This window comes from Leptinotarsa decemlineata, unplaced genomic scaffold, assembly GCF_025532065.1.
Source record: "Leptinotarsa decemlineata unplaced genomic scaffold, Ldec_3_MD MMD2_tig00002082_RagTag_RagTag, whole genome shotgun sequence".
In the NCBI taxonomy this organism is placed as follows: Eukaryota; Metazoa; Arthropoda; class Insecta; order Coleoptera; family Chrysomelidae; genus Leptinotarsa; species Leptinotarsa decemlineata.
Genome location: NW_027412573.1, coordinates 5,795,604 through 5,939,782, shown reverse-complemented (window position 1 = coordinate 5,939,782; position 144,179 = coordinate 5,795,604). Strand labels below are relative to the sequence as shown.

General features: G+C 35.8%; 2 protein-coding genes, 1 long non-coding RNA gene and 1 other non-coding gene across 6 annotated transcripts in view; 1 reads left to right on the top strand and 3 right to left on the bottom strand.

Moving 5' to 3' along the window:
- Positions 1-4,314, bottom strand: part of LOC111505085 (uncharacterized) — a 10,949-nt gene extending 6,635 nt beyond the window's left edge. Inside the window, exons 1-2 of one of the 2 annotated variants that reach the window (XM_074176909.1) lie at positions 4,169-4,314; positions 1,608-2,834 (exon numbers count right to left, since the gene is read on the bottom strand). In XM_074176909.1, the coding sequence (XP_074033010.1) occupies positions 1,798-2,694 (897 nt within the window). In that variant the 5' untranslated portion in view covers positions 2,695-2,834; positions 4,169-4,314 and the 3' untranslated portion in view covers positions 1,608-1,797. Of the gene's footprint in view, positions 1-1,607; positions 2,835-4,168 lie in introns of those variants that run through there. The other variant, XM_074176908.1, reaches the window with a different exon arrangement.
- A 1,191-nt stretch (positions 4,315-5,505) lies between these two features.
- Positions 5,506-6,593, bottom strand: LOC141482860 (uncharacterized). Its single transcript, XR_012465761.1, has 3 exons — positions 6,398-6,593; positions 6,240-6,332; positions 5,506-5,938 (listed from the first exon to the last, which is right to left on the bottom strand). It is a non-coding gene; the product is annotated as an uncharacterized lncRNA (long non-coding RNA).
- Positions 6,594-47,552: 40,959 nt separating this feature from the next.
- Positions 47,553-129,686, bottom strand: LOC111505086 (uncharacterized). Of its 2 annotated transcripts, none has more exons than XM_074176907.1 (4): positions 129,457-129,686; positions 71,550-71,605; positions 52,139-52,686; positions 47,553-49,517 (listed from the first exon to the last, which is right to left on the bottom strand). In XM_074176907.1, the coding sequence occupies exons 1-4, from the start codon at positions 129,481-129,483 to the stop codon at positions 48,709-48,711; spliced, it is 1,440 nt and encodes a 479-aa protein (XP_074033008.1). In that variant the 5' UTR covers positions 129,484-129,686; the 3' UTR covers positions 47,553-48,708. The 2 variants fall into 2 exon arrangements, with proteins under 2 accessions (XP_074033008.1, XP_023015603.2); XM_023159835.2 differs by lacking the exon at positions 129,457-129,686 and adding an exon at positions 111,269-111,524.
- A 7,032-nt stretch (positions 129,687-136,718) lies between these two features.
- LOC111515386 (U6 spliceosomal RNA) lies at positions 136,719-136,826 on the top strand. Its single transcript, XR_002723530.2, has one exon. It is a non-coding gene; the product is annotated as a U6 spliceosomal RNA (small nuclear RNA).
- Positions 136,827-144,179: the final 7,353 nt, after the last annotated feature.

The window sequence follows — 144,179 nt, the reverse complement described above, 5'->3', positions numbered from 1 at the left end:
AAAGAATAAAAGTTATAGAACCTTAACCTACTTAGGCCAACCCACTACAAATATTTCAGATTTTCTGTACAGCAAAGGTGAAAATACTGCTTTCAAAATCAACAACAACTCAGGCATGCACATTAAGAATAACAAAGATGAAAATTCAGTTTCAGAAAAATCAGGAGTGTATACATTATCGTGTGGGTCATGTCCGATATTTTATATAGGTTAAACTGGAAGAGCGTTCAAAGCCCACATAAAGGAACACAAATATAGTTTTCAGAATGGAAAAATAAATTCCACATATGCCGCTCATTTAATCTCAGAGGGCATGAGTTCAACCATGAATACGAGCCCCTCCATTTCCAGAAGAAAGGTATGAAACTTAATCTGTTAGAGAGTATGGAAATAAACAAATTCAAAAACTCGTTTGATCTGAACGATCAAACGGAATTGAATTATTCGCCATTATTAAATCTGTTCATTGCCAGGTAAAAATAGTTAGGTATACTTACAGGTATGCTTTCGAAAAATTTATTGATATACTTGATGAATTCATAGCTGACCTCTTCAGGTAGATACATTATTAAGGCAGACGAGTAGGAAATAGGTATAAACTGTATTAATTAGTTTTTTTGTGCATATTTTTGTTCGAAAGATTATAAAATAATAATATAACCTTCATATTATGTGTATTTCACAATTACCAGGAATATCAATGATTAGCTAGTAAAGTTTGTGAGAAAGTCGAATAAAGCTGTAAATGAAACTTCGATATTCACGTTTAAGTGGTGGTAAAATAATAACATCATATCTGAACTGTGCTTTAGGGCATCATCGATTCAACTAGTGATAAGCTACTCCCTGAACTTGAATTCAACTTACTATGCATATACAGAATGATATAACATGTCAAGTTCCAGCTTAAAATAAAAATGTCAAGAATACAATAAAATGCAAGTATTTATCCATGGTACAAACTGGTAAAATGATAAAGTATTTACTTCCATGTATATTTATTTGCACAGTATACTTCTCCCTGTTCCAACTAAATGATGATACTCGCTGACGGATGACTGCACACCATTCTTCATTGAATTGTTTTATATTAAAAAAAAAATTATTTTGATAGCATAATGGGAAATCATATGATTTCGGACGACATAAGCTCATCACAAATGCATACAAAAAACTATTCCAATCACAAATATTATTTCAACACTAACGTTGTCTTACTAACATTGAAACATAACACATGTCTCATTATTGAAAAACTCTTTACATTGTATGAAAATTCCCAATTACATGACTTTCCTACCATGAATTATACCAAACCTACGCCTAAACCCAAAACTCAATACATATTTTCGATTCAGCTGAAGATGCCTGAAAAAAAATTCATCGAGTACCTATTCCCAAGCAGTGCAATAAACTGATCTGGAAAGAGCAACATTTCATCCATTTTTGTTCCACAGCATTATTTCATTTGAGAAATCATGAAATTGGGCTACGTTTGGACTACGATAACTGCAATCCAATAATAGTTTTATTTATTCCATTTCAGGGTTGAGAGTATAGGATTTAGTGTCAATAGTACAGTATTGAACAAGCATACTCAAAACGAATTGGAAATTTGAAACATATAACATGTCTGTTTATTAAAAAACTCATTACAAAAAACAGTAAAAACCTCTTACATTCACAAATATCATTAAAACACTAACATTGTCTTACATTCAAAATATACTATATTCTACGTCAATAACGAACACTGAAGAAACGCTTCTAGAATCAAACTAGAGGCCACGCTCACACTCATCCCAAAGGTTTCTGAACTTTTTTCGCATGCACCCTGTAATGATTCTCCATGTGGTCTCTTCTACTAAAATCCTTACCACAAATACCGCAAATGTGAGGTTTACTTCCAGTATGGCTCATGATATGTCGCTTCAAATCCACCTTGTGACTGTACTGTTTGGGACAATCGGAACATTTAAAAGGCTTGTCTCCCAAGTGTTTCTGCATATGTCTATGCAGAGTATCATCATTTAAAAACCTTTTCCCGCAGGTAATACACCTTAATGACTGCCCTCCAGTATGAGCAACTCTGATATGCTGCTTCAGATGACTAGAATATTTGAAGCACTTATCACAGCAGTCGCATCTGTGCTTCTTAGGTGTTGGCTCGACTAACTGATTCCAACAGGCTGGAGCCTCTTCCTGGTCTATACAGAATGGTTGTGGTTCTGCCGACCCCAAACCTTCGCCCACTGAATCTACGCCAGAAGGCGTAATTACTTCGTACCTGTTTGACAATAGCGGACCCCCTTCAATTTTTTGCGATGAAATATTGATATCCTGGCAAGGAGGCGGAATTGATACGCACGCGTTCGCTAAAAGCGGCGTACTCCCAACTCCTTGCCATGAAATATTGATATCCTGGCAAGGAGGCGGAATTGATACGCACGCGTTCGCTAAAAGCGGCGTACTCCCAACTCCTTGCCATGAAATATTGAAAACCTGGCAAGGAAGCGAAATTGTATCGTACGTGTCCGCTAAATTTGAATTTCTGGCCTCCTCTAGATTCACCTCCTCTTCTGGAACGTTCAGGTACTCAAGTACTTCTTTGATCATTTCATTGGCTTTGATAGGAACAACATTCAGCGCCATTGTTTGTGCCGTTATATTCACCTCAGGTTGATTCGATTCCATATTTTGCTTTCACTTCTCTTCAATCACTTATCTTAATGTCAACAGTACCACAATATGATCACATATGTTTCATACGGATGGAGACGTGTCGATTTTATTAGCAATTTTCGAAATAGTCGGCCGTCCACTTGACAAATGGCCTGTAAAATGAAATGGTGGGGGTATTTATCGATAGAAATTTCACACCGAATTGTTTTAGTATGAAATTTGTAAGTGTGAGACATTACTATTTAGATTAGGTTATATTAGAAATGGCTAGAGAATGGATCATATATTAATTCCAACTGTGGCTTGATATAAAAGTGATACTTGAATGAATACTTTCAAATTTTTTTCTCACGCGTCTCAATCCTATTCTGGAATAGTGACTACTATATTACTTAGAAAGAAATGAGGAACTCATTCCTGAAAACCTCCGTACATTTATGAAAACAGTTGTATTAAATAGAAAATCTATATTCATTGGTGACATACCAAAACCTTCAAGTCAATTACGGAGTAACACACTGTACATTAATAGAAACAGTTGTACTGAACAGAAAACGTGGGGACAAGAATATTATGGGATCATATGAAAAACCCTAAATCTGTTTACATCCTACCTCAAAAGCCTCCAGCAATTTGTTAAATTCAACGGTGACATACCAAAACCTTCAAAAATCAATTACGGAGTACGACATGGTTCAGTCCTGGGTCCTGTATTATTTATTATTTACATTAATGATATGTCTTTTTGTTGAGTGACACTACGCCTTACAATCTACTTTCTAATGCTAATCCATCTAAAAAGTTTTCAGCAAACTAGTCTAGACGAAATTATCCTACTATAAATAATCATAAAACCAAAACATTAGATTTCTCAACCGAGAAAATAATGAACCAATGAAGCTTTTCGTATTTTAACTCATCTTTGAATTTCTTTCCATGCATTCACAAATTATAAAAGCGCCTATCCACGTGTATATGCATGATAAGAGAATTTAGTAACATAATAACAACGGATTGTTTAGGAGTAGCTTATGTATTTCATCAGTTTCAACTCAGCTGAGGATGCTTGAAAAAAAATCATTGAGTTCCTACTTACAAGCAGTGCAAAAATCTGATCAGGAAGTATTAACATATCACTCATTTTTGATCCACAGATTTGTAGCATTATTTCATTTGAAAAATCATATGATTTTTCTGATTTGGCAACGTTTGAACGAAATTAATTTGAGTCCAATATTACCTGTTGAGTTCTATTTATTTCAGAGTTGAGAATACGATTCAGTGAACAAGCATAGGTACTCAAAACTAATCGTAAATTTGAAACATAATACATCTCTGGTTATTGAAAAACTCATTACAAATTCTATTCTGGCCTCCACTGAATACTTATCCTCATCTGGAACGTAATTCAGAAACTCAAATACTTGTTTGATCATTTCACTGGCTTTGATTAGAACTATGTTCTGATAGTGATACTGTATCGTACCTGTCCGATAAGAGCGGACTTCTTTCAATCCTACTACACGTCGAGTGACTTATTCAATTGCCTTTACGACAAATAAAACTGATCACGATTAATTCTTCAGTGATCCTTCGTTTCTTTGCTGAAAGAGGTGCAAGTATAGAAACCTTCGCAAAACAAAAGTATAAAAACAACAATAAAAAAGATTCATCGTGAACACTTCAATGCGGAACTTATACCCGGTGGTACGAGTCGAAATCTCCCAGAGCAGATTTGGTAAAAATGTACTCGAATTTGAGACGTGAAAAGACCCTGGTAAAAAGAATTTAAAGTTTGGCGTTTCAGAAAAGGATGATCGGTGATGATTAGTTGTTGGTCCTGGTCCTTGCCTGAGTCAGGCACTTGTGGGTATGCAGCAATTATTTACCTATGCATAAGTATGTCGCTTGTAGTGTTTTGTATAGTGCCTGTTTTATTCGATAGGTATATGTTTATTTATTAATGTAGTTATTTATTGTTAATTTTATTATTGATATGTCTAATATCATAATGATCAGAAAGACGAACAAATACAACAACAACAAAAATCAGCAAAGAAAGTGAGTAATGCAAGTGAAGCTGTAAACAAAGTGTCGGCATTATTGAATGGAACTGACCGATACTTGATGAAAATCCATATTAAAAAACTGATTAATACAGTTTATTGTATGATTTTCACTATAAAGGGTTTTACAAAAACCCTTTATAGTATTTTCCATAAACTGATAAATGTGCCCTTGTGAGAGACAAATTTTAATAAAGAACTGAATATACCCACATAGCAATAGATATTCCAGGTATATTTCATGAATATACATTTAAGGATATTGTATTATGCTATGAATATGCCATGGATATATATATATATATATATATATATATATATATATATATATATATATATATATATATATATATATATATATATATATCTTCTGGAGAATATTCCCTGGAAGTGCTCCTGACGAACCTTTGATATATTTTAAGAATATTCCTTGGGAATATTCTTGAAATATCTTATAATATTCTTAGAATATCTAAGGTATATTCTATTAAGAATATTCCAGGAATAGAACCCGAGGAATATTCATAAAATATTCAGGATATTCTTAGTTTATTGTAGGAATATACAATAGAGAAAAACCAAAGAATATTCTTCAAATATATTTTATGAATATTCTAGGAATATTTGGAATATTCCAAGAATGTGACGAGTAACCGCTATTAGGCATGTATATATTGCATTTTGATACAAGATTCACACAAGTAATAAAACACATAATATTCAAAAACAAATATATTTTAAAAACAATATACACTGAAATATTTGACGTTTCAACCAATATTAAAAATAAAAAATCTAATTCAAAATATTTATTCACTGAATAAAATATTCCTGAATACTGTCATATTACAAATATTAGAAATGTATTCAAATTAGGATGTTCCTACTCTCAAACAAATGTATACTAAAAAATATACTAAAATAACAACTCTGTGAATTCATCAGCACTAATTAAAAAATAATAAATATATCATTTCATTGAAAAAGAAAAAGTGTATTACATCAAGAAATAGGTAAGGTTAGGTTTCTCACTTAGAAAAATAAACCCACAAATGAAGTATTTAAAATGAGTGGTATGATGGGTTCTTCAATGAATTTCACTTACTTAAAGTTATTCAAACTTTGCTCACCAGAATAGTTTTCCTTATATTTGCCCAACAATGCATCAGCCAGTGTTTCAATAGTAATACCTGGAACAAAATGTATGTTAACGTTCATTATCACTATTTGAAAGTGGCACAATAAAACTGGTATAAAAATCAAATAGATATTTTTCGCATAGGTTACTCATGAACATTTACAACATTTTATGACTTGGAGAGCAACTTGCATTGTCTTGTTGAAAAGTAATCATTACGTTTTCAGTTCCTTGGCGCACCTGCCTGTACCAGGTACCACTCTGTTTCCTTTTGGGCAAATTGATACTATCTTGAAAACGAGTGATAAAAATTATGAAAACAAATGATACAAAAGAATGTGTCATTCACTCACTTTTCTCTATTGAAGATACACAACTGAAATCACTCTAGTTCAAACATGTACTTAGTCAAACCAACAAATCCCACACACCAACTCTCCTCGAACCTAAAATGAGGTGTAGTAGGTTAATCACCATGACTTTACTATCGATACTATTGCATTTTACTTACATTTCTTGAAGACTGAATAGATGCAACTCTCCTGTTTGAAGATCCAAAATCAAACTATTCGCTGTACTGCAAATTGGACAACCCCAAATTATAAATGGTACACTGAACGTGACAGAATTATACTTTGATAACACCAACACACCATGCATTACACACGTGAATCTGCCACGTCAACCGCCATGTTGAATCAAATGTCTAATTTAACGCAAACGCAAATGTACCATGCATTAAGGGACAGCCGCTTTCACAAAGCTTATTCGACTGTCGCGCGCTACACTTCAATTAACCAATGAGAAACGTTTACTCCAATTATTCACTTCCCCATTTCTCTGTTTCCAGGATTTTTCGCTTTGTAATTAAATAATTTCAAATACAACAAGACAAATAGGATGAGAATTAACCAATTTATTGATGCAATTGGTTCATTTATTGGCCCATTCAAATTTTTTTGTCGTTTCCAACAGTTGCTGTTGGAGCAATTCATCCAGAATCTTTGCTTTGAGTTCAAAAACTGGTTAACACTATCAGGGTTATATACATTAGGTTATGCATTCGATTAAGATCTTCAAATATTTTTATTTTTAATAATATTGAATTATTTGAATACGTTATTATAAGATAATTGAAAATTCCATTGTATAGAATATTCCAAAATATACCGTGGGGATATATTCTAAGAATAACCATATGGTTTATTCGATCGACAATATTCTTAGAATATTCAAGGGAGAATAATCCATTTATAGACATTCTATGCACATTCTTTCGGGAATAATCCTGCCATATTCATTCAAGCATATTCTATGAATATTCTAAAGGCATGTATATATTCCAAGAATATTCTATGAATATTTGGAATATATACGTTCATTTTATGATATACAGGGAATATTCCATGAATATCTAGTGATGTGTGGGTAATAAAGCAAATAGCAGTCAACAATGTTAACGATAACGGTCTTATACATTCTCTCTTATTAAAAATTTATTCAGTCAAGCTTTGAAGGAAGTTTACCCAATTCGAAGAGAAAAGGATAAAAGTTATAGAACCTTAACCTACTCATGTCAACCCACTACAAATATTTCAGAGTTTCTGCACAGCAAAGGTATAAATACTGCTTTCAAAACCACTAACAACTTAGGCATGCACATTAAGAATAACAAAGATAAAAGTTCAGTTTCAGAAAAGTCAGCAGTTTATAAATTATCGTGTGGGTCATGTCCGAACTGAGAAAGCATTCAAAGTATATATACAGGTATACTTTCGAAAAATTTATTGATATAGTTAATGAATTCATACCTGACCTCTTCAGGTAGATTCATTATGTAGGCACACGAGTAGGTATTAGGTATAAACTGCATTAATTAGTTGTTTCTTGTCCATACTATTGTTTGAAGGGCCTTAAAATAATAATACAATATTCATATTATATTATTTCACAATTACCAGTAATATCAATAATTAGCTAGGAACACTACTATCGTTAATTATTCATTTAATGTAATAACGGCTTCATTCTTCCAAAAAATCCATCAAAAAAAGGTAATGAGAAGTCAAAAATTTGTTAATAGATATAACTTGTTTCATTTAAAAATTTTTATATATCTTATCTAAAAAAAGTATTGATGAACACTTTTGCATAGTTTGTGAGAAATCCGAGCCGAACTGTGAATGAAAGTCCTACATTAACGTTTAAGTGATAGCAAAACTGCCAATGAAGTGTCAAATTACAACGAAACGTAAAAGTATCATTTCTCAATAATTTTTTTGATGGGCAAAATTGTTGAATACGACAAGTTACTGATAAATAGAAGATTTTTATTTGTCAAAAATACTTTGAATTTTACGCAGTAACTTGTCGGGGTAAACTAAAGTTTGCCCTTCTACACTTGTATAAAGGTCTCCATTATAATTTATATATTTTTTTCAGATTGTGGAAGGTAACAATTACCCAAAAAAGGTCGATAAAAAACATTTCCCTCCACAAAAAATGACTTTCGTTGAACATAAAATAAAAATGTCAAGAACACATCAAAATGCAAGTTTTTATTCACATTACAAAAAGATAAAATAATCAAGCATTCACTTCCATATATATTCGTACTTACTCTACACTTCTCCCTGATGATGACACTCGCAGAGAATTTACTTAAAATCATCCCAATGGTTTCCGTACTTCTTTCTTATGCACTCGGGAATGATTTACCATGTGGTCTTGTCTTCCGAAACCCTTACCACAAACCCCGCAAATATGAGGTTTTTTACCAGTATGGCTCATGATATGTCGCTTCAAATCCACCTTGTGAGCGTACTGTTTGGGACAATCGAGACATTTGAAATCTTTATCTCCCAAGTGTTTTTGTAAATGTCTTTGCAGAGTATCATCATCCAAAAACCTTTTCCCGCAGGTAATACACCTGAATGACTGCCCACCAGAATGAATAACTCTGATATGCTGCTTCAGATGACAGGAATATTTGAAGCACTTGCCACAGAAGTCGCATCTATGCTTCTTAGATGTTGGCTCGACTAACTGGTTCGAAGATGCTGGAGCCACTTCCTGCTCTAGACAGAATGGTTGTGGTTCGTCCGACCCCAAACCTTCGCCCACTGAATCTACGCAAGGAGGCGTAATAACTTCGTACCTGTTTGACAATAGCGGACCCCCTTCAATTTCTTGCGACGAAATATCGACATCCTGGCAAGGAGGCGGAATTGTATCGCATCTGTCCGCCAAAAGCGGACTACTCCCAACTCCTTGCCATGAAATATTTAAATCATGGCAAGGAGGCGATATTGCATCGTACAATTTCACCAAAAGCGGACTACTCCCAACTCCTTGCCATGAAATATTGAAATCCTGGCAAGGAGGCGGAGTTGTATCGTACGTGTCCGCTAAAAGCGGACTACTCCCAATTCCTTGCCGTGAAATATTTGAAAATATGACTTCCACTGAATACACATCGTCTTCTCGAACGTCGTTCAGGATTTCCAATGCTTCTTTGAGCATTTCACTTGCTATAATTGGAACTGTGTTCTGAATCACACCACCAAACGATGATTCGTTCGGCGCCATTGTTTGTGCCGTTATATTCACCTCAGGTTGATTCGATTCCATATTTTGCTTTCACTTCTTTTCAATCACTTCTCTTAACGTCAACAGTACCACAGTATGATCACATATGTTTCATACGGATGGAGACGTGTCGATTTTATTAGCAATTTTCGAAACAGTCGGCCGTCCGCTTGACAAATGGCCTGTACCTGAGAAATTTGTAATTGTGAGACATTACTATTAAGATTAGGTTATATTAGAAATGGGTAGAGAATGGATAATATATTAATTCCAACTGTGGCTTAAACTCATTCCTGAAAACCTCCGTACATTAATAGAAACAGTTGTACTGAACAGAAAATGTGGGGACAAGAATAAAAACCCTAAATATGTTTACATCCTACCTCAAAAGCCTCCAGCAATTTGTTAAATTAAACGGTGACATACCAAAACCTTCAAAAATCAATTACGGAATACGACATGGTTCAGTCCTGGGTCCTGTATTATTTATTATTTACATTAATGATATGTCTTTTTGTTGAGAGACACTACGCCTCACATTCAGATAACACATTACAACTCTTGACCAATATTATTAAGGCATCATTTCAATCAGAAAAATGTCCTGATTTTCTGAAGGTATCATTGGTAATACCACTATATGAAGGAGGAAATCAGAACGACCCCTCGCATTATCGGCCTATTTCCCTAAATCACAAATTAGGAAAACTTATAGAAAAACTAGTCAAGCTGAGGATAACTGTATTTCTGTCAAAACATAAAATCATCAATGAAGAACAGTTTGGCTTTCAAAGTGGTAAAGGCATTAATGATGCAATTTTCTCACTCATGGAAAAAGTTTATACTGGAATCAGTATAATAGCTTATCACTAGTTGAATCGATGATACCCTAAAGCACAGTTCAGATATGATGTTATTATTTTACTACCACTTAAACGTGAATATCGAAGTTTCATTTACAGCTTTAGTCGACTTTCTCACAAACTTTACTAGCTAATCATTGATATTCCTGGTAATTGTGAAATACACATAAAATGAAGGTTATATTATTATTTTATAACCTTTCGAACAAAAATATGCACAAAAAAAATAATTAATACAGTTTATACCTATTACCTACTCGTCTGCCTTAATAATGTATCTACCTGAAGAGGTCACCTATAAATTCATCAAGTATATCAATAAATTTTTCGAAAGCATACCTGTAAATATACCTAACTATTTTTACCTGGCAATGAACAGATAGATAGTGAAAATAAATGCACTTTGTTGTTACATATAATTGCATTATAGATTAAGTGAAACTTTGTCCACAAGATCAATCTTATGACAATAAAGTATATTCTCTCTCTCTCTCACTCTTCGAAGCTTGATACCAAAGAGTTGTTAGAATACTGTAGGGATGAACTACGATGTCTAATAGGCCTTCTTACTGGTCACTGTCATTAGAATCATCATATGCAGAGACTCGAACTGTCGGAAGACTGTGTGTGTGGAAAATGATGGAACAGCAGATCACATACTTTGTGCCTGCCCCGCTGGGAACTGAATCAGGTTTTGAGAGTTCGGCAGAGCCGAAACGCGCATCGAGGAGAGTATTGTATTTCTGGTGATTGGGAAAAGTACTTTTTTTCGGATGGATACAGTTGACCTGTAGGAGAATTTGATGCAACTGGATCAACAAGGTAATAAATATCTGGATTAATATAGCAAAAGAAAGACAACTGATGAAGACTTTGGACATAACCTAACATAACCATCTGTGGCTAATCTTCAGTGGCTCTCTTCATAGCTCTCCAAGTAATAAATCATGTGATTCAAGTGGTTCGGACTTTATTAAACTCGAACTATATATTTTTTTGTTAAATTACCTATATTTTCACTTATATGATCTAATTGAGGTATATGCTGGAAACTAGGAGGAATTCACTAAATGACAGCCATTGATGACAAATTAAAGTTTTGGACTAGAAAAAGTTGTTTTTTGCAGGGTCAGATAAAATTGGCCAATTTTGAAATATAGTGATTTGTGGGACATTTTATGTTCCTACTTTCATTTTGTATAGGAAAGTAATTCAGAAAAAATTGATAGTTTACAAGTTATGAGCAGAAAACAGCCGGAAAATGAGGTTTTTCAACTTTTTTGTATTTCCTTCAATGTTTCATCACAAAATTTTGCTAGAAAACCTACATACGAAGTAGAAGAAATTAAAACTATCCCAAAACTTTCCTACCAAAAATACAAATTTTTTGGAGTAATATGTGTGAAATTTTTCATTTTCATTTTTTTTCATTTTCATTCATCTGGTACATTTTTATTCATCTTTTGTTCTACATAATTATGCCCCTTCACTTTCTCAAACAACAAAATTCTATCAAGAAAGTAATAATAATGAACAGCTCTAAAAATAAAATAACTACTACCAAAATTTTGTCGAAACTTTCATTTTACAAGCACGTTATTGTCGTGGCAGTCCAACTGAAATATGCTTTCGAAATACCTGATCCTATCTCGATTTTTTTCTTTCTCCATCTCGCTTCGGAAAAACATTAAAAATATTCCATACGTTCTTATTTTAATATAACTGTTTCACAATGCAAATGACGACGTTCCCAATCGGAAAACCACTTTAAATTCAAATTCGTCGGAATAATTCCAAGCATCCGAATGAAAACGCGAAGGGAAAGAGAAAAGAGTCGTATGAAGTTATTTTGCAAACGGTACGCCTAATTTCTGAGGAAGAATGGAACTACGAACTGCTAATTTGAACAGCTGCCTCCCGTTCGAACGTCCAATGCATTTAAATGTCACATTTCGCTCCCAAAATTCGCGGACGGTTGTTGGCAGCGGGCTAAATTGCTAAAATATAGGTCCGATCACAATGACGTTGCATTGTATGAATGCGGATGTCCTTTGCATGTCGTTGGGGTTATTAATTCCTGCTAGGGAGAGTGGCTCAGTTTACAACGTTACCGTTAAGTGTGAGAGACTTCAAAATTCATTAACTAGGAGCATTACCGAATTGGATGGCACAAGAGACACAAATGCTTTAGAAAATACTCTTTTATACAAATTCATAAACGTACCTACACTCTACCATATTCCTTTATTCGTACGTTTTTCGAAAAATAAAATATATTCAGTTGTAAAAACCTTTAACTTTTCGTCTGTTTGAGAAATTAAAGGAAGTGAATTTTCTGCCGTAATATTTTTCATCTGCATCTAGTCTCGAATCCCACTCCTGACACCACTTTCTGACTCGCTTATATCCGACTGCATTCAACCTCTTCTAAAAACCTCGACATGTAGATTGTAACTCAGTTTGCAAAGTCCGTCATTTGCATATCATCACTGCGAATCTGAGTAGATTGGGGGGGGGGGTATCGCATTAGAAGCGAGTCTGGGTGGCGGTAAGCGAAGGGTTTACCAGATTAAGTTGTGCCGCCATCAAAATATTACGTAATTATCCTGAATTGTTATCATTGTTATTTTACATTAGATGTACGAGCTTTGGGGTGCTTTCTCCGTCACGATATATGGGAGACTTCCGACATTTCAGGCGACTTTGGTGGTAGGTAATACGCGTTTCATGAAAATGATGATAATAATTCAAATGAATGGAAAATTTTGTTGATATCTCACATGCATTTTGTTTTATTCGAATTTAAAGACAGGAAGCGCTTGATAAAAGATCCTGTATAAAGGTATTATTATTTATTTATTCATCGGTCAAGTACACTACAGAATTATTATAAAATCCCAAATGGTACGTCAAGAAAGTTTCAATTGTTGAAACCAGTCAAGCATTAGTGTTCAGTTATGAACCCAACAAGTAAAATCCTTAATATTACTATAATAATTGCTTGAAAATAAATAAATCTATTTATTTTTCAGTCCAGTACACCACAAACTATTAATAAAATACCAAATGGAACATAAAAAAAATATTAAAATGACAAAAATGAGCTTAAAGACATTCAACACTAATGAAAAATTAAATTATAAAACTAAAACGTATCTATGTCAAGTACATTACAGAATTGTAACAAAGTCCCAAATGTTACATCAATGTGCAAACAAACCCTAGAGTCAAGTTATTAATTCATATTAAATAAAGGTATGCATTTTCATTTGTCAGATAGTGCATTAAGTTCAAATTCAAGAAAAAAGACATGTACGAATACTAGAATAAGTTATGATTATTAAAAGAAATAATAAACGACTATTCAGAAGTTTAATGAACAATCTCTTCATGAAGTCGTCTAATTGGCATTTTTTTTAATTTTAAATATGACAAATGAAAAAGATCAAGTTCTGAAAAGTACGTATTGAAATTTATTTGAAGCCTACAACTTATTGCCATCGAGCCATAGTTAGTCTTGTGGAATCGCAACCCAAATGAAAAAATGCGATTGCTTCTTAAGGATCTTGAGTTAACAGAAAGGCAAAGGTCATCTAAAATAGCTGAACAATTGTAGTGGAAGTTTATTATTTTATGAAGGAATAGAACCACTGCAAGTTTACGTCTGTTCTCAAGTGATAATAAATCTAATACAGACAGCCTCATTTGCGAGGTAAATCCATAGTAGGGTAGGCCAAGTTTCCAAATTATATATTTAGAAAAGCGATTTTGCACTTTTTCAAGCCTCTCTTTATGACAAGAATAAAGAGGGCACCAAATTACACTATTATATTCCAAAATACTCCGAACCAGTTTCCGTTAATGAAGCAAAAATAGTGTACATAGCTTGTACAGTCGACACTGAACATCATTGCTTTCAAAAACAAAACCAGGCAAAGCAGTACGGTATTAGTTTGATGTTTCATGATGAATTTCATCAGTTCAACCTTCTTTTGTCTGATATTATATAAAATTATTTGAAATCCCTGAAGAACTAATATTATGAAAAAAATAATTGAAAATAAATAGCTCAAAATAACAATTATATTACCTGAAATGAAATAATAGTCAAATAAAATACAAGTAAGAATAAAACAATTGAAGAAAAAATAAAAAGTTAGGAGAGTCCAAGCCACGTTAGTTCACAACGTTTCGATTGTTAGTATCCACAATCGTCTTCGGGTGATGACTGGACTCATTCCTCCGAGAGATGACTATTTATGGGCTTTGAACGGCCTACGTAGAGACAGCACTATCAAGATCCTACCTGCAGATAAAGGAAACGCTACTATGGTGATGATGTTCTCTACGAACAGAAGATCGAAGAGGTTCTTCAGAAAGTACAATACATGAAGAACGTACGGGACCCTACTACATAAATTGAAAGGAAGTTGTACCAAATTTTGAAAAATCACCAAGTATATTTTTCGAGGAAGTAGAGAGTATCGCTAACACCGCACCACAGTAAGCCCCCACACTTGTATGGACTATCCAAAATCCACAATATTGCAATTCTAGATCATTCATCTGGTCTATTTTGGTACACTTTTTGTTTCAGGTAACTTCACAAGAAAAAGACTAAAGGCGTCAAGTCGGGTGATCTAGGTGGCCAATAATTATTGGGAACATTATTGGGAACATTATAATGTTCCCAGTTACGTCCAATAACTTTGCCTCTGAACATTTGTTGGAGAGACTGTTTTACAGCAACCGTGTGATGTATTGGTGCGCCATCAAGCTGATACCATAGGTCGTATTTGATATTTAAAGGCATATTATCTAAAACTTCACTAACCTCATTATTTCAAAGGTTGAGATAACCGACGGATGATAAATTTTCCCGAAAGAAAAATGGCCCAGTTATTTGGTCATTAAGTATCCCACACCATACATTAGTTTTAAATGAATACTGATCACCACATTCAACTGTGAAATCGGGATTTTCTTGGGCCCACCATCGGCTATTATGAGAACTTACCGTTCCATTTGAAGAGAACGTTGCCTCATCTGTCTATAAAATTTTATACGGAAACTTTACATTTTCTTCTCTCTCTCCTTGAAACCAGAATGAAAACCCCAAACGGACATCACAATCTCGTTCTTTCAATGTGTTAATAAATTTTGGCTTGTGAGGCCAAAATTTATTCTTTAATAAAATGTTTCTAACACTTTCTCTCTTGTAATCTGTATTTTTTATAATATCGGTTATGCTCGTTCGCCCGTGTTCAATAACTTTTAAACAAATGTTAAGTTGGGCCTCCTCATCATATTTATTGAAGTGTGCTTTTTCTTAAATTGATTTGCTACGGATTCTGTTCCTCTGAATTTCGACATTATCCTTGACACAGTAGTATGTTGAACATTTTTTCCTGGATGCCGTTTATTAAAAATGTTAGCCACTTGCCGGTATGGTGTATTCTCACCACATATTAAACCTATTTCTATTATTTTCTGAAGAGACAACATTATTGCAACAATAACTGTTGAAAATTTGACAAGTAAATCAAGAAATTGATACTACCATAGCATGCATTTTGTTTGTCAAGACCTACTTAAAATTTTTATCCAACGTGATTAAGCATCCTTACCGCCCTAGTTAGTGTTTATAAATAATCTGTAAATACTGAATATTGAAATTTTAATCTAGTAATGTTATTAATACTTATTGCAGTTTTTGAGTTGTGTCTGCTTTTTCAAAATTGAAGGGACTGATGTTTTTTTTAAGAAAACAGCCAAGTGGTTGAAACTTTGCACCAGTCATGTTAAAATTTGTATAGCACATTTTTAATTTCTCTCTAAAAATGTCTGTATAAGTAAAAATTCATCAGAAGAGTTGAACTCCATGATGAGTTTGTTATATATACATGAACTGATGACAATTAACCGAGCTTGTTTTTAAAAATAAGGGTAATCTGTCAAAAATAAGCAAAACGTTAACTTCATCCAAGTTGCATAAAATTGGGCATATGGATATAAAATTGCCGTAGACACAACTTTTTCAAGTAACTTTCTGTTAAATTCGATCTAGAAATGCACTTTTTCAATTTTTTTGAAAAATAAAGTTGAATTTGACAAACACTGAACGTCAGTGGGTCGCAGTTGGCCGCATCATTTTAAGTTAAATTTGAAGCACAAACAAGTGCCGAAGGTAAACTTCATTGAAACTTTTCGAAAAGAAAGTTTCCCATATGGTGCGCAATTTAATGGTGACACTGTATATGGAGTGGTTTGAAACTCTGGCGATTGAAGAAGCCCACAAGAAAACTCATGTCTGGTTGAGGTACGTTGATGACACCTTCATAATATGGAATCATGGGAATACTGAACTAGACGCCTTCCTGAAATACATCAACAGCGTAAGACCTTCCATCACTTTCACAATGTAGAAGGAAGTCCACAGCGAATGGCCATTTTCAGACGTATTGGTGAACAGGACCGACCTAAATGGAAAATATCTGTATATCGAAAACCCACTCACACGGGACAGTATCTGAACCACGAATCCAACCACCATCAATCGAATAAAAGAGGAATCATCAAAAGTCTATTAGATCGTGCTTTCGGGGTCTGTAATACCAAAGAAGATCTCGAGAAGGAACTAGACATCATCAAAAATGATCCTCAACGGAATGGCCACTCCAGAGTGATGGAGGAAGAGAAGCCGCCACAACCAATGCTTGCACTTCCCTACATCAGAGGATAATCGGAAAGGATAAGAAGAATTGGATCCAAGTACAACATCAGAACCTGCGTTTGTTTGAAGATAGTTAACAATGTTTCGTGATGCATTTCATTAGTTCGAACTTACATTGTCTGATATGATATCAACTGATATGAAATCCCTGAAAGAATCTGTGAAAATTAAAAAAAGATTAACAGAAAAATAACAATTATATCACAATGAAATATACAATGAAATAAATTACAAGCAACAACCAATAAATCAAAAATTGAACTATTTACACGAGAAGAAAGTTAGAAAATTATTAACAAGGAATGAAAATTGAAAATCTAAAGATTCCAAACCAAGTTACTTCACGATGTTTCGATTGTTGGTACCCACAATCATCGTTTCGGGTGATGACTGGGTGATAAGTCATCACCAGTTGTGGATAATAACAATCAAAACACCGTGAAGTAACTTGTCTTGGAATCTCTTTTAACTTTTTATTTTTTCTTCAATTGTTCTATATTTACTTGTATTTTATTTCACTGTTATTTCATTTAAAATTTTTTTGCTTAATATAATTGTTATATTCAGCTATTCTTCTGTAATTCTATTTTTTTATTAGTTCTTTCAGGGATTTCAAATCATTTCATATAATATCAGACAATCGAAGTCCGAACTATTGAAATTCATTACGGTATTAGGTACCGTAATGTACGATATAACGACCGCAATGATTATAGGGTAAGTTGATTTATTGAATAGAATGAAATCAAAAATATAACCTTTCTGTAAGAATATATTTCGAAAGAGGTACTTCTCAGAGCTTTGAAACATAACGAATACGGCTTGTATCGAATCAAACCATTAGGAAATCTATCGATTTGAGAGACATGCACGCAATGCAGATAATCCGGCCACGGCTGTCGGTTTTACTCATTTCGGGCCATCAATCATGCAAATCTTGGGAGGCGAGTGCTGAACCGTCTTCTTTCTTCGGATAGTCTTTAGCGATCGGCTGCCGCCTCCGCTGCCGTCCATATTCGATAGCAGCGGTGGATGTTGAAGGCGGTGTTGCCAGTCTAGTTATAAGTTCAATCTATAACTTTATTCATAGTGCAGCACTATTCCACTAGTCTAGCGACACTGGCGAGACTCACAGTGGCTGCTTACTAGTGATCGAAATTAAATTTAAATTGAAAAAATAAGTCATTATCAAGTTGTTACGAAATTCCTTTGTTCGCTATCAATACGACACAACTATCTTTGGTAGAACTATTCATTTGTCTGGTCAACGCATCATTCTCAACCGGAACTTGTCCGGAAATGTTAGGAGTGCGCAAACTGACTTCCATTTTCAAAAAACATGATACTCATCTCGTAGAGAACGACAGACCCATCACAATACCCCCCGGATTCCTAATTTTTTTCAATATTTCTTCTTGGAGAGACTTTTGAATTCTGCTAGCAACCAAAATTCGTCATCATCAGATCAACATGGCTTCACAAATGAAAATCCACAATGAATCTGCAATATAGAAAGCCGCAATGATATCACAAACTCAATATTTCTACATCCAGTAACAAGAAACAAGTTGATCGATATTATTTCCGCGCATGTACTTTATATATAAAATCCATATGCCACATGGTGAATTTAATATTTGCTGTTGTAAAAGTACCCAAATCTTTTAAAGACTCAACCACAATACCGATTTTTGAGTCTGGTGATGAAAAATGTAACAAACTTGCGAGTTATAACTATGATTAATAACTTCTCAAAAATAGAGTTATATCATTTTGCAATAATAACAATATATGTAAGTGTCCATACTGGACAGTATCTGAATCACGACTCCAACCACCATTGATATACCAAACGAGGAATCATCAAGAATCTAGTGGATCGTGCTTTTGGGCTCTGTAATACTGTGGAAGGTTTCGGAAGGAAGTAGACGTCATTAAAAAATACTTTCGACCAAATTGTTAGTCCAAAATGATGATGGAACAAATTTCAGCTAGAAGACAGCAAGAACCGTATAAAAAAGAGAAGCCATCACAACCAGTGCTTCCCTTTCCTACGTCAGAGGATTGTGGGAAAGGATAACAAGAATTGGATCCAAGTATAACATCTGAACCTGCTTCTGATCCAGAAACATCATCCTTAGCAGCCTCACTAAAACCAGGCCACCAAACGTGGACTGCAAGAATTGCATTTAGCTGATACTCTGTGAGTGCGGAAAATCCTATATTGGTGAAACTATATGAGAGGTCATTGAAAGTCCACATTGCCAAGCACAAGAGAAACACACCGCGAGGAGAAACTACCTATCAGAATAACATCAAGAGGTCCCAAACTGAGACCATCCACAAGGAAGAACACTGGTTCAAGAGGAAGTTCAAAGGAACTGCATATCTATTGTCAAACGATGCATTCAGCCAAGCTAGCGTATAGATACGCAACATATGGAAACCTGTAATCAAGCGAAAAATGGTCAACTCCCGATAAACAGGTGAAGCAGGGAGCAGGAAAAGGGGATAGGTGAAAGCGAATGAATAGGCATATGTCCGAAGACGATTGTGGATATTAACAATCGAAACGTTAAAAAGTAAGTTGGTTTGAATTTTTTTAGTTTTTTTATAGTCACTTTCCAATTGTTTAATTTTAAAGTTTCTCTTTCTTACTTTTTTTTAACTATAATTTCCTTTCACGTTTTATTGCTTAACATAATTGATATTTTCTTCTATTCATTTCAATTTTATCCGTTCTTTCAGAGATTTCAAATTATTTTATAATCATATTGAACAAGGGAAGACCAAACTAGTAAAATTCACCAATCCATATTATTATATTTATTTATTAGGTTTGGATATTCACTTCATATATTTGTTGACAAAGGAACCGTTATTTTACCCCGCCATGTCTCAGATCTCTCTGGAGTATACAGCTAACTAGCCACCGAAAAAAAATCCAATCATCGCCCAGATTTCCACCTTCTCTCCCAGTAGCGCGTTAAATCCAGATTACAGCCAATTTTCCCGCATGAAAATTTCCTTCGTAATCAGAACTAACGCGAATGCCTTTTAACTGAAATATAATTGCGGAATTATCGCACTTGTCTTGCGAACATATGCACTCCGTGTTTTGCTTTTCGACCTCTCTCCGCCAGGGGGACGATACCGTAGTATCGGAAGATAGCGATATTCAAAGTAGAAAATTAGCATGTAGCCAGCCGGCCGAGGGTAGTTTGCATTCATTCGCGGTGGTGATTAGCAGAGAGAACCCGACGGGGGATAATCCCGTATCAAACCCCGTCCGACAACATGCAACTGATACTAGTTTTAGCGAGTAAGTTTTAAGACCGGAGACCGAACAGATAATCCCCGTTCCGCACTATTACCGCCCCGTTTTCGAATGTTGTTTGCGATAGTCCGAGAGCATGTCGCATGTTTTCGTGAGAACCCTGTCCAACAAGTAATGGGGAAAAGATTACTTGGGATCGAAACCAGTCTTTCTGCCACATCTCTTCTGGGTATACACAGCAGACGTGCCCAAGCCAGAGAACAATTTCAATAAGTTGGCGCTCTACGCGGACGACACAACTCTGCTGAAGTCACTAGATACTTGCAGCAACAGGCATATAGATTTGAGGAATGGGCCAACCTGTGGAAAATCAGTATAAACCCTGACAAAAGTCAGGCAATACTGTTCGCCCGGCGGATGGTACACCCGGAAGGAAACGTCATCTTCAACGAACAAGAGATTCCGTGGACCAACGAAGCTACATACTTGGGGGGTCAACCTAGACAGAAGATTAACGTTCATGTCTCACGTACGGCAGAGAATAGAAATGTCGAGATCTGCCCGACAAAACCTATTACCAATAATAGGTTGAAGATGCAACATGGGACTGAAAGTAAAGTTGCTAATGATAAAGACCGTAATACTACCGATAATCCTGTATGCCAGCACTGCCTGGGGCCAGTGCGCAGCGACATACATATGAACGCGTGGGTACGAGCCGCCGTAAACTCCCCAAGATATGTACCGAATAGATACATTTTCGAGATCTAGACCTAAACATACTGTAATGAATCTGAAGCCGGCCCTGACCGATGTCCCAGTCAGCAAACGCATGACGCATCGCGAAATACCGCGAAAACTCCGGATGGGTCCCGAAATTCGCAGAGGGATCCGGAACGTTCGTTGACGATATAAAAACGTCGCTCTTCGTCCCGAAGAGAAGTCTGTATCAAGAAAGCGAATCGAGCGGTTAACAAACGGTGAAGATAAATTAAGCGTTAGTTACTGAGTGATGTAAATAAATTAGTTGTGATAGTGAAGTATTGTTAAAATGAATTTGTTTAAGACAGTTAATTCTTCAATTCGTTACAATTGGTGAGCGCTTGGTGGACAATTTTTGTATTACGGTGATATTGACTATAAAACTTTCGCACTTTCGCGCAGATAGACTGGTGATTCATTGTGTTTCGCGAAGCGGACAGTACCGGACGACGGAAATATAAACTGATAGACCTTTCTCGCGAAAAATAGACTTGTGAAAATGAATAAGTGTTTCGGACTCCATTAAATAAGTGGACATATTCAGTTTTGAGTAAAATAGACAGTAAGAGATAAAATGTGTTGAAGGAAAGTGCGCCTAGTGGACTTGAAAGTTGCCGAATTGAAGCAAGAATTGGAGGAGAGAGAACTGGATTCTTCCGGAAAAAAATCAGTACTCCAGAAGAGACTATGGGACAACTTGATTGAATCAGGAGAAGATCCCAAAACATATTTATTCGAAGTTTCTGGGGGTGATTGGAGTTAAATAATGAGCAAACTCGATGGACTTCAACAAAATTCGGTAAGTCTGGAGGAGAAGCTTCTGGAAAATTCGAAGAGTTTGAAAGATGAACTTCAACAAAATTCGGTAAGTCTGGAGGAGAAGCTTCTGGAAAATTCGAAGTGCTTGAAGAAAGAACTTCTAGAAAATGCAGAAGGCTTGAAGAAAGAGCTTTGTAGTGTGGCAAGCCTACTCGAAGAAAGGATAGGAACCATCGAGACAGAGATAGACAAAATCAGAGAGGAAATCAAAGGGTAGATCAAAGATGAAATCGGAGCAGAAATGAAGAAAATGGGAAAACAGTTAGGCAATAAAATCAAAGGCGAATTCGAGGCAGAAATCAGCAATATAAAAAAACAATTAGCAAGTTGCAAAACCAAATTGTTAATTCTGCCCACCCCACACCTGACACCAAATTGTAACGAATTAAAGAATTAACTGTCTTAAACAAATTTATTTTAACAATACTTCACTATCACAACTAATTTATTTACATCACTCAGTAACTAACGCTTAATTTATCTTCACCGTTTGTTAACCGCTCGATTCGCTTTCTTGGTACAGACTCCTCTTCGGGACGAAAAGCGACGTTTTTATATCGTCAACGAACGTTCCGGATCCCTCTGCGAATTTCGGGACTCATCCGCATCCTTCCCGCTCCTTCGCGATGCGACATGCGTTTGTTGACTGGGACAAAAACGTCGCTCTTCGTCCCGAAGAGGAGTCTGTACCAAGAAAGCGAATTGAGCGGTTAACAAACGGTGAAGATAAATTAAGCGTTAGTTACTGAGTGATGTAAATAAATTAGTTGTGATAGTGAAGTATTGTTAAAATATATTTGTTTAAGACAGTTAATTCTTTAATTCGTTACAATACACTACGTAGACGCATACATGAGGAAACACGCAAAGGACACGTTAGACAGAACTTGAGCGCATGACAACCCAGCGCTAAACGACTTACACAACACATTAAACAGGGATGACCCCCAGATTCCGAGAGAGTAACAAACACAGGAGGCCAACGAAGCAGAACCAAAGACCACCCCCGAGAGTCGCTGTCAGGCGGCTCCGGTTAGTTTAAAAATTTCTCAATCAGTTTCAAATTACTAAAAAGACACTCGTCTTCGGTTAGTTTTTGAGGACCGCGTGCAATAATTCAGTCAGAAAAGTCATGATGAAACAATTCAACAGATCAGAAAGTGAAAACACAGGGTGGATGGACGAGATTGGATGTTCTGCACACATTAACCGTTTGGGGAAGATTTCAACTCATGGCACTCAATCCGGGAGGTGGCATAGGGGGGGATCGAAACGGTGGTAACGACTATATGACAGTGGAAAATGTAAATGTCAATATATTGAGTAACTGGACAGAACAAGCCGATATTTGTCGTAGAGTTTTCAGCTCCAGGCGAGACGAATAAAATATCGAGATTCCCTCTTAGGACTCCGCAGACTCTATGCAGATTACTTTGTCAAGGTCGTTATTCAGATTATTGAAGTCTTTGGTGGAATGATGCCCTCTCCATCCTCAAATCAAGGCTTCGGGGGATAGAGCCGAATCCGCGAAGACTTCGGCTAAAAAAATAAATAAATGGTATAACAAAAATAGTAATACAAATAATTCCTTACATTTTTGATCCGAAAAGAGAGGGAGAAACATAAATTATCGGAATTTTCTCTTTGAACAACGCAGTGTAAAATTATTAGTCATTGTTGACTAATAATTATATAATGACATTATCATTATATAAAGGATAAATTGCGATTATTTCATTACGTGACTATTTGATAGGCTGGTAAAATCAAAATTTCACTTGGATTTTACCTCAACTCAGGTAAAATGAAAGCATCACTCATTATTCTGAAATGATTTCTCTGAAATTTACAAACAATCAAGTACCAAAGTTGTGAGCTATGCAGATGATTCTAATCTTATTGTACCAGTAAACAGGAACCTTAACTTGGAAATATCCATTTCAAATAGCATCTCTATAGAATTCACAATTTTCAATACCAACAAGTTATTGTTAAACACATCTAAAACAGAATGCATTTTGTTCAAAACTGTTCACATGAATAGTTATATTCCGGAGTATTCTCAGGTCAGTAGTGAAAGACTAGATATTTCAAGGAGTACACACTGTTAGGAATTTATATAGATGATTGTTATGTATTTTCGGATACAGACCAAATACTTTTAGATCAAACTTCATTACAAAGAATTATCTGACATTACAACTTCATTCCTATTTGACAGTAAACCGTCAGTTCTCCAAACCCGTATTCTAATGTTTTCTAAATACTGAAGATTTGGTACTTTTCAGCTTACCTTACATGATTATAATATATAACAATGATAAACTGAATTATGAGGTACATATTGACTATCTTGCGAAAAAACTAGCAAATAAGTGTTATGCAATTCGAGTGTTGAAACGTCACTTGAAAATCGATGCACTGAAAACGGTATATGATGGAACTGTTTATCCTTTGCTGAAATATGGAATATTAGTATGGAGACGGAGTACACAACTCGAACGAGTTTTCATAATGCAGAAATGTATTTTGAAAACAATGTTCAATATGAATTACACAGACACTTGTCGTGGTACCTACAAGGGTAACAAAATGCTTACTGTGTATGCTATATATATTTATGTTTGTGTACTTTTTGTAAACGAGAACAAATCGAATTTTAAAGATGACATGAGAATTCGACCCGACAGAAATCCAATTATATTGTTCCTAAACATAGATTGAAAAACACAGAGCATGGGCCGCATTACGCATCAATTAAATTCTAGAACCATTTACCCTTGAGTATCAAAGAAGATCAGACAAGACAAATTTTTAAAAACCGTGTTTTTGATATGTTGTGTGACATTGAGCCATATTCATTACAAGAATTCATGGACAAATAACCATTTTCAGGCTGTATCAAATTTAAGCTTCCTAGTAACTTCAATATTCTTAACTTCAACATTCTACTCATCAATCTCCATCTGTGATATTTACTTATTTGTTCCTGTCATTTTCATATACTTATTGTATTAACCCAAAACACGTGCTTTTATTTATATTAATATAAAGTGACATTTGTAATGTTGATGTGATCATTTTTATCACTTGAGTTTTAGCAATTGTTCAAATTGAAAGCTTTAATAAATCTATCTATCTATCTATTCAGGTGAAAATTAATATGAATCAAATTGTTATTATCTAAAGTACAAATTGAGTGGAATTTGGTCGGTGTTAAAATCTTGGGAAAGCTATTGTATGGCGAAACACATGTTGCGGATTTATACGGTTTTGTAAACTATCCAGTGAAAATCCCGCATATATTTCCATTTTGTTCATTTTACTACTTGAAATTATTGTATGTCTGGAAGTGAAAGTGCATCAGATATGAATTGAGGTTATAGAGTTAGGAATTAATGAATTTTATCTCCTGAAGACGCCAACTTGGTTGGTGAAATACTCGTCTAGAACTGTGTTGCAGTTCTCATGTTTGGGAACAGTGTTTGTTTTCAAAATTTATAAATTTCAAATACACAACTATACTTTCATATATAAATTATTCCACCTCAATATTACCACGCACCAAAATTACCCCTTACCACGAAATTGACAAATTACTCCTTCCTCCGATATTGAAAATCTGAATTCGAACTTGTTTGATGTTTGTTTCTTCTAATATTCAAATTTTTTTTCCGCCCGATTCCTCCCACTTGTTCAACATATTCGGGAAACCCTCTTTTTATTGTATATCAAGGACTTATTGAAAAAGACAAACAAGAATACAATATATGGCTTTGCTGACGACAACACAATTGTCTCGTCATTCCATTTGGATTCCAGGACATTGGCTACGGAGGCACATCTTCACTGGCAGTAAGAGGTTGCATATCTTAATGAGGATCTAGAAGTTATTTCGAATTAGGGTGAAAGTAACCAGGTTCAATTAAATACCACAAAAACCCAGGCATCAGTCTCCGAACCGGATATAACAATGAGAAAACAGATAATTCCGCTTTCTGATTCGATAAGTTTGTTGGGGGTTAAAATGGATACCAATATGTCTTGGCATAATCATGTCGCTGGCATTGCAAAGGCTGTTCCCAAAAGCTTGAAACACTGTTCCAAACCAGAGTACTGTACACACCTAAGCAACTTTTGATGCTTTATGAAGCTCAGATCATACCTTCTTTAGAGTATTGTTCTCATGTATGAAGCTCTGCCCCCAATCATATCCTGAAGTTGCTGGATTCCATCCAGAGAAGAACTCTCCGCCTGATTGGAGACGCGAACATCACTTGAAACATTGATAGCCTGGAACATCGAAGAAAGGTTGGAGATTTGTCTCTCTTCTATAGATACTATAACGGCAGGTGTTCGAGTGACTTGGCACATTTGATTCCACCAAGAGCGGTACATATCAGAAATACGTGACGGACTGTGGCTGCTCATCGTTTTGAGGTTCAACTCAGTACACTTCGAACTCTATTCTTTAAGAACTCTTTCATCTGGAGAACTGTGTTTATGAGAAACAAACTTTCTGAGAATGGATTTAATCTCCAACGACTCAAATCCAATGTGAATCGCTACTTTCGTCACAGGCACCGCTCTCAGAGCGCCTTGAGGATTTTCGTGTATTGCTTATGTTTTGTCCTTGTGAAGAAAACTCATCCATTGACCAGTTCATATCTTCATAACTCCTCTGTCCATCTAAGCAACAGATTGCTTCAAAGCATTTTCGTGCATAGTGCAAGGATCGTCCAGTCAAGGCTGCTTGTAGAGAGTCGCACTGAGGAACGACCGACATTTTATTTTTTTTGCGGCTTGGTATAGGACAAATTTTTAGTTGGATTGTAAAGACACAAAGTAGCAGTTTCTTCAGCTGTATTAGTATTTGACATTCTAAAAATTTCAAACTCCAAGAAACTGTATATGTACACACCACAGGCGTTAAAACGTAACTGATCATTTCGAAACTGTAACAAAGAATTTCGCCAGCCGATTGCAGTTGAATTTTATTGCCCAGCGTAAGAATTCTTGTTTATTTTACCCAACAGATGTTGGGTTGCTCTGTTTGTTGGATGGATATAGTTCAGTTAACAATATCGTTCTTGTGAAAGATCGCCCACAGCTCTCTGACTAACCTCAAATTGAGGAAAGTAGTCGTCCTAGCGCATCCGCCAAAATTAGCCAACTCAAAAGTCCCCGTTATAAGTAGTAGTGCACTTGCTTTTATCTGTTTCGCTTTAACTTTCGCCGTTCGAGAACATTGTTTGTGAGGAAAATGTGTTTAGTCACGACTTTGGCCCGAAGCGCTTGCAGTGGAATTAGGGAAAGATTTTCTAAATTGCGTTTTAACATGGATGCAGTTTGTCGGAATCCTTATTCTCCTAACTTCTTTTTCTGTTTTGCCATTTTCGTGAAGCTGGACGATGTAGCTTTGAGCTATTACAAGTTCAACTGGGATGTCGTACGGAAAGGTATTTGCGCTAATCCCCAGAGTTTCGATTAATGTGTCTGGATGTGGAATAAAGAAGGGCATGCTTGAGAGTTTTATGAACAAAGATTCAGTTCGTGCAGAAGTGGCATAGCATTTATTGCAGTGTGGGGTTCCATAACTCCCAAATTTTTGAGTTATCTGCAGTTGATCAGATGACAAAAGAGTTCTGGAATGTGTAACAGATGAACGAACTTTTAACTGCTTGTCAGAATCTCCAGAAATCACAACAATTTCTCTTCTACGATACCCATTAAAAAATTGTTTCGTGAACTGGTTTTAACATGTTCTTTGTTCGATGTTTGTCATATTTTTCTGGGCACAATTTCGGTTGTCAATGAATTGCTCTTCATTTGTGATTTACATTTACCCAAAACATCATAAGCTTTTCCTCTGGTTTCTTGCATAGCATACAGCTGAAATATCTAGTTTAGAATCCTATATTGTTATCGTGTGGTAGCTCTAATCAGCTTTCATGGTTCTGGTATGTATCCCAGACCTCGTGGGTTGGGCTATTTATCGGGCGCGTCCCCAGGTGGTGGATAGGGAAACGGCCAGGGAACTGGAGGCCATGTCCGGGAAGCCAATGTGGCAGAAATATGGTCAGTGGCAGAAATATGTAGGGTGAGGAAAACTAAAAGCTCCCAAAAACAGCTGAATGGCCGCAGGCTGATATGCGGTCACGAACGATTCCCTTGGAGAACCTGGCGAAACCTCATTGTAATCAGGCTACCTCTGGTAATGCGGGGCTCTGTCAGAGGTGAGTGACTCTTTTCTGGCTACGCGTGGGAACACACATGAATGAAACAAAATCAGAAACAACAAAAACAAATACCAATCCCGAGGCTGGACAGAAGTGCTCACCTCAATCTAAGGCGGTGGTCCATAAATGTCCACCCCAATCTACCGCTTGGAATGAGGCTGAATATAGCAGACCACCTCCAACAGTAAGGGCACTTCCTGCGGCGGGCGCCAAGAGCTTTGCCTTGTATGAAGGCAAGGAACCGGCTGCCCCTGCAAGAAAGCTCCCTCACTTGTGCACCTCCACGGGGGAAACCCCAAGAAAGTTGAAGAAGCCGCGCAACGATAGTAATATCGCTGCACCTTCCAAAACCTTCGCGGAGGCCACCGTGAGACACCTCAAGGTTGCCAAAGAGAGTGTGTGTTCGGCGAGTCTTGGCCTACACCTGCCAATAGCCAGGCGGTTCGACGTGGGTGATTTGTTCACTCACTCGAATTGACTGCCGTGTTGGTCGATGGTTGAAGCCCTATAGTCTGAACGATCGATTTTCACTTTCTATCGTCCAACTCGTTTTAGGAATCACACGTTAAAAGGTAAGACCTCGTTAATCCTCAACTCGCACACGTTTCTACTTCTGAGGGTTGTCGTTCGTAGGGGTGCGACAGCTGGTCAACGGAAAAACAGATTTTAAACAGATGTCTCCTAGTGACCTATTTACGTTTCTGGAAAGGACAGGATGGACGATGACCTAGGAGGCGACTCTTTGGGAGGATGTACAATGGGTCCCGTGTGGCCTACGTGCTACATTCACTACATTCACCCTCCCTACTCTACAGATACAGATATATCCCAGACTCACAATCTTTGAATTTGATTAGTTTGAAGCATTACTGCATAAGTAACGTCATTTTAAAATGAGTTCACATCCCATTCAATCTCCTTTTAATCCACTACTTTCTTTGAATATTACTGAAGTTTCGTTCCACCGCCAAACCGATATTTTTACCATCTCGACACATGTTTCGATCACCAAATGATCATCTTCAAGAGGGAAATCCAAATTTGAGATCTGTCCCCTTTTTGTCTGATTGCAAATAGAAAAGTTGAATCAACTTGAAAATTCTAAATTAAAGGTGACCATTATGTGAAACAAAAATGATGAATTACTAGAACATCCAGCCCTGAGAACTACAATATAGCAGGTGTTTAAGTTACACTAAATTGTCGAATATTCTATAAAACTAAATTCATTTTTGTATCTCATAAGAAGTTATTTGCGAAAACATATCCATTTCCACAATTTTAATGATTATTGGTACTGTTATACATTTCAATTGGTTCAATAATTTTCATGCACCAGAAAATTTCAGTTCTCAGGACTGGCAGGACATTTGAATGATGTGTAACGGATATGTAAATAGGGATTGTGAGATCTGTCCCCTTTTTGTCTGATAGCAAAACGGGTGGCACTGACTCCAACAATTCCGAAAAAATTTATGTAAATTATTTATTGATAGAGTAATCAATTGAAAAAATAAATAATATAAAGTAATCATATTTCTTTTATTCGCTTGTTTCAACCCATGCTAGTTCAAAATAACTATCCTGACGCTATTTTATTGATTTGAGAAGAATTCACAGTCTACTTCCTGGGCTGAAAAGTCTCGGACTTAACACATGGCGCTAATCTTATCGCATTCACCGCTTCTTCAGTTTCTTCAAAAGAAAACTGTTGAAATTTTACTGGCACTACTTTTGTTATTTTCAAAACAGTGGATCAAAAACAATTCCGTGTTTTATTTTACACTCCTTCTTGATGGGAAAACTACCCTTCAAGCGAAGCAAGTGTTATAAGGACTTCGCTCTATCAGAAACAACAATAAAACGTTGCGTTTGCTTACTCCAAACGTGGTCGTAGAGACAGTGATGATGCAGAACGCAGTGGAAGTTCAAATGCAGCAGTAACACCAGAAAACATTGAAAAAAAATCACAAAATCGTTTGGAACGATCGAAAAGTGAAGTTGCGTGAGTTAGCTGACATTATATAGATATCAAAAGAACGTGTTGGCTTTATATTGTATGAGCATTTGACTATGATAAAGCTTTATTCAAAGTGGTTCCACGGGAGCTCACTGTTGACCAAAAAGAGAACGTCTTGATGATTCTGAGCAGTGTTTGGCCATGTTTAAACATAACAAACTGGAATTTTTGCATTGATATGAGACAATGGATGAAACGTAGATCCATCACTTTACTCTGGAATCAAAAATATTGTCATCTGAGTGGACAGCAACTGGTAAACCTCGTCCAAAGCGCACGAAAGCACAACAATCGGCTGGAAAGGAGTAATTAACTGACGTTAATATTACGTTTTCTAACGTAATATTGACTGTATTTCGTGTACCAAATTCCAATCATATTCATCATCTCCTTGGGTAAGGAAAATTTGAAATATATTTCAGAGTTCATTTGGAACGATTAATAGATATTTCAATACTTTTTATTTCATGATCGAGATATTTCAACTGTCATTGTGAAAATGTAATATTTCAATTATTATTATTATTTATGTGTTTATATATTGTTATTATCTGTCATATTTATGGTATAACGCACAAGTCACTTCTGTGACTTTTGTGATATTGTCTGTTTGTTCAACTAAATTCTATATCAAATGTATATAATGATATATCTGTGAATAAACATTATTATTATTATTATATTATTATTTTCAATGAGACCACGATCAATTTTTTACTTCATAGTGATAGTTTGACAGTAGTTTCGACTATTGCTCAAAAACTTCAATTGATTCAGTGACTATTCACGCTTCACAAATATTAGGTACAGTTTATCTTTAATTACTCAAATATGAATCTTACATAATTCCAGTGTTCTTATCAATGTGAATAATAACTTACTTCTGAGGGTCTTCAGTCGTAGAACAAAAATGAAATATAACAACAAACAAGAACATTGAATTCTTTAATGATCACTCCTTCATTATCGTTTCCATTGCCATTTTTTCTCAAAGTACAAAGGAAAAGTCTTATTAGCGTAACGTACAATCATAGCAGGATCTCGCACAGGTACGAATTTAATTTGATACCTCCTGAGTAATTCTCCCTGCAAGCGCGTTGTTTCTGCTAAACGAGGGAAATTTCCCTGACGAGTTTTCCTCTGAATAACCGCGGGAGTCAGTTTTTTCTTGAAAGCCGTTTCGCGCCAACTCTAATAACGCTGATAGTGTGCAGTTGCATCCCTATGCATAAATTGCTGAAGATAGCTTTCCTGCGGGCTTCCTCTTGATCACTGCGGCAGAAAAACCTTGAGAGCAGGACTTACTCTTCCTCGAGAGCGTTATCATAATCTGACATTTATGGCCGTATGAGCTTCGCCTGTATATTGTATTTAAGTTGACACTGCTCTTCGAGAGGAAATGTCTGTCTGAAAGCAGCACCGGAGATATGAAAATTATTGTGGAAAAAGTGTTAATAAATAGTAACTTTTTTTCACATATACTCAGACGGCATACTTGAAAATTGGCTGTAAATCAAATCATCCAAAGGAACAATTCGTTCAGGTTAGCCTCAGATTACCTATACTGCAGGTGTAGGTTAATGCACTGACATCAATCAGAAAACAACTACTCCCCTGGCTAATAACACGAAGGGCGTTGGATTATATCCGACAGGTGCCAATATAGGATTATTCACTGAAGTTATTTCTGCATATGCTATTGAAACACTCTTGAAGACCGGTTTTGAGCTGTTTGGCCACTCCTCAGTGCAAAGTAGTGTCTATTATCAACATAATATCGATGATTTCCGATAATTCAAAATAGAATACTTTCAGAGTGTAATTTCTCGAACTAGGCTGAAGCGGACAACAAACAACAGCTTTGTCATCGCTCTATCTGTCTGTGAATGAGATAACCAGACAGGGGAGTAGTTGTTTTCTATTGAAAATAATGTCACCGATTTATTTAATTTAAGGAAAATTTATGAATACAATGACGCCTCACTTGATAAAAATCAAATAACACTATCCATGATGATATTTATGATGCACTGTTTGGAACCTTGGTGTAGTAATGAATGAGTTTTTCCCAACACCAAATCGTTATTTTGAACACCTCGACACGTGTTTCGATCACCAAGTGATCATCTTCAAAGAGGAAGATTAAAACTAGAAACTAACGCGAAGCTAACCCTATTTATGCTATATAGAAATCCCATACAGGTAAAACATCCAGGTGTACCACCCATACTGGTATACCAACCTGAATTAATTCCACAATTTTTCCTTATCTATTATTTTACAATATATGTTTAACTGTTATAGCTGTAAATAAAACAATTTTCAGCTATATAAAAATCAATTTCACAATGTTGCCTATCTAAATTTATTTTTGCAATGTGTCCTCATGTAGTAATCAGTAAACCCAACAACATCATTTCAACAAGCTATATAGTATGGCTCTTTGGTATTGGTCCGTCATCCTTATTCATAATATTATTCCGTTTATTTATTTCTACACTCTCATAGGCATCTAGTTGCCTGTTGTTGTTAACTTACAATACAATACTATACTTTATTTTTCCTGAGACTTTTTTACAAGCATGGAAATCGTCATATACACAGTAAAGATTGGAGTTGAAAAATATCAAGTGATAAAATATGGAAGATACATAAAAAAAATTAAATCAATAGTAGATGTAGAAGATAATTATATAAAACAATTAAAAAAATACATAGTATAAACAGTAGAATATTGACAAGCAAACAATCGTGATGTCAAGCAGCCAGATCAGTTTGAAAATATTCATCAAGGGAATAAAAGTGAATGTTGGAAGTTTATTGAATATTTTTATAGACATAACATGAGGTCCGTTTGATACAGATGTTAATTTGTGTACAGGAACTATCAGATTATAATTTTGCCTGAGAGTATAACCAGCAGCTATGCGGATAGTATCCCTTTGCTGAAACTCATGGTAATGATTCTTAATGTAAGTGACACAATTCAAAATATACATGGATATCACAGTTAAAATTTGTAACTCAGTAAATAACTACTTACAAGAATCACCATGAACTGAAGTCTATGGAATGGTTTTGTTGCAAAATATGATGGGCGACTGCTGATTTTTCTGGTCTTCCATATTTTGAGTGTGCTATGTGTTCCTTATATCTCACTTTATAGATCTTTTTGTCTGTCCATAATATTTTGCATCGCAGTCCTTACATTCAATTTCGTAAATTCCAGACTTTTCCGAATTCTCGACTTTGTCTTTTGGACCTTCCCAAAAGGCTCTGTAGTGTATGATTGCGATGCAAAATATTATGGACAGACAAAAAGATCTATTGAAGTGAGATATAAGGAACACATAGCTCACTTAAAATATGGAAGACCTGAAAAATCAGTAGTCGCTCATCATGTTTTGCAACAAAACCATTCCATAGACTTCAGTGCATTAAGATTAGTCAGACAAGTTAACAACAACAGGCAACTAGATGTCTATGATAGTGTAGAATTAAATAAACACAATAATATTATGAATAAAGATGACGTACCTTTACCTAAAAGCATACTATATAGCTTGTTAAAATAATGTTGTTGGGTTTACTGATAACTACATAAGGACACATTGCAAAAATAAATTTAGGTAGGCAATATTGTGAAATTAATTTTTATATAGCTGAAAATTGTTTTACATACAGCTATAACAGTTGAACATATATTGTAAAATAATAGATAAGGAAAAATTGTAAAATTAATTTAGGTTGGTATACCTGTATGGGTGGTACACCTGGTTGGTTTACCTGTATGGGATATCTATATAGCATAAATAGGGTAAGCTTCTAGTTTTAATCTTTCTCTTTGAAGATGATCACTTGGTGATCGAAACACGTGTCGAGGTGTTAAAAAAAACGATTTGGTGTTGGGAAAAATTCATCCATGATGATAAATAAGCATCGGTAGTTATGAATCATACTACCGATGAAGCTTCATTACTACAGGTAGCTTCATCGGTAGTATTGAAGCTCCATCGGTAGTGATGAATTATACTACCGATGAAGCTTCATTACTGCAGCTAGCATTATCTGCAGTAATGAATCATACTTCAGATGAAGCTTCATCACTACAGGTAGCCTCATCGGTAGTATTGAAGCTTCATCGGTGATAATGAATAATACTACCGATGAAGCCTCATTACCACCGGTAGTTTCATCAGTAGTGTTGGAGCTTCATAGGTGACAATGAATCGTGCTACTAATACAGCTTCATTACTAGAGGTATCCTCATCGGTAGTATTGAAGCTTCATCGGCGATATTGAATTATACTTCCGATGAAGCCTCAGTGCTACCGGTAGCTTCATCGGTAGTATTGGAGCTTCGTAGGTGGCAATGAATCATGATACCAATGAAACTTCGTTACTACAGGTAGTATTGAAGCTTCGTAGGTAAAAATTATTATACTATCCATGAGACTCCGTTACTACCGATGAAACTACAGTGTTAGTGAAACACCGATTTTGTAAAATTGTTAAGTGATAATCTCACAATAAAGTGTTTCTTGACTAATGAATATCAACATAAAAAACAAAAAAAAAATAATAAAAATAATAAGATTTCATTATGAATTATACATGATATCGATTATAGAATTATCGCAAAAAAATTTCTTCAAAATGCGTTTCGCTACATGGTAGCTTCTTCAGTTACTGGTGTAATCAGTACTTACTGATGACGCTTCCGTGTGGCAAAACGCGTTTCGAACAAAATTCATGAATTCATTGTGAACAATACATTATCTCATAACATTATCTTATAACTGCTTTCACTCCCAGACGATTTTTTTCTCACTGTACATATAGAAATATTGTAGTTTTAACTGTTTAAGTATACTAAAACAAGGAACAAAAATCGTTGTTAGTACGTCGATGATTCCACTGCAATGAAAAAATGAGGTTATGAATTTGACAATATGGGGATTTTTTGGTTTTGGACTATTTTTTTAAATTTGGACACTGAGAAATTCATTTTTATTTATTCTAATGATCATTTCCGTCATTAACACCACCCCATTGGCATTCAGGCATTATCAAAGCCTCCTACGTGAACTGATACTTCTTCCACAACCATTTAACTGGTCTCTCTCGTCGAATAATCTCGCATTCGGATTAATTCTAATGACGATTTAATTAATTCTGTGTTGTTCGAAGCCACACTGTTGTGTAAACTTGCATATACCCTAATAACTTATACAGCCGTTTAATAGTTCCTAGTTTGTTATTGTTATTATAAGTGAAATTCGCCGCTGCTGCTGGCTGCATCGGCCTCTCTAAGACGCAGATTTGCATGTCGAATCCAAACGTTTACCCTTCGCATATCCCGCAACATTAAGCGACAAACAAATTACTCATCTAGGTTTGTTGTTCTAGCTTCGCGGAGATGAATTTCCACCCAGGGTGTGTATCCCAATCAAATACCACTTTCCAAACGGGTCGAAAAAGACATTTTTTTCTACATACGTTAGAAAAGCGTCATATTTCCGTTTTAAAAATGATGGACAGCATTATTATGACGTTTCCATAATACGATTTTTTGGCACGATAAGTCACATGTCATGGCGTTATACAGTGTCACCGATAAAGTACGCATCAAATGGGAAACTTTTTTATTTATCGTTTTATGTGAAATTTGATTTTGGCAGTAGATTTTGCTTAAGAAATGATGTCAAATGGCGTCTACAAAATAGGTCACGTGATTTCCTTAACCTGTCAAAATTGACATTTAAAAAAAGAAACATCGAAAAATGACATTATTCTTCGAAATATCCAAAAATATCAAGGAATAAAAACATTTTCTTTTGTAATTTTTTACCCACACACCAAGTTTCAAACCCATAATAAGTATTTTATATTTTCACTATTTTTCCGCACTCCTGCTTTTTCTACTTATCAAAATTTAAGCACACCTGTACTAAATCATTTATTTTAACTAAACTCGTCACCGAATTTCTTTTTTTGTAATATAATAATATTTTAAGAGCCTCTTTGATGTTAAAAACAAATTTTGAAAAATAAAAGTTGTCAAACTTGATGCAAAGTTCATCTAGTTTCAACGGGGCTTTCAAAACTATACAGTACTTGAGTTTTTTAATGAGCAAATGGCCTCACAATATGAATTAGAACAAAACGGAACATTAGGAAACATTATTTCGTGATTCTTGAAGCCCATTCAATAAAAGAAAAAAACTCATAGTATTTACATTTACCTACTCCGCTAACAACACTAATTTAAAAAAACTGGGTAGGCTGTGAAAAAATATGAAACTACATAATGTGTTTTAGAAAACGTCACTGTCATTGAATAAATTAATGCCCGTTAGTTCAATGTAATGTATGAAAATTAAAATAATATGTCATCTTTACAAGAAAAAATTGAAATTGTGCTAATTTGTGGCGAAAACACATTGCATCGACAAGTGGCTGATATTTTTAACGCAAGACATCCTGGTAGACATGTACAGCAATCCACTGTAAGTAGGATTTCAAAAAAATTTAAACTGACTGGTTCAGTTGAAAATACTTTTAAAAAACGTCATAATCCATCACGCAATAATGATGAGGTTCAGTTGGCTGTCTGCCTGGATGTTATCGAACAGGGAAAATCAAGTATTACCAATATTGTAGATAGAACTGGCGTTAAAAGAGAAAGCGTAAGAGCAATTTTACATAAAAATAAATTCAAACCCAACAAACCCAAATTTATAAATACCTTAAAGGAAAGAGATTTCGATGTTCGACTAGATTTCTCTTTCTGGTACCAAGGAGAAGTAGAATTAAACAGAAAATTTCCTTACAAAATCCTATGGACCGACGAAGCTACCTTCACATCGAACGGCGTAGTCAGTTCCCAGAATTGTAGGTGGTGGGCTCAGGAAAATCCTCATTTTGTGATAGAATGTCGGGACCAATATTCATTTAAAACAAATGTGTGGTACGGGGTTTTAAATAATCAGGTAATGGGACCACACAATTTAACTTCTCAGGATTATTTGCAATTTCTAAATACTGAGATCAGTGATATAGTGGACAATATGCCGATTGAAATAAGACACAGTCTGTGGTATCAATGTGACGGGGCTCCTATTCATAGTTCAAGACAAGTCAAAGAGAAACTATTAGAAATGTTTAGGGGCAAAGTTATTGGGCGAAATATGGAGCAAATATGGCCGCCTAGGTCGCCAGATTTAACCCCACTAAATTTTTTCTTGTGGGGTTACTTAAAACAAATCGTTTATAAACAAAGACCTTTTCGTGACGTGAATCACCTAGAAACTGTTATTAGAAACTCTATTTTAAACATAAACCCTGTAAGTATCAGCAACTCAATAAAAGATGTATCAAGAAGGACAATTATCTGCATAGAACGCGATGGAAGACATACAGAAATGTAGTGTATTTAATGTCGTGAGTCTTTTTTTCGTGTTTTTTTGCTATTAGGTATAGGTACATGTTTATTTTCAGTTCCTTTTAATTAAGATTAAATTCCACTGTATTTTTTGTTAAAAAAACAATGAACACTCTAAGATATTGTTTCCTAATGTTCCGTTTTGTTCTATTTCATATTGTGAGGCCATTTGCTCATTAAAAAACTCAAGTACTGTATAGTTTGGAAAGCCCCGTTGAAACTAGATGAACTTTGCATCAAGTTTGACAACTTTTATTTTTCAAAATTTGTTTTTAACATCAAAGAGGCTCTTAAAATATTATTATATTACAAAAAAAGAAATTCGGTGACGAGTTTAGTTAAAATAAATGATTTAGTACAGGTGTGCTTAAATTTTGATAAGTAGAAAAAGCAGGAATGCGGAAAAATAGTGAAAATATAAAATACTTATTATGGGTTTGAAACTTGGTGTGTGGGTAAAAAATTACAAAAGAAAATGTTTTTATTCCTTGATATTTTTGGATATTTCGAAGAATAATGTCATTTTTCGATGTTTCTTTTTTTAAATGTCAATTTTGACAGGTTAAGGAAATCACGTGACCTATTTTGTAGACGCCATTTGACATCATTTCTTAAGCAAAATCTACTGCCAAAATCAAATTTCACATAAAACGATAAATAAAAAAGTTTCCCATTTGATGCGGACTTTATCGGTGACACTGTATAAACGTAAAAAACCTAAATCGTATTTACGTCTCGGAGAGAATATTTAAGATATGATGGAAATTTTGAGTATGGTGAACAGCGTCATATCAACATCATGAAAAATATGCATGAAAAATGTATTGAAATGTATGACTGAAGACACAATACTTGTGATGCACTGTTTGGGACATTTGATGTAGTAATGAATATTACAGGAGTTTTATCACAACACCAAACCGTTATTTACAACAGATTAAACTATTTATTCTTCCCCTTGAAGATGATCACTTGATGATCGAAACACGGTTCGAGTTGTTAAAATAACGGTTTGGTGTTGGGAAAAAACTGTACTACATTGATACAGGGCAAGGGCGTCGCCTACGGGGGTCAGGGGAGGCAGCCGCCCCCCCTCCCCTAGAGTTCAAATGTAGCCTAGCCGCAAAGCGACCAAAGTGCGAGCAATTGACTTCCTCACCTATCAATAAATTCCGCATCGCATGAGAAAACGTGAATAAATTCACAAGGTGTAATGTATGTTGTAGAGAGTATTGAAATATTCAGAATAACATTAGGATTTTGACATCAGTTTTCAAATTCGCCGCCATTATCATCACGACTATATCAGATTTGCCATTAAACAGTGTAAAAATATGTAGGTAGGAGGTAGGTATGGTGTGTGAGTGTGTTATGTGCATTGCACTTCTTTCTACGACATCCGTTTACCCGCATTCACGTAAGTTTTGTATAATTTGTATGCGGCATACCTAAAGTAGAAGTTATTGTTACGAACATACAATTTCAATTGGTTTTGTAGACAATACCATCTGAAAGTGCAAGTGTTCATGAGAAACACCTACAGCCTACAGTTGAATAAATCGACTACAATCCTTGTAAAACCCAGTATTTCTACTCGACGCTAGATGGCGCTTGTTCAATGAACTCTCTGGAATTTGGTGGCATGGGAACCACCAAATATACTATACACTTTTTTCGGGAATCAGTTTTGAGGAGGAAATTGATACCTAATATTTCCAGACTTACAAACATTATCTCAGGAAGGAAATAGTGCAACTCGGAAAAGTGCCTTCCAACTGCATGCGGCTACTTCCAGAATTTCTTCCATTCTCGGAAAGCCAAATACTCGGCTTTGATGGAACCTGTTGTCAACCTACTCCAATCTGTAGCTTTGTACGTGGTCAAAGCCTCGAAACACGTTGAAAGGATTTTACTTTTGATTAGAAACCACCGTGAAAATCTGGAAAAAGTGACAGACGAAATTATAAAGGAAGCTACTGCTGTTGCGGAGAAAGCCGGACTGGAGGAGGACATTACATCAATGCCGCGTATCACGGGGAAACAACCTCATAGAAGCAATCATCCAGCAGAAAGCCTTCAGAATACTGGAAGAGGTCTTTAGTGATACCATACTTCGGTTCAATTATCACCTCCCTTGAAGTACGTTTTGCTGAAGAAAACACGCCATCATTCGCATTATCTCAGTTACACCCGGCACAGATGCGGAAGATAACAACTGAAAATCTGAAACAAACTTGTGAATCTATTGTCCAGTTTTATGATTTACCGAACATAAAGAATGAAATCGAACTTTGGCAGCAATTGTGGCACGATAGGCTTAATCTAACAAATCTTACAGTTGTTGATGTCCCAAAAGAAACAAATTCCTTCTTTCCCGAAACGGAAGAAGGATTGAACATTTTGATCGCTTTATCATGCACGACCTGTACAGTAGAGCGATCCTGTAGCAGCCTCAGAAGGCTGATTTAGTTATTGTGCTGTCGAGGGCTTGTGAAGTTTTATACATTGATGTCAGAACCGATCTTATTACGACTTCCAAAATGTAACGCTTCATGCTTTCGACTGTACCAGGCGTTCATATTTTTTATCCTTCGTAATATTGTCCCATTGCCGCCCTCTTAGTCATAAGCTGGCGACGCCCTTGATACAGTGTGTGCTATTAGCAACAGCAAACAAGCAAATAAATCTAACTCCTCTTTTGCTTTCAATTCAAATCTACTCAGGAATAAATAAGCTTCACCGTTCTTTCGTACTGTCTGTAGATATACTGAGATCGTTTACCCTCAGGAGATCACTGAAATATTCAATATTTTTTATTATAAGGACACTTGAATACAATGAGGATACATTAAGTGATAATAACCAGTCAACTTGGTTGATAGTACAATATTCCTCAAGATACAATATTCTTGTTCTACCAAGTAAGCTCCTAGGACGTCTGGCAGAATCTTCCAGGATTGGCTTACTCCAAGGCGTTTATTCACCCTTTCGAAGATTGATACCAAACAGTTGTTAAACTATACTGGGAATAACTACGATGTCTAACAGGCCTTTTTACAGGTCACTGTCATTTGAATCATCATGCGCAGCGAATTGTTACGTTCGAAGGCAGTGTATGTCACCTCTCTGGAGCTTAGACCTATCATCAGCTCCAGAGATTCGGCTACTCAAAACTTGTCTAGATTTTTACTTCCCTTAATACAACCATTACAAGGAAAAACATCGTCTTTTGTGAAGAATTCAAGGCATTTTGTCGAACTACTAGGGTCAATTGAGGTTACACAGGAAGATCAACTAATTAGTTTCGACATGGAAAGCCTTTACACCAACGTTCCGGTCGAAAAAGCACTCCAAATCATACAGAGAAAGCTATTCGAAGACGGGAACCTGAAAGAGAGAACGAATCTACCTATAGAAGTAATTATGGAATTACTAGAATGCTGTGTACGAAACTGTCATTTCCAACTGAAGGACGAATTCTTTACACGAAATGAGGGACTGCCAATGGGATCGCCACTTTCACCAGTCATAGCCAACATATATATGGAGTGGTTTGAAACTCTGGCCATTGAAGAAGCCCACAAGAAACCTCGAGTCTGGTTGAGATATGTTGACGACACCTTCATAATATGGAACCATGGGAATACTGAACTGAACGCCTTCCTGAAACACATCAACAGCGTGAGACCTTCCATCACTTTCACAATGGAGAAAGAAATCCACAACGAATTGCCATTCTTAGACGTTTTGGTGAAGAGGACCGACACTAAGTGGGAAACATCTGTATACCGAAAACCCACTCATACGGGACAGTATCTGAACCACGAATCCAACCACCATCAATCGACAAAAAGAGGAATCATCAAGACTCTATTAGACCGTGCTTTTGGGCTCTGTAATACAAAGGAAGGTCTCGAGAAGGAACTAGACATCATCAAAAATGATCTTCAGCGGAATGGATACTCCAAAGCGATGGTAGAGAAGACTTTAGCTAAAAGACAGCAGGAGCCTCGCAAGGAAGAGAAGCCGTCACAACCAGTGCTTGCACTTCCCTACATCAGAGGATTATCGGAGAGGATAAGAAGAATTGGTTCCAAGTACAACATCAGAACCTGTTTCAGATCCGGTAACACTATCCGTAGCAGCCTCACGACAACCAGGCCCCCAAACGCGGACTGCGATTCCAAGAATTGCATTTACCGGATACCCTGTGAGTGCGGAAAATCCTATATTGGTGAAACTAAGAGACCATTGAATGTTCGCATTGCCGAGCACAAGAAGCACACACAGCGAGGAGAAACCAGCAAATCAGGAATAGCAGACCATGTTTGGACCCATCAACACAATATCGAGTGGTTCCAAGCTGAGATCTTGCACAGAGAGGAACATTGGTTCAGGAAAAAATTTAAGGAAGCCGCATACATGTTGTCCAACAACGTATTCAGCCAGGCCAGCGTAGAAATACGAAACATATGGAAACCCATGATCAAACGAAAAATGGCCAACTCCCGCCAAAACGGTCATCTCTCACGGAATCAGTGAAGCGGTTAATGGAAAGCAGAGAAAGTGAAAGTATTTCAACGACCTATAAATAGTCAACTCTCGGAGGAATCAGTCCAGTCATCACCCGAAGACGATTGTAGATACCAACAATCGAAACGTCGTGAACTAACGTGACTTGGAATCTCTACACTGTTTTATTATTTTCTTTTTTCATTCCTTTAATTTTTATTTATTCAATTATTATATTTTTACTTGTAGTTTATTTCACTATCATTTCATTTCAGGTTTATTGTTTGCTTAATATAATTGTTATCTTCAGCTATTCTTTTTTTAATTATTCCTTTTTACTTGTTTCAGGGATTTCAAATCATTTTATATAGTAGACAATGGAAGTCCGAACTAGTGAAATACGTACTCTTACCATTTGACCTGAAACACCACTCACCATACAAACTAATCGGCTTCGTTAAGTAGCTGGGTTTATTTGGTCGAGTTTGAATAGGTGTGAGCCACAATAAACCCTTGCGAGTTACGGTAGAGGATCGAATAGACCTACTCATTTTGGACCCAACCCAACCTGAGCTCCTAGTACAGTTTTCTTTCACAAGAGGAAAAGGATACTGCACAGCTATTCCAATTCCAGTGCCACGAAAATAACAAATTACATGTTTATCATTTGTTGAGTATAAAAACTAACATATATTCTCTAATTATCATCCTACTGAGAGAGGGATGACAGCAAATCATTATAAACCAGAAAAGGAGACAAAGGGAAAATGTGCCCCCCTTCCCCCAAGTAATTGATAGAAATCAGAATATTTGTATCAGTTCATCTCTTATCGGATACAGCCCTGAAACTTTTTTCCCAAATTCAATTGTTGTAGTTATTTTTCTCGAATGAGGTAAATACTCTCCACACTTTGGCTAGGAGATTCTGACACTCCGATTATCCCTGACTAATACGGTAATCACTCTCAGGGCTCAAATTAAATTGCTTAATAAATTCCCCGCAACCGACATCCAGAAAATGCAGACAGGAGCCAAACGATCATCCTTCCCAGTTTGTTTTAAAAGAGTTTAGAGTTGCGACGCTAAGCTATGCGACGTCTATTCCGCCTCATATGCCATCTATTTGTATTCTGCCGATAGCGTTTATGATATTTTTGTATAAGCTCTGCAAGTTACGATACGCTTCCAGGTTGGATAGCATCGTTTTAGCATTTTTATAATATGGAACGTTTTAAATATGGTCCTGGATTGCCGTTATAGGTGTACATGTTTTGGAGCAAATATCAGGTTTATCTGAGCCATTATATGCCAAGAAGATGTGATGTATTCAATGGCAGTGGGAAAATCTGGTGTTGAATAATGTATTGAATATAGTTGCAATGTACATTGGCGATTTAAACCCATCAAATTGATAACATATTGCTGAGAAAGTAAAATTTTACTCCTTTCATATACTATTCTAGTTGAATCCCGCGGCTTCGCCCGCGTAGAATTTCGTTTGTCACTTCATGTTCCATAACAGACCATTTTAAACAAATAGTTGCAATATTTTTTCAACAATCCAAAATTTTAAGTTTTCAACTTCAAAACTGAAGAAATTTAATACAAACTCAAACACCTATTCTTCCGCCTTGGGGGTGGAAATTCCTAATTCTTTTTCTTGATGCTTATTCACGCTATACAAAGAACCTACCTGCATTTTTCAAAATTCTAGGTTCAGTAGCTCTCGCTGTACGTTAATATATGAGTGTCAGTCAATCAATAGATACTCACTTACAATATTGAATAGTATCAGCAAAAACAAAACTGAAAGAATTGAAATGAAATACTCTTATTGATTCCACCGTTACTCGATGAAGATCCATAGTAATTTCATAAACTTCACCTCACTATTTGATCTCCAAAAACTTTATTTGAAATATATATATATATATATATATATATATATATATATATATATATATATATATATATATATCGAATCGTGACGTACAGTTTATGAAAAGAATGAAAAACATTGTTTTATAAAGGCGTAATGTTTGTGAGGATGGAAGAATGTAATGTATGATTTTACGTTTTTTTACTTTTTCACGCCTAAACAGGTCAACGGATCCAAATGTAAGTTGGTATCTGGTATCTTTAGAGTACGGACGGTGAGTACTTAGGCCACATGTGACCCATTGTACATCCTTCCAAGGAGTTGTCGTCCTCCTAGGTCATTGTGTATCCTGTCCTTTCCAGGAAGGTGAACAGGTCTCTAGGAGACATCTCTTTTATATTGGCAGGTGTAGGCTAAGACTCGTCGAACACACACTCTGTTTGGCAACCTTGAGGTGTATCACAGTGGCTTCCGCGAAGGTTTAGGAAAGTGTAGCAACATTACTGTCGTTGCGCGGCTTCTTCAACCTTCTTGGGGTTCCCTCCGTGGAGGTGCACAAGTGAGGGAGCATTTCTGCAGAGGCAGCCAGTTCCTTGCCTTTATTCAAGGTGGAACTCTTGGCGCCCGCCGCCAGTACCTTGCTGTTGGAGGAGGAGGGTGCACTTATAGTTGCTGCCACTCCTATCTCTTTCACTCTCCTTCTCTTTTCAGCCTCGACGCCGCAAAACTCTTACGCTTTGATCTTTGTATTACATCACGTGGTGATCTGCTATGTCCAGCCTCATTCCAAGCAGTATATTGGGGTGGACATTCCTGTTCATCCCCAGCTACCGCCTTAGATTGAGGTAAGCACTTCTGTCCAGCCTCGGGATTGGTTTTTGTCTTTGTTGTTTCTGTTCTTGTGTTGTTTCATTCATGTGTGTTTCCACGAGTAGCAACGGGAGAGTTGGGCACCTCTGGCAGAGCCCCTTATTACCAGAGGTAGGCTGATTACAATGAGGTTTCGCCCAGTTCCCCAAGAGGATCTTTCGTGACCACATATCACCTTGCGGCCATTCAGCTGTCATCACGATTCCTTACACCTTAGCTTGGGTAGGCTGGTCCACGGTGGCATGTTTTGCAAAGGCTGTTTGGAGGTTTTAGTTCCCTTTCACCCTACTTATTTCTGCCACTGACCAGGAGTCCGGCGACTCCGTCCGTAAGGCCACATTGGCATTTCCGGACAGGGCCTCCAGTCCCCTGGCCGTTCCCCTCTCCGCCACCTGGGGGCTTGCCCGATAGGTAGCCGTACCCACGTGATGTAAGTTGGTATATAGATAGATCATGACCTAGAAACACATAGGGTATGTTCCCACGGTAACAGGGATAAAACAGGAGGGAACAGTTAGTATTGTAAAAGTAGGAATATTTTGATTGGCTGACACTCTTATATCAACGTACAGCCGAAGCTTTCGAACCTAGAATCTTGAAATATGCAGGTAGGTTCTTTGTATAGCGTAAACAAGCATCAAGGGAATCAGAAATTTCCACCTTCAAGGGGAAAAATAGGGGTACAAAGATTGAATTGAATTTCGTCACTTTTAAAGTTGGAAACCTGAAGTTTCGGGTTAATAAAGAAATATTGTAACGCTTTGTTTGAAATGGTTTGAAGTATAATTTTTTATACTGAAGTTTCTTCTGAATCTGTCCAGTCGTTTAGGTGTGAAACAGCCACAAACTTACATAAATACATCTATCCATCCTTATAGATATCCATCCGTATAGATTGTGTAGCGACAATGTGAATGATATTTCACTCAATTCAATAACGAATGTATGGAGTACAAACTGAAAAGGAAAAAGTGTTTTTTGTATATTTCAATGTTTATAACAAAATAGTTTCGAGTAGCTTTTTTCTTCTAGTTTGTGTCTGAAAGTTACTTCTTCGCATGAAGTAGCTCTTGGAGTGAGTTGCTTCCTCCCTTTCATTGAAAGATTCAAATTTTTTGTATAAGGATGGAAAAAATCATCTCTCCCCAAAATATTTCCCTTTCAATTCACTACTTTTACTTGAAAACTCACTTCAATGACATGAACAAAAGCAGTAGGTGCAAGAAAATGGAAGTGAGGGCTATAACAATTACTTGATGAATGAGAAATAAACATGGGGGAAGGAACAAAGAATGTGAAATCGCAGTAATCTAAGATGGAATCCAGAAGAAGCATGCTAGTGTCAGCTCTGTACGAAAGCAACTGATCAGCTTTGATAACCACACATTCAACGAGTCTAGTGGTATATAATGCATTTCATTCTCGGATTTTATTAGGAAAATACCTTCGATTATATAGACATATATGGAGCGGTTGAGAAGTTACGAGTAAGTCAAAAATAACGTCAAATCCTTGATTTATTCATTCAGCCGTATTCACTTTCAATGAAAACTGATTCGAACTGTTCGTTGTATTTAAAGATGTAACACTTCGGTAGGGCTCCTGTGCCAGTCCGTGAATTGACAGATTTTCTAGGTTCTCCCGATGTAGGACGTAATCATGTATCTCGCAGGGAAGTCTTTGGATGGAAGAGCGGCTAGGCGTTCCTTATTCAACCCTGGTAGGCCCTATATACTATTTGAGCTCGACGAATTAGTCCTCCTGAGGTCTAACCCCACCTCATCGGTGTATTAGGGATTCCTAATACTCTTTGAAGACCCTTAAAGGGTAAAAAGAAGGATTAGCAATGCAACTTACATCTCATTCTGCCCGGACTCAGTAGGTGGAACTTGGTAATTTCCATGCTAGCCATATAAAGCGGTATATCCAACCCTAATATGGAGTTTCCATCCAAATCCTCTCAGATTGGATTCTTGTCGGCAGATGAAGCGGTACGATGAAATGATGGTTGCCTACTTCCAGGCCTAATTATTTCGGCTGTTCAATCGGTTCCAGCGCGAGCGTCTGTTTGATTCCTTCCGTGATGATAGGTGTGACCTCGTGATTTTTAGAAACATGCAAAATTCTGTACCAATTTCGACTAGGTTTTTCGTCTGGCACAGGTTAGGGAGCGTCACCCCTTCTGAATTGTACACAAATTTGAATTAATTTATTTAATTCACGCTGACCAATTAAACTGAATCTACTGAAATTCAGCTCAGTTTAGTTTATATTATTTTCAAAAAGATGTGCTTGTAATGGCGGATACCAAGCTTCACAATCAAAATCATAATCCCAGACAAACAGTACCTACCTACTGTTATATATTTTTATACAACTTCTTCTTCTTCTTCTTCTTCTCTTTTTTATGGTCTTTGCGCGAAAGACAGTGTGATAGAAGTGTGATAGAAGAATCATTACAACTGCAAAAAATGTTTGGTAATATACATTATGTATGATTAACGGAAAAACAGATTTCAAAAACAGATTTTAGATGTATTATCAGGGAAAGGGATAATACTTGCCAAAACTGTCAAAGTATTATATAAAAATTATAAATCCGTTGCACACATTCTCAGGTTGACAAATCGATAACTCATAAGATAATAAAATCTCCTTAGTCGTTAGTACAGTTTCTTTAATTGAATAATTTAAACAAACTTAATTCAATAGCATACAAAAAAATCTAGATGCTTTATATACAAATCCAACTATATTACAGGTTCCAGGAGGGAAACAATAATCCTATCAAAATCATCAAGAATCCGTTGATCGTATTTGTTTCAGCGTTTGCAACCAGATATATTTATAGGTTACTCCCAATTTCATTAATGAGAGTTCGATTCAGTAGCAACGAAAATGATGTGCTCTTAAAATTATTTACATATTTTGAGAAAGATTGAAAATATTCAATGCATACATTTTTATTTTACCAAACTACATGCCAACATCATCATCGATGGTAGAAAAAGTAACTGGGAGGAAAAGAATTGACAGATATTCACTTCAAAACAAAATTAAAATTACTATTTCATTCTTGTTAGGAAAATGTATGTGCAATACTTCATTTCGCAAATTAAGTTTTTTGAGTAGGCAGTAACTGGAAAAAGTTAATTTTAAGAAAATGCACTCTTTTACTTTGTCCGAAGTGAATATTTCCCAAAATAAATTCCCCACTTAATGTTTTGTATGACTATATGAATCACCATAGTTTAGCTCATGTGTAATTTTTTTACATCAATGAAAATGAGAAAAGTGAAAAGTAAACAACCCTAACTTCATCATACACACCTCATCTTTCGGAATATATGGTTGTAAGTTATTCTGAGAATAGTAAAAATTTCGATACCAGTGAGGATCGCTTTGAAATAAATTTTTGTTGGGTCGTACTATAGATATTTACATTTTTTTTGTAGTTTCCAGTACACGCCAACTAGGCTATTTCGCACGTTGAAAAATAAGACCTCGTTCTTGAGCTCGCACAAGTTTCTCCTTCTGAGAGTTGTCGCTTGTTGAAAGGTGACAGCTGATTGACGAAAAAATAAATTTCAACAGATTTTTAATAACTACTCTTTGATGTGTAAATGCAATAACCTAGACATAAAAGTTATAGAACATCCAAAAATATGTAAAAATTAGTTGGTGGTATAAACTTCTGAACCATTCTCATTCAGATATTGTTTTCTACAATCTTCTCAGAATCGGGCTTCGAGTTGCAGTTGAAGAAACCAAAACTAACCCAGACGAAATTAAAACCAGCACAACCCTCACATGAACTTACGTAACTATCACCTTAAAATTATTGTTCACAAGGTCCCTATCCGTGTTTAGTTTCTCCGCATTGATAAAATCTTCCACAGAATTAACCGTAATATTTTTCTCAAATTCTAGAAGAGAGGGTGTTAAAGAGGACTGATTGCTACTTATGGTCGATTTGAGAGCAACTTCTTCAGCTTTCGGAGCTTCATCATTATTCTGCTTGTCCTTCATACTAAACTGCTCAAGAATCCTCATCAAACTTGAATGCTCAACTTGACCATCTGCCTCTGTGGGTAAGTTAGCAGCTACGATTTTCGGTCCTGGATTTGGAGAAGGGGGTGGAGTTGGACTGTGACATGGTTCACTCTTGTTGCAAAGCAGCTCGGTAGATCTTTTGAGGGCAGTTTGGGCATTCTCTCTGTTGATCTTCTTCACCAGAGACTCAGACCTCCTCACCGGAGGCTTGGGCTTCTCGATATCCTCTTCAGCCACAATGAGACTCTCTATATCGGATATTATTTCCTTGCTGTTCCTCTGCGTTTTCCTGGGACGAGGCAGGCTTGCGTCCTTGGGGTTGTAGTGCTCCAACAGACCCAGATCCCAGTCTTCTAACCCTCCGAAGGAATCGTCGCTCTCTATTTCTGCGGGGGCTTTTCGTGTGCGGAGTTTCTTGAGCTGCTGAGGGAAGATGGAACCGAAGCTGCGGCATCTTGTGATGTATGCGTCGAGTTTTCCTGTGGATCCACTTGTTGGTTTTTTCGAGTCGGTTGGAAGGCAGGTTTCAGAAGTGTTTCGTTTATTCGAGTTGATTTTCAGGGAAGAAGGTCCTGAAACAGATAAGTAGGTGAGAGAGCAGAATAATAAATAGTATTAGTGATCCCTTCAATTTGTTCTATTGAACTGGACATTCTGCAATTGTTTATTGGGAACCAGAGATCAACAACAAATCAGTCGTAATTCATTGATTCGGTGTACAATAGGTATCATAAGTGGTACTAAACTAAAACGCGAATACATGTTTGAACTCATTTTAGAAAGTTCAGAAACGGTAAGTTCAATCTTCGACTTGATTCCATGCTGTCCCAGTTTGAGAGTTGGAATAATTTTCATTTTTGATAAAAAGTTTGAGACTTGCTTCCATTTCAAATATAAATATCAATTTGCTTTATATTCTTCTTTGTTATTCGTCTATGAGATTTCGTTCCCAAAAGAGTTTTTTCTATTATTTTCCATAGAAAAATTTTCAAGTGATCAACAACTTGACAGATGAAGTGTGAACGAAGAAATATAATGTTTTTAAGTGATCTGTTCAACTGATACCAAAAGAAAAAGTATCTTCAAGAGTAATAACACAATAAACGTATATTTTTTTCGGAGTCAACCATTAGTATTAGTGAAATGTTGAAAAACATTTCATGATCTTGAAAAATCCCAAAAACCAGAATATTTTGATACCTAAATAAACTATTTGATATTGGAACAGTTGAAAATTTAAGAAACAAGGCAACTTCTCTTTTCAGAGGGACATACTTTTACTTAAAAACCAATTCTTTGTTAGCCACCCCCCCATAACAACCCTCAAATAGAAAGAATAATAGAGTAATGCTCTATTCGAAAGATATTCCAATTCTGTGTCCAACCTTGTACAATTTTTAACATGGAAATCATAAATGATGCTGAAAAATAAATATTCCTTTTTGTTTGTATTTAATTTCGAACTAGAAGTGAAACCAGTCGAAAAACTCCATTGTATCAAATGTTGGAATTGTATACCATCAACTTGCATACAATGATATAAACGAGCTACTATTTTCTTTTTACATTCTGAAAATTTCAGGTAATTTTTTCCCGTCAAGTAGCAGTCCGGTGGAGTCAAATCTCCCAATGTAATGAACACACTTTTCAGAAAGTTCATTCCAGAGGTTTTGACTCTACCTGTCAAGTATTTTTTTTTCATCTATGTCGAAACATACCAGCCAGGGGAGTAGTTGTTTTCTCATATCCGAGACTGGCTTGAATTTTCAAAGTTCATTTCTTTAGATTTGTTTACTGCCTATCTTCAAGCATAGCCCACTGACTAATAAGAAAGTTTGTCTTCCTTATTCAGAGGAATCGAGCAAATTTCGGATATGCAGTTGGTTAGTACCTCGTCCACTAGATGGAGTGACATTTTTGTTGTTCTCTCCAACGTAGGACGAGGAATGAAATACTCTGAAAGAATTTTGATTTTCAATTATGTAATATCATTGGCTTTAGGTCGATGATGGCCACTATCTTGCACTGACGAGTGGCTAAGGAGCCCGAAACAGGTCTGCTAGTGTGCCCGTTCCAAAATTGAAGGTCGATTCTTTCAGTTGTATAGCCAATTGCATATGCAGAAAATTTTCTGTGAAGATTCCTGCACTGACGCCTGTCGGATATAATCCAACGCCGTTCGTGGTATTAGCCAGGGGAGTAGTTGTTTTCTGATAGGCGTGTCAGTCCATTCAACCTACTGTTTAGGTATATCCGAGAGTAGCTTGAACATTAAAAGTTCATTTCTTTAGATTTGTTTACTGCTTGTCTTCGAGCAATAGCCCACTGACTAATAAAAAACATGATGAAGTTATTGTGGTACATTTTTCAATATTGAAAAATGACCTGAAAGACCTGTCTTTCGAAAAAATTATCCGCCAACTCAAAACTATTGAATTCATTGAGGGGAACATCATGATCCACTTCATCAAATGCCTTTTGAATGTTTGTCAATACAACATCTAACTGTGACTTTAATTCCAATAATATGTCATATTCACGATTAGTAATAAGAAATTAATCAGTAACTATAGACTTGCCAAGTACACAACCATTTTGTTGGGAAATAACATATTTCTCAACATGTTGAATCAATTCAGCGTGAATTAACTGTTGAACCTCTGAAACCTCTAAACCTCTGAAACCAAACTTTTACGTAGATTCGAAATAGATGAACACTTTAATCTAGTAGACCACTGTTATAATATTCATGCAGTCATTGTTCACTGTGGTTCTGGCGTTGAATTTGGTCATTATTACGCCTTGGTCAAAGAAGAAACGGACTGGTTTAAGTTTCACGATAGTCGTGTCACTAAGTGTTCTGGCGATGTCTTGAATTCATTTTGTTTTATGAAAGAGAGGATATTGGCAGATCAAGATCTACAGATGATGTGGTGCTGCAGGTTTTTCAGAATTTTCCTGCAGCTGAGAAAGCAAATGTGCCACTGGATTCTATCAAGTCGCCCCGGAGCGTCAATTGATTTTTCTCGTTGTTTAATTATTTCATAATTCGTTATACTTTCTTTTTTATATATCAAAAATTTCAAAAACTGTTCAAATAAGTACAAATTTTTTGGGGCTCTCCAATTCAGATTTGGACAAAATGGATAAAGAATATCTTAGAGAAAAAGATTTTATGAAAACAGGATTTTACCTTTATCGATATCTTCAAAGTGCGTCACTGTCAACTTCAATTCATCATAGTTCGGTAGAGACATCACGGATAAGTTCTTATTCATCCTCTTCAGGCTTTCTTTCTCAGTTTTCGAGTTCCTTCTCTCCTTCTGATTACCATTCTTGTTCGTTTTTGCATTGTCGTGATTATTGTGATTATGGTTATGGTGGTGGTCTCTATTATGTCCACTTTCGTCTTGGTCGCACAGAGGGCACTTATAATTTATCGTTTTCTTCACACAAATCGTCTCTTCCACCGGTTTTTTCTGCTGAAAAGCCTGCAATCCCGATTTAGCCACTGCTTCGATCTTCTCGCGGAAATTTTTCTTGTGTTTCCTTGGTGGAGGCGTGGGAGTGCCATTCTCGTTGTTGAAAATTATGGAAAGTTTGGGATTGCGCAGGTGGATGTGTTCTTCTTTATCGGGCACCTCTAGATCTGCATCTGTCCAGTCCGAAGATCGTGAAAGGGGTTTGGTTTTGATAACGTTTTCTTGCTTGGAGGTCGGTTCTACGGAGCTAATGTCATATCTGAAAAAAATCAGTCATTCTTAGTTTCATATTTGATATCTGATTAAGGAGATATTTTTCAACGTTTTCTTTCAAGATCTACTATCTACTTTTTGTTCTGCGACAACTAGATTTAACAAAAAGTACCAGTGCAGAAAAAACTAACAGTGTCGTCCATTTCAAAACGTTTACTACAAATTGCCGATTTCTGACTCCGGACATCTTCAATAATGTAAGGAACGCTTTCTAAAGTAGACTTCGGACACTTTATCTGTTGATTATGTTGCCATTGATATTACTTTTGTTGATTTCCTCATTGAAATGAACGACAGCGAATTATCTGTTTTTTCTTAAATAAAACGTTCAACATTTAATTTATCAGTACAGAATGAACCAATTTCGGAAAAAATCACAATAGTAATAGAGAGACAAAAGACTTTTCAAATGATGTATCACTTGACCCCCATGCCATTAAAAAAAATAGGGGGGAGGTTGCTGACCGCAGAGGGGTGATGTTTCACGGTTGATTTTCATAGATAGATTGATAGATAGATTCGTTTATTTAACTACGTTATATAATGTTTGCAGCAGGTCATATATATACATAACAGTCTAATTCTCACAAATTCTGAACAAATTTTCAGATATTAAAAAAACAAAAATATAAAATATAAATCAATAATAAATATAGCATAAACATACAATTTTAAAAAAGACTAACAATATCGTAAATCTGCAACAAGAATTCTATACCAAGATTAACAACAAACTTCCCACTCTTACATATTGTTATTATATACAACTATATATTTTGTAAATATTCTAGCTCACTGTAAAAACATTTAGATTTCAAATATTGTTTCATTCTGATTTTGAACTGATCAAAATTAAAACTTTTCAATTTTGACGGAATTTTATTATATAAATTCAAGTTTAAAGAATTCATTCTGGATGTTGTCAAACAAAATTTGGGTATTTTCAATAAGTCGCCAGATCTGGTGTTATATTCATGGTAATGAGAGAGTGTTTCATAATTTTGGTTATTTTTATGTATCTCCAATATACAATGAAATATATATATATAAAGATGGCAAAGGCATGATAATATATTTCATGAACAACGGTTGGCAGTGGTCGAATGCTGGAGCATTTGCAATAATTCTCAATGATTTTTTTTTTGTAAACGAAAAACATATATTGCTGGACTGGAATTACCCCATAAAATAATGCCATAAGAAATTCTACTATGAATCAGAGAATAGTAGATGTTAAGTAGAACATCTTCGTCACAAATCCGTTTCATCTGCCTCAGAAGGAATAGATGGGACAATATCTTTTTACATATATTCTCGTTATGGGTGGACCAATTTAACGAGTCTTCTAGTTGGATTCCCAAAAGATTTACAGAACTTCCAGTTCGTATATTATTTTGACTAGAGACGATAATGGTTTGAGTTTTCAGTCTATTTAGTTTGAGCTTATTATAATTGTACCATATCTCAGCTTTGTCTTCAATTTGGTTTATAGTGGTATGGAGACTATCAATATTTTTTTGGGATGAGAAATAGGTAGCATCATCCGCATATGACACCATATCATGAGGGTACATGTAAAAGAAAAGGTCATTAATATATATGATGAATAAGAGTGGTCCCAAAACAGATCCTTGAGGGACACCATGAGGATTTTCTTGTATGTCTGATTTGCCGCTCTTTGAAGATACATATTGTTTTCTACCGGTCAAATATGAAGGAATAAAAGAAAGTGCAGGACCTCTTATCCCATAAAATTTCAGTTTTTCGAGGAGGAGGTCATGAGAGACACAATCGAAAGCTTTCATGAGGTCACACAAAATTAAAACATTATGTTTACCTTCTTCAAATCCTTTTATAATTGCGGCGACAATTTGACAGACAGCGTTCACTGTTGATCTACCTACACGAAAACTAAATTGGTGTTTGTGGAGAAGATTCAATTTTTCGAAATAGGCACTTAAACGGTTTTTCTTAAATTATTTCGATAACTTTGTCAAAAGTACAGATTATAGAGATGGGTCTGTAATTTTGAGGGTCTGTATTATCACCTTTTTCAAAAATAGGCACCACTTCAGATAATTTGAAAGCAATGGAAAATACACTTTGACGGAAGCATTCGTTTATGAGAATTGTAAAATGCTTCAAAATAATTCCAAGAGAATCTTTTAATATTTTACTGTTGATATCATAAGCATCATAGCTATTTGAACGACCCAAAGAAAGTATTGCACTCTCAACTTCAGCATCCGCTACAGGTTCCAGAAAAAATGAGTTGCCTTGAACTGGCACGAATTTAAGGTAACTAGATGCATCAATGCCGTTGGATGACAAGGAGTGTATAAGATCGTTAGCAACAGTTACGAAATAATTATTTATGTAATCTGGGAGAATAATGTCTTCGTTATCCGTAGCATATGAACGGTTCCTCTCGTAGTTGATTATTTTCCAACTATCTCGAGCTATATTTGACGAATTTCTGATGACATCATTATAGGCTTGTTTTTTTGCCTCTATTATCATAGCTCTGTATTGATTCCGGTAATTATTGTATGCTTCTTCATCTGCAGGGTTTCTAGAAGTGGCAGCAACCGTAGAAATAACGTTCAGTCGCGCTCGCATGTGTCTGAGATTATCATTAAACCATTTAAATGGCGTTTTATTTGAAATATTGACTTTAACTAATGGGCAATAGCGATTGACAAGATTCTCTAATGAAGTAATTAGAAGATTAGCTAAATAAAAATAATATTTTTTTATTATTTCCTTGTTAAAAAGTACATTGTTATACGTACAGTGACAAGGAAAACGTCTGAGGGTAGGACACGTTACAGAGTATAATGTTTGTAGTAATCAATAATCTAAAAATATGATACATATAGGAATATACGTATAATTATTTGTTTGGCTTAGATTATGTAAAAAAAATAACTATAAATAAATGAAAGTCAATTTTATCACATAGTTGTGATATTTTGTCATTAAAATATAAAAAAAACAGTTCAAAATTCGTCAAGTGTGTAGCAATTTTTTTGAAAATGTTAAGATTTGGTGATATTTTAATTGATTCTTTTAATTTATTAAACATTTTTGGTCCAAGATAAAGAAAACTTTTCTGATAAAGAGTTGTTCTATGAATATTGGGCATCAGTTTGCCTCTAGAACGAGTTGGTTAATTATGTCGCTGGAAAGGTGTATTATGCTTGTTTCTATGAACGTATATATATAATTCATAAATATAGAGACCAGCAACAGTTAGTATCTTGAAATTTTTAAAAGCATTTCTACATGATTCTCTCCAACCAATACCGGCAATGATTCTTACTGCATATTTTTGCAAAATAAATATTCTTTCAGCAGCAGATCCGGTACCCCAATTCAAAATTCCATATCTCAAGTGACAGTTTATGGTCGCATAGTATAAGCTCAGTAAAATCTCTTTACTACAAAAATTAGCCATGAATCTCAGAGCATAGCAGTTTTTTCTCAATTTAATACAGAGGGTCTCAATATGAGGAGTCCATGTGAGTTTGTAGTCCAAGGTGACGCCTAACATTTTTGTAGAAGTACAAGATTCAATTGGCAGATCCCCATTTTCATGGATAACAAAATGTTCGGGCCACTTACTAATTGTGAACTTCATCATCACAGTTTTAGATGTATTGTGTGTTAAGTGATTTTTTTCTGCCCATATGTTTACTTGTTTATGTACATCCTGGGTTCTTTCCTGTAGGGTCGTTACATCAATTTCCTTCACTATGAAATTTGTGTCATCTGCATACGCTACTGTGTGAATAGTTGACAATCCTTGAAAATATTTCATCAGGTCATTTGCATATATCAAAAATAGTATAGGTCCAAGGATTGATCCCTGTGGGACACCCTGCCTAATGGTTGCCAACTGACTGAGAGTGTTTCCAACACTGACACGTTGCCCTCTATTTTCCAGGTAGGATTTCATTAATTCTAGGGCAACTCCTCTTACACCATATCTTTCCAATTTCCCTAATATCAGGTCATGCTCCTCCAGAGCAATCGAAAGCTCTGGAGAAGTCTATGAACAATCCGCAAATATGGAATTTACCATCAAGTGCATTAACCACATGCTCATTGAACTCATAAAGTGCTGTTTCTGTACTTTTGTTCTTTGTGAAACCGTGTTGGTTTTCTGAAAAAAGATTATTTGTTGTGAAGAAAGACATTAATTGACTTCTTGAATTTAGTTCAAAAATCTTGAAAATACTTGAGAGTAAGCTAATTCCCCTGTAGTTTTTATAGAGGTTTTTATCCCCTTTTTTATAAATTGGTGTTACTTTTGCTAGTTTTAGACTATCCGGAAAAATTCCATTTTCAGTAGACAAGTTTATGATATACGTCATTGGGCTGCAAAGTTCAAAAGAACATTTTTTCAACAAATTGTTTGATATCTCATCGTAACCACTTGCGTTTGAATGCTTTAAGCTCTTTATCAATTCTATAATTTCGGGTTCCGTTAGTGGAGGCAAAAACATTGATTTTTCGCATATTGAGATATTGCTATTCATGTAATCGAAGTCTACATTTCGCGGCTGTATGAAATTTGAGAACTCATTATTGAAGTTGTTGGCCATGTCTATGTTTGATACATCAACATTAGGCTCGTGTGTATGAAAAGAGTTCCAATTTGTCTGACTGAGAGAAGTAATGAACGCCTCGGTATTTCTTTTGTTGATTTTTCTTTTGTATATTATATTATTGTTCAGTTCTAGATTTATTCTGTTCAGAGAAATATACTGACCGTAATGATCTGACAATGCGCATTCAACTACTCTACTTTTATATACATGTTTTTGGGAAGGTCTGTTAAAATATTACAGACCTTATTACACAACTCGACGTTGTGCTGCCAACTCTTGTTATATCTGTTATAGTCAAATCGAAAGAAATTATGACATTCGATAGTTCTCTCATAATGGCGGATGGGTTTAGAAAGTTAACGTTGAAATCACCCAAGATAATGACTTTTTTATAAAGCGGATGTAAATTATTCAGTAATTGTTCAAACATAGTTATGAATGTATTAAAATTACCTGTGCATGGTCTGTATAGTACTACAATAAGTATTTTTTCGGAAGTAATTTCAATGCTACAAAACTCGCAATCCATTTCCTTACAGTACATACCATATAAATAAAAATCGACGTGTTCTTTGAAATTTTCGATTACATGTCCGTTTCTGACTTACAGGGGCGGTCAAGTTTTTTTGTGGAACGCCCTCTATAGATTTTAGGTAGTGAAGACACGCCTGAAGAAGCTACTGCAACACGTGTTGCGTTTTGTGAAACTATTTAATGACAATCTCACAATAAATTATTTCTTCAATACAATGTTTGGTTGCTGGGACATGCTGTATGTATTCCAAGAGTACAGTTTTCTCCTTCCGCTAGCTATAAAACACTTTAATGTCCAAAGAAACAGTTTTCAGTCAGGTCTGTTGTACTGTGTCGGAATATTATCTCGAGTAGTTACACGAGAAATAATTATAATCATTCCGTTGTACTACAATTGCACCATAATTCAGAAACGAGTTTGCCGCTCTAGGTCTTCAGCATAATGGTGCAATAACCTGGAGATGGCGGTCTTCAGCAATCATTCTTATATTGTGTACTTCCGCGCGCTGCAAACATTTCATTGTGTTTTTGGTCGTCAACGAGAAACTTGATTTGAAGAGAGTTCATTTGTGAGAAGGGATTTGGGAAGGTGTGTGAGGCTTGAGTGATAATGAAAAAAAAAGAGCCGTATCTCAGTGAAAACACACCAGATGCAGATCATCCACAAAATTATTAAATCAGATCAGCAGAACTCTTCTGATATCGCTAATTCACAGAAATATACATCAGAGGAACGTAAAGTTCAGTAACAGTTGGGCTGAGAAGCCCGCGATTTATTTCCATCAGGAGTACCCAGTTACAGGAAATGCTATTATTACGTTCATAGGAGATTAATATTAAAAATAATGGAATACAGGGTAGGGTGTAACTGAATAAGTGTAAAACATTCAAGGATGTGATTCCTCATCTAAAAAAAGATAGGATCTTTCATATAAAGAAACATCATTGGAGCATCCCTTGTTAAGATACAGCCCCTTAAAAGGGGTAGGTACATAAAATTTGTATAACAATTTTTTTCACAAGCACTGAAAAAGTTACAATATTGAAATCAACCTGAAGTTTTGTACTACCAAAAAGACACTTAAACAGTATTTTATTTATTTGTAAGGGGTGGAAAACGCAACCCCTAAAATTTATTTCCAATGTAAGATTTTGTCTTATTTGTTCACCATTCAAAATTTAATTTCCAATAGCCTGTTTCATTCTGAACAAAAAATGTCTCTTGGGTTTTTTGCCTAAAATAAACCAGTTCGCAGCAAAAAATTATTTTACGAACAACTACAGAGATACATCGTCATAAAGGCGAACTGAATTTATTGTTATTTTGTAGTTATTACCTGCATTAAACGAATAAAGAGTAATAAACAAAACTAATTTATTAATAACAAAACACACAACATGTAGAAATCATAGTAAATGTTCAATATGTCTACCTTCAGACATTATGCATGCGTCTAGACGTCGGCGCATTGAGCCACGTATTCGCCCAAATATTCCTGGAGTCTCTCTGATTATCCTGCATGCATCGATGATGCGGTTTCTCAAGTCCTCTACATCGCGAACAGGAGTACGATAAACCAAATGCTGTAATAAGAAATCGAGAGGATTGAGATCCGGGGATCGAGCGGGCCAGTTTTGTGGTCCTCCACGACCTATCCACTGATTTGCATATGTTTCAGTTAAATGCTGACGTGCTACTTGACTAAAATGGGCGGGAGCCCCATCATGCATAAAAAACATATCCCTTCTGACGCTCAAAGAACTTCCTCCAGCAGTACTGGATGCACTTCTCTTAAAAATTGAACGTATGCCTCACCATTCAATCGAGGAGATAGAAAATGAGGCCTAATTAAATCATCCCCAATAACTCCGAGCCACACGTTAAGAGAAAACTGTTCTAGATGGTCAGTTTCGACAATAGCGTGAGGGGTTTTCATCAGCCCATATGTGGTAATTATGAAAATAATCAATTAATAATCTTGTCCCGAGAAAAACCACATTCGTCTGTGAATTCTATCATCTTCAGAAAGTCACAATTTCTTCTAATAATTTCCAGCATCCAATTGCAAAATTCAAGACGGTTCGGAAAGCCTCGCGGTAACAGTGCCTGTACTGATTGCAGATGATAAGGGTATGAGAGTTGTTCCTTTAAAATTCGAAATACCATCATATGATCAACATTTAGCTGGAAAGCAATCTTTCTAGTATTGGTAGTAGGTTGTTCTTCAATCGAATTAAGTACTGCTTCCTCAAGCTGTGATGTTCGTATTTCTCGATGGCGACCACAATCCTGCGTTTTTTTGTCGAATGAACCATATTCTCGTAATCGTTGATGAAGTCGAGCAAATATTCTATGTGAAGGATACTGCCGTTGAGGATACATTTCAGCATATCTTCTAGAAGCTTCTAACCCATTCCCCTGCGACAGACCGTGAACGTAATGCATATCTGCTATTTCCTCATTTGTGTATGCCATTTTAATAACAAGTGAATTATTAAAGTAACAAAATGACGATGTATCTATGTAGTTGTTCCTAAAATAATTTTTTGCTGCAAACTGGTTCATTTTGGGAAAAAAACCCAAGAGACATTTTTTGTTTAGAATAAAACAGGCTATCGAAAATAAATTTTTGAATGGTGAACAAATAATAAGACAAAAAGTTACATTGGAAATAAATTTTAGGGGTTGCGTTTTCCACCCCTTACAACCATGGGGTAAACGAAATAAATTACTGGCTAAGTGTCTTTTTGATAGTACAAAACGTCAGGTTGATTTCAATATTGTAACTGTTTCAGTGCTTGTTAAAAAAAATTGTTATACAAATTTTATGTACCCTCTTTAAGGGGCTGTATCTTAACAAGGGATGCTCCAATGAAGTTTCTTTATATGAAAGATCCAATTTTTTTTTCGATGAGGAATCACCCCCTTGAATGTTTTACACTTATTTAGTTACACCCTGTATATTAATGTATAAAAGTAAATGCTAAAAAAGGTATATATAAAATATTGGTATACGTATAATTTCAAAAGAGAAATGAGAAATTGAGTATATAATACAACTGCGTTAGTTAGTTTAACGTATAAGTTTGAAAATGACCTCATAGGACGAAACTGCCGTAACGTTAGTTACAAATAAAAGTGGTAAAAAACATAGAAAGTTTAAATTCTCTTTCTTCATTATGATTTCTCACCACGTAGTAAGTATATTAGGAACTTCCTTTGCACGCTCTCAATAGATGTTTCTTGATAGTCGTAAACTGTTCTCCTTAAACAGAGCCATACTCTAACTTAGATCTGTCATACGCAAAATATAGCAATTTTAAGGTGGCAATACTTTTGAAGTTTTTGCCATTTCTGTAAATGAATTCAAGCATTATATTTGCATCAGCAGTATATTCCTTATATGTGTTGTTTACAGTGCCTTCATTTCAAAACTTCCTAACCCTAGTACTTCGTTCAGCAGGGAGAATTTGCCGTAGGCAAAAAACACGTCAATTTATATATCGAGGGGGAAGTTTAAAACCAGTGCCAGTGGGTTTGACCCCCTTACCCCTAGCTACCCCCACTTAATAATATTAAATGGCACCCCCTATCTTGTAACATATCATTTTGAAGATCTTGAAAATCCTCAGTCAACCTCGTTTAGAAAACTGAAATTTGTTGATTCGTTCACGTAAAATAGGGCAAAAAGAAAATTAATTATAACAAAATGTAAAAATTTATGGAACCGCTACCACTGACTCAATAACGGTATGTTTATATCTCCTTTTTACACGAAGTTTTATGCTTTAGCTGAAAGTGAGATAAGGGCACACAGTTGCTTCTTGGCGTCAGTTACAATTAAATGGTGAAAACTTTTATCAGAATTAGTTATTCCTGATTTTAAACTGTTTGTCAAGTAGTGTCAGTTGCAATGACAGCAATACAATTCATAATGGTGTACACTTTACAAGAAAGAACTGAAATTAGTTTTATTTATGGTGCTAAAGATAGGTGTGCTCGTAGGACAGCCCGGGTTTTTAATGAAAGGCATGCAGGCCAAAATGTGAGTCACCGATATGTTCTAGACTTTGTTCAAAAATTTGAAGAGTCCGGTTCTGTGTGCAACAAAGCAGTAAAGCAGCCGAGAGTTCTTACGGAAGCCGCACAGATTGAGATTTTAGGACAATTCGCCGTTGAGTCTACTACTTCAATTTCGAAAGTCGCTAAGTTAGTAAATATTTCAGTTGGTTCTATACACAGAGTTTTTAAACTAAACAAGTTATTTCCTTACAAAATGAGTATTCATCAGCAACTCAGTGAGGATGACTATGATAGGAGAATTGAATTTTGTGAAATAATGACTGCAAGAATTCAAAATGACCCGAGTTCAATAAAAAATATTTGCTTCAGTGATGAATCAACTTATTTTTCTTAATGGCTTTATAAATAAGCATAACTGTAGATACTGGGATAATAAAAATCTACACTTGTTTCGAGAGGATCATACGCAATATCCACAAAAAATAAACGTCTAGGCTGGAATTCTGGTAAACGAAATAATTGCCCCTATTTTCATTGAAGAAAATTTTACTGGACAATGTAATCCATCCACTCATATCACAGTCCTTAGAACGCCAAGTTGATGAAGAAGACAACCCGCTCTTGAAAGAACAAAATTTACATTTTCAACAGGACGGCGCACCGCCACACTACGCATTGCATGTCTGACAGTGGTTCAATCAACGGTATCCTGACAAATGGATTGACAGAAGACGTGCTTTGGAATGGCCGGCGAGATCTCCGGATTTAACGCCATTGGATTTCTTTCTCTGGGGTTATCTGAAGACAATGGTATACAAAACTCCCCTGCAAGATATTCAGGATCTAAGACACAGGATTACTGACACATGCAGACAAATTAATAACGAAACATTTACAAAAGTCCGACAGGAATTCGAGAATAGATTGTACTTTTGCTTAGCTACAATGGTGAACATTTTGAACACCTAATAAAGTAAGGTACATTTATTCAATTGCAATAGCTATTATTTTATTTTTTATCATAATTAATTTTCTATTTGCCTTATTTTATGAGAACGGATCAACCAATTTCAGTTTCCTAAACGGAGTTGAGTGAAGATTTTCAAAATCTTTAAAATGATGTGTTACAAGATAGGGGGTGCCATTTAAAATTATTAGATGGGGGTAGCTAGGGGTAAGGGGATTAAACCTAAAATACCAGGCACTGGTTTTAAACTTCCCCCTCGATATCTAAATTGGCGTGGTTTGCTTCAGTACTAGGGATGGACATGATGAAATGAAGGCACTGTATGTTAATTTACTGCCGTATGTTATACCAAGATCTTTTATCGCATGTACGCGGTTGATTGTAGTATTGTTGATTAAATAATCGTATATTAAAGTTCGCTGTTTTGTTGTATATGATATCATTTTACATTTGGATGTGTTCAGATGTATACGATTATCATTACACCAAAGTTTGATTACATCTAATTCATGTTGTACACGTTGGCAGTTAGTAATGTCGTCGATTTCATAATATAGTTTCAGGTCGTCTGCAAATAGTAGGCTAGGAATATTCCAAGTTGCCAAGTCATTATTGAAAATTAAAAATAAAAGAGGTCCATGATTAGAACCTTGTGGTACACCAGATGTAACTACGTACTGAGCCGATTTCAAAGATTCATATTCAACAATATAGTTGCCTTAGAGAGAAACAACGATTATAGCGATCATACAACTCTACGATACAATATCTTTCCGGCGAGGTCTGAGAACAGGAAAAAGTCGCCGGGGTACAGATCTGGAGAATACGGTGAATAATTGAATATTATAACAAAATATGAGTTTTTTCAACATGATGGAACTCCGCCACATCGCAGAACCAGTTGCAGAGATTTTCTCAATACGACTATGCCAAGACGATGGATAGAAACCAATGATCCTATTGAATGGCCACCACGTTTACTTGACCTGACCCTTCTGGACTTTTCATTGTGTAGCTTCATCAAAGACAATGTATTCAATTCAACTTTCGATAATACTTACGAACTGAAAGGAACAATGAGGAAGGCTGAAAAATTGCCATGAAAATGCTATTGCAAGAGCGAATATGTTTTTGAGGAAGGATGTACAGCAATATGAACATTTAATGAGATATCGTGAACGACGTGGATGGTTAGGAGTATTTTACACTGATTATTTTTCTGTTTGTTACTTGGTATGGTATGGTTCTGGACCCAAAAATTATTAGTCTCTACTTTTTTAAAATAGCCCTGACAGGGAATTGTATGACCATATGATGAATATGAAAAAGTCGGGAAATACGTGTATTGAAATAGATAGCTGAATTTGTTTTTATAGTGGCTACAGGAATCGATGAAAAAAACTGGAGGTCCGCATTTAAAAATATTAAATAGATGATGAAATCTAATGAACGAAATGTCTCATTGCGTATTGCTATCCAGCGGAAATTGAGACGGTAGAGCCAAAAAACAAAATGCGTCAATTCTAGTTTTTGGCGAATATTTTGTAATTGAATTTGTTCATTGAATTAGGATTCCCTGATATACATGTTAGCTAACTTAAAATATAATATAATCAACGAAATTTATATAAATAATACAACTTTATATACAAACATAATTTGAACTGAACAAAAAGGAATTTTTCAATTTCCATCATGAATATATTCGTCTCTTGAGAATCTTTAATGATAGAATAGATTTGATTGAATCAGGTAAATCATTGAATCGGACAAAACCTTTGAAAAATAAACTGCTCATACTATTTCTTGTAGTTGTTCTATTTATATGAATGTGACTGTTGTGCCTAGTAGAATGGTGATGAATGTCCTTATTGAAAGTTATTGATGATACCAAGTATGGTGGGGTCATTTTATTTAATATTTTATAAATGAAAACCATTGAACAATAGAATAATCTATAAGATACTGAGAGCCATTTGTAGAGCAGATAGCATGGTAGAAATTGGTTAAACCTATTACATTTTAAAATTATTCTCATTCCTCGATTTTGTAGTTTTTGTATTTGTTGCACTTTGTTCAAATTAAAAGAGAATAAAATAGATGCACAGTAGTCAAAAGGTGGTTGGATTATTGATTTATATACCAAAATGTTTGTATCTGTTGATAAGTTATTGGCGATTCTTGAGAAAAAATATATATTTTTGCAATTTTCTTTTCAATATATTTGAAGTGGTCGTCGAATGATAAGCAATTATCAAGTTGAAATCCCAAATACTTCACTGATGTAACAATTTCTTTACGTTCAACTTCAATTTTTATATTAATGTTGTTTGAATTTATTTGATTATATTTGAATTTAGTAGTGATTATCATTGCTCTTGTTCTTTATTGGTTTTCAGATATTTTTCTACTTTCTCTAGAACTTTATTCATTCTCCCAACAGTTTCTTCTAAATTTACTCCAGTACAAGCCAATAAGGTATCATTAGCAAATAAGTTGATGAACTCACTGTCTGTAGATAATTGTATATCATTTAGATACAGAATGAATAATAGAGGACCAAGCACACTACCTTGTGGTACTCCTGTGTGATTTGTTATATATGATGAGAAATAATCGTTGATACGTACTGTCTGTTTCCTATTTGATAAATAATTACTCAACCATTCATAAACCATCTCCTCAATCCCATATCTTCTCAGCTCCTGAAGCAAAATACTTCTATCAATCGTTTCAAAGGCCATTTCGAAATCTTAAAAGACAGCTTCAACATATTTACCTTTATCTGTTTTATTAGTAAATTCAGTTAATGATAACTGTAGTGATGTTTCACAAGAGTGTTTTTTTTTTCGAAAACCAGATTGATTGATGAACATGATTTGATTTTTGTCAATAAACTCTAATAATTGATTATATACTGCTATTTCTAATACGTTCTCTATTGTCGGTAAGGTATTAATAGGTCTAACTTCACTTGCTTTTATAGTGTTTGTAACGGCAGGTATGGGTATAATGGTACTTATTTTCAATAATTCGGGCAATTGACCATTATGGAGCGATATATTGATTATCTGATGACCCAATTATATCATTCAAATCTCTTAAGGTAATCAATCTGAAGGTGCTGAATAAATTATTATCCAAATTGAACCATGGTTCGGAATTCTCAATACCTTGGACTATATGTTGGATGCTGTTTACAAAGTATAGGTTGAAAGTTTCGGCCATGTCAGGTTCACCTTTTTTAGTATTTACTACTCCTTCATCTTCAAATTGAATTAGGTTCGAAAATGTACGATCATTACTATTAACAAGGGTTTTTAAGGTTTTCCACATCAAATGAGAATAATTCTTGTATCTGTCTATTATCTTATGATAAAATTGAACTTTCTTTATTTTCAATGAGTTAAACACATCGTTTCTCAATTTTTTAAAATTTTCCCATCTGGTTATTTTTAAATTTTCATCTCCCACCGTAGTCATAAATATTTTATAGGCTTCATCCTTCTTAATTTTGATAAAAACTTCATTGTCAAACCAAGGAATATTGTTTTTGAACTTACTTATTTGCATGGTAGAAATACTATTGACAATATTTGAACATTTTTCGAGAAATTCTTCATAAAGTAAATTAACATCTATAGAGTTTAAAGACCAATTACAAGAAATGAGCTCATTCTTATTTATACTCAAATTATTATCACAAAGATTTCTGTTTCGTTTCGAGCTCTCTTTGTTAGATTGACTAAAGAGGACTAGGAAGGGATTATCCTAGTTCCCCAAAACAGGAAACATTCGTCCAAATCAACCGATCTTGTAGAACTTTCTGTTTCCGAAGTAACAATGGTGCGATCAGCTCAAAAAACGGTCTGTATGGAGCATATAATATATGCTGTACTACTTCAAAAACACAGTGAAATTACACTTCAAATTAGCCCATTAGTTCAATTGGACACCGTTAATGCTATTGCTTAAGCATTGCTTGTAAAAGATACAAAGGAAATGATAAAACATTTTCCTCCAAAATAAAAAGTGAAATTACGTAAAATTCCATCGTCACCAGCATCAATTACACCTAATTTCACCGGAAACGTCGAAAACACCATAACGAATCGTCTCGACTATACAATGGCAGGTTTTGTTAGTATGTTCGCTAGTAACGATGCGTGGAGCGTACCTTGTCAAGGTAAACCAACAGCCGTGCAATTAAAATACCCTACGAAATTTGCCATGTTTCTATGGACTTAATGACATTGACCATATTCATATGTATATCAGTCTCATTGTGAATTAATGAGCACAACAGAAAAACAAGTTTCTTAATGAATTATGTCAGTCAATAGAAGAGGTAAATAAGCAAACATTACGTCATAATCATGTTTTAGTTAAGAAGTAAACAATGGGACATTTCGTATATTAGTTTACTTTTCCACGAATTAGTGGCCACATCAAGTAAGAATATTTCAGTCCATATTCCTTGATTAAAATCATTTGGAGTGAGCGATGCCCAGTAAGACTGAGAAGAGTGTCATGAGCTCATGGAGATATAAATACGTAGCTGTCAACAATGTTGAGTCAAATGAAATTTCAGTTTCCTCTGGTATCCTACAGGACTATAACTTGGGGCCTATTTTATCTAGTACCTACATCAGTCCTCAAATTCTCACAAATTCTTATATGCAAACGATCTCGAAGTCTACATACCAATTGAAAGAGTTTGATACTTTGTTGGCCTTGAAGGTGACATCAATAATTTTCTCGATTATTGTACGCTGTCTGTTAAAAGAATGAGGTGAATTTTCATTTTTCTCAAAAAATATATATTTATTCATCAATTTCTATTTTGTTTCTCTCATAGTCCTTTTAAATTTCGAGGACAGGAAAAGATGCAGGTGGGCAAATCTGGTGAATAAGGTGGCTGAGGCATGATTACGGTGTTGTTTTTGACCAAAAACAACGGACAAGCAATAACGTGTGAGCAGATACATTATTGTTATGCAAAAGCCATGAATTGATCACAAAACCTGATTTTTCCTTCGTATTGCTTCTTGCAAGCGGCGCATAACTTCAAGATATTACTCCTTATTCACCATGAGACCTTGTGGCAAGAAATCCTAATGCACTACGCCATGGAATTAAAAAAAATGGTGAGGGAAAATTCCACATCTGATCGGACCCGGCGATTTTTTTTTGGTCTTGGCTCTCTTGAGCATTTGTTTTGGATGTCATAACCATAACCCCTTGATGCTGACAAAAACCAACATACTATTTTTTCAAGAAGCAATAGACCTTCAATTCACAGAATACTTCAAAGCAATAAAACAGTCACCCATTTGATGGGATCCACGATCTCGAAACCATTCTGAACTATGAATTGAATTATAAGAAAATGAATACTTCTTATTTGAAATTTCAAAACATTGTTCCCTCTCAACGTACCTTCACTTCAGGTTCTGGTAAATACCTGCCAGAAAACAACTGCTTCCCCGGCTAATACCACGCTGGACATTGAATTATACTCGATAGACATTTTTGCAAGATACATCACATCAGAATGCTTCACGCTGAAGTCAATCGGGTAGACCACCTTCAGACCAGTTTTGAGGTATTCCCTCTCATCAGTGTAGGTGAGAAAAATCTAAACAAAATAGCAGTGTGCTTGGGACTCGACTGACTTCGGAGTGGCTACAAGTATAAAACGGAGATTTCGTACATAATGAATGAGAAACATCCGAGGTATCTTCAATAAATATCTATTGGATGCAATTCAATGTCCATCGTGGTATCAGACAGGAAAGTAGTTGTTTTCTGCAGGTATTTACCAGAAGCAAGTGCGTAGATACATAGGGAGAGATGGAATACGTATCTATTTCTTCTCGATACAGTCTTCAGAATTATCTTGATCTCATAGGAACTTTTTAAACAACCTAACGAATCACTCTCTGACGTTTCGAACCATAGTTTGAAAATCCCCTGTATATTACATCAACAGCCAATAACGAATATAGCAGATATCACCAAGAACATTTTACCGAAAAATAGTTCACATCTATTCTTCGTAAAAACTAACAAAGTCTCATGCATTGCTGAGTTCGTTTTATTTTCCTTTCGTTAAACTGTTTTTTGGTGAATTATATTTTTGTGGATTGTTACTCAGTGAACTGTTTTGAGTGAATTCACCGTCTCCCAAAGACCAACCCACCGCATAATAACAACCGAGAGACGAATCATACGAAACATACATGACCTCCCATTCCGATACCTCTCCCAAGATTTATATAACCGAATAAATTTCACCCCAATCAACTTAAGATTTCAGGAACTACAAGGACGATACGCTGCCATGAGCACCCTCACAACCCCTTAGACGCCATGTGGAGGACTCAGAAGGATACCTAGGAAGAAGCTCCCGTTCCCCCCAGCCAGACTCCTGAGAGCAGTGGAAGACCCGACGGAGCAAATCCAGGCCAAGCTTGAGGAGTATCAACTGGCGATCAGATAGAGGCCAGCGCACGGCCAGGAACACCCTAAAGTCTCAGACATACTTCCCCCGGCCCAACAAAAACCGGACCCTCAAGAACGACCTGGACACTCCAACCAATAGGTTAGGTTAGGTTTAAAGTGACCCTCCACCGCAAACCGCAAGGGTTTATCATGGCTCACACCTATTCACACTCGACCAAATGAACCCAGCTTCTTAACGAAGCCGATTAGTTTGTATGGTGGGTAGTCTTTCAGGACAAATGGTAAGAGTACGGCTCAAAACCTGATTCGGTCCCCAGCGAGGCAAGCACAAAGTATATTCTCTGATGTTTCATCGTTGATGGGGTAGTTGGATAGTCAAGATGCAAAATTCACACCTTGATACCCGCGACAACCTTCCCATATGAGGCTTTTTGCATGTTAGCTACACCTGACAATGCCTTAGATTCAACCGTGCAGGGCTGTTTCGCCTCTGGTTTTGGTGATTCATCACTTGAGCGCAAACGTTTGCTAACCTGCTCATGAGGGGTTTGTTCCTCCACCTGAGACAGATTCTGCGTACGCCGAATTTGGTGCAAGGCGGTTTTATAAGGTACCCTGCTCTTGAGGAGACAACTCAGTCATTTCCTGGCTGCACCACCAAACCTTTCTTTATGGTTCATTTATTGAAGCAGGGGTTGAAGAGTTGAGAAGCTCTCGCTCCTGATCTAAATTTACAGGGAGGCAGTTGGAGTCGTAAGCTCGACATCTATCTCCTCTGTAGACTCAGCATCAGAAAGAATTTTCAAGTTTACCCTGTCCATAAAAGTCCCACGAGTAGATAGGGAAAGAAGGTCAATCACGGCAGGGCCCTGCATTACTGTGACAAGGCGATGCTACGACGAGAGGGAGCCCGGTATCTTGAAGGTTCCGTAGTGACAGCTCAGTGTCATTCATCCTCTCGGTACGGGTAGACACACCTTAAAATTAAACCATCGTTGGGATGCCATTCAGTTAGGGAGTGGTTCAGAAAGTGAAAGATGGACAAGGTGAGATTTATATTACCAAATACGTATTTCCCCAATCAATTTCAGATTTCAGGAACTACAAGGACGTTACACTGCCATCAGCACCCTCACAACCCCTTGGACGCCATGTGGAGGACCCAGGGGGATACCAAGGAGGAAGCTTCCGTTCTCCCCAGCCAGACTCCTGGGAGCAGTGGAAGACCTGATGGAGCAAATCCAGGACTTCCTTGAGGCGATCAGATGAAGGACAGTGCACGGCCTGGAACACCCTAAAGCCTAAAGTCTCAGGTATACTTCCCTCGGCCCAACAAAAACCCGAACCCTCAAGAACCACCACAGACATGGACCCGGATACTCCAACCAATAACGCTACTACAAACTCTGTTAATTTTAATTTAAATTATTTGTGAAGGAACCCAACCCTTCATATCATTATACCTATGTAATGCACCCCGTATTTCGAAGTTTCCGTAGTAACAGCTGATAGGCTCAGTGTTATTCATTCTCTCGGAACGGGTACATACACCGTAGAATCAAGCCATCGTTGGGATGCCATTCAGTTAGGGAATAACAGAACGACAAGTCATTCTGTCATTCCTGTATCCAGCGGGGCTACGTAGAAGCAGGATCCGATGGCCAATTTGCTCAAACCCCACATCCCTAGCCAATGCACTCACCAAAACCAGCATGCAGAGTAGTTCAGGAAGTGAAAGATGAAAAAGGTAAGATTTATATTACCAAATAAATATTTCCTCAATCAACTTCAGATTTCAGAACTACAAGGACGTTACGCTGCCATCAGCACCCTCACAACCCCTTGGACGCTATGTGAAGGATCCAGGGGGATACTAAGGAAGAAGCTCCCGTTCCCCCAGCCAGACTCCGAGGAGCAGTGGAAGACCCGACGAAGCAAATCCAGGACTTCCTTGAGGAGTACCCCCTGGCGGTCACATGAAGGACAGCGCACGGCCTGGAACAGCCTAAAGCCTAAAGTCTCAGGCATACTTCCCCCGGCCCAACAAAAACCCGAACCCTCAAGAACGAACACAGACATGGACCCGGATACTACAACCATTAACGCTATTACAAACTCTGTTAATTTCAATTTAAATTATTTATGGAGGAACCCAACCCTTCATATCATTATACCTTTGTAACTTATACGTATATTCACTCCCAAAGAGACTACGTCAAAAATGTAGTTAAACTATCAATATTCACCTATTCACTTGCTTCTGGTCGAGCTGCGAATCCGACTTCCAGGTACTAGGTCGAATCTGTAACAAAGAGATTATTTATCAACCATGCACGTTCACTCTGACGGACAGACTTAATTAATTAATTATTGTTTATTCTTCGCGTATAAGTGATATCTTCGGATAATACATAACGGTGGTCTGATGTGAGTCTACAAATTATCTTCGCTTCGATGTTATAACTGTTAAGTGAGTAAGTAGTGCAAGGAAATATATCGATCGCTCACTTTTTTGTGTAAGCGCAGACGGGATCCGATTCGATGAACTGGTTACAACAATAGCACGAAAATCAAGTTTGGGGTGATGAGGAAACAATGACAATGACAAAAACTGGAATTGTTCTTAGACGCATAACTCGTGTGTTCAACAGAGCCAAATTGATATGCTACGTGCTCTGTTTAATCCAGATAGAAATTTTCGAAGATATACTTCTTTTGGTGCTAGGGAAAATGATGAGAGTAATTTTTTGCGATGCGCGCACAGCGTCACAAAAAACCCTCATCCTGAAGTAAGCTTCTTCTTCCTCTTCTTTGATTTATATGGCCGTTGCTTCTCAGTCGAGCGCAATTGGCCAAACTTCTCTTGTCCATAGTGAACAGAAGCTTCGTCCGGGGGCGCAGCTATCTTGCTCGAAACAATGCTGCCAACCTAAGTTCCCTCATTCACTTTTTCTTTTATAAAAACACTTCATTTTTCTAGTAGGGGTCGCCAGTCCTTTCAATGTGACTTTCACAAAATATCTTTCACTTCAATATTTATTCGAACTTGATCCTATTTTTTTAAAAACACCTGAAACTCTTTTTTTACAAAAATCACCTAGTAATATTGAACTCCTATTTGACAGAGTTCCACAATTCCTACCCCAATACGACCTAATAGTACTACAAGAGCGACAGTAGCAACATAATATTGAAGAAGCAATGCTCAGAAACCCTTAGTCTTGGTCTTCACTGAAATAATTCAATTCCACCAAGCAAAAATCATAACCTATGCACTTACTTGTCAGCAATGATAGTGACAAAAACTAGTGTTATTCTCAGACACTCGACTAGTACGTACAACAGAGAAAAACTGCTGTGCTATGTGTTCTGTTCAATCCAAATAGAAAGATTTTATTGCAACAATCATCTAGTTCTTTTGAACTCCGAATGTCTGTACATTGAAACCTCAACAAAAACTTCGTTATAATAATTGAAGATATAATTTAAGATCTTTGAGTTTTATTATCGAAGTTCTACAGTTACATGATCTCGTGGTTTCCATAACAGGTGCAGGTTCTACTATTCATACTTCTAAATCAATTCAAAGATGTTGATCGATTATTTGGATATAAGATTAATGTTAGTACATAGTATCGTAGGGGCCCTGCTTAGGCTCATGCCTCTTCAGGGACTGGGTTAGTTCACAATGTTAGCTTTACAATGATTATCTTGAGCTAGGTTGGTACTTCTAGAGGGTAAGTGGTTAATTTCAACATATTCGATGAAATTACAATTCTGATAGGTATAGTAGGTTTTGTCATGGTCCTTGAGCATTACGATTCTTGTTTCTTATATATCTAGGTGTTGTCCTTTCGAAAGTTTCGACAAACGGTCAGGTTACAAAGGCTCATTCGTAGGGTTATTGAGTTTTCTCATGGTCCTTGGGCATTGCGATTCTTGTTTCTCTAATAGATGATTTCCTTAATGAAGTTGCGGCGAATGATCTGGGTACAACAGCTTGTGGTCGATAATTGTCGAGGTTATGGTTCGACTACAGGTAGACCTGGAGTAGAAATAGGTGAGTTATTAAACTGCAAAGTGGCTCCTGGCTGATGGATTGATCGTTAGAAGAAACTTCTCGATGATGTCCTGGAATCGCTCCAGAATATCCTTCAAGGCTCTTAGGAGCCTGTCTTGGGGAAACGGGAGCTTTTTCCTTGGCAAAGTTTCCAGTGGGTAGCCAGCATGTCGTTAGCAGCGGTGTTGGTGCTGCCGAGGAGAATCGGAAAGGGAAGTTGTGGATGTAAAGAAGTATATACTCAGTTATCAGTATGTGATGGGATAGTCTCGGGGAGATTGCATAGTAGATCATGACTTCATAGTGCAGGATCGGTTTTATAAGCATTCTGTATGTGTGCAGTAGAGTCTCACTGGCGCAAGTTTGGAGCTTGTCTCTCAGACATTCAAGGAGATTCGCTCTATTCCGAACTCTGTCCAGAGAGTCTCGTGGATCGGTTTCTCATTTGACGGTCCTCGTGGAAGTTACTCTCAAATAGATCACCGAGTGTTAGAGTGGGTGGTTCTCTCCCAAAAGTGTGAGATCCGAGTTGTTAGTGGTTGATTCAGGGCGGGTTGTGGTGCCTGAAGAGCAAGGTTTGGGTTTTGGTAGAGTTAATTTTGACAGGCCCCTTACTGCATCAAATGGCAAAGTGGTTTATCATGGTTTGAGGAGGAGTCTAGCTAAGATATCTGCCACACTGAGGCAGATATCTTAGCTAGACACATGCAGAAGGCTGCCATTCTTGACTCATTGCTCCTGCTAAAGGCACATGATTATCAGGCTCAATGATCACTTGGGAAGTGGTCATTGATGTTGCTCATTCTCCTTTTCGAATGTTGCGGTGAGAGAACCCGACCAGCTCAATCTTCGAAGATAATGATAGAAAATGTCTTGTATAGTATTTTATATATCACCGTTTTGTGAACTATTTTGTAAAAATATTTCAGTAAAGTGTTACTGCTAGGTCAATTCCATTTGGGGAGACAATCATAAGAACAACGTTTTTTAATTCAAAAATTACTTGTTGGGACCAGTAACTGAACAGAAGAACATTCACTTTGAAAATATTCATATTTTTGATCTTCTTGAAATCTTTTTGAAAAACACAAAGCTTTTTTCAGCAAATATAATAAAACATCTAGACACTACAAAACCTATTTGATCGGCATCTGTATTGCTAGTTGTTAACTAACATTTGGGTTAGAACAATTTGTATTATAATTTTTCAATGTTATGTGTTTAAACTGAACATAGCCTTAAACTAATATTTCAGTAAAAAAAGAGAGCCCGACAATAATCCGAAATAAGCAAAAATACGACAATCTATATCACACTGCTCAATTCTAGCCAAATATATCGAACTTTTTTATGGAAACGTGAAATTCCAACTCAACACAGTCGCCCAAAATGACAATAGATATCGATGGTATTTACTTACGTAGACATAATTAACGATGCATTTCAAAGAATGACGTCGAAGAAGCATTGATTATTTTCTAGATACTCGTACAATCCATTAGCTCGGTCAAAAATTCCACTTATCCCAATCAATATTGAGGATCAATGAACTTTTCTTTTATAAACCAACAACGAATTAGTCAGTATACAAGGTGAATAACTCAAAGATTTCCAAAAATTCAGCTGTCTCAAGAGCCTCTTCACTAAATAAGTGAAGAGAGGGTAACTGAAAACGTAGATACAGCCATTTGAAACTAACATAGAAAAAATCTAAAGATGAGTAAAGTTTTGTGAGAATGATAGCAAAACCTTCAACCTTCTAAGCGGTATTGTCACCCCCAATTAATTAATTGGGATTGGAATCGGTTGCAACACCTCATTAAAAAATGCAAAAGTTAAATCGATTATGATTGAAATATCAATCGTTTTAGATTTTTATATAAATTCCTTCAAAGCCATTTGCAGTTTTTGCCTTTCAACGAATATCAACATTTTGCTCAAGATATGTTTAAAAAATAATCACTTCCCAACCACTACTACCTTAACTTTGGAACAGCAGTTACCTGAAATGGTAATTCACCAAATAAGTCTGTGAAATACTATTTTTTAGACTAGTAGACAAAATTCTAGGACAAACCGTAGGCGAGTCATTGAAGTCTACGAGTTCAAGAAACTGTTTTCGACCATGCTGCCTACGCTATTATTTCGCCAACTGTGTAGAATAGCATATCGATGAGAGACATTTCTTTATTATCTTCCTGGGTAGAACGAAATATCGAACATTTTGATTCTTATTGAAATTCTAACTGAAGATATGTACTACCAGAAAAATTTCTCTCTCTTATTCATATCATATTATATTTTACTATTAATGTAAGTTACAAAAAGGATTTGAATCTCTATTACTTCTATTTGATTATCTACGAGCGCTTTCGACAGCTGGTCGTGATGTCATCTTCTTGGAACTCTTCTATCTGAACGTGTTATCCTGTGGTGTATCTTTTTATACGGTCCGAACGTCTCAATACAGGTACTTATGTTGCTTTAGGTAAATTTGCCTGTATTTGGATTATTTTATTTATTTATATTATTTACCTAAAGCAACAGGCGTTTGGACCATATAAAAAGACACACAACAGAATAACACGTTCAGATAGAAGAGTGCCTAGAAGATGACAGCACGACCAGCTGTCGAAAGCGCTCGCAGATAATCAAATAGAAGTCATAGAGCTTCAAATCCTTTTTGTAATCTACATTAATAGTAAAATACTGATAATGAAGGAAAAATTAGTTGCATCATCCAAAAAAAACATATTATATTCATATGGAAATTCGAGCAATCCCTAATATTGAAGGGATTCAATTTGTTTGTAATATATTTGAATATATTAATTTTTATTGTTGTTTTATAATTTCATGATTTGTATTTTGGAAGTGTTATTATTCGCATCTAAATTTGGGATTATTGTGTTTTCAAACCATTCCTCTAAAATATTAGCTTCCATGTTCTTTTTATAGTCAACATTGCAGTCCTCAAGTTTTTTCCATATGATTTCAAAGAATTCGAAACCCATCCTTCACTTCCTCCGCAATACACAAGTATTAGTCGCGATCCTTTGTTTGCAGGCATGTTAGGCGTACACATTCTCGAACCATCAATCCACCCTTTCGTAACTATGTCGTAAGTGTCATACCAAATTTCGTCCAATGGAAAAATTTGCCGTTGTTCTTGTCTATATATAGTTATTTGTTCTAAGTATTTGTTACGCAATTCCGCTACTCTTCTGCTTTCCATTACTTGCTTGACATCTGTTTATTATTTTGAATCTAAATCCTAGTTTCTTTATCCAATTCTGGAGAGTTTTGTCACAGCAGCTCACATTATGGCCGGAAGTATTCAATTTCATCCTTATGATTTCAGTTGTAGGAATCTCATTGCTTTTGTAACGGTCGTATATTGTTTTTTTCAATGATTTTATTAGATGAACATCTAAAGGTATTGGTAATCCCGTATCACATCGCGTCTTGCATTCATAAGGTTTGTTTTTGACTATTTTACGTACAATTGAGAAAGGAATTTCGGTCAAATCTAATGTTGCTTGTAATAGTTTGTTTCCCTCGAAACCAAACTTGAGATGTAGATTCGTATATACGTTGAAACATACTTTTTGTGTTTCAATATTCAAATGCATCCGAATCTTATTCACTGGTATCTCTTTTATCGCATTGTTCACCATCGCTATTGGAATCACTACACAGGAAAAAGTCTGCGTTGTTATCACACTTGTTATTATTATTAGTACTTGTCCAAAGACGCCACATTTTAAACAAATAACAAAATTTTAATTAATTATAACTTCACCAATATTGAATTTCAACACTCAAATCGCGATCAGTTCCTGAACTGAACACTGACGACACAACTGCGGTACTCATCGCTACATTCTATTGGTCACCGTAACATGACTTCAAATTTAATTTTATGACTCTCCAACCAATCATAAAACTCAGTTAGTAAATACGAACCCCCAATTCTTCAGTCCACGTGTACTAATTCGTAGCGGCATTATTTCTTTGTATTGGTTTTATTGGCCTTTGAGTTCACCGATAGCTTTAAGAATTACTATATCAGTTACTTCGACTATACCACTGATGATGTCACAGTAGCAAACAAAGCGTTTGGTATTGCAGATACTGCTCTCAAAATTTTCCAAACGGAACTTGAAATTTCTGGATCGATCCAGATTATTTTAGAGAGAATAGAGTCACATTTCTTCTGGGTCGACTGATTTCAACCCCCAAAACTTTCACACTCTCGTAGTTAGTTGTAAACTAGAGCCACATACAACGAATTCATGATTCAACACCAGTTTCGACTCGCCATAGGTCTCGTCAGTGGTGCTCGGCTGTAGAACGATTGCATTACTGAACTAGTCTTTCCTTAAAAGACAAGTCTGAGTAGGTTACTTTGCAACTACTCAGTCTTGCATTGAAAGCTGCAGTGAACAGAGGGCGAATCTCGTCGGCGGTCGATGTCAAAGCTTGGCTTTGCAACTGACCGCCTTGAGAAGCCTCATTTCTCTTCGATATTCGATAATTGAGTTCTCTATATATCCCATAGATAGCGTCTTCATAAGGGGCGATTTTATCGTCATCGCACCCTTATAGTTTCCAACATGCAACCACAAAAGTGGGCGCTGGAACAATCTACAAATATTCAAATATTTTTTAGGTTATTCATGACTTCGAAAGGAATATTAGAACATTTCAGGACATTTTCGAGGTTAATTGAACGCTCCAGTGCGTTCATAGTTATAGTTAATAGTTTCAATTTTCTTGGCAATAATCATTGATTCACTTATGATCCTTTGAAATCTGTTTTAAAAAAATATTTTTTTCGTTAAGCAGCTGTTGCCCTTCTACGAACGACAACTATCAAAAGACGAAACTTGTGCGAGCTAAGAATTAACGAGGTCTTACCTTTTAACGTGTGATTCCTAACACGGGTTGGACGATAGCAAGTGAAAATCGATCGTTCAGACTAGGGCTTTAACCACCGACCAACACCAACTGAGAATTTTACCGCTTCCATCACTGTATCTCTTTTACGTCCTTCTTGAAATCCACAAGAAGTGAAATTTGTTGACGAAACCCTCAGAAGTCGAAGCTTGTGCGAGCTAAGGACTAACGCGGTCTTACCTTTTAACGTATGATTCCTAACACGTGTTGGACGATTAGGAAGTGAAAATCGATCATCCGGCCTTGCGGTTCGAACTACCGGTTCATACAGCGGTCAATTGAGTCAGTGGGGCAAACCACCCACGTCAACTCACCAGGCTATCGTCCTACCGTCCTAATCGATTATTGATTAGTGAATGAATCAGGTGAATGAAGAAACGCAAACAACCCTATAAAAATAACTATGTTTGAAATTGAATTTTCCACGATATAAAATCATTATTTCATGTGTTCCCAAGTCGTGCATTACATCACCGTGTAGAAGATCGTTACTTTTGCATAATTGCCAGTTTGGTCAATTACGTTTGCTGTGTTGGAAAAGGTTACAGGGCCACAGCATAATATAATACTTTATTTTTGTTCGATTCGACGCGACGTGAAGGTTTTAAGATCAGGTGCGGATTAGGAAATTCTGCGCTTTGGATAATCTTTCTCTGCTGAATTCCTTTGGCACTATAGATAGCTAGCAAGAACAAACTTATGAAGAAATTATATATATATATATATATATATATATATATATATATATATATATATATATATATATATATATATATTTCAATACTAAATTCTACAAAAAGGATTTGAAGCTTTATATCTTCTATTAATTATATGCGAGCGCTTTCGACAGTTGGTAGTAGGTACTGTCATCTTCTGGGCACTCCTCAAACTGGGCAGTTTGAACCAATAAGTTCAGGTAGATACATGAACTATTGGTCACTACATAAACAATCAATAAAAGTCAATTTGGTCAAACAGATGAAACGACGTGTTATCAGAATTTCGGACTCGTCCTTTCATTTAAAATATTTCAAAATTCTTTTAAACCTCTTTTTAGAAAATTCATATCCTAAAACCTTATTAAACAAGATATTATTTAACACGTCCCCAAATGAAATAGATCATAACGTTCGTCCTTCAATCTCTCCAAGAGAGGACAATGATATCAATAATAATAATAATGAAATTCAGTTTGGGTGAAATTACACCCAAACTCACACGAATTTTCAAAAATATTGATAATATAAAAATTGCACACAAACCTATATTAACAATTAATTCCCTTTTTTCCAACTTAAAAGATAGAATCCCAAAAAAAATTCAATCTCAAGTGGTTTATAGTATCCCTTGTATAAGTTGCAGTGCTGAATACATTGGTCAGACTGCCAGATTATTAAAAGACAGAATATCTGCACACAAAAGTGATTGTAGACTTCATCCAGAAAGGTGTGCCCTTAGTGAACATGTTTATAATAATGGACATGTAATAGATTTTAACTCAGTAAAAAAATTTTGACTAAAGAGAGGAATGTTTCTAAAAGATTATTCCTTGAAATGACTTACATTTCGCAATCACGAAATTGTCTGAATAAAAAAACAGACTTACAACATTTAAGTGAAATATATTCCTATTTACTTTTTATTGACAAAAATTGGAATTCCTTCAAAGACAACTCATTTGACATTACTTAAATGCATTTATCAACCTATCAACAAAAATTATATAACAAAACTCTTTCTTCTGGAGGCAACTGGAACTCTTTGATTAATTGCACCAGCGGCAAATGCCAAGTCTACTTCTTCTTGAAAATTTTAATAAATCGACAAGTGATGTGTTTCTAACCTAAGATCACCACGTTCATTCTCAAATAAAAAAAATTTTATGATTACTCCTCATTTAACGTATATATATATATATATATTGTAGCTTTCACTTAATTCATATGTCTTGTAATTGTACAGTTGTTACTTGTTTTTATCATGATTACAACGTTCATATTTTAATTTTAACTCAACTCAATTGCGACCAATCTCACTAACATTGTAAGTATTCATCTAATAACTTAAGTTCTGTATTAATTCAAAATCTATCATCTTAGCTCCCTGATGATGAAAATAACCATTGTCGAAATATTGGAAATATAATGTTATAAGAGTACACTTGCGCTTCGCTGCTATCCCAAATAACTCCAAGGAATTGTTCGTAACTAGTCAGCAAAGACTACCTCTCTCTCTCTTTCTCTCTCTCTCTCTCTCTCTCTCTATATATATATATATATATATATATATATATATATATATATATATATATTCAGTAAATAAACATTAAAAAAGCCACAGAAATTGAAAAAAGCTCTTTGTACGAGGTGAAACACAATTTTTGATTTGATACTTTCTTGTTATTGGAACTCAAAAATTGAAAAAAGGATTCTAAAATAAGTACATATAAAATATTTAACATTTACAAGTGATGTTTTTTTAAAAACTACACCTCACGATTTGATCTTCACAAACTTTATTTGCAAAATATGATCACCTGTGTGATGTATAAAAAAATCAAAAGGTAAGTATTTACATTTTTGCGATAACAGAGCCATTGGAATGGTGTATAAGATACAAATCATTAGAATAGATCACGTGGAAAATAATTATATACATATTAAAATCAGGCGATAAAAAGGGTGTATAATGACATGTAATTCGTACTTAATTATTTCAATCGAATATTCTTTCAATGTTTTTACGATGACTCCTAGTAATACATTTTTTGAGTGCTTTTTTCATGTGCTTGGTAGATTCACAATTTTGTATATCTTCTGGTAAGGAATGTAACACCTTTGGTCCCCAAAAATTGATGAGACCTTTGTCCTATTGTTCTTAATACAAATGGTACTATGTATTTGTTTATTGTAGTATATGAATGGTCTGGTGAGTTTTGCCTTTTCTTTATATTGATGCAATGGGTTTCGAAAAACAGTTGCCTTACAACGAATATTTGTGATTCTTTATATAATTCGCCACTGTTGTATCTTGGTGGTTTATTCAGAATCAGTTTAATGAATTTTCTCTGGATAACTTCCAGTAGGTACAAGTGGGTTTTGGACACTCTTCCTCATCCAATAATGCAATAATGCACAAGGCTGCAATATATTTTTTTTTCCTTTTGATCCAGGATATTTTTGAGTTGCCGGAACATGAATAAGATACTTCTTAATTTTTTTCACTAGATGGTTTATATGAAAATTCTATCTTAAGTGAGGGTCTATAATAAGTCCCAAATACTTTATATTTGTAGCTGAGCATATTTGGAAGGTATTTTGGATTATTACAGTTTGATACGGTGCTAAGGAGGGTCTGTTGTTGTAGAATGGTAAGAAGTACGTTTTTTCAGGCAACAGTTGTGTCATCTGCGAAACTAATTATTTTTCCACAGGACCCTGCTGAGAATAATCCGTTTATGTATAAACAGGATAGTGTCGGTCCCAAAACCATTCCGTGTGGGACCCCGCATTCAATTGTCCTTTCACTGCTTTCTATATCTTTTATTCTAACTATCTGTTTACGATCTGTGATATATGACTTCAATAATTTGATACATACATACATAGGAAAATACCATTTCTGAAAACATGATAGACTAATAGACAATGAAGCTGATGGCTTCAAACATAGAATATGTCAAATATTAGATAAATAATGAACTAATTACAACTGGGAACATTGACTTTCACGGCGGAGTCACGACCATCAGTGGTGTGTGAGTTTACTTCGAGGTATGACCTCCGTCCTCGTAGTCAACCCAAATATAACTGATGATGTCTGCTGCAGGATCGAAACGTTTGATAACTCAGGTTCCATTCAACCACGACCTATCAGTCCGGATTTTGTTCTATTTATTGATAACAACTGAATTATAGTTTTCTCTCCACTACAAAGTGAGATGGGAACATTTTTCAGAAACCATCTGAAGTGAAAATTGAAAGTAGAAGAGCAAATACAACTACCGACAAGTAGTACTGAGAAGTAAAATACTTTAAATACTTTGGGCTACCTCCCGTGGGTTGAGCTACCTTTTGGGCGCGTTCCCAGGTGGCGGCCACAAGATTGGCCACAAGATTGGAGGCCCTGTCCGGAAAGCCAATGTGGCCTCACGGATGGGGTCGCCGGTCTCCTGGTCAGTAGCAGAAATGAGTATGATGAGGGGAACTGAAACCCCCCAAAAGCCTTTGCAAAACATGCCACCGTGGACCAACCTACCCAAGCTAAGGTAATAGGAATCGTGCCGACAGCTGAATCGATCTCCTTCGGGGAACTGGACGAAACCTCATTGTAATCAGCCAAACTCTGGTTGTGCGGGGCTCTACCAGAGGTGACCAACTCTTCCCTTGATACTCGTGGAAACACACATGAATGAAACAAACACAAAAACAGAAACAACAAAAACATAAACCAATCCCAAGACTGGGCAAAAGTGCTCACCTCAATCCAAGGTGGTGGTTGAGAATGAACAGAAATGTCCACCCCAATCTACCCCTTTGGAATAAGGTTGGACACAGCAGATCACCTCGTGATGTAATACAAAGGCCAAGGCGTAAGCAAATTTGCGGCGCTGAGACCAAAAGGAGAAAGAATGCGAAGGAGGCAAGAGTGGCAGCAACTATAAGTGAACTCTCCTCCTCCCCCACTCCACCTACAACAGCAAGGGCACTTCCTGAGGTGGGCGCCCAAGAACTTTGCCTTGAATTAAGGCAAGGAACCAGCTGTCCCTGCAGGAAAGCTTCCTCACTTGTGCACCTCCATGGAGGGAACCCCAAGAAGGTTGTAGAAGCCGCGCAACGACAGTAATGTCACTGCACCATCCAAAACCTTCGCAGAGGCCACCGTGAGACACCTCAAGGTTGCCAAAGAGAGTGCGTTTTCGGCAAGTCTTGGCCTACACCTGCCAATATGAAGTAGATGTCTCCTAGTGGCCCGTCTACTTTCCTGGAAAGGACAGGATGGACGATGACCTAGGAGGAACACTCCTCGGTAGGATGTACAAAAGGTCACATGTGGCCTGAGTACTGTGGTTCTACACTCACCCTCCCTACTCTACAGATACAGATACTGAAAATACTTAAAATTTCAGGGAAAGTTAAACAGAAAATAATTCCGAGGAAGGTCAAAAACGGTTACATATCAAGCACACCATATATGACCGAAAATTGGGTAGAAAATTTGAGAATCAATATGGAAGAAGACAGCAAATAATGATATAATGAAAAAATGACAGTTACTTCAGTTTATTGAAGAAATGAAAGTACACAAAAACCCATTTTCATCATAATTCAGTTACATTCATTTTGCCATACTTATTATAAGGTAAAAAACAATTTTGAGTGTATTTTTGAACGTTTTCAGACAAGACTGAAATAAAAAACATGCCAGTCTCATTGAGAAAACTTACAATTCAGACTACTTTCAAACGACAAACAACATTGAAACATGGGCAATACAAAATTCTACTGAATAACAATCGACACTAATGACATTTACGGTAGTCAACTTATGAAATCCAATATAATCCCATTCATAGATCGAGTTCTTCAGGAGATAATGAATAAAAAATTTTGTTTTTTTTTTCTTTGCTGAACGTTTTCTTCAAAGCAATTTTCTTCAACCTCACTGAAAGCTATCAACAATTTCATTTATATAGTCTGGACTGAAAAAATTAAATTAGCTACACAAGTAAGTTCTGATGAATAGGTTCTTGCCAGAAAACAAATACTTCTCCGGCTAATAGCACGTTGAACATTGAATTATATTCGTCAGACATTTATGCAAGATATCTTACAGAGGTTAGTATTGCAGATGTTTTCCGTTCATCCAGCAGCAGTACCATGCTGAAATCGATCGGGTAGATTACCTACAAACCGGTTTCGTTAGCTCTCGTCAGTGCAGGATAGATCCGACCCAAACAACAGAATGCCAGGAATATGAATCAGCCAGCGTGGTATCGCCTGGATAACTAGTTGTTTTCTAGCAGGCACTTACCAGAAACTACTGCGTAGGTATGTTCCGAGATTTTATTACGAAATATCAATTTTCTAGATATAAACGGAATACTATCGTCAGCGATATACATCAACAGGCCTCACCAGGAGAAAAAATATGTAATGATGACATTACTGTTATATAATTACAGATAAACTGCACCAATTGTTAGTAACTATACTGATATTTCTGTTAGATCCATTAGATAAATACACCAGATGCGCTGAGAATACGAACGGGAATTCATTCTCATTTATATTGCCTAGTTATGATTCATTTGCGGTTATATTCTAAGTCCGTTATGGTAAACTATGAAGATACTGATATGTGTAACCTATCACATCAGTTCGAGGACTCATAAATATTGACATTATATGACACAATCCTAAAGGTTTCAATGGCGTTATTAAAACCATAGCATTTTTTTCGTTATCTATAATATCGCCAACTTCCTAGATAAAGCTTTTGGTGAATATTGTTTGGGTTATTGATTTTACTATCACTTGGTACAAAATGAATGAATTCTGTTTCTGGAATATCTAGATGGAGGTGAATTCTTACTATGTCGGGCATCTTTCTTCAGTCCTTCGTTCTTTCATTCATTCATTCTTCCGTTAGAAGTATTGAAGAAAAGGAAGAATTCACTAGGACCCCTGATACTTTACGATAAGACAACACGCTATTACGAGAATCATTTAAAAAAAACTATTGTTATTATAGCAAGAAACAAAAAAATCGATAAAAAAAGTTTCGGTTTTAGACCACATTATTTTACTGTTTCTCGTTGAATAATTAGCCAAATCCATCTCACCTTCGAGATGATATTGACCAGATTCTTATATCACCACCTTGAAGCTGAATATTATTTCCAAGTCCTTCGCTTCATTACATATTACATTACAAACTTTGCGGTGGCTACCAGTTTCTTTACGGTTGTATTACTTAACTATGACATTTATATATAAAATTCTGAATAACTTATCACCTTCATATTTTTCTGAATTCAGAAGTGCACAAATATGCCACAAGAAATCATACTAATTTGCATGTATGCAGAACAAATAGGAGAAGTGCCATGTATTCTTTATTTTTCAAAGGGTTTGTTGGTTACAATAAATTGCCAAATGAGATTAAATCTAGTCCATCATTATAGTATATTATGCAACGATCATGTAATGATGGTTATTAAGACACAAGCATTAACCGGGATACGAAACGAGCCGAAGGCGAGTTTTGTATGGTATATGCGAGTGTATTAATAACCATTACATGAGAGTTGCATACGCTATTTTTTCTAAACCCGATAAATAATGAAAAACTATAAATATTATATTTCTATTGAACACATTTACAGTAATTAACTCATATTTTTTTAAAAAAACACAAACTTAATGGTATTATCATGGATATATGAAAACTATAAAGATTCTAATTATATTTATATTGAATATAACAACTGTAATTAATCTGATCTTTTAAAAATATTGGAGTCGATGGTATTCCTTCTATATCGCTGTTTTCAGACATTTTGATAATATAGGTAGGTAATATGAAAACTGATTTTGACAAATAAATCAATTAGTTACTTAGGTTAGAATCTAGGACAAACAAAGGAACAGGATTCTTGATTGAAAAATTATGGGTTTCTATTGGTTGATAATCTGTATCGTTATGAAAATTCTGTATCATAATCGATATCATTATGAAACGGATTATGGTCATATAAGTGTATTGTTAGAGTACGGGTGTAGAAAAAGTAATTTAAAAAAAACAGTTATTGAAATCCATCCACAATGCTAGATAGAATAAAACTCGGTAAGATAATATTAATAAATATAGTATTTGTATGTTGTTTTCTGATTTTTATCATTGTATTGGAGCTGCACCTATATTGCAATGTATTTTTAATAGCATATGTGATTATTTTTCAAACTATAAATGTTTATTTTCAATTTCTATGTTAGTTATATGTTTTTTCGGTATAAATACAGTTTTTAATTTATGACATTAAAAATAAAATAAATACAACAATAAAAATTAATTGGCGCTCCGGGGCGACTTCATTGATTCCAGTGGCGCATTTGCTTTTTCAGCTGCAGGAAAACCCGGAAAAACCTGCAGCACCACATCATCTGAAGATCTTGATCTAACAATGTCCTCTCTCTCATAAAACAAAATGTAGGGTGTCTCCAGAGGCTCCAATAAATTCAATGTATCGCCAGAACACTTCGTGACACGACTATCGTCAAACTTGAACCAGTCCGTTTCTTCTTTGACCAAGGCGTAATAATGACCACATTCAACGCCAGAACCACAGTGAACAATGACTGCATGAATATTATAACAGTGGTCTGCTAGGTTGCAATGTTCATCTATTTTGAACCTTCCAAAGAGTTTCTTGCTTCCGTTAGAGGTTGAGTCTTGTTTGAATATCATCAGTGTTATTATTAGATTGACTGGTGCCTCAGCTATACTTGTTTCATTATAACAGTCAGTTAGTTTGACGCATGTATGACAATACAGTTGATCATCACCTGTTAAAAATTCCATTTTCAGATGATTTAACAATAAGCTTTGCACGGACTGGTAATTAGTCGTATTAGGAAAAGCTAGATGAAGTTCCAGAAATTCACATAAGTTTTCAGTACTTCTTGAACATTTACCACAAAGTGAACAAGTGAGGATTTTTCCAGCAAAAGATTTACAAACACAAGACGAGATGGGTTGTACGGAATCATTCAGTCCAGAGCGGCTGGGAGTATTGATTTTGCTATTGTTTTGCTCACGAAGAGTATTCAACAAGAACCCCAAGAATTCGGAACAATCCTCTTGTTGTCCTAACGAGTATCTAGTGGACTTCAAAGACTCCAGGAAATCGGTTGGAGGGAAAGATGATACCTTCTTACGAAACTGCAGCTGCATGAACAGTTGTTTGAGTTTGATGAAAAAGCAGGAAACATTCTCGTTCTCGTTCATCATTAAAACTTCGTTCTTGAAATTCTTCGTCATGAACAACACTTGTAAAATGCTATTCATGTAACAAGTGTTTCCTAAATTATCCAATCCAATTTTCTTCTCTAGATTTTCAGGACAACTCTCTACTGATTCGTAAGGAAGAACACGTTTCACAGAATCTCCATAAGAACCATTTCTCAAGCTGCGATCGATCCTTCCAAGTGAAAAAGGGTTTCGTAGAGGGATCGATTCGGCTCTTGCTTCAAGAAGCGCTTCCACTGAAATGGTACCAATTCTACGAGGAATGCAACTCATTTTTTGGGGCCAAGAATGACCTGAGTCCACTGACCGCACTGAAAAAGAAGAAGGTGGATCAATCACTTGTGAATTAACCTTGATAGGAGACTGATAAATATCCACATATTTTGGCTTGTTTCGAAGAGGTTTCAGTTCCGTACTGAAATTAGGGCAATGCATGATCTCATCAAAATTATGTGAAGGAGGAATAGTTCCAAGTACTGAAGCAGCATTGCCACGTTGAATAGCAATACTAATTCTTTCTAACAAAAAAGAGGTAGAACGGTGATCTTTCGTTGCTTGGCCTATTCTCCTTCCGAGTTCATGAACGAATAACAGAGACTCCGGGCCATAAACACCAAAAGTTTCAACCGCTACTGGATGGAACAGATAGTTGTTTCCAAGATTTTGGTATTTTTTCCTTTTCAATTTCTCACCAGACAATGCTGCAGTTCCAGCAGACTTGGAACTTTCGGCTAGATGGGAAGCCGCGACCGTGTCAACGCATACCGAAAAAATACTAAATTCCTCGTTATATGTTTTATATAATAATTGTGTATTAGGATTAACTATTTCAATAAATATATTCTTCTTCTTCTTCTTCATATTCGGACACGATGGTTTTCAATTTATAGCCAAAATGTGATGAATCATTTCGACGGAATGTAATATGATATCTTTCGTGAAGGTTTGGGTAAGCGCTTTGTTTTCACAGTACCTATTTGATAAACATGTGAAAGTCTTTTTGTATCAGCAAAGAATCAATCAAATTAGAGACTGCAGATCGTCAGCGTACATGAGAAAATTGGAAAATTCGAAATATTCTGAAATATCATTTATGTATATATTGAAGAGTGGTATATCCAAATGTGATCCTTGCAGAACTTCAGATCGTAGGCTAATTGAGTTTGAAATATAATTTCCAATATAAACCGCTTGACGACGTAATATATATCAAATAATAATAAAGCTATAAATAAATTGAATTGAATGCTGCATAGAATATGATGGTTTTTTGGTGAACCCTCAAAATTAACTATTTATTCTAGTATGAATTTGTGTATCTCTTTTCTTTCAATAACTGATGTAGTTATTTTCAGCTGTTTCTCATATTTTTTGACTAGAATTGATGAATGGGTTGAAACAGTAAGTGAAATATCAATTCCATAAATAAATAAAAAAAAACTAATCAATACAGTTTATTGTATGATTTTCAGTATTTATAGTGAAAATCATGCAATGCAATAAAAATAAAAACCAAAGAGGAATGATAATGAGAAATAGAAGAATAAGAATCAAAAAGAGATCTGGAATTAAACTGTTTCGCGACGTTTCGATTCACAATCGATTTCGGATCATCACAATTTTCATCTCCGTTTCAAAAATGAGGTCAATATCGAGGATCTTTCCAACCTTATATATTTGCAAAAAAACCTTCAGATGTGAATTCAGCAAATGAATCTCTGCGCATTTTTGTAGAAGCCATAATTGTAATCTCCTGTACGTGCTTACAAACCCAATAAACCAAAACGATTCGCAGTTGCATGCTAATACGCTTCTATTTACATTGAACTTTGTTCTAATTGGATTATTTTCGATGGAGCAGTCTAAACAGACGTTCTCGATCGTTTTCAACTAGATAAAAAACCTGCGGTCATCACAAAAACAATTGAATCATTCGTGTGGAAAAGCTGTTCGTTAATAATCATTTCAAAAACTAGTTATCGAGTTTCTTTAAATAGAAAATATGGATACACACTTTAGACCATTAACATTGTTGGTAACATGTTCACTTAGTATTACGGTCCAAAAATGTTACGGTTATCAAGCCTTCGATAAATGTGACATAGAACTATCAAGTGGTAATGAGAAGTGTAATCTATTTTCAGTGAACGCAATACCATTGTTATTTCGAGAATCGTAAACAATTCATCGAATATTTTCTAGAAGTTTTCAACAACGGTGTATATTGAGTGAAGGCAATGACATTTCCTCAATCGAAGATGTCATCAATAGAAACGACAGAAGACCCAATCAGCGAATATCAATACTGAACGGATCTCCCCAATACGGTCATTTTCAAAGCCATGTTTTGGCATCAATAGCCAAAAGAGATTCGTCCTTTATCTTCCGTTCTAGCTCCCACAGCAAGGCAACTAAATGGAACCAGAGCTCAAAAAACCAACAACAGCAAGGTTGTTCCCTGTAACAGCAAGCTTGTTCCCTTAAACAGCAAGCTTGTTCACATTAACACCACTCTTGTTTACTTTAACACCAAACTTGTTTCCCTGCAATGAGAGCTGACATGAAAGAGAAAGAACGAATCTCCTTCAGCGGTCGATGTTAAAGCTTGGCTTCGCAACTAACCGCCTTGGGTAGCTTCTTTCATCGTTGTCCTGTGTCATCAGCACTACCTATTCAGGCATGCCCTTGAAGATAGTTGATTCCAGCAATGCATTGATGGTTCAGTCTAGCATCAATGATGGGACCTATGGGAAGTCGAAACAATGCTGTCTGGTGTACATAACAGTGTTCATTATTGAGAAAGCCACACGGTTCTTCAATCAAACAAAGATCAACAGGCGACCTTCTATCATATTTCACCCATATTTGGTATAACGCAATGGAGATACATGGAGAGTCAAGAGCTGTTGCGCTTGAAATTTTTTAAGCCTTTGACGGTGAGTGGTATGAAGATTTGCTGGCAAAACTTCGATGCTATGGCTGGTCAGATCAGTTTCGTTTATGGCTTTCCAGCTTCCTGAAAGAACGTTCCCTACAATGGGGAATGTTCCTCCTGATGAAAATCAAGTAGTTTTTATAAAAGAGCTCTGAAACAATGCATTTTAAACTTATCATTTCAACCTTTTTCTTTACAAAATTATTTAAATACTTAAAAAAGAGATTCGTTTCTATTTCACCATTTGGCAACATCGGTTATAGCTAATGAAGGACAATGAATCTGTTATCTGTATGAGACAAACAAAGATGACATATTTCAGAGGCGTGCTGTTCTGTTTACTTATGTGTCCGAGTTCCGAGACATTCTGCGACATATAACATTTTGTGCACCTAACCTATCTTCCTCTATATAAATAAATAACAAAACAACTGTTGTTTTTGTGGCTTGTGGAGGTGGTATTGAACTTTAATTTATATTTTGCCTCAATTGTTGATTTATAAGGATAATTTTCCTTTTTTAAAGTAGAATATCTAGGTACGTATAAATTATCTCAACTTGATATGTTATATGCAAGGTAAAATATTTTTAGGAATGGCAGGTAAAGTTCTAGGCGCTGTTGCCAATATGTGAATTAGAAACAAATCCCTTTAAAAATTAAAACCCAACATTTGAAACATCAGTTTGAATACTGAAGTGAATTTGAAAAACTCATGAATTGAACTCAACATTATTTTGTTCAAACTTGCATTTGATGTAATAACCCAAATCGAGGAACATTCCCCATTGGCGGTCCATGGATATATCTCGAATACCATTACTTACCCAAATATACATTCTTTCAGTCTACGGGACGTCCCATCATCGTATCTAATATTGAAAAAGCATTCAATCTATTGCATTTTGAAATTGAGATAAAAAGAAATGCCAATCCTTATTATTGTTACATTATTCAAACTATGAGAAATCGCCCTACTTCTAACACTCACTCTTTTTTAATAGTTTCTAAATGATGATTTCTGATAGTGTCAAACTCAACATCTACACTGGCTTGTTGATATCAAAATGTCTTTCACTTTCACTCCAAATCAGTATATTCGTATGTTATTAAGTTTTTTTGAATGTATAAAAAATCATGGCAGATTATCAACCAGCTGGTGAAACGTGTTCCTTTATTGATAATAATATTAGGCAAGGAATATTTATCTCTCTGTACGAGATAATGGATGTGTATTGATATCAAATTCCGTTTTCGAAAATTAGTGAATGAATTTCAAACAAACTGTATATTGGTTTGCGACTATTTGATGTAAGTATTTATTAGAATCTTTGTATAACTTCGTTGTTACAAGAATGAAAATTTAATGTATCAAAAAAAACACTTATTTGTCAGTAGTTCAAACTATTACAAATAGACATACATCTTCTTTTGGCTACATATTCAGATAAGGAAATTTGTATGTTAATTTTGTATCATTTATTACAATACAAACAATCTTGCTTTGAATATTCATATCAATTCTCTGACTTTTCAATGAACAAATTTTTTTTTCATGAGTGAAAATAATTATTCATTCAGGAACAAATTTCACAAAGTTCCGAAAGCAAAATATTAATTATGATTCGAATGTTTATCTCGTAACGTGTTATCGTTCCTTCATTAACTTTTTGTATTGCCAAATGTAAATATATCAGTTGGAAGTTTCTCATCTAACAAAGCTTATCTTATCATTTTCAGCAAGAATGTCAGACCTTTATACTAATATTTACCTTTATATCGCAATTGGGAAAAGTTTGTTTATTTCGCTTTTCAACCAAATAATTTTGGCCTAAACTGAATAATTATCTCTACTGATTTTCATTATTCTAAAACAGCATAGGAATCCTCGAGTCCCTGAGCCCTTATACATTCGAAGTGAACTGTCTGTCTGGCTGGAAATCTCTACTATAAATAACAGAGAAAAGTCAAATGATTTGAAATAACTATAGTAATCTCAACATCAATACGACTAATGGGATCTTGAAAAATTTAACGAAGCAAGAAAAGGAGCTATTTCCTATTCGTCTAGACTAAAATTTCTCTGATGACTACCTGGGTCATAGTTGTTCAGTCGGTCAATTTACGACATTCCTTGTCAGCAAAGTTTTTTCCCACATTATACAACTGAACGTAGTTCAAAGAAAATCTTAATTTCGTCTCTTCCACCAGCCATATTTCTACTCTAGCTAAGATCAATGTTCAGTTGGTTAAAGAATACAAAGGACCGAGAAAAACTGAAACGTCCTTCCTTCTGTTCTTCATCTACAAAAGGCATTAGTACAAGTAAATATGCAGTTATATCAGGGTTGGTAGGCATGTCAAAAAGTGCGATACATCATATATTATCTGAAAATTCGGACCCGAGACAAAGAAGGTGAAGACCGGTTCATCTGCAGGCAAGGTCATAGCATCGGTTTTTCGGGATACGTGTAGGTTACTTTTCATTGACTGTCTTAAAAAAGATGAAACTATAAAAGGCCAGTATTATGCGAACTTATTGCAATGTTTGAGTGAAGGAATCAAGCATAAACGGCCGCATTTGGCTAAGAAAGACAATGCAGGGTTTTTCAAACGGCTAACCCACGAATTCACTGGCCCAATTGCTATTAAAGCCCTTTATTATTCACTGGTCCGTCCAGACCTGCAGTATTGTTCTTCTGTCTGGTCCCCTCATTGTGTAACTTATATTAAGAACATCGAAAATGTTGGGGTAGTGTACAGTGTTATCATTAAAAAAAAATCTGTTTAAAATCTGTTTTTCCGTTAATCAGCTGTCGCCCCCATACGAACGACAACTCTCAGAAGTTGAGAAACTTGTGCGAGCTAAGGACTAACGAGGTCTTACCTTTTAACGTGTGATTCCTAACACGGTTGCAGAATCATTCCAGCTTCAATCAGATAAATTCTCTCGAGAAAAGTATCTGGTCGAGGCGGGAATCGAACACACGACACGATCGTGAGTCGGACGCACTACCACCGCGGCCAATTCCACAACTGCGCACCATAAAGTGCGCACCATATGGGAAACTTTTCTTTCGAAAAGTTTCAATGAAGTTTAACTTCGGCACTTGTTTGTGCTTTAAATTTAACTTAAAATGATGCGGCCAACTGCGACCCACTGACGTTCAGTGTTTGTCAAATTCAACTTTTTTTTGAAAAAAATTGAAAAAGTGCATTTCTAGATCGAATTTAACAAAAAGTTACTTGAAAAAGTTGTGTCTACGGCAATTTTATATCCATATGACAAATTTTACGCTACTAGGATAAAGTTCGGTTATTTGTCATCAATTCATGTATACATAACAAACTCATCATGGAGTTTCACTTTTCTCATACATTTTTACTCATACGGACATTTTTAGAGACAAATTAAATATTTGCTATAAATATTTTAACATGGCTGGTGCAAAGTTTCAATCACTTGGCTATTTTCATAAACAAACCTTTGATTTCGAAAAAGCAGAGGCAACTAAAAAAAATGCAAATATTTCCTATAGAATTATTATTATTATTATAAATTTTGAACAACAATGATATTATAGAAATTACAAAAGGGTACAAAAAATTACTTATTGATCTAAATGAGGTCAAACACTTATAGCCTACATTTCAGTATGTTGTCCTCCACGTTCAATACAAATTATGGTCCTTCTACTGACATCTGTAACTGCATTTTTAATAAATCGGGGATTTATATTTACACAGCACTCGCCAATGGTATTTTCCAGATGTTGTATGTCAGTAAATGGTCTTCTTCGGTACACTCTTTGTTTCAGGTAACTCCACAAGAAAAAGTCTAAAGGCGTCAAGTCGGGTGATCTAGGTTGCAATAATGTTCCCAGTTACGTCCAATAACTTTGCCTCTGAACATTTGTTGGAGGGACTGTTTTACAGCAACCGTGTGATGTATTGGTGCGCCATCAAGCTGATACCATAGGTCGTATTTGATATTTAAAGGCATATTATCTGAAACTTCACTAACCTCATTATTTGAAAGGTTGAGATAACCGACGGATGATAAATTTTCCATAAAGAAAAATGGCCCAACTATTTGGTCGTTAAGTATCCCACACCATACATTAGTTTTGAAGGAATACTGATCACCACATTCAACTGTGAAATTGGGATTTTCTTAGGCCCACCATCGGCAATTTTGAGAACTCACCATTTGAAGAGAACGTTGCCTCATCTGTCCATAAAATTTTATACGGAATTTTTACATTTCCTTCTCTCCCCAAACGGACATCAAAATCTCGTTCTTTCAATGTGTTAATAAATTTTGGCTTGTAAGGCCAGAATTTATTCTTTAATAAAATTTTTTCTAACACTTTCTCTCTTGTAATCGGTATTTGTTATAATATCGGTTATGCTCGTTCAATAACTTTTAAACAAACTTTTAAACAAATGTTAAGTTGGGCCTCCCAACAGTAGTATGTTGAACATTTTTTCCTGGATGCCGTTCATTGAAAATGTTAGCTACTTGCCGGTATGGTGTATTCTCACCACATATTAAAACTATTTCTATTCTTTCCTGAAGAGACAAAATTATTGCAACAATAACTGTTGAAAATTTGACAAGTAAATCAACAACTTGACACTACCATAGCATGCATTTTGTTTGTCAAGACCTACTTAAAAATTTTATTCAACGTAATTAAGCATCCTTACCGCCCTAGTTAGTGTTTATAAATAATCTGTAAATACTGTAATTTCAACTCTAGTAATTTTATTAACACTTATTGCAGTTTTGAGTTGTGTCTGCTTTTTCAAAATTGAAGGTACTGACGTTTGTTTAAGAAAATAGCCAAGTGATTGAAGCTTTGCACCAGTCATGTTAAAATTTGTATAGCACATTTTTAATTTCTCTCTAAAAATATCCGTATAAGTGAAAATTTATCAGAAAAGTTAAACTCCATGATGAGTTTGTTATGTATACATGAATTGATGACAATTAACCGAACTTATTTTTTAAAATAAAGGGGATATCTGTCAAAAATAAGCAAAACGTTAACTTTATCCTAGTTGCATAAAATTTGGCATATGGATATAAAATTACCGTAGACACAACTTTTTTAAGTAACTTTTTGTGTAATTCGATCTAGAAATGCACTTTTTCAATTTTTTTCAAAAAAAAAGTTGAATTTGACAAACACTAAACGTCAGTGGGTCGCAGTTGGCCGCATCATTTTAAGTTGAATTTAAAGCACGAACAAGTTCCGAAGTTAAACTTCATTGAAACTTTTCGAAAAAAAAGTTTCCCATATGGTGCGCACTTTAATGGTGACACTGTATGTGGTATATGTTTTATTGTCGCTCATTGTTTTTTGTCGTTTTATACCCTAAAATTAACCCCTTTCAAACTTTCAACTCGCCCCTTTTGAACTCTAAATTTACCCCTTTTAAGGTATTCTTAGTTGCAATTTGTAATTCAGTACCTTATCTGTATTTATTTCAATTATAATTTAACATTGTGATTTGTTTTTTGAATGGGCTTGCCCGTAAATAAATAGATAAATAAATTAAAATGGCTTGTTTTGTCAAAGATTTTCCAACGATGAAAAAGTGATGTCGGCAGTTAATGATGTCGACAGTTTAAACGGTATCAAACTTATTGAACGTCCCTGGAAAAAGTGTATAGAAACTAACTGTAAGGAGATTATGTTGAACAATAAATAAATTTTTTCCTAAATGTTTGTGTTTTCTTTGTTGGGCTGGGTACTTATGGGGCCAACCTTATTAGAAATGGATTGCCAACATTGTAAATTTTCCATTTACAGAATTCTGATCCAGAAAGAAATATTTGAAAATTTTCGGAAATCCCTTCTCATTATTTCCGAAAAAGTTTTTGTTGAGAATAATGAATTGACGAAAATGACGATCAATGATCAAAACGCTATGTCAATAATAAACACAAGAATTTCATCAAACACGTGTTGTATGTATATTTGCTCTATATTACAGAATAATATAAAGTTAGCAGAAAGAAATGATTTGCAATTTAATATTTAATTTTTCTCACAACTTCTTTGTGAAAACTCAAAAGTCATTAAACAATCTTTTATTCATAATAAACTCCAATGTAGAATAAACAGTCGTCTATTTATAACAAAAGTAAATCAATCGCTGTAGATTGAATAGCCATGTGGATGTAATAAAAATAAGTCAATTGCGATGTATGAAATTTCTAAAAATATATATTTCGAAATAAAGGTGCTGGAAAGATCAAGCTGTCATAAGAATTTCCTAAAATATCTATACTAAAATATTATTGCAATAGTTCATTTTGACTGACTGACTGACTGACTGACTGCGCGCCGTAGAAGGGAAGGGAAAAAAAGAGTAGTTTGTTGGGTATCTGAAAATCTTCTCTAGTCACGTACCAAAACACGTTTTTGTCACTATTATAATATTTGTGCAGTAGCGGTTTGAAACGAACGTGTTTTTTTCTCGTGCCGAAAAACATGTGTGACGAAAAACAGGAGCAACGTATCAATCTCAAATTTCTCGTTAAATTGAAAAAACTCCGACTGAGTGCTATAAATTGTTGCTAGAGGCCTATGGGGACAATTCTCTATCTCGTGCGCGTGTTTTTGAGTGTTTTAAGCGCTTCAGTGAGCACTGAGATAGCAAGAATGTCCAAATCAAAATTCAAAGCAATGTTGATCGTTTTTTCGACATTAGTGGTATAACTGAATGGTTTCCAGAGAGTCAGACTCTCAACCAAACTCACTATTTGTCAGTTTTGGCAATACTGCGAGAACGAGTTCGTAAGAAACGGCCTGAGTTGTGGAAGAACAACTCGTGGATTTTGCACCTGGACAACTCACCTGTCCATAGCGCACTATCTGTGAAGCGGTATTTGGCCGATAAACGGACTCCAGAGCTCGAACACGCGCCGTACTCGCCAGATTTGGCTCCGTGTGACTTTTTTTATTTTCCGAAGATGAAATCTGCTTTGAAAGGGACCCAATTTTAGTCGATGGAAGCGGTAAAGCAAAAAGCGGCAGAGCTCCTAAAGGACCTCACCAAAGAAGACTTCCAGCACTGCTTCGATCAATGGAAAAAACGTGTGGAAAGGTGTGTGGCGAGGAGAGGGTAGTATATTGGAGGAGAACATTCGAATGTAGAATGATTTTTATAAAAAAAAACATTTCGTAATCAGTCTCGTTATTTAATAGCCGGACCTCGTAACTCACATTATAAAAAGTCTGGTGATTCATCGAATATCCAAAACACAAAATTTCAATCCAGGATTCAAAGAAATTTCATTTTCCAGTTACAAGAGACACTGAATAACATTTTCAGTCAGGATAAAATCAAAAGACTGTTAGCTTAACTTTAAAAGCAATTATAGCAAGCTGAAAACAACTTTGACGATGAGAGGATGCAAAAGCTGAAAGTTTTCTTCCAAATTGGTTTTTATAGCACCTGCATAATTGTTTTTACTTTCAACCCTTTCACGAAGTCCTGAAATAGTTCATCATGTTCCTTCAATACCCTGGAAATGGTTCTTCAGTAATTAGAAATTGCCCCGTCAAAGCTTGTATACCAGGGTGATCCCAAACATAGCCGGCCTGACCTCGAGCAAAAACGACCATGTTGTTTCATCAAGACAATGCATCAGCTCACAAATTCATTATCGCAATGACCAAAATTAACAAATTTTATATATATGATGGAATCGGCCGATACTTGATGAAAATCCATAACTAACGTATTCCAAAAACACTTTATTGTGAGATTTTCACTAAATTGTTTTACAAAAACGCAACACGTGTTTCGCCATACAATGGCTTCATCTGGCGTGTCTTTTAACTCTGGAGTTAAAAGACACGCCAGATGAAGCCATTGTATGGCGAAACACGTGTTGCGTTTTTGTAAAACAATTTAGTGAAAATCTCACAATAAAGTGTTTTTGGAATACGTTAACAAATTTTAGTTTGAATTGTTACCTTATTCACCCTACTCGCCAGATTTAAGCCCCTCGGATTATTTTCTGTTCCCAGACTTGAAAATATGGCTAAGTGGTCAAAGATTTTCCAACAATAAAGAAGTGATGTCGGCAGTTAACGGCTATTTGAGGAGCAAAGCAGTTCTTATCATAAAAACGGTATTGAACGTCGATGGGAATAATATACAGTGTGTAACAACGAAAACTTAACAGATCCGTTTTTTAATATAAAAAGTAAGATTTTTAAAAAAAGCTCAGACATGTCGATTTCTAATTGAAGGGAAACACCTTTCAGACTAATCAGAATTTTTGTAGTACACACCCCCTCGGAGGGGTGCGTCCGACGACCCTTATTTAGATAGGGAAAGTAGGTCGAGTGGCACCTTGTTTTAAAGGTCTTTCGAATACCTTTACATCTCTGTACATTTTGGTAATGATTAGTTTTTGAGATGATTTGAAGATTTAAAGGTATTTTTATTGAGTTCAACTCTTTTTAAAATAAATCAAATCGTTTTTAAGGTATAATTTACGTTCAGAACTTTCATAAAAAAAATAAATTTATGCTTTTTATGACAACCTGCTAATACGTGTCTATTTGATTTCGTAAAAAAGTAAGAATTATTTTCACTAGTTCGGACTTCCATTGTCTACTATATAAAATGATTTGAAATCCCTGAAACAAGTAAAAAAGAATAATTAAAAAAGAATAGTTGAAAATAACAATTATATTAAGCAACAATAAACCTGAAATGAAATGATAGTGAAATAACCTACTTGTAGGTTATTTCACTAACCTAAATAAATCATTTTATATAGTAGACAATGGAAGTCCGAACTAGTGAAATTCATCACGAAACATTGTCAATCACCTTCATACAAACGTAAAAATTATTTGTTTATTACGAGGAAATTTTTTCGGGGGATGGCGTTGGTTACCACCCTTGCATTTTAGGTAAATTGAGTGGCACCTCCTTATGAAGGTTGCCTTTTGACATGGATATTTTATGCTTCTGATGAAAAAGTGAATCATACTAAAAACTTACCTACACAACGAATACAACCTGCTGATTTCCTTGAATGCTGTTGACACAGAAAAGTTTAAAAAACTGTTTTAGAGTTAATAAATCCCAATAATTGTTTTTAAAGCACACACAAAAAAAGTAACACCTAATAAGGGTAGCTCACATAGGAAATTTAGAATAAATGTTCAAAATGTGCGCCATTTTGCTCCATGCAACAATGAAGATTTTGTTCGAATTTTGCTCTCATTATTCAACATCTCAGGAGTTATAGCTCGGCATTCATCAATAATTCTACGACGTAATTCATCCAAATTGGCTGGCTGTGTAGCATAAACTTTGGACTTAAGTATCCCCACAAAAAGTAGTCCAGTGGTGTTAAATCTGGTGATCGTGCTGGACATTCAATTGGACCTCTTCTGCCAATCAATTGTCCTTCAAAATGATTATTCAAAAAATTTCGAACCTGCTGGGAATACTGGGGTGGTGCATCGTCTTGTTGAAAATGGATAAATTCATCTTGACATCTTGGATCCTGTTCAATTATTTCAACTATACGAGGTACTATTGCCTCTTCAAGAAGTTGTAAATAAGAATCACCGGTTAAATTTCCATCAATGAAAAATGGACCTATAAAATGATTGCCTATTATTCCGGCCCAGACATTCAACTTTTGGGGATGTTGGGTATGTATTTCTGCGTATTGTCTTGAGTTTTCATCCGACCAATAACGGCAATTGTGACGGTTCACGCAACCATTTAAATAAAATGAGCTTTCGTCCGAAAAACAGATGTTATAAAGCAGCTCGGGATTTTGCATTGATCTCTCACTCATGCCCTCACAAAACTTCTGTCTTCGGTCAAAATCATCCTCATTGAGTTCATGAACAAGTTTAATTTTGTAAGGATGGAATTTGTGGTTTTTAAGGATTCTCCATGCGCTCATATGGCTTATTCCGGACATTGCTGATAAACCTCTGGGACTTAACCTGGGATTGGCGATGACTTGATCAATCATTCCAATCGCATTATCGTCATTCACTACCCTTCTCTGAACATTTCTTTCTTCTGCAGAGGAGAGTGATACCGAATGCTTCTTCTGTACTGAAGGAGGCTATTTTTTTATTTTTTTCCTGATATAAACATTATTATTTTTTGAACGGAGAGTTGATTTTTCTGTTGCATTTAGGAATAAGTATTATTTTTGTTTTTTTTTTAACAAGAAGAGTTTATTTGATTGACTATTGCTTGACTAGGTATGTTGTTAATTTTGCAAACCTTTCAAAAGTTGGTTGCAATGTTTTATTGTTTAGTTTTGTTGATTGAGTAGTAGATAATTACAAAAAAAGATCTCTAATGACACTAGAAGACTGCAAAAGTTTTGTGTAACTTACTTAAATTGTTATGAACAATACATGATTAAAATAAACAACTGAGTTTTTTATTTCAATAATGTTCATTAACTTTTGGTATAAAATGATCCCTGGGATTATTTTACCCCTACCCCAGGGATCATTTCTTACATAGGTGTGTATAAAATGATCCTTTACTAAACTTTAACAAAAACCTTTAATACAAGAAAACTACATACATATATAACGATGAGATTGGAACCTTTGGTGTGAAAGTTGAATAACTTTTTTCAAGATCAATTGCCCCAAACACCAAACTGATATTTTGGCACTCGACGCGCGTTTCGCCAACAAAGTTAGCATCCTCAGGAGAAGTGATGAATTTTCTTCTCCTGAGGATGCTAACTTTGTTGGCGAAACGCACGTCGAGTATGCAAGTTACAAAGTTGAGTAAATTCACTACCTCCAACAATAGAATTCTTGCGATTTTGCCTTCAACTTTAGCCACAGTTAAGTTTTTCCCTTGAGGGGATCATTATACCTCACCTTCCCCTATAGGCTTTCAACATATTCAAAAAACACTTTATTGTGAGATTTTCACTAAACAATTTTGCAAAACCGCAACACGCTTGAAGAAGCCATTGTATGGCGAAACACGTGTTGCGTTTTTGTAAAACTCTTTACTGCAAATCTCATAATAAAGTGTTTTTTGAATACGTTAGTGATGGATTTTCATCAAGTATCGGCTAATTCCCGTTATCGAATAGAAACTGAAGTACCGAACGTTTCGTGTGCTACTGCGGACGATGTCATCAGTTGTATGTGCGTTGACTACAAGTCTCAGCATGTCTTCCTTCAATCATGGCCCCAGATTTAAAAGCCTATAATATACAGGGTGTTCCATCTCAGGCGAGCCACTCCGTATATTTGTTATCCCATAGGGAGTAGAAAAATTTCCCGAAACAAGTCGCATAATTTTGTTTGGGGGACATCTTATGACGTATATTTTAGGCTTGAACTAGCAACCCTCTAATAGGGAGCTCTTGGTTATTTTTACATGTACAATCCCATTTTTATTAAGCCCTTTTTACAAACTTAAACAATTTTCAAAAAATCACATTCTTGAAAAAATTGAATTGTTTTATCATCATGCTTACAATCAAAAAAATCAGATCTACGTGTTTGAATCAAATGTTCAATTTGTCCTCCATTGACTTCCATACAATAATACAATCTTGACTGAAAACCGTCTCTGACATGGTTCAGCATAATTGGAGTTATTTAACGACACTCATTCACAATTCTTTGGTATAGTTCGTCTTGAGACTTGGACTTGAGACTTGGACTTGAGATGTCTCCACAAAAAGAAGTCCAGAGGGTTCAGGTCAGGAGATCGGGCAGGCCACTCCATAGGACCTCTTCTTCCATTCCAACGACCGGGGTATTGCCAATTGAGGTATTGGCGAACTGGTGCGGCGTAGTGCGGAGGAGCTCCGTCTTGTTGGAAATGCAATTGTTGTTCAAGTAGTAGATGATCGTTTTCTAATTGTTCAGTTATTAACGGATCAATCGCATTTTCCAGCATTTCAAGTTAACGTTTGCCAGTTAAATTACCAGGAATAAACAGAAGTCCAATTAGTTGGTCTCCCAAAATTCCTACCCAAACGTTTAGATTTTCGAAGTTTAACTTCGGCACTTGTTTGTGCTTCAAATTTAACTTGAAATGATGCGGCCAACTGCGACCCACTGACGTTCAGTGTTTGTTAAATTCAACTTTCTTTTTATTGAAAAAGTGCATTTCTAGATCGAATTTAACAGAAAGTTACTGGAAAAAGTTGTGTCTACGGCAATTTCATATCCATAAGCCAAATTTTATGCAACTAGGATAAAGTTAACCTTTTGTTTATTTTTGACAGATATCCCCTTTATTTAAAAAAACAAATTCGGTTAATTGTCATCAATTCATTTATACATAACAAACTCATCATTGAGAAACAATTGAGCCTGAACTAGTGCAGAATATAGAGTTTTCAAGTGTTTCATGTCTAAGAAGTTTTTGAGATACAGGAATTTAGATAGTGTACCTCTCATCTTTCTTACTGTTTCTTTTTGTGTAAGTCCCAACGAAGCTGTCTATCAATTGTTACCCCTAGATATCTAATTGAGTCACTTTTTACGGAAACGCCACATATAAGATCGATAGGAAATCCAATTTTTGAATATCAAAAATAACCGAGACTCCCCAAGGCGGTCAGTTGAAAGCCAAGCTTTTAAATCGACCGCCCATGAGATTCGTCCTCCATCTTTCACTGCAGTTTTCACGGCAAGGCAATTAGCTGAAAATCCCTGCTTTGCATTAAAGACAAAATGTATTAATACAATAAATTACTGATTAGTAGAGCCCTCCAAAGGTTTAAGTCACACAGTGAACTTCTCAGTTTGCATATCATTACACTTATGCAGATTCTCTATTCACGGTAGGGCGGTAGATAGGATGGTAGCCGGTCGGGTTGACGTGGGTGCTCTGCTCCACGCACTCAATCGATCGCTGTGTGAACCGGTGGTTCAAGCCGCAAGGCCGTGTTAGGAATCACACGTTAAAACGTAAGATCTAGTTAGTCCTCAGGTCGCACAAGTTAACAGACAAACAGACTTTTTCAAGGGATTTATTTTTCAGACAGTGGATGGTTTTTTCATCAAATCACCTCTTAAACACACCCTTTCTTTTCACCGCGTTTAGGAAACATCCTGAATTCTGACCATAGCATGATACGTCTTTCAATCATTCGTAAGACAATTGAATCATTCTAGAATTTACAGTAGCCACATTACATTGAAACAGTCGTTGAGATCATTTCTAAAACGTATATCTAACCTTGAGCGCGTATGCTCCACTCTGTGTTGTGTTCCTCCCACAGCCAATGTCTATTTATGTCCGTTCCAATATCAGATTTATTCACCAGAAATTGATAAATGTCGGTTTTTGTTTTCATAGGATTAATTTCGTGATCACTCATTATTACTAGTTCATTACGAAAATGGGAAGGTTTTACGTGACAGAGAACATACCCTTTCGAAGAAATCAGCAAACACCCTTCTGAAAGAAATAATAAATGAAAATGGCAACCTTTTTTCTGATTCAATTCTTCAGTCAATTAGGATAACATTTTCAGTCAATTCATTCAAGGACACTTTTTTAACAAAAGGAAATCTGCTCAGGTTTTCTCTCGGCAAAAGATTAATAATCAATAATATATCAATATAATAATCAATATCATTTTGAACCATTGTAACTTCCAACCAAAATTCAGTCTACGGAATTCATACGACTTAATCAATAAAATAGAGAAGATACCTCTACCAGACACCTCTACCTCTATCCTTTGATGTGCAGAATCTATTTTTCAGCATACCTCCTGATGATACTATTACTTCAGTAATAGAATTACTAAATAAAAATAGGTGTATATTGGTCAAACTGGCAGGACATTTAGAAATCGAATCCAGGAACATCATACGAACTATGTTAATAAGAAAACAAATTCAACATATTCAAATCATCTTCTAGAAGAGAGTCATATCTTCAACGAAGAGTTCGAAATTTTACACATAGAAAATAATGGTTTGAAACTGAATCATTTGAAAGCAATGGAAATTAATAAACTCAAAAAGCCGAACATTCTAATGAATGGCCAACTAGATTTGAATAGATCACCATTATTGAACTTGTTTTCTTAAAAACCGAGAAATTGATGTAGATGTGAGGTAATATGCTTCAGATGATAATAATTGAACAGGTACGTTAAGTTAAGTTCAATTTTTTGGAGGTTAGCTCAATTATGGTTACCTGTAGTACATAAATATTAATGTTAAGAACAACTTGAAGTATGAATCACTTGAAAAAGCTAATGTTTTAGCGAAACATGTTGTGATATATTTTTCAAATAAAGTTCGTGGAGATCAAATCGTCAGATGTAGTTTTTGAAATTAGATTATTATGGTTTGAAAAGTATGGTGACGCCTGAAGATGCTATTGTAAAGCATAGTTTACAAAAACCGTGTCGCCCTTTTTTATTTTGAAAATCAAGTTTTCAATATTTTTTGGCGCAGTCGATAGGATCCACTATATAAAATATATAAAATTATATTTTTTATTATAAAACAACGATGAAAATAAAATAAAAACAACAATAAAATTAATTGGCGCTCCGGGGCGACTTCATTGATTCCAGTGGCGCATTTGCTTTTTCAGCTGCAGGAAAACCCGGAAAAACCTGCAGCACCACATCATCTGAAGATCTTGATCCAACAATGTCCTCTCTCTTATAAAACAAAATGTAGGGTGTCTCCAGAGGCTTCAATAAATTCAATGCATCACCAGAACACTTCGTGACACGACTATCGTCAAACTTAAACCAGTCCGTTCCTTCTTTGACCAAGGCGTAATAATGACCAAATTCAACGCCAGAACCACAGTGAACAATGACTGCAAGAATATTATAATAGTGGTCTGCTAGGTTGAAATGTTCATCTATTTCGAACCTTCCAAAGAGTTTCTTGCTTCCGTTAGAGGTTGAGTCTTGTTTGAAAATCATCAGTGTTATTATTAGATTGACTGGAGCCTCAGCTATACTTGTTTCCTTATAACAGTCAGTTAGTTTGGTGCATGTTTGACAATACAGTTGATCATCACCTGTTAAAAATTCCATTTTCAGATGATTTAACAATAAGCTTTGCACGGACTGGTTATTAGTCGTATTAGGAAAAGCTAGATGAAGTTCCAGAAATTCACATAAGTTTTCGGTACTTCTTGAACATTTACCACGAAGTAAACCAGTGAGGATTTTTCCAGCAAAAGATTTACAAACACAAGACGAGATGGGTTGTACGGAAGAGCGGTCAGGAGTATTGATTTTGCTATTGTTTTGCTCACGAAGAGTATTTAACAAGAACCCCAAGAATTCGGAACAATCCTCTTGTTGTCCTAACGAGTATTTAGTGGACTTCAAAGACTCCAGGAAATCGGTTGGAGGGAAAGATGATACCTTCTTACGAAACTGCAGCTGCATGAACACTTGTTTGAGTTTGATGAATTAGTAGGAAACATTCCCGTTTTCGTTCATCATTAAAACTTCGTTCTTGAAATTCTTCGTCATGAACAACACTTGTAAAATGCTATTCATGTAGCAAGTGTTTCCTAAATTATCCAATCCAATTTTCTTCTCTAGATTTTCAGGACAAATATCTACTGATTCGTAAGAACTTTAATTATATCCGATTAATTGGACTCCGAATAGTAATTGTTTGCTCCCTTTACATTTTCAGGTTGCTCAAGTGAATGCAATATTTTTTTCAATTCATAATGTAGTTTGTCACCCTGGCAGGGCGAACTTTGAACTCTGATTATTGCATTTAGCCAGGTGACGCCCATTACATAATTTTGTACTGTTCTCAGTCAGATGTACACTCAAATGCCTTCGACCTTAATTTTTGCTCACCAAGACGAACAGCTGCCGGAGCTGCACTTTATTTCAAACTGAGAGGAATGAACGTTGCAGTATTGAAAATTTTGTTTGTGTCATTTTTGCTTTCCAAGGGATGAACAAACGAAGACTTCTTCTGAAAGACTATTTTGGAAGACTTGGTAAATTCACAATTTTTTAATTGACTCATTAACATAATTAGAACGCATTAACATTTCCAATTATTATCGGTTTCTGCTTTTTCTTTCGATACGTAAAAGAAATATCAACAGACCAAAGAGAAACATTCGGAAAAATCGCGAAAAATTATTTCTTTCAACAGCAAAAGCCTGCTTGCCTTATTTCAAATATAACGACACTTATTCAATTATTGCCCTAATTAATAAAAATAATATGAAATACCAATTCATTCCTCCTCTTCGTTAATCTCATTGCAATGACTGAACCTTTGAACTCCAATTATGATATCAGTCATTTGTGAGGAGAAAAATAGCTTGAACAGTGGACGGCCGATTTTTTTCTTTCGAGGAACAACCTCACCCCTCACTACCAACGGAAATTCCCCACATTTTGAAAATAGGTTGTCTATTCACCTACTATAAGTAGGTAGATTGAAAATCAATCACGATCTAGCCAAATTTGATATTATGGATTCTGATAAATACTCCTGTAATAACTCATTAATTTGATTTCGTGTATTTGATGATGAAGTGATCATTAGTTGGAAATTTAAATCACATCTTTTCTGATTTACAATGATTCAATGTACACGTCAGACTGTCTTATTTATATTTTTCATTATTCTCATTTTTAAGATCAAAACTTCAACACACAACTTGAAGTTCATTGAATTGAAGTATTTTTTCCAATATTCTGCATCAAATTCAGAAAAGTAGGAAGCATTGAGAAGTGAAATCAGAAACTTTTTAAACGAATTATCTTTTAAGGCATTCAAAATTTCAAAGCATAGAGACAGCAAAGTTGAAAATATTCTCAAAAAATAAGTAGCTTATATAAACAAGTACGAGTTTTTATTTTAATAAAACTATGATCGAAATTGATAATTCCCGCATGATGTGATGTACTGTGCCTTGGAGAGCATTGCTCTCATAAGTGGTTCGAGAATTTTCTCACAGGAAAAAGTCAGACTGTTCAACCCTTATCATCCTCATCAGAAGGCGAAATAAAAAAGGCGTACCACAAGGTTCAATACTGGGACCGACACTTTTCCTGCTATACATAAACGATTTAGCATCTATCGATATAGAAGGCAAATTTACCCTAATCGCCGATGACATCACAATATTATGACGATATAAAACTTTATGTAATCTCCATGAGATTATAAGTGCAGATATACAGAAAATAAAAGAGTGGTACAACTCTAATCTGCTGTCTTTCAATGTTTCCAAAACAAATTTAATGTCATTCCGCTGCTTTATTGACAGCATTCCTTTACCAACACAGGACACAGACAGGATAATTGAAAACAGACCTAGTACTAAATTTTTGTGGATAATAATTGACAATAAACTCAAATTCGCTTATCACACTGTGACCCTCAATAAAAAGTTAGCTTCAGGGTGTTCTGCAGTGAGAATAACTTATAAGGATCTTGGTTTGTCTGCCGCTAAATCGGCTCATTTCTCACTTATTAAGTCGCATTCCAAGTATGGAATTCCTTTCTGGGGAGTATGTTGCAAAACTTAAATGCAGACGGTGTTCATTATTCAGAAAACGGCTATAAGATTGACGTGCAATGCCAAAAGTCGAGACTCTTGCAAACCCCTATTTGAATTACATAAAATCTTGACAGTTTTTGGAAGATTTGTTTTAGAAACAATATGTTCAATTAACAAACATACATTGATATTTAGCGGTTACTTCAATTATTATGCCCTTCGTCAATCTAACTACCTAAGATTACCCATACCAGCCTCTACTCTAGTCAAAGACTCTATATATTATAATGGTCTCAAGATGTTCAATCATTTACCTGTCCATATTGAAATTTTAAAGGAAAACTGTGTTTCGAAAATCAGTAAAAGACTTATTATGTGGTAGATCCTATTATAGTTTAGAAGAGTTCTATGAGGACAGCTTTCTCTAACTTATTTTGTCAACTGTATTTTTTATTAAACAGGCAAAGTATGGTATACTGCATTTGAACATTTTGAACTTTTTTGATATTTTTTTATGGTACGATATCTTTAATCAATTTTATATGTGTTTGACTATTTTAATATCAATTGTACCCTACATATGTATATGTGTGTGCATAGATATGTGTATCTGTATATTATGTGTGTATGTATATTTGTATACAGTGCTAGTCAAAAGTCCCCTCCCCCCCTCGTATCTTTGGAACGGGTATACTTATAATAATGAAATTTGGAGGGTGGAAATAAACGGATGTAGGCTTCTTAACTGGTCATAACAGGTGACGCAATAGTCATAAATGACATCACAAGGCCACTGTGACCAAAAATTTTAAATGGGACCCTATTCAGTCATACCAATTTTGTTTGGGTTTCGGCTGATTTTAATTGATAAATTGAAGAAATACGAAAATTATTGTTTGGCATTTAATTAATAAAGATTTTAAAGTACGCCTCTGGTTCATTGTCAAAAAGGTTGACGTGTTTGAATTATCTACTTGTCAAAAGTGTTTATACCTTGAAAATTTACCTAAGCTATTGTTTAACGAGACGTTTAAGTGTTTACATAGGCAAAATGGTACGTACTGTAGCCGACAAAGTAGCAGCTATGTTAATAATTGGTGAATGTAGAAACAATTTCCATGCAGCGGAACGACTGTTTAATGAGAGGTACCCCGATCGCCCTATATCGAGGGTTTATTTGAGGGAGCTTCTTCGGAAGTTTGAAGCATCAGGTAGTGTTCAAGATGCCAAACGATCTGGTCGACCAACAATTAGTGATGACAAAAAAATTGACATACTTGGAGAAACGAGCTGTCACTTGCCATAGGGTCCCATTTAAAATTTTTGGTCACAGTGGCCTTGTGACGTCATTTATGACTATTGCGTCACCTGTTATGACCAGTTAAGAAGCCTACATCCGTTTATTTCCACCCTCCAAATTTCATTATTAGAAGTATACCCGTTCAAAAGATACGAGGGGGGGAGGGGACTTTTGACTAGCACTGTATATATATATATATATATATATATATATATATATATATATATATATATATATATATATATATATATATATATATAAATCTAGAAAGGTTAATGCAGTCAAGCTGCTGGAAAATAATTCCATGAAAATCAAAAAATAAATAGATAAGTACTCTTTGATCATTCCCATATTGATTTCAATTTAAGAGCCACCGGTATACAGCTGTTTCAGCCTATTGGGCATCGTCAGTACCGTGCAGGCGGTCCTCGATTGAAGACAAAATGAGAAAAAACCAAGAAAGTACTTAATAAAAATAGCTGCGTAAACGCAAGCGAAACATAAGTGGAACCACTTATGTTTCGCTGTATACCGGTGGCTCTTAAATTGAAATCAATATGGGAATGATCAAAGAGTACTTATCTATTTATATATATATATATATATATATATATATATATATATATATATATATATATATATATATATATATATATAATATAAAACATATAAGTCGTACAGGATACTGGTGAATATCAAATAAATAAAAAAAATTTTTTTTATTTTCATTATAAAATTCTTGTACATTATAGTATGGTCTGTCACTTAAAAACTTTTCACAGCTTTCCTGAAGCATTGTGAAGATTTGATTTCTGTTATATTCTTTGGCAAATGGTGGAAAATTTTGCAACCATTATAGATAATGGAATCTCTTATGAGTGATGTCCTAGGTATTGGCAACTTAATGTTGTTGGATTGCCTTGTCACATAATGGGTTGGTGAAGATCGAAATGTGTTCGAATATTTTTTAATTAAACAAACTGTTTCCATTATAGAAATAGAAATTACTGTTAGAATTCCATGAGTGTTGAAGAGTAATCTACAAGAGTCTGTACGTTTTGATTTGCACATATATCTCATGGCTCGTTTTTGCAAAACTAAAATATTTTGAAGTATATAACCACTACATATTCCCCAAAATGGAATTCCATATCTCAAGTGAGATTCCACCAAAGAAAAATAGACAGTCTTAGCTGCTGTTAAACCAAGTTCATTTGCGACTACTCTGACTGCATAACATCCAGAGGACATTTTGTTACACAAGGCATCAATATGTTCTTCAAATTTTAGTATATCGATTTGTACTCCTAAAAATTTTAGGCTACTTTTGTTCTCAATGATGTTACTCCCAATGGGTATATTGCCAAGTTCGAATCTGAAAGTTACTACATTAGTTTTCGAAATATTTAGAGAGAGACGATTTGAATCACACCAATTTTTCACTGTCATCATATCGTTGGATATGATTTTGGTTCAATCGTTTGCATTGTCCGATTGCCAAAAAATGGTAGTATCGTCTGCAAATAGTGTGAATTTCCCTGAAATATTTATACTTGTCAAATCGTTGACGTAGATGAGAAACAATGTTGGCCTTAGTATTGAACCCTGAGGTACACCCTTATGTATTTTTCCAATTTCTGAGCGGTGGTTTGTTTCCACCATCTGGCTACGACCTGACAGATATGAGCTGAACTAGCTCAGTATCACTCCTCTGAAACCGTAATAAGGAAGCTTCCTCAGCAGTATTTCGTGATCCACACAGTCGAAAGCCTTCGAGAAATCGCAAAATACTGCAGCAGCAACCTCGCCACTATTGATTCCAGTATAAACTTTTTCCATGAGTGAGAAAAAATGTTTATGATGACTGATGAAAATTTACAGCTTTGTCAATAAGACCTAATGTTCTTTGGGCAATAAAGCATACTATTATTATTATTATTATGTATTCTTACTCAAAACCCATTAATTACAATATTGAAAAATAACATGATTGTTTATTCCGAGGTTGTTACTCAGCGAAAGCAAATGTTACTCATTTTCTGACCACATCATGGCCAAATTTGACGTTGACTCAACCTCCAACTATGCCGTCGAAATGTAAACAAAGGTTACTTGAACAACGGGCAGTGCAGCCGTCCCTAAACCCCAACTCACGTGTAATCTATTGATTATCCTGTCGAAAGTCGTAGGCGACTTGACTGCAGCGTTATCCACAGCGTCCACTTTCTTCTTGCACAATTTGTTGCCCATTTTTGGTGACGCACAATCACAGACGATAAACACACACCACCGGCCGCGATAATCGACCAAAACAAAACACCGTCGAATGAGTCGGCCTCGCAATCGCGAGTTGATCTAGTAGGCGACCTTTCCTAAGCCTTCGATTACAGCGACTGCACTGAGCTGCTACGCCGTTGTTTCCTCTCGGGCAGGTGAGGTTCAGTCACTCACGTGCATATTTTATCTCGGTATCTGTACAAGGCGTGATGGAAAGTTCACAGAAGCGAAGCAGCTGCCGAGATGAGAGGAGTACCGCAAGGTTCTGTTCTGGGCCTTTTCTAGACCCCAGAACGGTATACAGGAACAGAACAGAAATAGATGAACTCTGAATGGTTTGAATTTCAGTTTTTTGAACTAAGGAGACCCAATTTCGTGTAACTTTGTTCATCTGCATCAGTAGCACACAATCAAATTAAAAATAGATTTATTCAATCTGAAACTACGTATAACGTGGTAGTAGTAGTAGTAGTAGACTTTATTTTAGGAATCCTTATACACAATATATAGTTATGCGTATATAAATAATTTACGTATATACGTATATAATTTTACAGTACGTCATGTATTATAATTTAACATACTCTAATAATAAATTTTTGAACATTTTTACGGAATTAACATGCTTTAAATAACAATGAACTTATTCCACTCTTATAGTTTGTTCGGGATATATAAAATGTATTACATGTTTTTATGTTATATGAATGAAGGTCACTAGTTCGAACTAAATATCTGCTCTGATAGGCTGGTTGTATCCCACTCGTAATTTTAAGAATAAAAGAATTCGAACTAAATATCTGCTCTGATAGGCTGGTTGTATCCCACTCGTAATTTTAAGAATAAAAATCATACTCGAATAATACACTGTTTTATGTACCGGCTGCCACTGTAGAGTATTCAACATAAATTCAATAGGGGTATACTGGTTACATCTCAAAATAATTCTTATACCACGATTTTGTAGTTTCTGCAACTGTCGCATTTGATTTTGGTTGAATAGATACATCAGTGTGGCACAGTTGTCAAAGTGTGGCCTTATTATGCAGTTGTAATAACATGTTAGTCTAGCAAAGGATAAAGACTTTGAAATTCTAGAGAAAAAATACATTCTCTTACATATCTTTCTAATGGTATATTCAGCATGCTTATTCAAATTTAATTGATGGTCTATAATAAATCGTACGTACTTAATTTCATTTACAATTGTGAGTTGACTATTGAATATGCTGATATCAACGTCGTTAGTATCAATCTACCATCTGAAGATAGAATATTTTTGAGTGGAGCAAATTTTGTTATAGTACAATTCCATTATAGTATGCACTGAATTCCCAAAGAAACTGGCCTATTTATTTCGAAGCAAAAGGTACTAAATAATATTTCTTTTGTCTCATAGTATAGGTATGAGGAGGTTTAATAAGTTCGTTCTTATTGAAGAACTGAGTTGTAGCGATGTGGTGAAAGAATATTTGTCTGATATCAAAAATTTCATACTGTTCATAGAGAACATCATTTGCGTATCTATTGCTTTTCAAGTGGCTTCAAATAGATTTTAGAAACCCCTCCCCATCAGACTATTCCATATTTTAGGTGTGATTCTATCAAACTTCGGTAAAGAATTTTGAGCTGTCTGGTTTCAAATATGTCTGTTTATTCTTCTGAATCTATATAGAATACATCGTAGTTTTTTCACTGGATAATCTATATGTGAGTTCCATTTGAAGTGCTTATCAATCATTTTACCAAGATACTTATAATGAAGGAGCCCAAGCGGGGATTTCGGGATTCACTAAAGCGCGGCAGATTAATATACAGGGGGATACCTTGTACCCGGTTAAGTACCTCCACCAAATATGATCCACATATATAAGGCCGCCTGTGAGAGATAAAAGATCAGATTAGTAAAAAAAATTGATCATCAGATTAAGGTAGGCAAACTGTGATGCGAACATAGCAACCCTTAACTCAGAGGGTGGAAATCGACTACACCGGCAGATGGATATATCGAAGGCAGTCTGTCGAGCAAAAATATTGCAATCTTTTGTAAACAAAACCTTATATTCTAGTGGAATATCAATTCTTGAAAAATAATAATAACAACAACAATAAAAATTAATTGGCGCTCCGGGGCGACTTCATTGATTCCAGCGGCACATTTGCTTTTTTAGTTGCAGGAAAACACTAACACTCCAGTCATCTGACAATTTGAGAGTGACGTAAAGAAAGAGGAGGGCAGCAAAGTTGTAAAAAAATAACGTCATTTGGCGATTTTCAAGCGTAGCTAATTTTTTTTATTTTTAAGGAAATGATTCAAGGATAACGAAAAATATATAATCTGATGATTTCCGCAAGCCGAAATAACAAAAATTCGTCGATAAAGTTTAATACGTGCAGCTGTGTGATACCTATATTTCCCTCTCCGAGTTTTTATTCCTCTCTTATCTATTCACGTTTTCTCTATCTATTACTCTCTCACTCCGTCCCCACTCTGAATTCTGTTGCCTTGACGCCATCACAGATGATCACAGAGACTCGTTCGTGATGAAGATGAATATGATGATTAATTAATCAATTATTTGATGGATGTAGCCGTTACTACGTGGTAGTAAATCATAATGAAGAAAAGAGAAATTAAACTTTCTATGTTTTTACCACTTTTATTTATAACTAACGTTAGTGCAGTTTCGTGGTATAAGGACATTTTCAAACTTATACAATATATAAGGACATTTTCAAACTTATTCAATATATAAGTTTGAAAATGTCCTTATAGGACGAAACTGCAGTAACGTTAGTTACAAATAAAAGTGTTAAAAAATATATTTATTTCTCCTTTGTTCATTGATTAATCAATTGATTATGAGAAATTAAATTTTTTTGAGCATCTTTTAAAAATTATTTTCTTATAAATACAAGTATTCTATTTGAAAAACATACACTTATTCATTTGCATCCTATTTTCTGAGCTTTTCAATTAATTGAGTTCAATGAATTGAAAAAAAAAATGAAAAAAATAGTGTTTTTGTCAGATTAAGTGAATCCCTCGAGATAATCGTCAGATTATGAGACAGCACGTCTAAAACATGAAGATGAACCATATATAACTTAATCTGACGCGCTTCAGTATTTCAAAATGGCCAATTTTTCACACGTTATAATAATGGCCGCGAGTTTGCGTCAGATCGAAATCGTCAGATTATTGAATGAGAGCTTTTTTTGTTGCACTTAACACCCCCTTAGAAAATCTGACGCACTTGAATATTTTTTTTCTCTTTTAACCCTTACGTTCAACCACCCACATCATGCAAACGATCGGATTAACATACCAACATTATTAAAAATACGTAGGTCATTGATCCTATCAATATCTGACACGCTCCAGTATGTCCATGCAACAGTATTTTTTTACATATTTAAAAATTTATAGCCGCTTCCACCACCGATGAAGAGGTATATATTATATAACTTTTTATTCCTATCAGGGTATCTAAGCTCTGCAACCTAATGTGTCTCAATGATGCTCGAGTAAATCTCCATTTTGCATCGTGGGCTCTTCTGCTATTAGTTTCATCTGCTGGCATAATGGTGAAGTTATCACCAATAGAAATTTCATTCAAGTGCGGTAAATAAGTTTTATTGCTGCTCAAAGAAATTAATTGACAGCAATCTATAATCCAGGCATTTTATTATTATGGGATTTTTTATATTTTGATTCCTGCCAAGTGTCACTTTCATAGAACAGGAGAGTGTCGTCCGCCAAACTTATTATTTCACATTCAGCTCCTGTGATGAATAGGTGGTTCAGGTAAACAGTAAAGAGTAAGGGTCCTAACACGGCACTTTGTAGTACACCACATATAATCATTTGTTTCTTGCTAATGTGGTTTTGAATTTGTACTTGTTGTTTTCTTCCTGTTAAATATGATTTCATAAGATTGTATACTGTACCCCTCATGCCAATATCCTCTAAGGTTTGGAGTGATCAACAGTATCGAAGGCTTTTGCCAAATCTACAAATACTCCGGTGGAAGGTTTTTTCAAGTCTATAGACTTATATATTCGGCTTTGAATTGCTTTCGCATCCACCGTATTTTCCAGATCTGGCCACCAGCGATTTTAACCTGGCAGACCTCAAGAGAATGCTCAATGGGATGGAATTCAGCACCGATGAAGAGGTATACGTCTAAACTGAAGCCTATTTTAAGGGTACAGACAAATATTATTATAAAAATAGTATCGACCGCTATAATTATTGTATCGCCTTCGAAAGCAACTATATTGTATAATGAAATCAAATCCCGTAATAAAAATTCTCAATACTAGCCAATTAACTTTTCAGCCCAACTGTTAGTTCAGAAGTTATTAGTTATATTGTTATTTTGACAGTAGTGCAGATACATTATCTTGAATTTTCACAGAGTTTTCTATTTTTCACAACGAAACGGACTGGTTTAAGTTTGACGATAGTCGTGTCACGAACTGTTCTGGCGATGCATTAAATCTACTGGAGTCTCTGGAGACACCCTACATTTTGTTTTATAAGAGAGAGGACATTGGCAAATTAAGATCTTCAGATGATGCGGTGCTGCAGGTTTTGAAGTCGCCCCGGAGCGCCAATTAATTTTTATTGTTGCTTTTATTTTTATTTTTCAAGAATTGATATTCCACTAGAATATAAGCTTTTGTTTACAAAAGATTGCAATATTTTTGCTCGACAGACTGCCATCGATATATCCATCTGCCGGTGTAGTCGATTTCCACCCCTGAGTTAAGGGTTGCTATGTTCGCATCACAGTTTGCCTTTATCGTGGCGATCGTCGAAAACAATGATTGGTATATTTTTCAGTATCTGGCAAGTTTAAAAATTGAGGAATTCGCTGTGTCATGTTAATAACTTTGTTTTCAATTGTTTCCTTGCCGACGTTTCAAATGTAATCAAATGCTCCTTCAGGGCTCTGTTAAAATGAATTTTCATAAACGTACCTCCCACAAAACTTATACGATTATTATTGTTTCAATTTTACGAGAAATAATGAATTCCCAATTGAATTATTCACTGAAAAACAGTTTATTCGTGTTAATAATATAAGTATTTCAAAAACCATCAGATATGTTAGATACATAATGAAAAATTTTAAAAAATAAATAAATAAAAACTATGGATCTATTATTCTAATAGTATTGAGTCCTTCACAAAAAAAATGTTTCAAAGAATATTGGTGTATTTATATCCAACAAACTCAAAACTAGGTAGGTACTCTCGAAAGTAATTGAGAACATGTAGGGTGAGATAGAAAAATTCAGATGAAACATTATTTTGCCAAAGTTATTTGATCTAATCTTGATACGTCGGAAACTTAAAAACCAATTTTTACGGCTACTTGTTCTCCATCATGAAACTAATTATAGTTTTTCTACAAGTTCCGCTCGTTCAGGAGGGATTTTATAGCTTCCGTGAAATATTCTGAGCAAGATGATAAAAATATTTTCATTTTATCTGGTTTTTATCGAAAAATTATTCATAAATTTCTCATTTCACGTTCTGATTGTTCGAAGACGAATAATTTTTTTGACGAAATTAGTACTGTTTAGTTTAATAAATAGCTAATTCGTTCATTTTAGGAAGAAACCCAGTTATTACTCTGCTTGAATTTCAGCAACAGTTACAGTAATAATAAGTCTTGTGAATTACAACAAGCGATAAATCTTAATTCATCCTATACCACGTCTTGGGTTTACAGTAGTTCAGCATTTCGACTTTGAAGCTATCTCTACACTGAGGTCTCTGCGTGGAACTATATACCACCCAGTTGGTTGGCAGAAAGGGAGGTATATATACCTGAAGTGAATACTGGATGGACCCATCAGGAGGGTGGCATTATATGCATCCCCCTGAATAACCACCAGTATGCTTATCAAACCGGCAAATCGACAGATTTAGCTTTGAACAACCTTGCAGAGGAAATTTCGCAAACCCTTGACAACAAGGAGATTGCGGTTGCTGCATTTCTTGATATTGAAGGAGCATTTGACAATGCACTACCTAAGTGTATAGGATCACCTCTGTCTAGGAAATGTATAAAATCGACCTTAACTGGCTGAATCTATGCAGAACTGCAACTACGACTCTTCAAGGCGAGGCCATCAAGTTCAAGGTCACCATGAACTGCCCTCAAGGTGGGGTACTATCTCCCCTTCTCGGTCGCTCCTGATGGATAGTCTGCTTGATGCCCTCGACAGAATAAAAGTAGAACTGCAAGCTTATGCAGATGAACTTGTCATCTTGTCAAGGTCCACGTCTAGAAGGGTAACTTGTAATATCCTCCAAGGCACGATGGACGTTGTTCACAGTTGGTGCCTAAGGGAGCAGTTGTCCCCAATTCTATAGTCCACGTGTATTAGTTCGCAGCCGGTTCATTTCTATGTGTTGGTTTTTTTGGTCTTTAAGAGTGCACAATATCGTTTACTTCAACTATACAATTCTCTACATGAATATGTAAAAGTTCCAAGTACTCGGTGTTAGGCCTGTCACTTTCTCGTAATAATAATTCAAGTCAATATTCCGTTTTTGTTCTTCTTCCCAACTATTTATAAATCATTAACAAAGTTACTAACTAGTTCTACAATTACTTTCATCCGTTATACCTCCTTTTTTTATTTTTTTTGCATTAGTTTGAAAAGACTCCATTCGCTGCTTTCTATAAAATATATATGTCTTCAATTAAATATAAAATTGTCATTGCGAATCAGGCAAATCTTTTCACCGGCAAGTTGCTTGGTCGCTTCACATTTCTTCAAATAAGTTATTATAAGAACTCAATATGACATCATATGAAATTATGACCAATTCATAAGTAGGTTACTTCATTTAACTTTTGTGAATCATTGTTTTGCCTACCGCGCCTGAAGCGATTTCATAAATGATCACAATTCATGCAATATACGAGTGTGGATATCTACATAATAAAAGGGCAGGGATGGACTCAAAAGATTTTGATATGTAGCGCTTTCTGAATCCTTGAAAAATCAAAGAAAACTATACGTTTGCGGCTGTAAGTTACGCATAAGAACACGGTAATTGTCAATTCTCAAACCATTTTTTGTTTCCCTTCAGGACACTTGAAATGGCAACACCCTTTGAAATTTGTCAATAGAACGGGAGTAGTCATTTGAAAGGCTTTTGAATTCTTTATTCGCCATTTGAAGGTTTTTCGAAGTTAATTTGAATATTCTCCATCAAGGGAATTTAATTTGTATATTTTTGAATACCTGGGAAGATTTGGGCTAGAATTCTAAACTTTAGAAATATCGGACCATTTTTCACACATTGTCTGCCGCGTATTGACTGGATACTTATGAAATTTGTTGATTCCTGTTAGTCGGTACATGGAATATTTCTTCTCCGTCTTCGGAGAGTTGATCACAAAATGGAGCTGTTACTAGTTAACAAATCTTTCTCTAAGATGAAAGTATCATACCCCCTACTTTGCTGATGAGACCCAAAAACTCAGGTGTACGCGAATGCGTATTAGGATTACTTTTCCAGTTCGTCAAAAACGATATCAGCATGTTTTCAAATTGAAAAGTTCAGTGAACTTCCGATAATAGCCAGAAACCATGTTTCTTTGACATCCTCTTGTGTAATATGGAAGAGACTATTAGCCCTAATGGGTGGGACGACAGCGTGGTGGGTTGACGTGGGTGGTTAGCTCACTTTCTATCGACCAACCCACACGTTCAAAGGTAAGACATCGTTAGTCCTTAGCTCCTACAAGTTTCGTCTTTTGAGAGATGTCGTTCGTAGGGGGGCGACAGCTGGTTAACAGAAAAACAGATTCAAACAGAATTAGTTTCAATATAGTTATTAGTTTCCTAAGTGGCACGGTCCACGTCAGAAAGGGTAGCTTGTAATATCATCCAAAGCACGATGGACGTTGTTCAGAGTTGGTGCTGAGGGGGCAGATATCTGTCGACCCCAGCAAAACTGTGATAATCCCCTTCACCAGGAGGAAAGAATTGGACGATCTCACGCCACTTTCCCTCAATGGTGAGGTTATTCCATTTGGAACGGAGGTGAAATATCTTGGCATTGTCCTTGATAAAAACCTCACCTGGAACGCTCACTTGAAAAAAGTTCTACACAAAGCCAGACTGTCGCTATGGACATGTCGAAGGATTTGTGGTAAAAAATGAGGTTTAGGTCCCAAATAAATCCATTGGATTTATGTGATGATTGTCAGACCAATGACCACTTATGGTACAATAGCTTGGTGGCCGAAGGCTTTACAGAAAACGGCCCAGGTGAAACTCTCTGACTTACAGAGATAGGCTTGTCTAGCCATAAGTGGTGCTATCGGTACAACACCGTCAGTCGCCATGCAGATCCTTTTAGATCTACCTCCTCTCCACATTTTTCTGGAGAGAGATGCTAGATGGACTTTAATAGACTTGTGCACATTGCCAATTGCACAAATCAATTTAATACAGAGTGCAACAGGCTGTTGGTTGACACTGGAAGTCACAGCATTCTGGAAATGGCCTCCGACTTTATGCCTCCAACTGTCAACTACGAACTGCCTTATAAAGTACTGTTCCCGAGTAGAGAGCACTGGATCCTCCGGGAGAAGGAAATATTAAGAGTAGATAGTTGTTGGTTGACAGATGGATCAATAACACCTTCCGGTTCTGGTACAGGTGTTTTTAGAGAGCCCGTACACGAGCCCCATTTTGCAGTCGGATCGACCACACAATTGCAGTCGCGTTCCAGCGAACTCAAGCCGCCCATAAGAAATACTGTACTACACGTACACGGGCGTTCACAAAAGTCAAAACGGGCGTCTGCAGTCAACTTGCTGCTGATCTCCGCCGAAATGTCATCGCAGCATCCGCCGTACAATAACCACAAACTTGCAGTCGTACCCAATCGCGTACACCGTCGTGTACTTTTTCTCATATTGGTCTCACAGCGTTCAATTTTTGATTTCAAAATTCTAATTACTTCATCAAAAGTACTAATGGACATTCTAAAGTAATTAAAAAAATGTTTTTCGTCTTGCCGGAATTTACCGGTTGTTGCTTGTATGTTATTTCATTGTAATTTATGTTTTTTGCTAATTAAAATTGTTTTTTCAGCTAATCTTTTTTATTTATCTACAGATTCTTTCAGGGATTTCAAATCAGTTTATATCATATTAGACAATAGAGTCCGAACTGATGAAATGTACCACGAAAAATTGTCAACCTCCTTCAAACAAAATATAAAAATTTCATTCCTGTTGTCGCGCAACCAGAAGTGGATGTACACAAAACGATCGTACCTTTCTACGTCTTCTCCTTCTACTCAAAATAAGACATAGTAGTGCTTCTTCTCCGAAATCCTTATTGAAACTCACTCGACTCTGACACCACAAAATATAGATGTCAGTTGCTTCAACTGCAAGTGCGGTTTATATGACCGCAAGTCGACCACAAAAATGTGGTTGGATCAACCGCGAAGTACAGTCAACGTGGCCACAATGTTGTGGTTGCCCCAACTGCAAATATATGGTCCGTGTACGGCCGGACTTAGTCGCAGACCCAGGCCAGAGTTATCTACCTGCCTAGGAACTTATGCGACTGTATTTCAAGCAGAAATTTACGCTATTGAATTGTGTGTGGCGAGGTGAGTGGCGGGGGATCACTGTCTCTCTCTTACGGGTGTTTGACAGTCCCCCGGTGCAGACCACACGGCACTCACCCAGTAAAGTTATCGGTCAACCACCCAATCCCGCGTCTGCGGGTAACATGCGTTGGCCGGTTTCAAGCTAGATGTGTGGGAGAGGTGTCTCGCAAGAGCCCTCGGCGGTTACTCATCCAACGCTGGAAAGGTAACTTTCCTAACATGAGTGCCCCTCGGGGTAACGTAAGGGTATGCGGTGCAGACCACACGGCGTACACCCAAAAGTTGTTGATGAACCGCCCTATCCCGCACCTACACGGGTAATGGGCGCGACATCTTCGACATATGATGTGTGGTAGAGGATGCTCGAAAGAGTCCTCGACGGTTACTCATCAAACGTTGGAAAGGGAACTTTCCTAACATGAGTTCTAGGGGGGAGGTGAGTGCCCGCTCGCGGCTGGAGGCTAGCGAGCCTCATCTCCAACTGGCGTTGGCCTCTTAGGGGCAGCGACTCCACTAGCGGGTAAAGGAATACGGGGTTGCGGTAATCCATTCATGGGTGCATTACAGCCCCATACCGAGGCACTGGACGGCTTATGCTGTTCCGTGATCCTCGCCTGCTTCTGTACGGATCCGAGCGTTCGAGGTGTCGGGGCTCGCGGTCCTTCCGGGCTCTAGTATCCGAGTCTAGTCTTGGAGGGCACCAAGGCAGACGCTTGAGATGTCGGACCCCGGTTGGACGGAGCTACTAGTATCCGAGCTTAGGACCCCGACCGGTCACTTTCGGGACCATATTCCCAACTGATTTGGCATGGTTGGCGGGGGCAGGTGTGCGACGCGAGCACTCTTTGGCGAAAGAAGAGCTTAGTTAACTTGTACGAACGTTCGGTCGAACGCTGCCGATGGTCCTGTCTCTTGGTTAGCCACACTAAGTAGATGTAAGGAGGCAACTCCGGGTTCGGTGAGCGGGAGGAAGCCCTGCGAAATCCTGTTGGTGTGGGGTGAGAGGCGGTACCCACAAGGATTTCCCGAAAATCCACCCCTCCACACCCGATCGCATCCAACGTCAGGGTGCGTCTGGGGAGCCTAACCGGCCCCCCAGGTGAGTGAGGTTGGATAAATCCAACCTCACTCACAAGTCAATAAAAATATTCTCCGACAGTCAAGCGACGTTGAAAGCTCTCGGTTCCTACCGAGCAAACTGCCAAAAACGACTCTCCTCGATAGGATGACTTAACAGATTGTATCTGGTCTGGATTCCTGGCCATACTGGCCTGGAAGGCTATGAAGCTGCTGACTCTTGCAAAGGAGAGTGCTGCAAGCGGCTTCATCGGATCAGAACCTGTCATTGGCATCGCTTGAGGCGTTGCCAAACTAACACTGAACACCTGATGGTAAGAAGATTTATGGACCTCTGGCAGAATCTTCCGGGATTGGCTCACTCCAAGGCGTTTATTCCCCCTTCGAAGCTTGATACCAAACAGTTGTTGGACTACAGTAGGGATGAACTACGATGTCTAACAGGCTGTTTAACAGGTCACTGTCATTTGAATCATCATATGCAGAGACTTGGACTGTCGGAAGACAGTGTGTGTCGCCTCTGTTTGGAAAATGATATGAAAGCAGAGCACATACTTTGTGCCTGCCCAGCTGGGGACCGAATCAGAACTTAGAGTTCGGCAGAGCCCTACTTTTACCATCTGACCTGAAAGACCACTCACCATACAAACTAATCGGTTTCGTTAAGAAGCTGGGTTTATTTGGTAGAGTGTCAATAGGTGTGAGCCACAATAAACTCTTGCTGGTTGCGATGCAGAACCCACTCACTTTGGACATAACCTAACCTAACCCAACCTAGTTTCCTCAGTACATTTATTCTTCCAATTGCCAGATTATCGAAAAATTGCGTCTACATGATTCTGTGTCAACAGCCCTGTGACAAATGGGTTCAATATATTTTCGTTCAAATTTCAAGTGGCTTCCGGTATCAAACTCAATTTCAGACTCCTAAATGTTAGCTGAACTTGTCAAATGGTTTACTAAACAAAGTAAGGATTTAGATTGACATAACCAATTAAACCAAAGCTGATTCAGCATTTCGCCAGATATAATCCCATTTTTTAACCATATAACCAGTCCATTTGAGTCGACTCTCTGTAGCAACCTTACCAGAAATATTCCATCAAATTTCATAATCACAGCACGTATGGATACTAAGTAGTGTCAAGGTGGAAATAATAAATGAACCTGCCACTCAATTGCTATGAAAACATAGAGGAAGGTTGTGCTCACGATGTCTTATTGACATATTATTCGAGTTTAATTAACGTTTGTTAGCACGGATATGTGCTAATTGAATTATGCGCAATAATATTCGAATCGCCATATTGGTCCAGTAATTTATTAGTAGACCATCGATATCCACATTTTCTGTCAATATTTGTTTCGAACAAGTATTGATAATAGTAATAATAAATATACTTCATCGTCATGAAATCGTTTGTCACTATATCTTTTTAAATCATTCAGTTTTATTTTCTCCTCTTTTCCATTAGGTTTTTTCGGAATAGGTGATAAAAGTGAAGTGAACTCACTAGTTGAATGTTTCACGTAAATAAAACAATTCGATATAGAATTAAATTGATGGCCGTTACTATGTGGTAGGAGATCATCATTAAAAATGAGGAATAAAACTTTCTTTGTTTTTTCAACACTTTTATTTGTAACTAATGTTGTTACTGTAGTTACTTCTTATAAGGACCTTTTCAAACAATTACAATACATTTATTGTTTTGTCTTTTTACGACATTTTCAAACAATTACAATAAAGGTATTTCTAATTGTGCTAATAAAGGATAGCTTTTTAGCAAAAAATAGTGCTGAAGCCAAAGCTTGGCTAGATAAATATTATTTGAACTTTGCACCAGGAGAATCAACCGCGGAAATCGCGGAAAAACCGCCCCATTTGGAGAAAAAAGTGCTGTTTCATCAAGACTATGCACCATGTCACAAATCTATAAAAACGATTGCAAAGTTGCATGAAGTGCGTTTCTTATTGCTTTCGCTTCCGTATCAACTAGATCTAGATCCCAGCGACTTTTTCCTGTTCTCACACTTCGAGAAAATGCTCGCTGAAAAGGAATATAGCGCCATCATAGGCCTGTTTTGAGGCCAAAGACAAATCTTACTATAGAAATAGTATTGAAAAAAATGTCATTGCCCCAATAATCATTGTATCGTGTTCGAAGGCGACTTTATTGAATAATAAAATCAAATTTCATTAGAAATTTGTTTTCTGTGTTAGCTTGCGAAATTATCAGCCCAGCTAGTTTTATATGAGTGTAGATTATATTTTTAAGATTAAATTTCAAACAAGCAAAAGCTGAATTTCGCATCTCATCGCCATAATTTTGTTCAATTTTGTAACTTGTTTCATCAAATGAGTAAAGACTATAGTAAAACCAATAATGATTGAGAGTGAAGCGCGTTGTCATATCTAAATTTTACGTTACCAGTTCATAGCAGAATCAAAATATAGTAAGCAGTAGAGTTGTAGGTTGTGGCAAATTATAGATAATACACAATACTAGTACGATTAAAAGGTATTATTTATGACAAAAATGAGTAATGAGCTTGTAATGAGTAATACTTATACATTTCCTGATTACTGATCAGTTAAAATTCATTATTTTCTGTCTAGTGTTAGATATTTATTACAACTAGTGGCAACGCTGTACGCAACGATATTTCTGTCTTTGTCACTTTACCGTAACTTCCATCTCATCGTTGCAGTCCTCACTAATGTACTTGCAGCCATGAGCGTATCATTGGTTTGTGGATTATACAGCGTGAATTCTACGTTCTACAGTTGAGTTAGTCAGCAATCGACGTGTTGTGATAACAATTGGTGAAAATAATAGTGCTAATAAGTGTTTAAGCGTTACATAATTATATTTCTACACCGTTCTCAAACTACTCAAAAAATGGGAGACATGGTCGGGCCTTCCACGTCGAAAAAGGTAAAACGGTCGGAGTCTCGGTCAGTAAGAGAAAAACAAATTGTACTGCGAGTATTTCACTGTCTTGAAAGATATCATCAGCCACCAAAAAATGATTTTGTGCATATGTGCTGTAATTCTACGTGTGTACCTCCGAATAACCAACCGGGCATTTCTACATCATTAAGTTCCACAATTACAAAAGATAAATTAGTTGATATGTGCTCTGATTATACCGGTGTACCAAAATCATCGATTTACAAAATACTAAGAGAAGCAGAAATTCATGGGGACGTACAAACGCCAAAAACTAGTAGCGGACGAAAAAAAATCACAGTTGATGAAGAAGCCAAAACCAGTATACGCAGAACTATTCACAGTTTCTTTTTCAGAAATGAGCTGCCCACACTACAAACAGTTCTGGAGGCACTCAGCGATCATGAATTGGTCCCAAAAATGGGTAAAGAAACTTTTAGGAAACTTGTACACGAAATGAAATTTACGTACGGAAAAGTTGACAGAAAAAGCATTCTCATTGAACGTCAAGAAATAATAGCATGGAGAAGAAAATATCTAAGAAAAATTGACGAATTTCGGAAGCTCAAAAAAAAATTGTACTTCATGGATGAGACATGGGTTAACCAAGGACATACGGTCAAAAAAGTATGGCAGGATGGTCAGTTGGGTTAAACAGCCATCTGGAAAAGGTAGTCGTCTGATAGTTACGCATATAGGAAGCGACAGTGGATTTTTACCAAATGATGAATTAATATTTAAATCTAAGAAAACAGGAGACTATCATGAAGAGATGAATGCGAAGGTGTTTGAAAAATGGTTTGAAGGCATCATTCAACTTGTGGAATCTGGGTCTGTCATCGTCATGAACAATGCCTCATACCATAGTCGACATTCAGAACCATTACCGAAACAATCATGGAAAAAAGCAGCAATTCAAGAATGGTTAATTAATAAGAACATCCAATATAACAAAGATAGTTTAAAAGCAGAACTACTTCAGCTAACAAAATTACACACAGACAAATATAAAAAATTCGCAGTGGGTGAAATGGCGTTAAGTCGTGGAATTACAGTTTTAAGGTTACCACCATACCACTGCGAATTAAACCCAATAGAATTAATCTGGGCGCAAGTAAAAGGATATGTGGCACGAGAAAACAGAACATTTAAATTAGTGGACGTGCAACATCACCTACAAGAAGCTATTCGAACTGTTTCTGCAGAATACTGGAAGAAATGCATGCAGCATGTTTTAAAAGAGGAGCAAAAAATGTGGGACGTAGACAACCGTATTGAACACAATATTGAACCAATCATAATTCACTTTGATGATAGCGGTAGCAACAGTGACGAATCTGAGGTTGAAGATTAGACGAAAATTTGTACATTTACATTTATATTATATTCTATTATCAAAAATTTGTAATTTGTATTTTCTAGTACCCCTGACGATGAGTTTAAATTACTCGAAAGCTTGAGAATAGTTATAAAGAGTTCACTTATCAATTGCTGCAACCCAATAGTGAAAAAAAGTTATATATATATATATATATATATATATATATATATATATATATATATATATATATATATATATATATATATATATTGTGTTTTTTTATTAATATTGTTAATTTATTTGGTACCTACTATAATTACCACGATTATTACTCCGTTTTCATAAGGCACACCGATTAGGTAAATTACGATATTGCAAAGTTTTAATGAAATAAATAAAAAATGTGTATGAATTTTTTAACTAATTGTAATAAGAATTTTTCTTTCATTCTTAACCATCTCAAAAATTAATAAGCACGCCCCCGATTTGCTGTCAACTGGGCTTACTTCTACCCTCAATAATTATTGGTTTTAGTATATTTATAATTATTTTTGAAATCTTCGTGATCCAACACCAGGCAGCGCTGTTTCTACCTGCCACAGGTCTCATCAGTGGTGCTAGGCAGAAGTACGAATGCATCGTTAGACTCAACCTATAGAGCAGGGGTTCCCAACCGGTGGTACGCGTACCACCAGTGGTACGCGGTAACGTTTGAGATAATACGCGTGAGTGATGTGAGCAACATGCTGTTAATAGCAAACATGACTCAGCTCACGGGTTGCTAAAAAAACGAAATACCCATAATCCAGTGAACGACCTGACATCTTTGTTTTCCTATTACATTGGAATTCATAATTCCTAGGTAATAAAACAATAAAATACTTTAGGGATTTCACCTAGGAATCCCCAGATAGTACAATTGATAAACAAAGGGTGTTTCATTTTTACCTGTGGCGTTTTAAAAAGATTGTCTTACACTTTCGAACCAATCCATGACGTGACACCAAAATACTAAGCACCCTGATTTAATTGGTAAGCCCATAGAATTTTTTAAAAGAAAATCTAATTCACAAATAACACAGTGAACAGACGAAATGTAGGATATGTCTAATAATATTGAAGAACAACTGGCTTTAAAACTCCAAGAATGCAGTTATTTTGCACTTCCAGTTGACGAAAGCACTGATGTTACAAACATAGCGCAGCTACTTGTTTTCGTACGATTTGATTATAATGAAGATTATAATAAAGAAGAGTTTTTTTTCTGCAAACCACTTGAATCAAATACCACTTGAATCAAGTACGCATTGTGTCATCCCTCGAGAAGCATCAGCTACTAAAGGTGTGCCGGAAAATCTTAACTCCGTTTTATCAGATGCTGTGAAAGTTATTGACTTCATAAAGGCTAAGGCTCCAAACACAAGATTATTCTCCTTGATGTGTGAAGAAATGGGTGGCAAGTTGAAAACTTTACCCCTGCATATGGAAGTGAGGTGGTTATCTCGCAGGAAAATTTTGAACCGTCTCTTCAAACTGAGGTCAGAAGTTTTTATGTTTTTAAGTAAAAAAAATCATGACATGAAAAAATTGTTTGCTGATGAAGTATGGTTGTCAAGATTGGCTTACCTAGCCGACATTTTTGACAAACTCAACTTAGGACTTCAGGGACCAAACACAACAGCCTTCACATCCAGTGACAAAATAAACTCCTTCAAGATAAAGTTGGTCCTGTTTTGTTCACAAATACAGGAGGAAAATTTTATCTGCATTCCCCACTCTACCATAATTTTTTGAAGAAAATGAAATATCTCCAATGCCAGATGTGGTTGTAGCATTGTTCACTTGGGAGGTCTTCAAAAAAGCTTCAAGAAGTATTTCTCTGAAGATTATTCAAAAGTGGACTGGATCAGAAATCCTTTTTCGGAAACCTCACCAATGAATTGGAACTAAAAGGAAGTTTCATGGACCTTACAGAAGATAGTTCCATGAAAGATTATTTCAAAGAGAAATCTTTAACTAATTTCTGGGTCGGATGTAAAACCGAGTACCCTTTGCTCCCCCGGCAAGCTCTGCTATTTTTGATGCCATTTCTTACGAGTTACTTGTGTGGGAGTGGATTTTCTAAACTCTTATATATAAAAAATAAATATAGAAACAGAATAAGTGTTGAAGAGAGCTTAAGCGTGAAGATGAGTTTCATTACTCCTAATGTTGATATTTTAATCACCGGCAAACAAAAACAAGTTTTGCACTAAAGACTATAAGTACTATAAGCACTAAAGACTAAGTATATTTTGTAAGTATTTTGTAAGTATCTTTTTATTCCACCTTTATTATAAGCGTGTTATAAATGAACAAATATCTAACCATAAAATATGAAGTTTTCTCAGGAATTTAATTAAGAGTAAATATTATACGTTCATTAAAATATATAGGTCTGGTGGTTAGCCAATATTTCTCAAAAAGTCAAGTGGTACGCAGGTGCAAAAAGGTTGGGAAAGAACTTGCTATAGAGCAAGTTCTTAGAGCTACCGACATCTATAGTCAGTTTGAAACTGAAGAGAAGCTGAATGAAAGAAATATCGAAAATAAGCATGAATATCTTCCTTCACTTAGTCGCCATCTGTGGATCAAGCTTGTAACCTTATTTCGCAATAGAACTTAGTATACAGTTCAGTGTCATGCATCATATCATTGTATACCTACTATAGTAGTAATCAATGACTTCATCAATACTTTTTTCAGGTGATACAGAACGTTTTAGTTTACTAATTCATTCAAGTACTACTTTAGGCATGAGGCATTACTATTATTTATTATCTGCAACTCAGCTTATTCAAATATTCAAGTTGGTGAAAACATTTTTGCAACATTTATAATAATAATAGTCATAATAACAGTGTTCGTACAACTCCAACCACTAAGTAGGTATATTTTCACCCATTTTGATGAATGTCACAAGATGGAAAAACATTAGTTAGTACCCATAGTAGTAATAAATATGTTTCGTGGCTTTAGAAAGTACATTCGAATTGCATGAAATACGCACCTTGAATAAGTTGTGCAGAAAATCCATTTTCACTGTCACTTGCACCAAGTTATCAGCACAGACACGGAAAAGGTGATAGTCCAAACTCGATTGTAACTATAGGAGTGTTAACAGAATTATTGATCGCTGGTGAAGAATGTAATAACGTTACCTCGAAAGCATATACAAAAATATGAATGACTTCATCACAACGATGCTTCAGGCACGAAATGCGAATGTTTGTCAACAGTAATGTTCAGATATTCTCACATCGAAATATTCGCCAGGCGTGTTTCTAATTTGGTACGGAAAAGGTGACCGTAAAATGTTTGTTATTATTCATTTAGCTTACTTTTCCCGAGGTGGATATGACAAAAATATTTAGTTAGGAGAGAAATTCAATGTCAAGTTGAATTTAGCACATCTCAATTTGTTGGTATCCCTGAAATTATTATAAAGATAGCTACACTCAGAAATGTGGAGATTTTTTCAGCCGGGTTGCCAGATTTATTAGATTTCTGAAGATAATATTTTATATATGAATTGATAAAGACAACAAGTAACATTCGTTAACTCATTATATTGACAAAACTTTTTCACTTGATAGAATGAGAGAATTTAATGCACTGATAATTTAAGTTCAGTTGGGGAAATTTTCTTTTGGAACAATTTTTCTACGTAAACCATTCAGTTCATTCTTGAACGAAAGTCATTTTTGTGGATAAAATCAGAATTTTCATTAACCTTTGACATCAGTCGAAGAAGTGAGGAAATAAATAATCAAAAAGGAATAACTGCCAATATATTAGAATTTTTATCCATTTCTGAAGACGGAGGCAGATTTTGGCCTCCGAAACGTTAAGATAAGTATTGTATTATTTCTTAACAATTTTTTTGATAGGCAAAATTATTAAATATGACAAGTTACTGATAAACAGATAATTTTTCATTGTGAAAAATACTTTGATTTTTACGCAGTAACTTATCGGGGTAAACTAAAAAGTTTGCCCTTCTACACTTGTATAAAGTTCTCCATTATAATTTTTATATTTTCCAGATTTTGGAAGGTAAAAAATACCCAAAAAAGGTCGCTATAGTACAAAAATGTTGTGATAGTAATTTCTTGTGCTAGATTTCACCTTCAAGTTCATTTTCCCAGGTTTCTTTTTGTCCGTTATTTCAGATATTTCCTAAATTTTTAGTTTTCTTCAAGGACAAAACACACGCACTACAGGAAAATCCTTAAGGCGCTTTCAGAGCGGTGCCTGTGCGAAAGTAACGATTCACATTGGATTTGAATCGCTGGTGGTTGAATTCATTTGGAAAAACGTTCTCAGGAATTTTATTCTACACAAACGCAGTTCTCCAGATGAAAGAGTTCTCAAACAGTGAAGTTCAAGGTGTACTGAGTTTAACCTCAAAACGATGAGCAGCCACAGTCCGTCGCGTATTACTGATTTGTACCGCTCTTGGTGGAATCAAATGTGCCAAATCACTTGAGCACCTCCTGTGAAAGTATCTAGAGAAGTTTCCCAAGACCAAAAAACCGTTATTTTAACACCTCGGCACGTGTTTCGATCACTAAGTGATTATCTTCAAGAGGAAAATCAAACTAATCATACTGTGAAATACGCTGTGATATCCCTTTTCTTCATCTCGTCTGGCCGTGATGAAAGCACAGAAGCAGTATCTGCTGCTATCTAAATCAATGTGTCCTTTTCCAACTGTTGGAAAAAGGGCACATCAACAAGCTGTATTTTCAAATGGTTTTCGAATGCTCATGAATCCTAATAGAATAAATCAGTTATGCATTCATGCCACCCACCAAAAATAAGAAATTCAACGTTACTGGTATATTAGTCATATTGTCATACAGTCAGCCAGCGCCCTCTGTAGTGTATGCGACGATGTGCTCTTTCTAATGTCAATGAATTCTACACATGACTTCGTATTTTTGTTAAAATAATTTCAAAATGAATGGTAAACCTTGTTTTGTTGAGGCTGACTCCGACAACTTACCAAGAGTCGATTTTGAAATGATCGATAAATTTTACTTGAAAAATTTGCAATATGTTGGTACCGAAATGGATAATGAAGAATTGAAACGGTAGTTGGTATATTTAGTAGGTCCCTTTTATTTATATAACATTCATTTCAGACTTTGTCTTTTATCGAAGGATGGAAAGTTTTGATTTATATTTTAGCTCGGCCGACTGAAGAAAACTATAGATGCATTTCTTCAATTTGGAATTCCATTGTCTAATATAATAATATAGCTTGATTTGACAACCCTGAAAAAAAATTAAAAAGGTTAACCGAAAATAACAATTTTATTAAACAAAAAACTGAAATTACAAAGAAATAAAATACAAGCAACAACCAAACAAATAAAAAATGATATATTAATGAATGCTGAAAATTAAAAAATTAAAGAAATTAACAAAAAATGATGAAATGAAAATTAAAAGATTTCAAACCAAGTTATGTCACGACGTTTCGATTGTTATCACCCGAAGACGATAGATAAATAGATAGATACGTTACATAATGTTTCTAGCAGGTCATATATATATATATATATATATATATGATGATATATGATAGTCGAAACGTCGACTATCGAATAGTACACAACGGATGAACAGCCGGAAAAACAACACATCATATTCTACCATCCGTGAAAACCTACATTGTAATATATATATATATATATATATATATATATATATATATATATATATATATATATATATATATATATATCGACTATCGAATAGTACACAACGGATGAACACCCGGAAAAACAACACATCATATTCTACCATCCGTGAAAACCTACATTGTAATATTTCACACCTCTACGGGGAGGAGACATTGAGAAATTTCAAACATTTTGAAAAGCTCCGATCAAAAACATCAACACTCGCTTGCGACATCATCTTTTTGATACGATGCAGAGACAACCATATAACACCAACATGCACGAGACTATCCTACCACCTGAAAACAAGAAGAAGTAGCACTGAAACGATCAAATTTGAAATGGAGTGGAGTGATACTATGAGGATCTTCACTCCGAGTCATATTTTCATATTTCATATCTGCATATTTCATTAAAAATGCAGATACTTTGATCTCATAAAAAAATGAGTGGAACTCAATTTTTCAGATGGAACACCCTGTATATTTCAACATTTTTGAGCTCTACACCCAATTTAAGATTAACTTTGTTCAGATAATACTACTTCTATTTTAAACCGTTTTCGAGAGAAACTGTTTCAAACGGAAATTGATATGGTTTCCTTGTTCATCACTCATTCTTGTAAAACAGATTTCGTTTGATGTTTCTCAATTAGTCGCAGATATTACAATGAAAAGAAAATTATTAAAATACTTCTCAACCACAACTCAATTAACACTGAAACACGAACTGAAAATAATAAACCCATAAATTAATGAATTAATTTAATCGTCAGTGTATTTCAGAATATATTCAAACACATCTCCACCTCTACTTATACAATCTTCAAAAGATTGTCATGTGTAGCGCTTCTGATCAAGTCTGGAGTCAAACTATTGAAAGCAGTTGTAACTCTCGATTTCATATCTTCCATTGTTGTTATTGGAGTAGAGTAAACCATATTTTTAATGAAACCCCGCACGAAATAATCTAATGGATTGCCATCTGGTGTTCTAGGAGGCCAACGAAAAGGTCCATTGTTACCAATCCATCTGTATTCGAAGATTTCGGTTAAAGCTTCGCTGACTGAATGAGAATTATGGGGTGGAGCACCATCCATTTGGTACCATACACGTTCTCTTCCTGGTCTATTATTTAAAATCATTTGAAATCCATTCCTCACTAAATCTTCATATTTTGATGCATTCAAATTATCATCATAATACATTGAATTGCCATCTTTCTTCAAAACCCCTTTGGCGGACAACATAGGGATTTTCTGGCGCCCAATAATGACTATTGTGTCTATTGAAAACTCCATTTTTTGTGAACTTGGCCTCATCTGTCCATATGATATTGTCAAGGAAATATTCATCCTCTTGAGTCTTGACAAGTAACCATTCAAAGAATTCCACTCTACGAGGTAAATCAGTCTCTTTCAAATGTTGGACATAGTAGAACTTATAGGGATGCCATTTATGCTTATTAAAGATTCGACAAATTGTCACGTAGGGTATACCTGTCTCCCTTTCAGCCTCGTGCAGAGAAGCATTTGGAAATGCATGAAAGTATCCCAAAACTGTTATACCATTGTCATCATCATCCACTTTAGTCTTCTCACGAATGATTTTTGGACGGAAGGTTCCATTCAACCTACAGTTTTTTAGTAGTCGATTTATCACATTATTATTCGACTTCGGAAGTTGTGGATATCTTTCATGAAATACTCGGCATGTTCTACTTGCAATTCTATTGAAGTAACCATAAATTATTAATAAATTCAAGAAATCTTCATTACTGTAACCTAATCTTGACATTATTCTATCATAATTGGTAGCAATCACAATCAGTCAAAACCACCAACGAAAGTCTGACATTAAATAATTGGTTTATTTATTTTTCCAAAGTACACTATTAAAAAATATTAATGTGTACTGTTGTACGTTAGAGACCAATACCTCAATGTATACAAATTGTAACTTTTTCTAAGGTAGGTACATACCAATTTCAAATTGACTGATCTGAGACAGTTAAAAAACTGGATCAAAAAGAAATATTACTAAGTATAAAAAAAAAATGTTGAATATCCAAAATGAGTGATGAATTTAAAAAAACGAGCAAGAAAACCACGTCAGTTTCCGTTTGAAACAGTTTATCTCGAAAACGGTTCAAAATAGAAATAGTATTATCTGAACAAAGTTAATCTAAAATTGGATGTAGAGCTCAAAAATGTTGAAATATATAGGGTGTTCCATTTGAAAAAATTGAGTTCCACTCATTTTTTCATGAGATCAAAGTATCTGCATTTTTTGAAGACCCTGTATGAGGCAAATGAAAATATGACTCGGAGTGAAGATCCTCATAGTATCACTTCACTCCATTTCAAATTTGATCGTTTTAGTGCAAGAGAGTTCAAGATTATTAGCATTTATAAAAGTTCATGTTTGGTAAAAAAATATCGAAATTAATTTATATCTTCTAAACGGTGATGAAAAGGTATAGGGAAATAGTATATGAATTTGTTGACAAAGTGATAATGAATCATAATATGATATTATATACGGGGTGTTCCATTTGAAAAATCAAAGAAGCCGCTACTTTATAGTAAAAGCGACAACGCCGCTTCATCTGAAATATTTTAGGCGTGTAGGTCATATTGATTTATGCATACTGTGAAATTTTCAGGTTGATCCGTTAAATAGTTTGTCAGAAACGGCTAATTAACGCTCATCATGAAAAGCCCTGTATACAAGTGAAGGTATTTCTATTGATTCTCGTTCATTCGCCTGCTTCATCCGACACAAGATTGAAGGATAGTTTTCACTTTGCTGCAGAATCACTCCTCGACGGGATTGGAATCGGAATCGCTTTTCGAATTTTCATTCTACGGTGAAAAGGCATCCAACTAAATACACACTGAGGGAGTTTACTCCCACAGCAAACACATCCAGATCGAAAAGAGTAACTCGATCCGAGAAACACAATCTGCCGAGGCGCTCGAAATTCACCAGAAACACCGTGATGGAGATTGCTTCTGATATGTTAGTCTGGTTCACGTGAGCTACTTTATCGAAAAACTGTTCTCCTACAGCGAAAATTACGATTGAGATGTCATTCGGGGTTTCGGAATGGTATCTGAAAACTTTGAGGAACTTTTGCTATAAATCGCAAGTCAAAAGGTAAGACCTCCGTAATCCTCAGTTCGCAGAAGTTCCTACTTCTGAGGGTTGTTGTGCGTAAGAAGGCCACAGATGGCCAATGAAACAACAGATTTTCAAAAATTTTGCGGCCGGAAAAAAAATGCAGAAGTAATAAACATAATTTGAATACAAAAAATTAGAGTTTTGTTATTCCGCAAATATTTCAAAAACTATTTGAAATATCTCTAATTTGAAAAAATATCTTCAAAGAGTAGAAATTTTTTTGAAAATTTTCAATCTACCAAAACTGTACCGGAAATATTTTTAATTTTGGTTTCGAGATGAAACCGGGTGGTAGCAAAAAATACAAATTTGTCCACTCTACGACAAGAAAGTTTACAGAATTGGGAGCAAAACGATGTGAAGTTCTGAGATCATATCACTGACGTGTATTGAATAAATGGCTGAATAGATTATAATTGAATTTTTGGAACCCAGCTGTACGTAATTCGAGGGGAAAGTCATTCATCACATGGCATATTTGATAACTGAAACACCTGCAGAAAAATTCAGTTTTTAAAGAAGGAGGAGTGAATATAGTTTATTTTCCTTCATAATCTCCTGATTTGGAAACACATTTTTTCCCGCGGATAGGCAGCTTCCCAATTTCTTCCACGTAGAAAGATGCAGATCGTATCTGCAGCCAATTACGCACGTAGTACGTAGGCTTCAACCTCAATATCACTATCGAATCTTTGGCCTTCCAAAGCTTCCTTGAGAGGACCAAACACATGAAAGTCACAAAGTGACAGGCCTGGACTATAAGGAGGGTGTTCCAATGTTTCTCACCCCAATTCTTCCCTAGTCAAGTCTGCTATATGGGGGCGAGCATTGTTATAGAGAAGAACCACTTCGCTGATCGATAGGTCTCGTCTTTTGGGGCGATATGCAAGTCAGACCTCACTCAAAACGTCGCAGTAATAGGCCCCATTAATTATCCTGCGCTCGTGCAAAAAATCGAGATACAGCAATCCACGCTGGTCAAAAAAAACGGTAGGCAGAACCTTGCCAGCCGACAAGCGTGACTTGGCTTTCACTGGTCTAGGTTCTCCTTGTTTTCTCCACTCCATACTCGCATGTTCAGACTCTGGGATGTAGTGATGCACCCATGTTTCATCACAGGTGATAAAATGAGTGAGAAATTGGTCTCCTTGTTCCTGAAATCGCGCAAGAAGACGCCCACACACCTGAAGACGATGCAATTTCTGGTCAGCTGTGAGAAGGCGAGGAACCCACCTGGCGCACACCTTACACGATCACGACCCTCCACGAACTGTTTATGCCATGCAAACACTCTGGCTCGCGACAGTGTCTCTTCCCCGAACTGGGCAGTCAATCTCTTCAAGATTTCCGTCGGTTTTACGCCTTCTGCGGCAAGAAACTTGATTACAACACGTTGTGTTGTACTCGCTTCGGCGGTATATATACTAAAATTGGAACGATACAGAGAAGATTAGCATGGCCCCTTGAGCAAGGATGACAGGCAAAATCGTGAAGTGTTCCACATTTTTACTCACCGGCACCCTCTTCCTCATAGCCATTAACGACATCAAAGGCTGCTATACGCGGATGACCTAGTCCTCAATACAGGTTTCCAATTTTCACCAGCGAAGACCAAATGCCTTCTATTTTTAAACAGCAAGCAACTAATTTCCCAAACTGTACGCTTAATGGACAGCAGTTAGAATTCGTTGAGGAAACAAAGTTTCTTGGGATGACGTTTGACTACAAACTGAATTGGAACGCCCAAATTCGCAATGTTGAGAAATCTTGTCAAAATGGTTTGAACCTAATGAAGGTCTTGTCAAATCACACCTGGGGAGCGGACTGCAATACTTTGTTGGCCATCTATCGGGCGGTAATAATATCTAAAATATACTATGGATGTATTGCCTACATTACTGCAAATAAGTCAGCTCTTAAACAGCTGGATGTCATTCAACATGCCTCCATTAGGATAGCCTTAGGAGCATACCGTAGTAGTCCAGTGGGAAGAACAGGAGGAACAGCAGGAGAACAGCCTCTCGATCTTCGCCGTGAATACATGACCATGACGTATGCTGCAAGAATTTCTGATAATATAAACAACCCCGCCTATCCCCTTCTTTTCAATCAAAGTAATAAAGGTACTTTACCACTCTAGGCAAAAATGTCAAAAATTCCTAATAATCCTGTAGTCCCTAATAATGTCATTTCACTTTGTGTCTGCTCTCCAACACCATGGATCATGAAGATCACATCCTGTAACACCCAACTCTCCACCCACAGGAAAAATGATATAACCAAGTTTCATCCAAAAAACTTTCTCTGAAATAATCTCCAACTATAAGGAATACAAACACTTATACACAGATGCTTCGAAATCTTCCGATTGTGTGGGAACAGCCGTCAATCTGTAGTGTTTATACAGGTGAATTATACGCCATAGATCAAGCTGTAGCACACTGTGAAAGACTGGAAGGCAACTCTGTTATTATCACCGATTATCTCAGCGCAATTCATGGAATCAGACAGTTATACCCAAGCAATTCACTACTTGTCCGTATAAAGGAAAGGATGTCCAAGCCAATGCAGAATCAAAAATGTATCAAACTAATCTGGATACCTTCCCATACTGGAATCAGAGGCAATGAGAAAGCCGATGCAGTCGCTCGCAATGTTACAGTTACTCCATCCGCAACACTGTTTCAACAAATTTCCCACTCAGATTATTTTAATATCATGAAGAAACTAATAGCAAACACTTGGAAAGAAAGATGGATGGCCATGGAATTAAATAAATTACGTGGGATGAATCCCGGCATGCGCTTCCAGAACTACCAATCGGCCCAACAAAGACACCAAGTCATTCTTACTCGCCTAAGAATTGGACACACAAGACTAACACACCAACACCTTATGAAGAAAGAATATGCTGCGGAGTGTGATATTTGTGGTGTAATCAACAGTGTGAAACACATTATCCTGAAGTGCCCAGTTTTTGAATATGAAAGACAAGAAGCAATACTTCCCAGTTATCTCAATTCTGCTCTAGACGTGGTGAACTTGAACTTTTCAGTAACATTTTTGAAATCTATTCATATATTACATTCCCGTGTTAGGAATCACACGTTAAAAGGTAAGACCTCGTTAATCCTCAGCTCGCACAAGTTTCGACTTCTGAGGGTTGTCGTTCGTAGGGGTGCGACAGCTGGTTAACGGAAAAACAGATTTTAAACAGATTTTTAAACAGATTACATAAAATATAATTATACCTAATTGTTCCTCCGTTAATAACCCTTCGCGGTTAATGCAGTAATTTTTTAAATTAAAAAACAATAATAAAAAAACACGTTATGCAATTGACGTACCTCTTGTTCGACATCGTCACGATGGACACAGAGGGCCGAGGAGGCGAGCTCACGTGCTTCCCCTACTCCTGGCAAACCTACCCAACAACAAACAGCGGGAACTTCACCATTGTGCCTGAAGGTCGAAAAGTCTTGTTTATATTTGATTCACTCATGGGGTCTTTCATTAAGTGCTTGCTATCTTTGAATTTGAATAAAAACAAAGTGTGTGTGAGATATCAAAATTTTTCATTCATTTAAAAGATCTATTAATGCCATTGTTATATCCGCCACGGCTTCTCTTGGTGGAACGCATCCGAAACGTCCAATTTTCCATGACTCTGGTGCATAAATCTGGCTTCATTTGACCGATGGCATGGTTCAGATTAGTTTTGAGGACCACAGTAGTTTGTGGCTCATTCGCATACACCTGCGACTACAGAAAACCCCATAAGAAAAAGTCTAACGGAGTTAAATCACACTCGTGCACAATATCCAATGTGGTATGAGCTTCGTGGCACGTTCTATTGAAACCACATGTCAGATCATCCAATTCAGGCCGAAAGAAGTTGGTAATCATCGACCTATATAGTGCTCGCCGTTGAAACTGATGGCCAGTCCAACGTCGTGCTCAATGCCCAAAATCCACACCAAACAGAGACTTTCTCGGGATGCATTGGACGTTTTTAGATCTCATGTGTATTACTATCGTCCCAAATTTGACAGTTTCGTTTGTTCACGTACTCATTAATTCAGAAATGATCCTCATCGCTGAAGATTATTTTCCGATGAAAACACTAGCCTACAGCCAATTTACGACTGTAATGCCAAAGGTAGTTCTTTGTTAATTTTTGCTCCCTAAATGCGAAAGTGATGACAAAAATTTCCTAGCACGTAAGATTCTTGAGTTATGATTTTTTTCACAAAAATTTAATGAACACGGCATTCCAAATTTGCTTTCCCCCTAAATTGACTATTAGGGTCTAGATTACAATGGAATTTATTATCCCCTAAAACCAAAGTTGCAATATTTAGGAACTGTAACCATGAGCTATCCTCGCTTTTACAAGTTTTATATTAGCTTCACCTGTATATATGTATGTATGTATGCTTGTTTGTATGTATGTTTGTTTCTAACTCTCAAGCTCGGGATCTGTATTGACAGAATTATCGGCATTATTGCTTGATCTATTCGCGGGCAGATGGCGCTGTACATAACTATCAATTATTGCTTGATCTGTTTGCGGGCAGATGGTGCTGTACGTAACTATCAATTATTGCTTGAGCTATTCGCGGGCAGATGCCGCTGATGTTGCTTGTAATAGTTTTTTCCTTCGAAACCAAACCTGATATGTAGATTCTTATATACATTGAAACATACTTTCTGTGTTTCAATATTAAATGCATCCGAATCTTATTCAATGGTATCTTTTTTTCGCATTGTTTACTATCGCTATTGGAATTACTACACAGGGGAAAGTCTGCGTTGTTATTACACTTCGTATTACTATTAGTACTTGTCCAACAAATAACAAAAATTGAATAACAGTGTTTATAACTTCGCCAATATCGATTTCAACACTCAAATCGCGATCAGTTCCTGAACTGAACGTTGACGACACAACGGCGGTACTCATCACTACATTCTATTGGTCACCGTAACATGACTTCAAATTCAATTTTATGACTCTTCTGCCAATCATAAAACTCGGTTAGTAAAAATTATCCAATACGAACCGCCAGTTCTTCAGTCTACGTGGACTAATTCGTAGCGGCATTATTTCTTTGTATTGGTTTGTTTCGCCTTTGAGTTCGCCGATAGCTTTAAGAATTACTAATCAGTTACTTCGACTATACCACTGATGATGTCACAGTAGCAAACGACACGTTTGGTACTGCAGATTCCGTTCGACTATGGCCGACCAATCCGGATGGCCCTTGCACAGAAGTTCCAAAAAAGGGATCTTGTGACCCAGACTAAGGAACATCGTGATGGAGATTGCTTCGGATATATTGTGGTTGCACCGAAGCGGGCAGCTAATTCGATGAAAAACATCTCCTGTTTCCGAATTGACGGAAATAACTTTCGGTCGGGTAAAATGTAACTCGTTAGAGAGGAAGAGGATGAAAATGCATGTACGTTTGTTTGCACTTATTTGACGGAGCAAAGATAAAGTTCGTGTCCCAATTGTTATGATGTGGCATCTGGAAATTAGTACGGAAAGTTACTGTTGTGTTCTTGTCTATATCGCGGAGACGGTTTATACTGCTTTTCTCTGGTTGTTGCTCTGGTTCTTGATGGTTTGTTGCACAACAGAACTGACAAAAGTAAACGACGTTTAATCACGTTACAGGGCTTTAGTTTTGCAACCATTATAACACGAAAAAAATATATAAGCATCAAAAATTTTATAGAAGTGGAGACTCAGCTTCATTTGTGTAAAAGCTATTTTCCAGGTTTTTTGGCTGTGGTCTGCAGGTTTCCATGCCTGATGTATCGTATACTACTGCAGTAGGCATTATCAAAGCGATGTGGTAATGGTGGTAGTGCCCGAGTTGGTGCAAATGATTTAACTACGATGGTGGTATTTGAATAACCAATTCATTTTTATTAGAGGACGTGGCTTGGTTTCTCTTAGTTGGACTACCTAACTTTTTTTGTGTACCTCTAACGACAGGTAGCCAAATTTCTTTGAAGTTCATTGCCTCTTTCTTTCTGTTGAAATCATCTCTGTGTTTCTGTGGCCTCTCTACATATTCTTAGATAGTAATTTTAAGTTTTAGGGAGTATTACTGTATCTTCGAATGATATAACGTGAGAGGCTTCTTTGTTGAGAGCGTGTACAGCTGATTTGTAGGTTTATAAGAGTCGATAACTTCTATTGTGTTCAGTGAGATGCACCTTCGTGGTTCCAATGTAGACAAACCCGTAGCTACAACGAATCCGGTATACCCCGGATGATCCTAAAGGCTCTCTGGGGTCCTTCTCTGACCTTAGACTTTGTCTGATCATTAGTAATATTATTGTTGTCATGGAGCGACTCCTAGGGGCGCATGCTCAAGTATGCTTATTCATCTTAACAATCTTAACCATTTGTGGTAACCTCAGGAGTCCCTCAAGGTTCACATCTGGGTCCATTAATGTTTCTGGTATTTATAAATGATTTGAAAGATTGCTTCAAGCATTCACAAGTACTACTATATGCTGATGACTTGAAAATCTTCAGAGAAGTAACGACGATTAGAGATTGCTCAAAGACTCAGGACGACCTCAATGCTTTTTTAGAATACTGTTACCTCAATAAATTGAAACTTAATATTAACAAATGTGCATTTGTATCTTTTTGCAGAAACAATATACCGATACATTTTCAATATTCCCTGGGCAATACTAATATTAACAGAGTAAACCAAATTAAACATCTTGGAATCTATTTTGATACAAAAATGACTTTCAATCCCCATTTGGATTATGTAATAAATTCCTGCAGCAACACCTTGGGATTTTTCTGCAGAATATGCAATGACTTCAACAACGAGGCAGCAATCAAATTTATTTACTATGCATTTGTTTATACTAAACTTAATTTCGGAAGTGTCATATGGAACCCACATTATAATACACATAAATTACGATTAGAAAAATTCCAGAACATACTTGTAAGGTTCTTGCATTTCAAAATAACGAAGACTCACTTAGTTTTCATCTATAAAATTATAACAAACTTTTATGACTCACCCAATCTAGTATCAATGATTATCACGTTCCTCTTAGGAACACTAGAAACAAAAAATTACTTGCCAGTCCGAATTTCAATACAAATTTGGGCAAAAACTCCCCAATCACTAGAATGTGTGATTATTTCAACAAATATTGTAGTAATGTAAATGTTTTCTCTATTACGTTGAATTACTTTAAAATAACGATGAAGAGAATATTCAACACATAGTAGAAATAATTGGTTAGTATATACGAAATTTATCAATTCATTAATTTTTATTTTTTCTTGTATCTGTTGACACCGTGTGTATATCCCAAATTTTGAATGAATAAATAGAGACGTGAATCGCTATTTTCTGCTAACTAGCCACAAAATAAAAAAAAAAAATTGGACTAATATTATAATGGCTATACATGAGAGTTTAAAGCATCCTGACTGCGACTTCAACATGAAAAATTTTCCATCACGTAAAGATTTTAAGTTATTTTTATTTTATACAAAAATGTTCACATATTATAGGAGAATGTAAGATCAAAACAAGAAAAAAACAATATATTTTGAGGATAACAGACTTTTTTTACAATACACATAAAAATACTATCAAATGAAGTCTCTTGTGCATAACCTTTTTGCAAATGTTGACTTTTGTTTATATATTTCATCTTTTCCCCCTGCCTTGGTAACGTTACTCCATTGCCAGTATGTCTTGGTGGAACCTATTCCCTTGTTCGTCACTGATAGCATCCAAATTTTCTAGGAAAAAATTCAAATACAAGTGTTTCGTAATTTTCACACGTTTTATATTAGCTTCACCTGTATGTATGTATGTATGTATGTATGTATGTATGTATGTATGTATGTATGTATGTATGTATGTATGTATGTATGTATGTATGTATGTATGTATGTATGTATGTATGTATGTATGTATGTATGTATGTATGTATGTATGTATGTATGTATGTATGTATGTATGTATGTATGTATGTATGTATGTATGTATGTATGTATGTATGTATGTATGTATGTATGTATGTATGTATGTATGTATGTATGTATGTATGTATGTATGTATGTATGTATGTATGTATGTATGTATGTATGTATGTATGTATGTATGTATGTATGTATGTATGTATGTATGTATGTATGTATGTATGTATGTATGTATGTATGTATGTATGTATGTATGTATGTATGTATGTATGTATGTATGTATGTATGTATGTATGTATGTATGTATGTATGTATGTATGTATGTATGTATGTATGTATGTATGTATGTATGTATGTATGTATGTATGTATGTATGTATGTATGTATGTATGTATGTATGTATGTATGTATGTATGTATGTATGTATGTATGTATGTATGTATGTATGTATGTATGTATGTATGTATGTATGTATGTATGTATGTATGTATGTATGTATGTATGTATGTATGTATGTATGTATGTATGTATGTATGTATGTATGTATGTATGTATGTATGTATGTATGTATGTATGTATGTATGTATGTATGTATGTATGTATGTATGTATGTATGTATGTATGTATGTATGTATGTATGTATGTATGTATGTATGTATGTATGTATGTATGTATGTATGTATGTATGTATGTATGTATGTATGTATGTATGTATGTATGTATGTATGTATGTATGTATGTATGTATGTATGTATGTATGTATGTATGTATGTATGTATGTATGTATGTATGTATGTATGTATGTATGTATGTATGTATGTATGTATGTATGTATGTATGTATGTATGTATGTATGTATGTATGTATGTATGTATGT

Coding starts and splice junctions, on each gene's coding strand:
- LOC111505086 (XM_023159835.2), bottom strand. CDS start 111,364: ATGGGCAACAAATTGTGCAAGAAGAAAGTGGACGCTGTGGATAACGCT. Junction 71,606..111,268: donor GGATAATCAATAGATTACAC/GTGAGTTGGGGT, acceptor TCTTTGTTACAG/ATTCGACCTAGTACCTGGAA. Junction 49,518..52,138: donor CTTTGAAGATATCGATAAAG/GTAAAATCCTGT, acceptor TATCTGTTTCAG/GACCTTCTTCCCTGAAAATC.